The 144179-nt window shown below is 38.7% G+C and overlaps 1 protein-coding gene across 4 annotated transcripts; it reads right to left on the minus strand.

Moving 5' to 3' along the window:
- Positions 1-2417: 2417 nt before the first annotated feature.
- On the minus strand, positions 2418-110389 carry CNKSR3 (CNKSR family member 3). 4 transcript variants are annotated; one of them, XM_072643741.1, is made up of 13 exons: positions 110033-110389; positions 56928-57091; positions 37040-37242; positions 36443-36530; positions 27006-27047; positions 24837-24956; positions 21444-21503; positions 13757-13825; positions 12873-13019; positions 8382-8506; positions 5869-6077; positions 5297-5386; positions 2418-3907 (listed from the first exon to the last, which is right to left on the minus strand). In XM_072643741.1, the coding sequence occupies exons 1-13, from the start codon at positions 110082-110084 to the stop codon at positions 3609-3611; spliced, it is 1668 nt and encodes a 555-aa protein (XP_072499842.1). In that variant the 5' UTR covers positions 110085-110389; the 3' UTR covers positions 2418-3608. The 4 variants fall into 4 exon arrangements, with proteins under 4 accessions (XP_072499842.1, XP_072499845.1, XP_072499844.1 ...); XM_072643744.1 differs by lacking the exon at positions 110033-110389 and adding an exon at positions 61274-62095; XM_072643743.1 differs by lacking the exon at positions 110033-110389 and adding an exon at positions 61265-61283.
- Between the last annotated feature and the right edge of the window lie 33790 nt (positions 110390-144179).

Genomic DNA, 144179 nt, shown 5'->3' on the forward strand with positions numbered 1-144179 from the left:
TAGCAAATAAGCCTGCTTAACTAAGTTCCATAAACCCAAAAAATTCAACCACAGGGATAAGAACCATTTGACAAAAATGCTGGGAAAGCTGGAGAGCAGTCTGGCAGAAGAAGTCATATTTGGACCACCTTCTCTCTTGGACCCCGATCTAAGATCTAGATATAATAGGTCATATCATAAGCAGAGTAGCAAGGAAGAAGAGTCCTCCTTTCACAACTATGGAAAGGGAGAGCAATTTTATGAAACAATAGAGAGGATGACAGAAAATAAAGTGGTGAATTATGATTATATAAAAGTGAAAAGATCCTATGCAAATAAAATTAAAGGAGCTAAAATTAGAAGGGAACATATTCACTGAAAAAAATTGCAACAAATTCCTTTATAGAGGCCTGGAATCCCCACTAAGTCTATATCCCAAAGACATCAAGAAAAAAGGAAAAGAATCTATTTGCACCAAAATACTTATAGCGGCTCTTTTTGTGGTGGCTAAGAACTGGAAATCCAGAGAATGGCCATCAATTGGGGAATGGCTAAACAGAATATTACTATTCTGAAAGGACAAGCAGAATGAATTCAGGAAAACCAGAAAAGACTTGCAAGAACTGATGCAAAGTGAAGTGAGTAAAAGTAGAAGACTGTACACAGTAACAGCTATACTGTACGAGAAAGAATTGTGAATGAGTTAGCTATTTTCAGCAAGGCAATGATGCAAGACAATCCCAAAGGACTAATGATAAAGCATACTCTCTGCCTCCAGAGAAAGAACTGATCGTGTCTGAAAACAGTATTGTTGCCATTAAAACCATTAGAATGTTTTTTAATCATTAGCAAGGAGTTTTGATGATTAAGATTGCTGTATTTCACATTATTTCTTAACATCTTTCACTCATTCTTTTTCCTTCATTCAAGTCTTCTTGTACAAAATAACTAATATGGAAATGTTTTACACGATTGCACATGTATAAATTATTCTGGTTTGCTTGATGTCTCAGAGTGCAGGGAGGGATAGAATTTGAAACTCAAAACTTTTTTTAAAAAAATTTAAATATTGTTTTAAAATATAAGTAGGAAAAATAAAATATTATAGATATAAAAAGGCCTGGTATCTAAGAATCTTTATAAATTTCTGAGAATAGAGCATTACTCAACAGATAAACGATCAAAAGATATGAACAGATAGGTCTTAAAAGAAAAAAAAGTCAGTTATCACACAACTATGTGAAAAAATGTTCCAGGTCATTACAAAATAAGTTCTGGCCATTAGATTGCAAATAATGCCCCAGAAAAGGAAAATAACATTTGCTGGAGACAAGCACACAAATGTACTAACTGCTGTAAATCAATCCAGCTATTCTGGACAGAAATTTGGAATTATTTTGTTGAAGGAGCAATATCCTAAACCTTCCCCCACAATGCAAGTTAGGCTCATTTTGCTATTACTGTTGGGGGTCTTCCCCCTGTTTTCTTAAAGGGCAATAAAGCTGTCCCCAGGACTTGACTAACCCAGGGGGCTAAGATTCAGTTGCACACCTCCTTTTAATGAATTTTCTGGCCATATTGGCAAAACATAACTTTCTGGACATCTAAGTACATAAAAAATGCTATCCCGCATAGAGTTAGAACCTGTTGGACTTGCTGAATATTCTAACACAAGTTACCACTCTCTACCCTGTTGTTCAAATATATTTATAAGGAAGTGATAAAGCATCCTTTCTACGCTATGGATAAGTCATTTTTTGTTTTGTTAATTGTTTAAATGACATACTAGTGTTTCATTTTGTTCTAATTCTGAATCTGAACTGGCTTGAGTCAGGTCTACCCCAACATATTCCTAAAAAGTTGCAGAACTGTGCATACCCTTGGCCTCAGTAATACTACTACTGGACAGTGTGCATGCATGCATGTAAGTGCAGATGCAGAGACACACACACACACACACACACACACACACACACACACACAATCCCCAAAGAGGTTAAATAAAAATGGAAAAAAGACTCTAAGTACAAACACTGTAGCATCACTTTTGGTTGTGAAAAAGGCCTGGAAACAGGTAGGTGCCTATAAATTGGGAAATGGCTCTTCCAAAGATTTTTGCAATTTTTTTTTAAAAAAGAGTTGCTTTTTATTAGAGATTCAAATGACTAACTGATAGAACTTCAGGCAGGATAATAATAAAATAAGAAACTTCTAAGAACTGAGGTGGGGAAACATGAAGAGAGAACCTTTGACAGAAATAGTTTCCATAAATAGGCTAGCTCTGACTGGAGTCAGCTCTCCTAAATTGTGCCTCTTCCTCTAAAGGGTCTTTTTCCCTTCTAAATCCATGTTGCTTTTTCCATATTCCACATTGATTACCCCTCCCCATCCCATGCTCCACCAAGAATTCTCACATAAAGAGAAAGCTGTGAGAAATCTTAGGAATCAGAAAATCTGCCTTTATTAATAAAGTTTTACCCCCTTGCTTTGGCTAATTTATACATGGCGCAGTAACAGAAACATTCCAACTACACATTTGATAAGAGTAAGAAAAATATACAACTATATTTAAACACTTAAATTAACACAATAAGACTTTTTTCCTTCTAATAAAATATCATACATTCATTTAAACACAATTTATATCCTAACACTTTTTTTCCCCAAATACCAGATGCTACTTGAAAATTATTGACCATTAGAATTTCCAAGGTATATTTGAATAGCAAAATTTTGATAAAGGGTTCTTTCCTAGGATAAAGACACTTAACAAAATGCAAACTGCTGAGTCACTCATAAGCCTAAAGGCCAGCTGCTTTATTTTCCTGAAAGATGCTTTGGTTACCAGCAAATCAGTCTTATAGCTTTTTTCTCCCTTTAAAGACAGTATCTACTAACATGACCAAAAACTGCACAAATAACCACTGAAGGATTGATATATTTCTTGCATGTTTAGTAAACCATAACTAATGGGTGCTTGTATGCTCCAGAACTGAATGACCTACAATGAAATTTTCACCAAAAGGGGAATGATCAAGTGTAACAAATTCCCCAACATTATTTTCTGCTTTCAAAGAAAACAAAAAACAGTTCCCAGGCTTGGAGTTTCCAAGTCAAAGCTGCTATATTATTCAACTGTAGAATACAGCTTTTTGCCACAAGAACATGGTATCTTCCCCACTGACTCTTTGAAGCCAAGGAGCTAAGTCCCACACCCAAAATAATATCTCCATGACCACAGGGTCTCCCATCATTATAATCACAAAAACATAAGTACAAGTGGTGCCACACACCAACACAGTCCCCTTTTCTGTTCCTGTATCAAAATATCATGCTGACTCTCAGTTCAGAGTTGTCTCCAGCTGCTAACCAAAATCTTGCTGCTTGATGATGATGTACTTCTGAATTGTTTTCTCCTCCTCTTCTGCCCACCACCATCACACCTACCAAATCCATTCCTGTCCAATTACCCCAAAACTTGCTTTCAAAATAAAATAAAATTAAAACAAAATAAAATAAACAAGAAGGTCACTACATAATACTGTAGGTCAAAGTACAAAGAGGTCAGCTGAGGAACAAAGGCACTTGGTAACAGAAGATGGTGACAGAGTCCAGGACAAAGGCAAATCTCAGTGAGTCAACAACTTAAGCCTAGTGATCCAGCTGACCAGGAGTGATGGTTCTGTGGAAGAAGATTTTTTGGATGATGAAACGGAGTTCTTTTTGCTCCCTTCCTCCTGAAAGGGAATGGTGGCACTGTTGTGAAGGTCTGAATTAATGTAGCACCTGCTGCCTCTTATGTAGTCTGCACCCCGGACTAGATGTCTGTCAGGCATAGGTCGGGAAAAACGATGCCGTGAGGAGGAGCTTTCTTCAATGATTGGGGGTATCCTCTCATTACTGAAATACCTGCATAGGGCATCTTCACCTGTTTTAATATAGTTAGAATAATTCGGATGACTATTCAAACAGACGACTCAAAACCCACCTCAAAACTCTTATAAGCACTCACTTGTCAATATGGCCTCCTGATATCTTACCATCTTCAATTATTTTACTGTTTTTACTTTTTCAATGTTCCAGCCTTTATGCTGTCCACAAGACTATAAGATCCTTACGGTGATATTTCTTTTACCAGCATCAAGCATATTGTAGGCAATCAATAACATTTATTGGTTTTATTTTGATTTTCCAATGACAACAATTTGCAAAATAGTGAGAGGGAACATTAATGAGATCTACTATTCCACTATTCTCTCTGTTATATGTTATACTTCTGATATCTATGTCAATCAGCAGCTACGTAAAGGAGACAACCTTTGCCAAATTGGCAAGAAACCCCAATTATTGATTAACTCTAGAAAATTTTAATAAGTCAGTTGTATCCTCAAAATGAAATTAAACTTCACAAGCTTATTAAAGGATTATTTTAAACATCTATACATGTACTTGTCTCAGATCTGATACGGATAAAATTTGAGGAGGGAGAGAAGGGTAGCGAGGCCTATATTCAGACAGATACAGTATATTGGAACTTTTCATACTTCATACTTTAGATTACCTTATTTTATCTGCATGACACTTTTGAACTTTAGACAGAAATGATAACTACAATCACTGAGTCAAAGAAAATTGGGGATTTATTCCAATATCATAAAGAAAGGCTGTGGATATGCACATAGAAAAGCAGTTGTGTAACACTATGTAACAAAAAGACCAATCAGGGGAAATGAGGACAAAATTGAAGTACACTGACACTACAAGGCATACTAACATATGTCTGCTATCTGCAAGAAATTCATTCGAATGACTATGGAATATCAATTAACTGCATTTTTATCCCCCACCTCCAATCCATTGGGTCACAGATCCAAAGTTGACAGGGACCTCCGAAGCATGAGGTTCAATTCTTGGATTTTATAGTTGATCTGCTTAACATCACACTGGATATAAAAAGTAGGACCTCACAGACAGACCCACATCTGGATAAAGAAGCCAGGATTAAAGTGCTTACATCACTTAGGGAAATTTTAGATCCAGCATGGGGTTAGAAAGGACAAATGGCGCAGAGCCAAATTCTACCCATTAGCCAACCATTTCTTGGTTCTACCTTAATTAGTGACACCAAAATATTTCAAGGCTTTCCAGAGAGGATGGAGAATGCCAAAATGTGAATAAAAAACCCAATATGGGTTTGTGGCAGAACTGGGGAGTAATCTCTGCTCTGTGTTTAAATGAATGCTCCCATTGGCCAGTCCTGTCAGACAGGGGCTTCTGAGAACTCCTTGGGTTTGTCTGAAAATGAAATACAACTTGCCTTTTCTCCCATGTCCTCGGGGTCTGGCATATGGGTCCACAATTCCCATCCAGCTCCCATCTGCAGGCATTGACAAGGGCCGGGGCTTCCCTATAAAGGCAAGAGAAGGAAAATGAGGAGGCATGCCCATTTACACTTAACAGAAATTTTCCGGAACACCAAGCAATCATTCCACTCATAATGCCACAAGTATTTAAGCAGTAGCAATAACACTTGAAGAATACGGAAAGTATTCCAAAGCATTCTGTTTATAAGGCAAGCAATTAGACAAGGGGCATAAAGAATGACAGGCTACATGTCCACAGAACAGAGTGACCCAAAATTTTAAAAGGCATGCACCAAAAGCTAAAAGCGTAATCTGATCTCATCCAGCTGGGCTTTGATACCCATCAAGAGGAATGGCAGAACAAGGTTTCACTTTAGAGAGATGAATACAGGGTTTCATACTCAGATTTTCACTGCAGTTTACGTTTTCCTCAGATTACCCCAAGAGTGTGCCAAATTCAACCAGCATTTCCAAATAAGGAAGGGGGAGGGGAAGACCAAACAAAAGAAAACATCCAGAAACTCACCATAAGACTGTGTTTTCTCCCTCATCTTTGTGGGCTGAACATTAGCTTCCACTGAATAGCCAGGCAACTGATCTGAATCGGCGATAGTAAATCTTCGCCTTCGACTTTCCTGGTCTAAGAAGGAATTGGGGGACTCGGAACCCTTCGAACCTGGCAACGGCTGTTTACATTTACTGAGGCCTCCATAAACAAAACTCCCCTTCTCGTCCCTGAAAATTCACATCGAACCATTATGTTAATTTGGAAAGGTCCCTTCACATGGCATTAAAATGAAATAATCATTGTATCTTGTGTTATTTTAAAGAAGAATCGCAGCATATAGTTACTATTCATTCATGGAGGAAAGTCCTCAATTTGGAATCCAGAGACCTGGATCTGAATTCTGGCTCTGGCATTTACTATCTGTGTGACTTTAGGCAGGTCACTCGGTCTCCTTGGGTTTCAGTTTCCTTATCTGTAAAATGACTGATAAGGTCGATCTGCCCTCCCATCTCTAAAATCTATGATCCAACTAGGAAGAGAGGAAAAGACTCATTTTGAGATATATTCACTGAAGTTTGTCCTCCTATAGTTAAGGGATTCCATCCTGCTTCCTAGGAGCACATAAGAAGCTCCTTAAAAGAAGGAAGTGCATTGTTTTGGTCTACATATTGCTGGTGCCTAGTACAGTGCCTGGAATAGAGCAGGCACTTAAAATAAATCCTTATTGAAATGAATTGAAGAAAACAATTTCATACCAACAGTGCTTTCTGAAAATCAACACAAACCCCCTAAGATCTCTATGTTATCATAAGTCCCTTTCAAAATATGTAAAATGAAATATTTTTTGTTATGTTTCAAAATTATACAAATACATAGCTCCGAAGAGGTCACAGTGGCAACTTAAACTTCGGAGTCTCTGCTGTGCTAGAAGCGCCTGCTCATAACAAGAATCACATCAGGCCAGAAGTTAAGAATGTAATCTTCTGAATCACTTCTCCCGTGCCAAGCGAAAGATTCCTGCTAAGATCCAAGAGGGAGAGAATACTCTGTGCACGATAGATTTGTGCATAGGTGTGTATATGCGTGCATGTATACATGTATGTGCATATGTATATACGTGTGTACATGTATGTGTGTATATGCATACACATAGATAGATACATAAATACATTAATTAAAATCTAACTATATGCACACCTACCAGGTAGCACAAAGAACTCTTTAATAAGAGAAAGTGTTGGACTATCTTCAGAAGTCAGTATGGACAGATTAAGGCTAAATCATCTAAAATGGCTTATAAAAAGGCTGGAGAGCTTCTGTAGCTAGACTTGTATGCAGTGGCTTCTATGAACAAACTCTATTAGATAAATGCAAAAAGTATCAGAACAAATAACTGATCTGTCTAAATCACTTAAGAAGTTTTGATATGCATAAACAACCCACTTGAGTGCTCCTCTATGTACCAGGAAGGCCCTTCATCTCCCAACCTCCTGTGAATCCACGTCCCTCACCTCTTTTAAAATATAAACTGGAAGTCACCTAAATGAAAAATCTTCTAAGAACAAGCCCAGCTAACTTTATTTTTCCCTGTTATTCTATGTCCCTTTCTGAAGTGGGCTGCCATGTAGCTCTGAAAAGGGCTGCTTTGGTTGACTGAGTTCATATGGTTTTTCCAACTAGTCTGAAAAACTCCATTTTCTCTGACTCGTTCCTCCCTATCAGCAGACTTCACTCCGTACACTTGCATCTTCCTACTTGGGGTGATGGTTCCTGAAAGCCACCTAAGTCCCAATAATGGAGCTGATTATGTGGACAAAACATGGCTAATACGAGATTTCAAACACATGGCAGACTGGAGATTGTTTTTCTATGTAATTCTATGTCATTGCTGTATTTCTGTGATATACAGAAAGGAATGGAGGTGCCTTTCAATCCTTACCATTTTTTTTCTCTAAATAGCTCATAAAAACCTAGAAGGAAAATTAGGAGAGGAGTTCTTTCTTTTCTAGGATTAGGCAGTTAACACTAGAGTGAGTTTATTTTTTTCCTTAAAATATCAGACTTTTAAAAAGTACAGAATATCATTGCTAACCCAAAGTTAACAATGTCTTCTTATTAGAGTATGCACTGTTCTCTACTACAACCTCATTTCTCTGTCCATTTAGGAATAATTATTTAAGATAAATTTTATCATCAATGATGAAGAACTGAATCCATTTAATTATGCTCAGATTTTATTCCTTACCTCACATCCTCAAACTTCAAAATATGTTTGGTCAAACCCATACTTATTACCAATTTGAGATTTTCTACACTAGCCATGAAAGAGGAGGGAACATTAATAAATTTCTGCAAAGGGCATTACCTTTCTTTCTCCAACCAAGAATTTTCATTATTTATGTTGAATGCTTTCAAAATTCAATCCTACCAAATACATTTAATATATGCTATTCAAAACTTTGTTGCCATTAAAAATTCACAGTGAAAATGAGCTTTGTGTATCCAAATCTTGACTGGGGAGAGTTGCATACCGGGGAGAGTAGGGGACAGCTGGTGGTGGAGGGATATAAAGATCCAGAATGGCTGATTTCTCTTTCTTCAGTGAGGTGTCCATGGTACTCTCTGGGGACTGGGTGGTAGTAGGTGGAGGAGAGGTCTGAAACAAAAACATTCCAATGATGCAGATAATGTAAGTAGAAGACTGGGTCCCTTAGCAACCATCTCTGCTTCCTCCTTCCCCCAAATCTGTTTGGTCCTGCCATTTCCCAACATTCTCAAAGGGGAGAGGATAGGGTCAGCTGGCATGTCTTCCTACAATAATCAACAACTCTCAACTGCATGAGGCACTGGGGCATTTTTTAAACGATATTACCATATTTAAATGTCATTCTTGATTCAAAACAGTCCCTCTACAATTCAACATATCTAAGACTTTTAGTCTTACAATTGAAGAGGCCTTCAAAAAAATCTAGACCAACTCAAAATGAACAAGAACTTCATCTAAACAGAACACATTCAACCAACAGTCATCATTGTCTTTACTTCTAGAAGGGAAAAACTCACTCCCTTCCAAAGTCAATCATTCCATTTATGGATGTCTTCAGTTGATTGGAAGGCTTTACTGACCTCATGACTAAATTTATTTCTTTTTCAATGTCTATTCCATTGTTCCTTATTCTACCCTCTGGTGCCAATCAGAGCAAGTCCAGCTCTGAGGAACAGTCCTTCAATTACTTGGATACAGCTTTCATGTCCTCTAAGTGTTCTCTTTTCCTTGCTAAAGATTCCCAGGTTCTTCCATCATCGTGAGACATGGTTTTCCTTTTCTGAATGATCTCTAGCTCATCAATGTTGAACCATGGTGTATTTTTAGTTTTATTATTTTGAAATTAGTATGAGTTCAAAGAACACTAAAAAATGTCACTGAGTTTAATGAAATCAGCAACTTTGTCTTTTTGGAATTTTACAGCACCTTTGTATGAATGAGGTAGTTGATGGCAATGGAAAATGCAATTAACAAACATTCAAGTGTTTGTAATGTGTAAGACACTGTGCTAGACATGGTCTAGCTTAGACTCTGAGCTTATGGTCTAATGGAGGAGACCAGACAAATATGTGAAAGACTGGTTAAAGATCAACTAATTTACACTAACAAGAGATTTGAATTTAAATAAAAATGTTCCCACTAAATGTCAAATTAATTATACAGACAATAATTGCTATAAGATTTCTCAAAAAAAATAAAGAAAGGGCTGGAGTAATAAGGAAAAACTTAATGATGGAGTAGAACTTAAGCTGGGTCCTAAAGGATACGTGAGTGTTGAACAGACAGAAACGAGAATACATAGAGTTATATAGTCCTATCTTCTAAGGGGCCAAAAGTACTTACTGACAGAATTAACTAATCACAGTTTCCCGCTTTTAAAGGATGAAAACAGAGACATAAAAAAAATGACATTTTCCTACTCACCCCACCCCACTCCAATATTAGACTACTGACGGCTATCTCTAAATGTTTGTTCACCTTGGACAAACTCAATGTCTACAACTGTTTTATAACTATCGAATATCTTGTGGATTTGCTGGAACATTGAGTTAACTGGGAGTTATCTTACTACCATACCTAAGAAAACTGCTCCAGAGCTGAGACCCTAAGTAGTATAAATTAGAGGGTTGTTACAAAACGACACCCCTTCAATAAAAATTCCCCTAACAGTCTGACTCACTGGAAAGACAAACACACTCAATAGTTACATACATCTCTGTGACTTTTCATTAACCAAGCACAAGTCCTAAGAAACAGTTACTCCGTATTTTGCTCCTGTATATAATTTCAGAAGAGAATTGTTGGATCCTAGAAAGTAAAAAATGGAATTTCATGGCTTAAGGTAAAGGGAACATATACATAATGGAAAGAATTTTTTTTTAAACCATGCCTGTGCTTTCATGAACTTAAGAAACTCTGGGGCAGAATTCATTCTATCAGTGCAAAATCCATGCCTGCACTAAGGTCAATATCCACTATGGCATGTTAGTCTCATGGGAAGCAAAAGACGATTAAATGTGACATAAGAGTTAAGTTTCAGAATCCTAAGGGCAGGTGAATCAGGACATTTATTGGGCAAAGATTTGAATGGCAATGACAAGTTTCTAAGCTCCACAGCTGAGAAAGAAAGACATATTCTTTAGAGCTAAAGGTCCTGAATGAAAAAACAAGTAGCCATTTGCATGCTCCCTTTGAGACGCCCTTTCCAGTCCTACACTGAGTAACAATGTGGTATAAACTTTGCACTTGAAGTCTGGGAGATCTAAGTTCAAATCCTGCCTTAGACCCTTATACCTGTGTGATCCCAGACAAGCTTCTTAACCTCTCTCAAATTTAGTTTTCCCACTTATAAAATGGGGACAATAATAAGGGTTTGCTGTGAGGATCAAACGAGATAGCATATAAATACACACACATATCCTTCTATCTATATCTATTATATATATATACACAGAGACCAAATGAGATAGCACATATATATGTATATATGCATATATACATATATACATACATATATATATACACTTTGAAGTACTTCTATATAACTGTTAATTATTAGCTATTATTACTGAACTGAATACTATATTAAAGAAGCTCTGAATGGTTCAGAAATTGGCATGTGGTCTGTGGGTCCAAACCTTGGCTCATACTCCCTGTGTAAGCTCAGGTAAGTCATGAAATCTCTAAGGGCCTGAATTTCCTCTTTTATGAAATGAGAAGGATGGATTACATGACTTCTAAAATGTTCAGTCCTATGAAGTTCTCTTCTTAATTTTTTTTCAATTAACAAATTTATTTACTATCATATGCCCTCCCCTCTTCCCACCTGGATGGTGAAGATCTGTACTTCAAGAGCACAGTATAAGAATTCAGAGAAGGGAAACAATGTCCTGTTCACAATCCTATTAACTATGAAGGTTCACTGTGTTACAGTTCACTCTGTTCTAAAAACATCCTGCTCTCAATTTCAAAAATTTACAGTCAAGCAAAAAATACTAATGAATCTTTTTCATGTAAAAAGTTAGCTAACATCACTGAAAATGAAAAATAAATTTTATATTAACTTTCATTTTACCTGTTTCCACATTTTCAAAGAAAAGTAGGCATAAAATAAATTCTGTTTTTCAATCATTTAAACACAAAATCTTAAAATTATATTGAGTCAAAATTCTGCTTCATTATTTAATAATCAATTTTTTAAAGTACACATGGGATGAGAAAAAGTCTATGGATCACCAAACACAAGGGGCAGTTACTTTGGGGGAAATAAATAATTATTAAGTGAAGATCTTCATATGACAGGCTCAAGGGCCTTCATCAACTTGGTTGCCTTCCTTTGAATGTCCTCTCAGCTTTACCTATGAAAAGATAGTTCTTAAACTATGAGAACTGAAAATCCAAAGGACATCAGGAAAGTATATAGAATGGCAATACCACCTCCCTATTCCTACAAGCTATTGCATTAGCTTTCTTTTGCTGACACATTATACTGCTGACTCAAATGCTCTCTGATCATGCCCCCCCCATTCTGTACTTGTGAAGTTGATTTTTAGCAACCAAGCATAAGACTTTACATTTACATTACCGAACTTCACCTTATTAAAGCAAGCCTGTCGCGCTCTCTTTGGATTCTGTCATCCAGTGTGACAGCTACCCCTCTGAGCTTTAGGTCATCTGCAAATCTGATGAGGATACTATCTATGCTTTTATCCAATTCACTGATTAAAATAGGAAAGCTACCCAGGGCTCACTCCATACTATTACTCCTCTGGAGACTCCCTACTACATTGAACCATTTACAACTACTGGATGACTCTGGTCATCCAACCGTTTCTATATCCCTTAAAATTTTACCTCCTATTATATTAATGTTATTCCTGCGCTCAGAAAGTAATCATTCTAATGTGAAAATATGTTTAATCTGAATATATATGTAGAGCCTATATTGCACTGCATGCCATCTTGGGGGTGGGGAGGGGGAAGAGATGGAGATGGAGAAAATTTGCAACTCAAAATCTTGTGGAACTGAATGTTGCAAACTAAGTAAATAAAATTAAAAAAAAATTTTTAAACTAATTATCAAGGTTTCAACTTCAAGAGTTCTGAAGCTAGTGTCCAGGGAAGTCTGTCCTTCATATATCTGCATAACTTCAGAGTTTGTCTCTTGTCTTGAGGGAGTCGGGGGGGGGGGGGGGGGGGGGTGCGATACTGCAATAGAAGACAAGGACCTGCTTTCTTAAAAAAAAAAAACAAAACGTTCAAAAGAATTTTAAACAGAATAAGCCAAAGATTTATAATTCATAAGTTTAATGTAGAAAAATAATTAAGAAAACTAATATCCAAAAATGAAAGAAAATGAATATTGGAGAACGCAGAAAGGGGGATGGGGTGGAGAGAAGGGATCTTGATATTTCCAAGAAAAAGAAACCCATTACCCACTCAACTTGTTCACATGCTTCAGACTAGCTCTTGGTACCTGAACAACAGGTGGCTTCCATCGTAGGTTTTTCAGTGGAGCTGGAGTAAAATTGAAAGAACCTGTGGGGCGTTTCTTGAGGAGGAGCACCACTCCCGTAGGATTCTCTCGCAACTTGCGCACCAGATTTTTTAATTGCCATCCCACCTTCAAAGGAGAAGTGGAGAGGAAGGAGAAAGTCTTTTGATAGGTAATCAAAATTCAGAACCATTATATAAAGGCGAAATCTGTGTGTGTGTATATGTGTATATGCATATGTATGTATATATGCGTGAATGTATAGATGTGTATATGCATGTATATATGTGTGTATGTATGTATACATGCATCCATACTCTAAAAAAAATGCCTAATTACAAGATGTTGAAGTGATGATACAAAATAAACCTGAAGATTCTCAATGACAGTCAATGTATACACACATGCATTTTCAAGGACATGTAACAATACTAGAGGGTTAGCAGGTCTAACCACCAAGATCAGTGGGAATCTTAAGAAAGGTGAAAATACCTTAGCTACAACTCTTTAACATCTCCAAATCTGATGCCTTGGTGTTTCAAAGCACAGAGGCAAGGAAAAACTATTGAAAGTTCTAATATTGTCCCAGAATAATTCTTTGAAACAATCAAATGATTTGCTTCTTCTCGAAGTTGACAAGTCACAATTATAAAAGGCTACGAGAAAAATATGCCCAAAAGTATCTTCAAAAACTAAAGAAGATCTAAAACATCTGCTTTGAATATAACCTATGTCTGACAAATCACTCCTTTAAGGAGAAGTCAACAACAGAGGCAAGGAAATTGCCTTAGATCCAATTAAGATTCTAGGGGGACATACCAAGATGCTCAAAACAAAACAACATTAAGAGGGTTGTTAAGACTTACCACAGTCTGCTTGTTAACTTGAATCACCTCGTCACCGGCATGAATCCTCTGAGATTTATCAGCAGGAGACTAGATGAGAACAAACAAGGCAATTTATCTAGCTATATTCAGAATATCTATGTGTTTCAGATTCTACTTATACATGCACATTGTTATCCATGTATTTTATGTCTGGTGAACAAACTCTAACTTTATCCCTTACTCACAGGCTACATTTGCAGTGAAATAGCTCCAGCTAATTAACTAGATAGCTAGCTATATCTATATATCTACATCTGCTTGTTGTTATCAATCTAAATGCAGATAATGTGTGCATGCATGTGGAGGTATCTACATATAGATATATCCACAGATAGAAATACATAGTCACACAGATTCACAAACATGTTAATATCAACCTAACCCAAGTACCATATTGTTTTCAGAGGGTCTGGGACCTATGATTCCATTAGTATAGAGTATTCCCAGTAAGAACTCTTTCAGTGCAATTTAGAAACTTAACAAGTTGTCTGGGACAGTGAGAGGTTAAGTTACTTGCCCGATGTCATGCAGCAAGTATATATAGCAAAGATGGCACTTGGGTCTTCCTGACTGAAGACACCTCTCTCTCCACTACTCATACTGATGGATCATACAATGACTTAAAAAAAATATCATCTTGACTCCTGACTTCCTATAAATTCCTATTGGCCTTGCTTAAAGACATTACTCTATATAAGGCTGATTAATCAAAAACTGGCTGTTATGATGGGAAATCATATCCTATGAAGAAGAAAGCTGGAATGCTTAGCCTAAAGAAGAGGAGGAGATCAGGGAGAACGGAATATGACAAGGCTATTATATGGAAATGCCTTGTTCAGATGAATTTCAGAGGCTAAAACCATATCAAATAATAGACGTCACAGGTTGACACTTGGATATTGTTTAGTTGTTTCAGTTAAGTCTGACTTAGCACGGCCCCATTTGGGGTTTTCCTGGCAAAGATACTGAGTGGTTTGCCATTTTTTTCTCCAATACAGTTTACAGATGAGGAAACTGAAACAAACACAGTTAACTAACTTGCCCAGGGTCGTACAGCTAGTAACTTTTTGAACTCAGGAAGATGAGTCTTCCTGATTCCAGGTCCAACACTTTACCCACTGTGCAACCTTAGCTGCCCTAATACCTGGATACCATTTTTCCCTGTTAAACTAAGAATTTGATAAGAGCATGGGCAATTTCTTATGAGCAATAAGGAGGCAAAGAGAGTTAAGTAATTTGCCCAGGGTCCCACAGCTAGCGTCTAAGGCCTGATTTGAACTGAGGTCTTCCTGACTCTAGGACCAAAACTCTATCCACTGCACCACCTAGCTGCACATAAAATTCAGTTTATCAATTGCTTTCTTTTGTTGTTCAGTCGTTTTTTAAGTTGTGTCTAACTCTGGAAACCCATTTGGCAAAGATACCTAAGTGGTTTGCCATTTCCTTGTCCAGCTCATTTTACAGATGAGAAAACTGAATTAAACATGGTTAAGTGACATACCTGGGATTTATTTTGTATATATTATATATTCTTAGATGAGTTCATGTTTCTCCCTTGCTAGAAAGCAAGCTTCTTGAGAGCAGGGACTGTTGGGTGGTTGTCTTTTATATCTCCACTGACTAACTCATAAGTGCTTAATAAATGTTTATTTATGGATTAATATTCCAGACATAAGCTTCTCTCTCACCCACAGGTGTGGCACTCAACAAGAAGGAAGCAAATGACACTAAAGAGTAGAAATCTTCACTGATGCATGTAGGTCCAATATTAAGGTATGTATGGCTGTGACAGCTATTTTTGAAAACATTCACCTCGATACCATAACAACCAGCCATGGCTCACCCGAAAGACTAGTAATACATGCAGGGCCTGGTGATGCCGTTCAACAATGAACTTCCTACAAAGTGTATTACTCAACAGGACATAAGCCCTTGGAAAGCCTCTTTTCTCTAGAGGCATTTTTGGAAATCTGTCTACTTATCTAGCAGCCAGCCTTTACTCTCCTGTATTTCACCATCTTGGATCTGTATTTCCAGTCCTGGTTAAGCCAAATCTGGAACACTTCAAGCAAATCCACAATCTCCCTCTTTGTGGTTTGTTTTTTTAAATGTGAAGGGAAATCCACAGGAACATAGCTTTGGATTCGGAAGAGATCTGAGAGGGTGGAGTCTACCCTCTCAATTTATAGATGAGGAGACTGAGGGTCGGATAAGTAAGGGACCTGCTCAAGAAAATGTAGCAGAATTTAAACTTGGGCCTTCCTGAGTCCAACACTTTATCCATTCTGCCATGTTCATTCTCTGATTCTGAAAGCAGTTTCAGGGGAATAGGATTTTTCCACTTGAAAATTCATTCAGACTCAAAGGGAGCTTTGTTAGAGTCTCACATTTCATCCTTTAAACCACACACATCTACACAGAATAAAAAGATGACTCTGGGCCTCTCAGTAGTAAGGTTATAACGTTCCACATGTTTCTCAGAGATTGAAATAGCTGCCAACTAGACCTGATAGAGATCTGGGACTAAACAGTTCTGTTCAAGTAATCCAATACAATCAGTTACTGAAGTGCTATGGACAGAGAGATGGGCCTTGAGTCAGAAGAAAAATTTCAACTCTGTGAAAAACAGAATATAAGAATCTTCTTTCTTCTAACCGACCAAAACTGAGTGAGAGTCTATGTGATTCTCATTCTGTTTACTAGGTGCTATGGAGGTCCAAGTCAAGAGGAGCAAAAGACTGAGGTCATCTGGAACATGCACCAATTTCTAGGGGATGGGTTCAAGGATCATTTCAACACCTTTGTACAAAGTACATCTTTTAAGGTGTCACTCCAATGGTGACAGGAGATGGGATTTGCATAGGGAAGGCCAAGACTAACCCAAATAAAATCAATATAGCAAGGTTTGATATAAAGACCAGTGAATCTTAGGTTGGTATTTAGCTGAGGAGGAGGGAGGATTGATGAAAGACATCGTCTTATATACCTTCTTCTAAAGGTTGTGTTCGCTAGGTTCTAGATAAGAACCTAATCACTATCTTACATCATATTGCTATTTTCTTGTTAAAAAAAAAAAGATTTGTTCAAATTAAATCCTAATTAAAGATAACATGGTGAAATATGCCTTACAATATAACCTCAAAGCCCAAAGATTTATATGAGCTAAAACAAAATGAAATAAGCAGAACCAAGGGGAAAAAATAAACACGAGAATAACATCATGAAATGGAAAGAACAAAAAAATGAAACTCAATGGTGTGTAATTATAATCAAACATAGCTCCAAAGGAAAGACAAGAAAACTGTACTCCCTTCTCTTCTTTGCAGAGGTAGGGGACTAGAGGTATGGAACATGGTATGTATTGTTAGATGAAGCTGATGTGTTTTCAGAAGGCGAGCTCCTTGAAAGCAAGCACTATTTTGCTTTTCCATTTGTAACCAGAACTTCTTAGCCCAGTGCTTTGGATAGTAAGTACTTAATGAACGCTTTTCAATTCAGTCATTCATTTAGTTTTGTTGAATTGTTTTTCCCGTCTTTTTTATTATTTTAAATTTTTATATGTATTTTATATATTTATATTTTATAACTAATATTTATTATTTTTATTACAATTGAGTCCTATATTTGTAAATTATAATGACAATAGCATTTATATAGTTCCTTAAGATTTGAAAAATACTTCATAAATATTATTTCATTTTATCCTTACAACAAGGATAAAACCTTGGAAGGCAGATATTATTATTATCCCTACTTTATAGGTTGAGGAAACAGAGGCAGGCAGAGGTTAAATGACTTGCCACCCAGCTAGTGTCTAAGGCCAGCTTTGAACCCATGACTTCCTGAATCGAGGTCCAGTGCTCCATCCACTATGCCATCTAGCTACAACATGAAATGAATGATATAAATAAGCATTTTAAAAACAATTCAAGAAATTCACTTTCCTCACAACAATCCTTACTACAGCTAGAAAGTACAAGAATCATAAAATTTGGAGTTGAAGGGGCCCTTAGAGAAGATCTGGTCCAACCCTCTCATTTTTACAGATGAGGACACTGAGGCCCAGAGACATCAAGTAATTTGCCTTGTATGATTATACAAACAGGTAATAAGAGAGGCAGGATTTAAAAGCACTTAGATGGTAAATGCCAGGCTCTTTCCAGGGTTCAGGTCAGGTTTCCTCTTACTATTCCACTTTCACAAAAGAGGAAACTGAGACCCACAGGCTATGATTTGCCTCCAGTTATACAAACTAATAGGTAATAAAACAACCCAGGCCCAATGATTTAAATTTCATTTTTAATTTAATTAAAATAAAAATTTAGCCCAAATCTAGATGGCAATGGCTTTAAGAAGAAATTTTTCAAACTCAGTTACTAATTTCATATAGAATTTTCATGATTTATACAAACTATCTGTCTTTAGGCAATGAGAAGGGTTAAATTACAGAAATACTCTTGCTTGCTGAATTTTGCAGTATCTGTTCTTTTCAAGAAAGTTCTGGACCATCAAGAAATGTTCTAGAAGAATATGTGTATGAGACAAAATAAAACAACCTTTACAACTCCAGTGTGTTTGATGCACTGCAGTAGGCAAGCGAGAAACATTGATTCTAGTTCCAGCTTAGCCACAAGTTAGCTGTGCGACCCTGACCGACTCAAATAAAGGCCCTTGAGTCTGTTTCTTTAGTTATAAAAGGAGAGCATTAGATTAAATAACCTCTGAGATCTCTTACACCTCTTAAAATTCTACTTTTGAAATTCAAAACATTTGAAGTACTTTAAAAAAAACCCACATCTAATACAACTTCCAAAAATGAAAGAATTAACCAAATTTTCACAGGCTTCTGCTATGCTTTCAGCCATTATCCAGTTGTGTCCAACTCTTCATGACTCCTTTCGGGGTTTTCTTGGCAAAGATAACGGCCAACCACTCCATGTCCCTTTCTTCAGCTCATTTTACAGATGAGGATCTGGGGCAAACAGGGTTAAGTGAATTGCCCAGCTACTAAGTGTGTAAACCCAGGAAGATGAGTTGTCCTGACTCCAGGCTGTCTACCGTACCACCAAGCTTGTCTTCAGTATGCTTCTACTTAATCTAAAAGAAGCTTCTTTCCCCAAGAGGTCCTTAAAGCTTCTCTATTCCATCCCACATGCAGCTACTAAAATAGCTTTCCTAAATCACAAGTCTGACCATGCCACTATTCTCCTGCATGATAAGTTTTTATGTGTCCCTATTACCTCTAGGACCAAAAGGAAATTCCTCTGTTTTCATTTAACATTCTTCGCAAATTAGTCTCAACCTACCTTTCTGCCCTTGTTATGCAGTGCCCCAAAATTCTAAATGAAATTTTAAGTTATTAAAGTTTAGAAGTGTAGTAAGACTTTGGACTAACCTGTACATTCTTGCCTCCCGCCCCATTTATACAATCATACTAGTCATCTTCCTGTTCTCTACACAAAACACTCCATCTCTCATCTCTATACTTTTCACACACTGTCCTCATACCTGGAATGCAGGCAGCTGCAGTGCCGTGGACAGAGAGATAGGCCTTGAGTCAGAAAAATCTGAATTCAAATCTGTGACCCTGGGTATCTTCTAGGTATGGAATGGGAGGTGTTTCACAATTCCTTAGATATGCGAAAATTTGCTTATAGATACCAAGGAATAGCTAGTAATCCTGTTTGGCATGAATGTAGTATGTGAATGGTATTCATGGGAATATACATTCTCTTGTTAAACATCCCCCCCATTCACACCTCTGCATAATTTTCTCTTCCTCTGATTTCTGAGACACTACTTTCCCTCCTATCCAACTGACCTCTCCTGTTCACTCTCCTTTGCTCTTATCATCTCCCATATCCTGACCCCTGTGGGTTACACCTTATCACTATCACAAGGCTCTAATCCAGAACTTCTCCATCTAGTCATCTCATTAATTGCAATGAGTCTGATTATCATCTCCATGCAAATGACCCAAATCTGGATATCCAGCTCTAATATCTCTCCCACAGTCTGGTACTGAATCACTAAGTGATAGTTGTGCATCTCTAGATACCTGAGTGTCCTATAAACATCTCAAATGACATGACCAAAATAGAACTCGTCATCCTCCTGTCCCACCCCAAGTCTCCCTAGTCATTCATTCATTTATTCATTCATTCATTTAAAGTTGAAGGCATCAACATCCTTCCAGTCACTCAGGTTTCTAACTTTGGAACCATCCCAGACTCCTCCCTTGCCTCTCCCAAATATAATCAGTGGTGATGTTCCATGAAGTCTACTTCCAAAATATGTCTCACATCTTTATTTTCTCTCTCCCCTTTCACAGTATAATTTAGAACTTCAGCACTGATTGATAAATAAACCCAATGCTAATAGCCTTCTACACCATCTCCCCATTTTCCATTTCTCCCTCTCTTATCCATTGATATCAGCTACCAAAATTACCTTCTTCAAAGCACAGGTATGAACATGCCAATCACCCGCTACTGAGTGAGTGAGTTTTCTAGTACCTTTGAGTAGAAATCTAGCCTGGCATTTAGGTTCCCTACAATTTGACTCAAAAGTATTTTTCCAACTTTATTTCCCATGAATACCATTCACACACTACATTCATGCCAAATAAGGCTACAAGCTATTCCTTGGCATCTATAAGCAAACTCTCTCATATCTAAGGAATTGTGAAACACCTCCCATCCCATACCTAGAAGATGTTCCTTCCTCCTTTTAGATTCCTTGTCTTCTTTCAAGGCTCCAAGTTCAGTTGCCATTTTGGGGGAAGGGGGGGAATAGGAAAGAGGATGAAGTCTTTCCAGATCCTCTACACTACTCCTTAAATATTCCCAGGATGCTCTTTTGTTTGATACTCCAATCTCTCTTTTGCCTCATTCACTCAAATCTTTGTGTAATGTCATTTCACAAAGTAAAATGAAAGATTCATGAAGGCAAGAGTTATTTTGTTTTTGTGTCTCCAGCACCTGGCATAGCGCTTGGCATATAGCAGTTACTTAATGAATATATGCTGAATTTAACTTAAGAATATCATTACAAAATCCAGCTCTGTAAGTGGAAGGTATTTTCAAGTCCAGACAGTAGATCCCAATATAGCAATCTACTAATATGGGAACAAGCTTTTAAGTAAAAATTTCTGCAAAAGAATTGTGCTCACCGATTCCCTGTTCATGTAGAAATCACTACTCCCAGAGGTAAAAATGATACTATTTGGCATGGGAATGAAAAACGGGCAGAGTACAAAATAGTGAAAAGTAAATATAGATCACAAAGAAGAAGAAAAAAGAAACATGCCTTGAAGTTGAGTTTTATTAGCAGAAACCAACAATAAAAATGTCTGTTCTTGCAAACAGTATTCAGCCCTCAATAGCAATGGGTACCTACTGAAATTAACAGGATAACCTTCTGACAGAGAGGTGATGGACTCAAGATCCAGGATAAGATTTAAAGTTTTGAACATGGCCAATAAAGGAATTTGTTTAGCTTGATTATGCATATCTGTTAGAAGAGTTTTGTTTTGAGTGGGGGAAAGAAGGTAGGAGAAAGAATAAATGCTCAATTTTAAAATACAATAACAGTCAAAATAAACATGACAGATTTTTTTCACATTTCTTTCAAAAATAGTTCTGAAATTTAAGTAACATGCACTTACATTTTCTGTTGTCCCAGTAATCACATGCAGTCCATCATACGTCGATTTGATGTACATGCCCTAGGGTAATCCATAAACAAATGTATTAACCAACTTCATGCTCCAATACTATGTTGGACTTAATCTTAGAAAACATTTTAACAGAGTTCCTTTAGAACAACAGCTATATTTAGGACCAGTAAAACAAATGTGAAAGCCTCTGGCTCCAGCCAAAGAAACCTGAGGAAGAACAGAGACCTCAAACATATGGAAAGACTAAGGAAACAACCAGAAAGCAATCTTCTCTTTGATTTACCACTTACGTACTAAGAATGCAGGATTGTCACATCCCTGGAGACTTATCACATGAATACCCAGAGCCAGCTCTTCTAAGAAAGCCAGGCCATAGATAATTCAAGTATCCAACGAACAATCTCAGTTCTTCCCTGACTATTTCTTTGCCTAGAAACAAAGCAACTGTGTTCTTTCTTTCATACCCTTGATATTTAGGCTCTCAGGGCTATTTTTAAAGCAAATAAATTTTGAGCTCTGCTAAGCTTATTTTTTAAAGGATATTAAATTTGGCCTCAGCACTGAATTTAGCATAGGCTACTTTTTTCAAAGGGATATTATGAATGCACACCAGGATGTAACAGCAAGGCCAGAGGTATAGCTCAGAAGCCTTGCAGTGGGGAAGCTGCAGTATGGATCCAACACCCTGGCACCTCACAGACTCTGGGGGCAGGGTCTCATTATATTGGGGCAAACATTGGCCTTTTCCAAGTTTCCCATGGACCAAGTGAGCCAAAGTATTCAGAGTAAGAAGGTCAGAAGACAAGCTAAGTGAAGAATTTAATAATATCTAAGAAACATCCTACAACCTGATACACAGCATACTTTAACTGAATTCCTATGATTTATGAAGAAAGAAGCAGACATTTATCCAGAAGGCAAGTTTTATATTTGGAAAATAGGGGAATGTTCATGTAGTTTCTTTTTGTTATGATGGTTTTGTTTCCTAAACAAATATGAAAAGATTTGGGAGCCTAAAATGTGTACTCTCCTAAAACTCAGGGTGGTAAGACATGTAATAAATTTAAGAAACCACATTTCTGGACCTCTAGAAGGCAACAAGAAGATTTTATCCCATCTGTAATTACTATTAAATGCTATTTTTGAGGTAGTGTTGCTCAATAGATAGAGATCTAGCCTATAGAGACCAGAGCAGCTAGGTAGCACAGTGGATGGAGTGCTGGTCCTAGAGTCAGGAGGACTCATCTTCCTGAGTTCAAATTTAGCCTTAGAAACTTGCAAGCAGTGTGCCTCTGGGCAAGTCACTTAATCCTCTTTGCCTCAGTTTCCTTATCTGTAAAATGAGCTGGAGAAGGAATGGTAAAACCATTCCACTATCTTTGCCAAGAAAACTCCAAATGAAGTCACAAACAGTCAAACACAAAAACAGGACTGAACAATAAATGTGCACCAGCAGGGAAGCATCTCACTAGAAGACAACTTCAATGACGAAATCCCTTGTCTAGAGCAAAAACAAGTCCCACGTATAGCTGCGACAGCCAAACTTTACAAGGAAATATGGAACAAGTGAATCAAACCAGTTCTAAGGAATGCATGAATTAAGATTAGATTAGATTAGATCTAATCATTGCAGAATTAGAGGTGCCTGATATCAAGCTCATTCATTTGTCTTGCCTGAGGTTAATTAAAAACAAATGATTCTTTTCACTACTAAGACACATAATCTAGATTCAAAGCTACCTCCTTTCTCTTCACTCCTTGTGTCCGTAAATTCAAGTTGTACTATTTCTTTTGTATCTAATAAGTAGGTAATAACTTAAATCATCTCATGCATGCCAATCTCATTTTTCTAACTGTATGGAAAGCTTAAGGAAGGTTTTTAACAGGTTTTCTTTTCTGTTCCTTAGAGTAGAAGGCTGGTTAGTAAATAGCAGTAATTGAGTGCTATGGAGACCACTACCATCACGCAAAACATAAGAGATATCCCTCTATGAAAAGCTTTGTTCAGATCATTCTTTAAGCTCTACCAGGTTCTTTGGAGAGTTCAGACACCAACTTGACTGGAAAAAAAAAGTTTTAGAAGCATGTAGCATAGATTCTTGTCTTTCTTTCGAAACCATGTTTAATTCCACAGAAAGCCTTCAATTCCTTCCCCCCCCCCCCCAAGTCCCTACCTCACCCTTTCCCCATCTACCCTATATGAATGAATCACCCTCAGAAAACAATTTCAATCATCTTGCCACTCACTTGCTAAGAAATCTACAAGGACTCTCTGGATTACCTATCATATCAAATACTAAATGCCTCAGCATATCCTTACAGGCCTCCTTTCCCACTATTTTCCACAAAGCTCATTTATGATATATTTTTTCTATGTAGATCACTTCCCCTGCACACACAGAAGCACATATTGAGACCTGGATTTCTTTGTGCCTTTTCCATATATAATTCTCAGTGCTCTGACAATGCAGGTCTCACTGACTTCCAAACCTGATTTTCAAAAACATCTCCCTCCAAGGAAGCCTCCCCCATTAAATTCCCCTGACTGCTTGTTAACTGACTGACCAACCGATCAACTGAGCACCTTTTGCTCTGAATCACTATAGCTCTAATATTCTTAATGAATGAGGTATTCATTTCTACTTTCTCTGAAAGTAATTAGCTGTTGTCTTGTCTCCCTTAAAATCTAAGATTTGATCTCCACTATCTCTCCTTATCAATTGCCAACTGGGTCCTCAAACATTTAATTAATTAGAGACCCTGTCCTCTAGCAGGGATCTGGCAGATTCTATGGATGTACCTTCACAGTCTGTACTCCTTTTACACAGCTCCTGAAATTATACATGGAACCTTTTCCTCACAGCTGAACCTTCTCTTTAGCATCTTTCTCTCATGCTAATTCCATCAAGACCTTCCCTGGGCTTCCTAGGCCCCGATCAATCGAGATCCTATTTTTTTTCCTGCCCTAAGAGTTTATGTTTTCTTTATGTGAAGTATTCTCATCACTATCAATACATCGGAGTGAAGGGTATTATTATAAATTCCCACCCTCACCCAACTGATAAAGAAAGCACTTCTGTCCTTGATGTGATAATTCCACTCCAAGTCCATTTTTCATTTTATACTTAAGCTGATGCAAAATAAACCTCAGTATAGTTCAAGTTCATATATATATATATATATATATATATATATATATATATATATATATATATATATATACACACACACACACACATATATATGCAAAAAATGAATGGGAATGAACATAATGTAAGTTCATTTTGAAAACTGTGGTTAGGCTGAACAATCATTAACATAACAACTTTTATCTGACAAACAAGATGACATTTTACCTAGAAACAATACCGGAATACTTACCAGGCCTTCTCCGGGTTTAACGTTGGGTAAATTAACTTCCTCCAGGCATGCACACTGGCTCATAACTGGATCGGTAGTTGATCTGATGGTCTTATCACAAATGCTATTTAAGACCTTGGACTAAAATTAGAGGGGAAAGAAATAGGCCAAGAATGGCTAAATTAACAAATTAATTTCTAAAATCTACTTACAAATAAACATACGATCCAATTATAATCTTCAGTTTTTGCTGAATTTCTTTTACGTAGTAACGCCCAGCAAGGGTCTTACTGTGAAAAGAAGTAGCTCTGTATCTCAGTAACGACACAATGTGCCTGGGGGAGGAGCTGGGGTGAGATGATTTATCTACGAATTTACAGATGAAGTCTCTTCATTAACCCATTCTGCTGCCATTAAAGGGCATAGATGTGTGTTAAGTCCCTTGTCTTCCACTGAGGAGAGGCTGAAGCAATAGGAATTCTTCTGGGTAGAGGTTTTCTATTCTCTAAGCACTAGCCATTGGAAATGACCATACACATAAACCAAAGTTTTGGGGACTTTGTTGATGTACCCCTCCTCACTTCATCCTCTCCAGATGTTTATAATTTCTACTTTGATAGCACAATTAACCCCCTTAAAAGTTACCAAACCAAATGGGCTCCTCCTCAAAGTAATAGGTTAAGGTTGTTGGTTTTTATTTTAATTAAGTAAGCTTCAGCTCTATTAATATTATTTTTAGGTTTGGACTTATTCATTCATGTGGAAAACTCCCAGTTTGAAAATTCTCTCCAGTGATGCAGATTGGCACTCATAATCTCCATAATTTGTCTAGGAGCACAGAGAGGGTTAAGTGACTTGATGTGGTCAAACAATAATTAGAAACGGGACTTAATTGCAGATGCTCCTCCCTCCAAGGTCAGCCCTCTAGACTCTCATCACATAGTTAATATAACACTCACCTTTCTAAACACATATTTTGCAGATTTTAAAGGACTAATGAATGAATGAATTCCAAAGATTAAATTTTTCTTTTAAGAAGGGGAAGAAGGAGAACTTTAAAAATTCTTCCTAGATGTTTAGCCTCCCTATTTATGGAAAATATATTTATAGCAACGGCCCTGCTAAATTCTTCATCAGCAGAAGGAAGGTCTTATCAAAGATCCTCGCCTGGTTTATGTCAAAAGGAGGAAGTGATGATGAATAGTTATTAAATGCTCAAAAAAAAAGTTTTTATGGTACTTTCCCTTGGTCACAAGATTTCTGCCAACATATTCCCAAAAACTTTAAACTAAAAGAGTACAAGAGATCAAGTTTGTTAATGTTTCATTGCCATTAACAAAACAGCTACTCAGAATAACTGTATCTGGGTGAGATAGTCATAAAATAGAGAAAATGCTACGCACATCACTTTTCAGCATTATATGAGCTGAAGGTTTGGGGTTTGCTTTATTTGGGTTATTGTTATTTTGTTTCTGTGTGTGTATGTGTTTATGTGTGTGAATCAATTGGGGTTAAGTGACTTGCCCACGGATCACACTGTTACTAAGTATATCAAGTATCTGAGGCTGGATTTGAACTCAGATCCTCTTGACTTCAGGGCCATGTGCTCTAGCCACGTGCCACTTAGCTGCCCCTATTTTGCTTTTCTTAAACCCCATCTATATTTCCCTTCAATCTTACTGGGATTCCTAATTCCCTTACTTCAATTAATGAATTAATGTGATCCTTACCTATCAAATGAAGGGAAGGAAACAAGAAGGAAATAGCCATACACAGTGTCTACTATTTTCCAGGCACTGAGCAAAGTGCTTGTTTACAAGGATTGTTTCACTTGATCTTCACAACAATTCTGCAAAGTAGATGCTATTATTATCCCTATTTTACAGCTGAGGAAACCAAGCCAAAAAGGTTAAGTGACTTGCCCAGGATCACACAGCTGATAAGTATGTGAAGTCCAATCTGAACTCAGCTTTTCCTGATACCAAGCCCAGTGGTCTATCCATTGTACCCCCAGCTACTTCTGTTAGCCTTTGCTGAGGCAGTATTTGAGCTGCTGAGATATTTGTAAGGAGCTTAGCACAGCTCCCAGCATACAGTAGGCTCTTAATAAATGCTCACTCCTTATCTCTGTCTTCTTATTCCTATTTATTTTTAAAATTCAGAATAAGAGTAATAAGGATGTGTACTTACAACATTTACAACTTTATCCTCCATTTCAGCCACAGGACAGTCCTAAAGAAAGAAGAGAAGGCTTAAAATAGTTAAAACTAAGAAATAAAAACTTTTTAAAAAACGTCAACTGCAAGCGAACTCTACCTTGAACTTTGAGATGATGGGAATTTTTTCCTCCTCCCCCAAAAAAGTTTTTATCTTAATTTACTCTAGTATCAAATACTACCAGGATCCCCAACATGTTGTTTTTTCCATTTCTTTAATAAAATAATCAGGGAATTGGAAGAGGTGGGGATGAGGAAGGACACTGAGTAGGAGAAATGTTATGTTTGGTCATTTCCAATGGCTAGTGCTTAGAGAATGGAAAACCTCTACCCAGAAGAATTCCTATTGATTCAGCCTCTCCTCAGTGGAAGACAAGGGACTTAATACACATCCATGCCCTTTAGTGGCAGTAAAATAAAGAGACTTCATCTTTAAATTCTTAGATAAGCCATTTCCTTTAGATAGGTCATCTCCCTGAGTAGGAGAAAAGTGAAAGGGACATGGAAAAAACACCTGACTTCAAGATCTTAAAGAAGTAGCATCTTTCTTCCAACAGGTTCCAATCTATTGATTTGGGACACCAACAATGGGTCACATACCAAATGTTTTAGCAAATAAGAACCAAAAATATATATTCATAAAAATATGCTGTACATCCACTTTTTAGCATTCAAATTTAGACAGACATGAAAAAGCATCCACTGATTCTCAAGAGTCAAAGAAAGTTTAATCTTGAAGGGCTAAATTCATGATCCTGTGGTGTTTATTACTAATGTGGGAGCCCAAGGATAGAAAAGGGGGCAAGGGCAGAAAAGCTAGCAACTGGAATGAGAGAGGAGTAGGACCTGGCTTATCACATGATTCCTGGTCATCATTCATTAGGAATGTACCGAATAAAGTTACCTTAATTCTCAAGTGAATTAGACTTAACTAATCGTTTTTTCTATTCCCTGCACATAGTGGGTCAGAGGCAAAGGACAATCTGCATGGCAGCCAGTGGTCAAAAATTCATGGGCCCCAAGTCTCTTTTGGCAGCCAAGGTATTAACAAAGCCACCAGAAGTTTCTTCAGCTTTGTGCTTGTCTCTAAGAATATCTTCCAAGTAAAGGGCGTTGGTAAACTAAATCATACCAGGCTATTTTAAGCAATGTCCAGATTAAATCAGATATTACAGTGCTTCGTGGATGGAAAAAGTCCCAACAAAACATTCATTAATACGCTGCCAAAAAAAAAAAATCTCATTAAGAGCGTGTTATTGATGACAATAAATAAAGGAAGGACTGGAATGTGAAGAATTATTTACCCAGCTTAGGTACAGAAAACTTTGAACACTGAATGAACCCAGTTGTCAAATTACAGAAATCACCATTGCTGTCTTTAAAAGCAGTCAAGACAGAAAATGCTTAAACTCGTGTTCTACACAAGCACAACTTTTAACTGTCAGCCAGCTCAACTTTGCATGCCACAGGATTTCAATTCAAATTTACGTTTTTTCACAGAAATGAAGTAAACCCTACCAAAAGCCTAATGCCAAACTTTTTCAGCCCCATAGAACTCAATGGGTGCAGTCTCCAAAGATGAATATTATTTCACAGTATATAAAGAAAACTAACAAATAGCTTTTGGATGACTAAAGGATGGATTTCACTTAAGTCCAGAGAAAGACTTACGGGAGACAGAACCAGAGTGCTCTCATGATGGGTGAAAAGGAAACAGGCAATGCATACCATGGGAACAGAAGAGATTTGTGGAAGTCTTTCTTCCAAGAAACTCTCTCCTACCAGATAATCTGAAAAGCCCAGTCAACTGTTACAAATGGAGCTGCTGCAGCAGAGGTTAAAAAACTTGGGTAGTTAACACAACCTCTCCAAAATAACTAATTTTTCAAAGGTTTTCCTACCATTCTTTTTCTTTTTTTCTTGGTCCCTTGTAAAAGGAAAATTGCTTCATGCCAAGAGAAGGAAGGAGAAGTAGAAAAAAATACATAAGGACCACAATAAAGTAAATGAGGATAATAATAACTACTATTTATATATCGCTTAAAGTAAATTTACAAAGAAAGCATGTTATATGTTATCTGGTAACACAAGAAGGCAGCTGACCTCACTAAATGCAATGACCCATTTTGTTCCCAAGGGGCAGACAAATGAACTACTTCTTTCCTCTCAGCAGGAAAACAAGGGACTTTGGGGCAGAAGGTTGCATGTGAAATCAGATGCAACTGTTTTTACTTTAGTTTTTATTTGTTATAAAGGCAAAGCCTACTGGGGAGGGTGGTAAAAGATTAGCAAGAAGTTAAAAAAAAGCAGCAGCAGTGGTTTGTTTTTTAAAACTCCACAGCAGTGGTTTGTTTTTTAAAACTCCACACATTTATTGGGGATGGGAGGGTAGGGAGGGAGAAGGTATTTTTTAAAAAGCAATAGATTTCTATTATAAGTTCTCAAAATGTATGCTTCTGAGAAAAAACTTAATTCTTTCTGGGAGAATATTATTAAATTCAAGCCATTCAATTCAAGAAATACTTATTAAACACAATTTCAGCCTAAAGCACGGAGAATAAAAAGATGAAAAGTGATAAATAAACCTTAAGAGAGGGCACAATGTATCAGAGACATGTTATGGCATTATGACATGTTAATGAGTACAGTGGGAAGTAGACTGTGCTGATCACAAAGAAGAGATCCAGAAATCAATCAATCAATAAACACTATTAAGTGCCTACTATGTGCCTAGCACTGTGCTAAGCACTGGAGAATATTACCAAAAAAAAAAAAAAGACAAAAGACAGACACTGCCCTGAAAGAGCTTATTAGTACTTCAAGAAAAACTGAATTGCTTTATCATTCAGCAATGCATTTTTACATGCATACAATCTGTTGTACTACATGGTACGCATTCTGAACTATAAATGTAATTTGTTAAAAACAAAGTCCCAGGGCTATGTTGAGTAAATCTAATCTAGTTCAACTAAGCAATTATCCTGTGCTAGGTATTAGGAAAATAAAAATGAAGACCTGCAAAGTTCCTGATCTCAAGGAGCTTATGATCTACTAAGAGGGATGCACACAAATAACTAGAAGAGCTTAGTGAGGCAGTTTCATGTAATGAATGGAGAACTACCCTGGAGGCCAGGAACTTGGGGACACAACCCACCTCTGATACACACTGGCTGTGTAATAACCCTAGGCAAATCACTTAACCTCTCAGGGTTCAAAGGTACCAGAAGCTTGAGAGAAGAGGCTGATCCAAACTGGTAGAGGAACTTTCTTCACTTGGAAGCCCAGGCCATATCCCAATAGCTTGGATAATGATTAAATACAAAGCAAGTGGGCCATAATGGTGCTGAGAAATTCTAGGAAGAAAAGATCAAGCTGGGAGAAGAAATGATGGGCAAATCTTGCACAATTTTAGGGGACATCTAAGGAGGACCTTGAAGAAAAGGAGGAATGTCAAAAGGCATATAGGAGATAATATGAACAAAGGCATCTAGGCACTGGGGGGCGGGAAGAGATGGGGAAATAAATTATAGGTCTCATTTGGCTAGGGGCACAGAGGGGAAAGCATGAAGAAATTTTTAAAAGGCTAAAAAGTAGGTTTGAGCCAGATGAAGGGAGTTGAACATCAGGTTAAGTAGTTTATTTTTTACTCCGTAGGCAATAGGGAGATACCAGAGGCTTTTAAACAGGGGAGTAACATGATCAAGCCGATGCATTAGAAAGATGACTTTGACAGCAGTATGAAGGATGGGGAGAGAATAGAGGGAGCAAATGCCAACTAAAAATAGTCTAGACAAGAGTTGGGAAGGGTCTCAAAGGAGATGTTGGCAGTGGAAGTGCTAAGGGAGGGGAGTGAATGGGGCAGAGACAGATTTGAGATTGTCTAAGTAGAACCTACAGACCCTTTTGGAATTAGAATAATATAGAGTTGAGGTGAACTCTAATGCCTTCTCCATCTAATAAATGTGACCCAAAGAGCCAATCTGTTAAGATGGCTCATCACTTAATGACATGCTCTGAATGTCATGGTAGGAATTATTAACAATCAGTTTTTAAAATCTATATGCTTAAAGGACCACATGCTATCATAAAAGTAATAGTTTGTATTTCTAGCCTTTCATTAGGAAATCTCCCAATGCTTTACAAGCATTAGTTTATAGACACATCATCCTTGTTGAGTCAGATCACTCTCTGACATACAGATTAATTCAGAAGGCTCATAATAAAAATTCAAGTCAGTGACAGAACAGATATTTGACCTCAGAGCTAGCAATTCCTAGTTTCATGGCAAACCCATAGACTGCTACCTACAAGAGTTTATTCATGTATAGACAAAACCAAGTGACTACCAACAACCTTTCTGCCACCCGAAACTGCTCCAGCCAGCTTTAGAGAAGGGACCCTCCCCACCCTTATGCCACTAGTGAGCACGGGTTCCCACGATCTGCTCTTGTAAGGACTAGAGGAAGTGGTTGCAGGTGTGGCTTCAGAGTTTCTGGCAAGAAACCAGAAGGACTGTTCTCCCCCCTCAAAAAAAAAAAAAAACTTGGGAAAAAGTCACTGTCACTGTAAGGCAAATGGTGAGACTGACATTACAAGCAGGAAAAGTGCATGCAAAAACCTCATTGCCTCATTTCAGTCTCCTAGGTTTGGCAGAGCCAGTTTAGTCTAACCTGTAAAGCTGGGTTGGGAAGGGAAGGTGTAACATTTTATCTCCCTTTCCCTATCCCCTCCCCTCTTATTTTCAGTGTCCCCCCAGGACCTCTTCTCATCATAGGATCACAGCACGGAGAAACAGAAATAACCTCAGAGGTATAATCTGCTCATTTTACAAATGAGGATGTGTGGATGTGTTCGTCCTTTGTTGCCAAAGAAGACCATGCCATCAGAGAAGTAATGACATGACTTGCACTTGACTTTGTTTTTGAGTGAGGGAGGGCTGTGCAGATCACCAGCCTCACTTCTCCTCCACAGCCATCTGAATCCAGTGACCAGATATTCATCAGGATGACTGAAGATGGGCTTCTCCAAGGAAGACTTTTGAGTCATCTTTCTATTTATCCACAAATGAGGAAACAGAGTCCCTGAGAGAGGACATGGCTAGCTTCCAAGTTGTCTGGATCCTGCTACGTTTTGCTCCCTTCCCCCTCATTTCCTTCTCTCCAGTTCTGGATTTTCTATTCCTCTCCCTCCTTCTTTCCCAAAATAGATTCTATCAAAACTTTACTTTTCTTTTTCACTCTCCTATTGCCATTCCCTTTTGTACAACTCTACATACTGCTGAATGCTGTATAAAAGAACACTGTTGCACATATCCCATACCATCCTATTTTGAATTCTTTCATCCCAATCTATGAAGGTATGGAATCTTAAAGTTACCACAGGGATCTTCTAGTCCAGGGGTGGGGAACCTGTGGCCTTTCCCACCCCTGATCTAGTCTAACTTCACACTTACTATGGGAATCTAATCATTTCAGCACATTCCCTTCATGAAAAAAAAAATGGCAAGCGAAACATATTTGCTAATACCCAGCCAAGAAAATACAAACCACTCTCATTAAATAGAAGAAAAGAAAAGCAGGGGAAAAAAAGTGACTAAGGAGAAAGAAATATTCCAAGAGTTTCTAAGTTCAGAAAAGGAAGATTTACTCTGAAGGCTACTTGGATAATTCAATTCAACAAGAATTTTTAATATGCTTCAAAAAAATGCATTTCTCCAGTATCATTCATGAACAGAGTAGTCTTTGAGTAGAACATTGATGAATGGATAGAATTTCAACACTTGGAGATCAATAATGAAGAGTATTTCTATGATAACGGCAGAGAACTATGAAAACAAGGGATGTATAAAGGAACAACAAGGAGTGGGATAGGGCTTAAGATAAAAATGGAACACTCGACTGGGGCCAAAATGGAGAAGGTCTTGAATGCAGAGTTAAGGGGCTTGGACTACATATTCAGCAAGTGTTTAAGTAGAGAAGTAACTGGATAAGAACTATGAATTAGAAAGATTAATCTGGCCATGGTAACATGGAGTAGAAGATAAAGAAACTGGAGATGGGGAGAATGTTTACAAAGCTAATATAGTAGGTCCAGGTGAAGAAGTCATGAACTAGAATGACGGCGGCAAGAACAGAAAGGACAGGATGAATGTGAGTTTGAAAGTAGAAGCCATCGACACGGAGACATACTAGCTGTGATGACACATATGAGATGATGAAGGTTTTGATGACTGAACAGCAAGGTGGTGCCATTAGCAGAAATGTGAACATCAGAGTAGGTTTGAGGGAGATGATAACTTTGATCATGGACCAACTGAGCTTGAGACACCAACAGAGACTTCTAAATGGTAATGTCTAATAGGCAATTGGAAACAGACCTAGAACTCAAGGAAGAAGTAAGAACGAATATGGATTTGCTGAATTTCAGATAAATATTTGAAAAGTCATGTAGACAGAAGTGATAAGGTGAAGCTGTAGTGGTAGATTATGTCACCAAGGAGACTAAAGACAGAGGAAAATGTCAAAGACAGAGCCTTGGAAGACACCTACTCTAAGGGATGTAATGTGACAAAAAAAGCTGCTGGAGGAGAAAGAAGGAGCCTTCAGAGGAAACCCCCTACTACTACTACTACTACTACTACTACTACTACTACTACTACTACTACTACTACTACTACTACTACTACTACTACTACTACTACTACTACTACTGCATTATATGAAGGTTTTTTTTGTTGTTTTGAGGCAATCAGTGTTAAGTAACTTGCCGAGGGTCACAAAGCTAGTAAGTGTCTAAGGCCATACTTAAACTCAGGGCCTTCTGACTCCATGCCACCATCTGCCACTATGGATTGAATTCCTACCATCCAGTGTAAAATGCACAGCCATCATTCAACTTCTTATGACAGGTCAAAATCCTGACAGTAAAATTTCATTTTTGAGTCTGGCTCAAAACATATGAATTATTTTTTAAGTTACTGATAACGAATCCCATTACACCCAGAAGAAACAAATATCTTTATTTTGTGCAAGTCTTTTCAGGTTTTTCTGAGATCACAGAGCTCATTAATCTTTATAGCACGTAGTATTCCATCACAATCATATACCATAACTTGTTCAGCCATTTCGATGAAAGGGGAGAAGAAGGAAAAAAAGAAATTCACAGGATAACTTTATTATATATTTAAAATAGCAAGTTGTACATAATAGATTTGCAGCTTCTTTTTTGTTATTTAGTCTATGCAATCATCTTTTTATTATGCTGTGTTATGGAAATGCTTGTTTTATTCCATAAATTAAAAATAAAACTGATGAATTAAAATAAAACAAATAAATTTTTCAAAAAGGAGTATCTTTACTGCAGGCTTGAAATCATGCAGTAAGAATCCTCAGATTCATGGTTGTCCACTGAGAACAAGAGCCCGCTCTGCAGGAGCCATGCCAATAGCTTCGGCACTTCACCTAAATACAGTCTAGGTGGGCAAGAAGCATCCCATCAGCCTTGAAGTCAATTATCTAGTCAAGAGTAATAACTCAATAACTTAAGTGTAACAGCATAATCACTGCCATTACTCATATTTCAAACTATACCAAATGCAAATAGTGCTACACACCAAAAAAGCCAGGCCAACCCTGAAAAAAACATCCTCCACAACAAAAACAGGTTTGTCCTATGAGCAGACTTCCTTGTTCTATTTAGAGCATTTTACTGAAGTGAAACAGCTTGGCATAATACATAGGGAGGTGGTCTTGAGTCAGGAAGACTTGGGGTCCAGTCTTGCCTCTAACACATGCCAGGCTAGTCATTTAACTTCTCTATGCCTCCAGGCAATTCTGTAAGACCACACTCTGCAAAGAAAATGCCCATCTGCATTGGTAGAGGGAGCACCTCACCAGGAATTCCCTATACCAATGAAATCACAGAGCTGGTTTAAAAAAAAGATCCTTTAACCATACTTGAGTTAATTTTTAACCAGAATGCTTTACAAATCAACTGTGACAAGCAGCAGCAGCTGCAGCAAAATGGGGCTATGGAAAGGGGAAAACCAGGTTATGTTATTCTTTGGTGGGGGTAGGAGTGGAGGAAGGAAGCTGGAGAGAGGACACCAGGGCCTTCTGGCTGTATTTTTAATACACAGCATCAGGCATCCTTTATCAAAAGTAAGCTGTCAATCTGAGGAAATTCGGTCCTTTGAGCACCTTTCCAAAAACAGGGCCTCAGAAGCACTCTCCAAAGTACATGAGGAAACTGTGAGATGGTTAGAAGTTCAATGACACAAGAACCAGGATTGACACATTAAAAACTCAACATGTTGGGGTCTAGGAAAAAAAATTAATGAAATCAACAGTCATTCAGGATCATACCTACTTGAGCCCCACAGTGGTATGGTCAACAGAAGGTAATTATATTCCATAATCTACTCCAGTTTGATCATAGGACCTATTAACAAATTCTGTTTCACAAATGAGCATGGACTAACTGTAGAATAGACAGAATTGTAGAATACTAGGACTGATAGATTCCCTAAGAGATCATTAAAGTGCTGGCTCTGCTATTTACCACCTGGTGTGATCTTGTGCCAGTCACGATTGGACCTCACCAAGGCTGGAAGTGCAAAGACTACTCCCAGGCCCATTCCCACTACTGCTTGGCACTATTTTCAGTCAGAGCCAAATCACTCCTCCTTAGACAACCTGGTTCCATTTCCTACCACACTGACTCCCTAGGGGATGCCCAATTGGGCCAGATCTAAGGAAATTTGCCACCTCAGCCTCCCTAGTAGTTGGAACTGGCTCTTATCAGTCAACTTCTCCACTCAAAAACCATGTCTGATGACTTCATTTTCCCTATCTGTACATGGCCTCCAAGGTCCTTTCCAGCTCTAAATACAGAGATTATCATAGATACACTATATATGATCTAGTACAACTCCCTTATTTAACATATGAGGAAATTAAGGCCCAAAGAGTCTGAAGACAGTCAGGGTATGAGAGGGATTAATTTTAATATTTATATAGCCTTTCTGAAGTCCAGTGCCTTTGAACAGAAGAAAATTTAAGCACTGGACAGGACATAAAGGGGCCAAACCAGGAAATGCCATACATCAAGGTGAGCAAAAAGAGGACCAAATTACACTTATCCTATTTCCACAGAAAAATGCTGAATTTTCTGTCTTGAGTGGAAGCTATTCTATCACTTTTTTTTTTTAAGAAAGAAAATCAGGCAAAATATCTGATTAGGAGACCACTGATTTTCTTTTTACATTTTAGCTGTGCATCGCAAGTCATGTTAAAGATGTTTCTCTCTTGTTTAAAAAAAAGGAAAGACTTGTATGATAGGAGAAGGGGAAGAGAAAAGGTGAGGAAGGGATGGGAAAAGAAGAAAGAATGTCAGAGGAAAGAATTAACTGACCTTCTGAACTGAGGTGGTCAGATCCAAGCAGAGCTGAATGATTTTAGTTTTAGTCACTGAGAAGTCAGTGATCCCTGTAAATGGAGTCCTGGAAAAAGAAAAAAAAAATCTTTCCTTGAGACAAGAAACGTACTAGACTCCCAACCCTGTCAGCTGGTAGGCACGACACACATTTATGAGTGCACAGGATATATAGTTAAATCTATGTTATAGTTAACCCCTTCCTATCATTAAGACAGTAAAACTTTATCCAGACTAGCACTAGCACTGGGAATAATACACTGCTGAATAAAAAGAAAGCAAAAATGGACCAGGGAGTTAGCATGCTGCTGGAAGCCAACAGTCTTCACACCAACCAAATTTTCAACACAATCTTTAAAATAATATCAGTCTTGGAAAAGAGCTGAGATATATCTCTTCCTGCTAGGACACTTTTAAAGTCTTTCCCAGGGGACTCTGAAGTCTGTCACTGACCCATGACTCCCTGGGGAGTGTCCGTGTGAAGAAATCCTTCATGTTCCTGGAACAAAAGGAAGTCAACTAGGCATCCCATATCCTGACCTGACAGGAAAAGAAAAGGGAGATTAGTAAAGTTACCTATCCAGCCAAGCTAGCAAAGCTTTGGCAGCACCAATGAGCTCCACCACTGAGGTCAGGAATTCATTAGGAGGTTTACGGGAGGAATTTCCATCATAAGATGCACTTTTCCGTCGGCTACTAATATAATTCTGTAAGTTATTGGAAGAAGCCCGTAGTTTCAGAACCAAGTTCTTCATATTATCTGTTTCAAGGCCATAATTCTGTGGAAAATAAAACAAAACAAAAAAAAAAAGGAAATTAAACTCTATATTACCAATTGGCCAAAAGGTCAATGACAATTTTAGCAAGTCATTAAATGCTTGCAAACCCTGAATGACTGATCCCCAAAGGGATCAATGGGCAGCTAGGTGGTACAGTGGATAGACTGCTGGGTCTGCAGTCAGGAAGATTTGTCTTCATGAGTTCAAATCTGGCCTCAGACGCTCTGTGACCCTTGACAAGTCACTTAACCCTATTTGCCTCAGTTTCCTTATCTGTAAAATGAGCTGGAAAAGAAAATGGCAAACTACTCCACTATGTTTACCAAGAAAACTCCAAATGGGTTCACGAAGAGTCAGATACAACTAAAAAAGACTGAGCTACAACAAAAAAAGGGACCACTGGTGGGAGGCAGGAAGAACCTTCAAACATGGGCACAGGAAGTCAGGACATGGCTAAGTGAACCTCACATCACCTGGAAACAGAGCAACCTCCCTTAAGCTGCCAAACCCCCGCCCCCCATCCCTCTGAGATCCAAAGACCTTACTTCAATCCAATCAAAGGACATGTTAATGCCCTCTTGATAATTTCCATCGAAGTTTTTTGTTCCAATTTTCTTTGTTCCTGCTCTGTATCTTTTCTACTTTATATACGACATGATACTTTACATGTAAAGTATATACAAGATAATTTACATAATACTCTACATGTGTAAATAATTTACATATGTGGTTACTGTCCATTCATGACACAGTGCTCAGGATCCCAACAAATACTCAACTGCAAGCCAGAACAAAACCAAATCAAATTTGTTGAGAAGATATTGTGTTGCAAGGTTAAACGAAAGTATAAGGAACAGACCTTGCTTTCAGAGAGCTTTTCACATAACTGGGAGGTCACAACTTATGAACAAAATAAGAGAAGTATAAGGGCAATACAGATAGTAAGTGCTTCATCATTTTGGAGGAGGGAGATAACACCTAGAGACAGTACTGGCCCCGGGTTCAAAGCACTGAACTTTGAATCACAGGATCTGAGTTCTGATTTTAACTATTACCTGTGTGACTGTGGCTAAGTCACTTAACCTCACTGAGACCTGGATTCCCCCATCTTTAAAATGGGGGATGGGTGGGGGTAGATGAAATGATCTCTAAGGTCCACCACCTCTATATAAGTGTATAATCCTTCTAGCACAGGTAGGATTGGAGCTAAGCAGTGATGGAGGAGTGTGACAGTCTGAGGGGTAAATGAAGGACACTCTGGAGAGAGCAGCATAACCTAATACAAAGCCAAATGCGTTATCTTCATTTTGCACTTTAAAAGTTATAAAAAGACAACTTAGTCTACTGAAGACGGCAGTATAGAAGGCACATTCAATATCCTCTGGATAGAAACACAGACTGCTCCTCACCCAGATGTTCACCCACCTCAGGTACGCTCTTTTTTCTATATCTATTTTGTCCATGTATCGTTTTATGGATATATGTTGTCTCTCCCTATAGAATATGTTCATTGAGGGACAGAAGCTGTATCATTTTTGTCACTTTATCTCCACTAACAGAAATAGACTAGAAAACTTAACACATGCTTATTGACTGATTCAGGCCTAGAAATTATAAAAAAGCTAAATAATTCAAAATATTCCCCTCCTCAACCCCACTATCACATTTTTTTTCTTTCCCTTGATAGAGGGTTTGGGTATTATCCAAAATTATTTATTGGGCATACAATGTGACTTCGTATCACTAAAGATTTTATTAGGTAATAACCTAAATGTACATCTACATATGGAAAAATCATAACAATATTGATCTTTGGGTACCACTACCTTAAATTAGATGACGCGTACAAAGACAATAAAATGAAACATTTCTTGCCCTCAACAAGCTTACATTTACATGTAAATACAAACGCATGTAGGCAAGTGCTGGGGATACAAGTACAAATAAAAAATATAGAAAAACAAAATAAACCCTCACTCAAAGAGTTTACATCCTAACTGGGAAAACAGTAAGAATGTGCAGAATAAATATACATAGAATAAAAATACCAGGCAGGTGGGAAGGAAGATGGCCGGCCATAAGGGAGAGTGAATAAGCTGCATCCTGAAAGAAGAGTAGGATTCTCTGAGACAGAGGTGAGAAGGGAATACATCCCAGGAAAGGGCAACCTCCAGTGTAAACAAAGGCATGGAGATGGGGGATGGAGTGAAATATCTGAAAAATAGAAAGTCAGTTGGGTGGATTATGGAGCATATGAGGAAAAGTGAGTGTACACTGAAGTCGGAAAGGCAGGTTGAGGCCTGATTGTAGTGGGCTGGAGAAGCGAAAGAAAGGAGTTCCAAAACATAAAAAAGATGAGCTAGCTGTTGAGCCCACATCAATGGAGGAAGGGTGTTACTCGGCTGCAGTACTCTAAGGCTACTTTGATTTGATTTGAGTGAAAAAGTATAAAAGAACTTGTTTCAAAGAACAAATGGTGGGTGAGTGATTGTGGCAAAGGAAGAGTCTAGAAGCAACAATAAAGAGAAAATAATATTCCAAAATCCTCCTCCAGAACCTGAGGGGGAGAAAAGGAAGGAGAAGGGGTCTGGGTGAAAGTACAGCCAATGCTGGTAAGGATGGCCAGGGACACACTGGGGGAAACCAGGCCTCAGTGAATGCAATTAGGCAAAAGGAGATTTAGAGGAAGAGGGCCAGAATGAAGGGAAGTTTATTCACTTGAGAACGGGAACTCCAGAGGGCACAATGGATAGAATGGAGTGAGACGTAGGGTAGAGGAGGCTGGAAGTGAGAGATCAAGAAATGGGATTTGAATAGAGCTGGCTGACCCATTCCAAACCCCATAAAGGCTATGGAGATCTGGATTTAAATGGAGGCAACCTCAGTTTCTAGCTGGTTTTACTAACTCCCTGTGTGATTCTGGGTCTATTTTCTCTGTTCTAACATGAGGAAGTCATAATAGATCTCTTAAGCTTTGTGACGTTTTATCGGCCTGGTCCATTCCCTCCTGAACAAAGCCTGAATTTCTTTCAGCTCTTTCTCATCAGCCTTGACCTTTCTCACCTGACTGACACCATGGACCAACTTGTGACTTCCTATACTACTGTTCTCCAAAATCCAATAACAAATGTTCCTTTTCTTCTGAGAGCACTTAACTCACATCTGACTGTAGTTTTATAAAATATCCTGTAAGTTTTCCCCCACCGCAAGTCACAGAAAGTGAGAAGTTTATTTTTTTTAACTACTGCTGCTAGCCAGGTTTCTAACTCTCCCTCTAATTTCAATGCCGCATATTTTGGAGCTAAGTTTTAAATTTAGTGGTTTTCCATAACTATTAAAAAAAAATTATTATTTTATGGAGCTTTTTTGTTTTTTCTTAAGTTACTCAGATACTCAGTTACATACTTAGTTACATACAATTAAAACTAAATGTTTTGCTGGATTTAATCAAAATACTGCAAATGTTATAATAAATCATGAATGTTCTATGTCAACAATGCCTGAATGTACATTCTAAACCATTGCTTTCCAGACATCAGGAAATGACATTGTTGACAAGGTTCTTTCCTAGAGAATGACAAATAAAACTGGATGTTCAGAGATATTTTTTACACTGACTTATGACAAAACCAAATGTATTTAAAAAAAAAAAATCCTACCCCCAGTTTGGCATAAAAAGATCTGTGATTACTCCTGGGCCTCTATTCCCTTTTGGTGGAAGATCATTTGCCCTTTCAAATTACTATAAGTGCTTTAAGCTACAGGAATACAAAGGAATTTCTTTTCCCATGTAGCCATCTCACAGCATCTCCAGGATAAGTTAGTTACTCGTTCTCTTTATCTGGTCTACACTCTCCCTTCATGTATGTCACCCCTCACTCTCCCTCCGGGCAACTCACTGACCAATAGAAATCTCCTTGAAGGCAGAGAGACAATTTCATCTTTATCTTTGTATCATGAGAGTAGCCCAATGCCTGGTACATAGTAAGTGACTAATAAATGCTTGTTAATTTTTTTTAATTTCTTGGAAAGGCTTTAGTTAATCTTATCTTTCAAATACCTTTTTATTTGAATATATATTTTTTTATTTCAATAAACTCCAGTGGCTCTCTCTTACCTCCAGGATCAAATAAGGAAATCTTCTGTTTGGGTTTTTTAAGGCCTTTCATAATCTGTCACCTTCCTACTTTCCTAATCTTCTTACACTTTACTCCCCCTTTCCCCATGCTCTGTGATCCCCACCATGCTGCTCCTTGGGGTTACTCATATAGAACAATCCATCTCCCCATCTACACGTTTTCACTGGCCTGGAACACTCTCCCTCTTCATCTTTGTGCCTCTTGACCTTCTTGGCTTTTTTCAAGTCTCAGCTAATGTCCTATCTTTCCAGGGAAGACTTTCCCAATCCTCCCTTCAATCTCACTAAAATTATCTCTAATTTATCCCAAATATAAACTATTTGCACATAGCTGTTGTCTCTCCCAACAGACCATGAGCTCCTTGAGAACAAGGACTGTTTTTTGCCCTTTTTTGTATCTCTGCTGCTCTCCACCTTGTCTAACACATAGGAGGCGATTAATGTTAGCTGACTTGACTTTTGGAGAGAGGGCAGTGAAAATGCAAAGAAGGGGATGGAAAAACTTTCAACATCTGGCTAAAACAATACAACAAGCTCCCTGCTGAGGGTCCTCTTGCTTTCCTTCTCTCACCTTTTCCTGATTCACATTTTTCCTCAAGCACTGTATTAGTGCCAGGTATGGCCCTGAAAGAATGGGGCAGAAGAGAAGGAAAAGGAGGAAAGAAGCTTTAAATTATCTTCATCCTGCTCCAGACTCTCCTTGATATTCAGAGGCCCCTCTGCCCCTCTCTCTTGTCTCCACACCCTACCTCACCCCCCATAACCCAGAGATAATAACAAATGGATTATACTGGCTTGGTAAGTACCACCTACTGTATAAATATAATCAGGAAAGGATTATTGATTTAAGAGCCTGCTGCAAAGAAATACAGAAAAAGAATAGGTTCTCAAATTGGATTTGTCTGTTTAAACAGTAAATAGGGAAGGGAGGAGGAGGCCTTCAAGATGACATTTGTACTTTATTACTATAAAAACTAACCTGGAAAATACGGTAGCTTCAAATGACTTAACTTCAAAAAAGCAAAAAGACCACAGGATTTAAGAAGCAGAGGAGCCAGGGATGAGTCCCACACTTAAAAGCTATATAATCCTGTCACTTAACTATTCAAGTACCTCAATTTTTTCATCTGCAAAATGAGAAAGCCCTCCTCCTTCTGGAGTCACATTCTGCTATAAGTAGTCTGGGTACATTACAGTAATGTCACTATATGATGCCACAACCCCTCCTACCATATATAAAAGATCCATTTATCAACTAGCACTCATTAAACACCTGTCACGGGCCAGGCACTGAGGAAAGAAAGGCAAAACATGGACCCTGCTCTCTAGAAACCAACTGTCCTAAGAAGGACAACATGCAAACAACTATATAAAAACAGGCCTATATTTAGGGTAACCTAGGAGACAATCTCAGAAGGAATGGTTAGGTACTAGGGTGAAGGAGTACTGCGGAAGGTGTCTCACAGAAAATGGGACTTGAGCTGAAACTTGAAGGTGCCAGATGGCAGCGATGAGGGAGAACATTCCAGGGATAAGGAATGGCCAGTGAAAGGTCCTATTATATGCAGAGCACTGAGCCTAACTGGCATTTAGTTCCTGCCCCTAAGTTTGCAATCTAGAGAGGGAATGTTATTGGTAGAAATATAATAAGATGAAAAGCTAGGAACACATTTCAAACAGACTATTTAGACTTGATAAGAATGAATTGACTTGGGAGGTAATGGGTTTCTCCTCAAAGGTCTTCAAGCTAAGGTCAAATGATAGAAAAGAATGGGAATGGTGATCCGAGTAGGGCCTAGATACACAGTGGTGGGGAACCTGTGGCCTTGAGGCCACATGTGGCCTTCGAGGTCCTCAAGTGCAGCCCTTTGACTTAATCCAAAATTCCCAGAACAAATCCCCCTAATAAAAAGATTTGTTCTATCAAACTTGGACTCAGTCAAAAGGCCACACCCCACTACCTAGAAGGCCACATGTGGCCTCAAGGCTGCAGGTTCCCAACCCCTGGGAAGATCACATTTGGGGCAAAGACAGTTTGGGCTCTGGCATCTTTGTAGTTTGGTTTTGAACATGCTGAATTTGTAGGACCAGTACAAAGGATGTCTAGTTGGCAGTTAGAGACACAGATTTGAAGAGCTGGAAAGAGTCTGGTAAGATCTCAAGGTACAGATTTGGGAGTACTGTATAGGTGTTAGTTAAAGTGATGGGAGTGGAAGGTTGGGGATGCAGTGGTTGAGGAGAAAAGCCAACCAAAGTGTGGTTAGAGAAACATAAGGAAAAAGAGAAAAAATGTATCATGGAAATCAACTGGAGAAAGAGTATCCAGAAAGGCAAAGTGTGCAGATTTGATTTTAAAAAGGTCCTTGGTAACCTTGAGAAAGACAGTGAAAGTGAATATTCCATGGGGCTTCTTAAACTATGAGTCTCAACCCCATATGGGGTCAAGAAAAAATTCTGAATGCACAATAATCAAAAATTAATTCAAAAATCAAACTTGTAATGAATCCAAGGTGTTTCTGGCAGCACTTAACCATATCGCATCATGCAATTTCACTGCAGCCTTGGTTCTGAACACACAGCACGAGCACTTTACATTCTGCACGCTCTCATGCCATGCAACACTAAGGAATGTTGCCAAAAAGGAAAAACGGATTGCAAATGGAAAAAGTTTAAGTCCTGATGGGACTTTAAAAGATTATATCCTAAATACTTTTAGAATTATAGAATGCTAAGAGATGAAAATGACCTTAAAGATATTCTATTCTCCCCCTCATCTCCATTTTACAAATAAAGTAATTGAGACAAGAACCTTCTTAATGTAACTTACCCAAGGTCACTCAACTAGTTAGTGGCCTAGAGAGATCTAGACTCCAAGTTTGTCTCCTACAATCTGGTAACTATTACACTATCTTGAAAAATTTTGGCTGAAAAGGGCTAAATTGATTCCCTCTATTCCTTCCCACACTTCCATTCCCCTCCCCACATTTTCACTAAATACTTGCTACTGATCTAAATTGAAGGTACAGTAAACCCCCAGAAACAGACATTGTTGAGTTTCACTAACTTGGAATGTTAGTAATGGAGCTCTTTATCTTTTCCACAAAATATACAATGTTTATGATATTCAAAGCACAATCCAACCAAATACAAGTTGTTAGCAAAGATTCTTACTGTCCAGAACATGAGGGGAAAAGCAATGAACCTGAACCAGCAAACATATTAATAAAGCTACGCTGACTAGTCAATTACTTTAGAAAGTCAATGACAGAGCATTACAACAAAGCCAAGGACTGGTTAGTCTCAAGATGACTTATGGAATCATGTAAAGGTCTTCCATGACTGTTAGCAGAAACCATCCTGCTAAATCTTAAATTTGTACTTGATAATAAATTATCATTATCTCAAACATCTCTATGTTCCTGAAAATGAATAGGTCTTTCTCAGTATTTTTTCCACAAGGGAATAAATTAGCACCTCTAGATTTCTCATCATTTTTGATAGCCAGTACCCCATTTTGGACATCCCATAGGTTACTTAGGGGGAGAAGAGAGGAAGGTATGATTTTACCAATATAGGAAACTCCATTTGAAGAAACCACCCTCAGATGAGCAATCTTCGTGCAATTTAGTCTTATGGTATTGCACGCTGCCTCTTCTGTTGTGCAAATCTCATGAACTATTTGTGAATGTTGCATCCCCAACTACAGAGAGGAAGCTGAAGTCAGAAGACTTAAGTTCAAATCCTGTCTCATACATTTAATAATTTTGTGACCTTGGGCAAGTAACTTCTTTCTCAGTTGCAGTTTCCTTAATTTCTAAAAGTGAGGGAGTTGGGCTTTATGGCCTCTAAAGTCCTATCCATCTCTGAATCTATGTCCCAAGATCTTTTTATATTCCATGAGGGTAAGGATCTGTTTCATCTCAGCACTGTTCTCTGAAGATAGCAGTTGTTTGAGGAACAGGTTCAATGGATAGACTGTTGGGTCTGGAGACAGGAAAACATGAGTTCAAATCCAGACTCAGATACTGTCTAGCTCTATAACCCTGGACAACTCATTTAGCCTCCATCTGCCTCAGTTTCCTCAACTGTAAAATGAAGATAATGATAGCACCTACCTCTCAGGATTATTGTGAGGATCAAATGAGATATTTGTAAAGTATTTAGCATCATTCTTGGAACATGGGAGGTGCTTACCAAATGCTTTTCACTTCCCCTTAAACCGAAGGGCAGAATCTTTTTCTTGAGTGGGTGAATGACTTCTATGTTTGTTTCGCTTCCATAAAGAATAAATGAACCTTAAATGACATGGGAACTATGGCCCAGAATGAGTTGTAAAGTGACCCCAAAGTAAAAAATACAGAAGTCTGGAGTCATATGTTGTACTTGCGTGAAAAAAGATCAATGAGAAAAAGATCAATGGAGAAAAAAAGGCACTGATTCTGGACTCAGAAGACCTAGATTTAAATCATACTTCGAACATCTATCTACTAGTGTGACCTTAGGCAAATCATTTAATCTTCTTGGACCCTGATCTCCATATGTGCAACACAAAGAGGTTGGACTAGATGGATCCTAAAATCCTTTCCAGCTTAAAATCCATGATCCTATGGCTCCAATAAGGCCCTTATTTAATGGGATCAAGAACCTTTGAAAGGAAGGCTAATGATTTGTCTATTTAGGCAAATTTAAAAACATTTAATCATCTTGTTGGGAGAACACTATAATCTCTATCCCCAATTTTACCTTGCCCTAATTAGATTCTACTGTAAAGATGAGGCAGACAAAAATCTGGAGCATGAAACTTAAAGGGACTGAAACAGGTTTGCTTGAAGGAGCCTTATTTTTTTAAAAAAAATTTGCATTTCTATAGTTTTTCACTTTTTGAAGCAAGTTTACATTATCTTCTCTTATTCTAATATCCTTCAGCTTGAAAGTTAATTCCTTAAAACAAAAGACACTTTTCTTTGTGAGCATAAAGCAAACGTAATGACAGGATAACTGTAAGACCACCTATTATTCCCTCTGACTGTTAGCAGAAACCATCCTGCATCTTAAATTTGTACTTGATAATAAATGATCATTATCTCAAACATCTAATGGCCTGCTCATTTGAGACCTCCCACTTCTGTTATCACCATGCAAACAGACTTGGGGAATTATCATTCTTTGAATTTTGACCGTGGAACTTCAGCTACGCCATAGTCACACACGTTTCACAGTAGGCAGATATACAGAAGGCCTGGTCGTCTCACTATAAATCCATATTACCTAGCTGTGATAGGACCAATATCTACCCCCCACTCCCAACATGGGTTAAGAAAAGATGACAAAGCTAGGATTTGACTGGTCCAGGGTGAGTCAAGCCCCAATCTGTGCCTCCCTTGAGGCTGCTTCCTGGTAGTGTCCTCTGGTTGTACTAACATGGCTTGCTTCCTGGTCACTCATAGTTATTAAAGGTCCCATCCACACAGGTTGGGACCATTTAGACTAGGTGGAGAGATGAAGGCCACTGCAGTCATCTCACCTTACTGACCAGACAGATTTCCATGTAGAGAAGAAAGAGGTCCTCAGGCTTTAGAACCTCTACTGTATCCTTGCTGCATATCTTTGTTAAATAATTCTCCTTTTGTTAATTGTGTAACGACCTATGAGTGCCTCATTTGGTCCCCATGCTGAATTTGTCAAAACAGTGTGCCAGTCTACCCCTAACACAAACCTTAACTGGCAAACTTCTACTTGTTCTCCAACAGACTATCATGCCATTCCTCTCTTTTAAAGCAATGTCACCGTCACACCTCTCTTTCAGGAGATGAGTTTGCCTCCTTCTTTACTTAGCTCTGTCCTCTTCCCATTCCACACCCCAATAATTACTCATCCTGGCCTTGGCTCCAATCTCCAAGGAAGGGTTGGTCCTCCACTTTGCCAAACAACTTCTGTCTTCCACTTTTAGCTCCAGGAGCTTGTCCCATCAATCACTACTTGTCTAATCACTCTCAGTCTCACTTTATCTACAAACTCCTAACTCACTGCCCAGATCTCCCTATTCTTTAAAATTTTAAGATTAGAAAAACCCAAAACATTAGTCTGGCCCTGTAATCTCCTTAAGCTATAAACTTGTATCCTCCCTCTGAGTTCTAAGTTTCTTTTAAAAAAGAAAAACAAGTCTATCTACACTCTTCTCCTACTACCCACACTTCTGAACTCCCTAGAATCTGACTTCAGAACGCACCACTCTGCTGAACACAACTCTCTGCAAAATAATCGATTTCTAAACTTCTAAGTCAAATGAACTTTGTCCTCAACCCATCTGACTTCTCTGCTGTTTAAGATACTACCATCTCTTCTTGTCCTCCCTACTCTCTCTTTTCACTGTCTGTGAAACTGTTCTCTCCTGATTCTTATCCTATCCAAATGTTCCTTTTCAGTATCCCCTGTGGGATTACTTATCCTTTTTACTTTAAGGGCAGATGTCCAGAGGCCCATCTCCTCTTATCTATACTTGCTCCCTTCTTGAGTTCATAAGCTTCCCCTGAATCCAATATTCGTTTCTCTCTCCCTCTTCCATTTTCTCCCATAACTCCTCCTCCCCTCCACACACACACATCCCAACCTATTCCCTACACAAAAGCCCATCTAGCTTTATTTGTATAATGTGTCATCTTCCCTTTCACCCAGCTTTGCAGCCTCAGAGTCATCCTTGACTCTTTCCCTAATATCTTATAGGGATTGTCAAGTTTTGTCAATTCTCCCTTCCATTCTATATCTCATTTTTGTCTCCTCTCTACTCACAAAGCCAGCACTTTAGTGTGGGTCTTCAGCATCTCCTCTGTCTATATTAGTATTATATTAATTCCTATTATCAGTATTATGTTGTTGTTCAGGCACGTCTGACTTAATGTGGGGTCTTCTTGGCAAAGATAATGGAGTGGTTTGCCATTCCTCCCCCAGCTCACTTTACAGATGAGAAACTAAGGCAAACAGGGTTAAATAACTCACCCAGGATCACACAGCTAGTAAATATCTGAGACCAGATTAGAACTCACAAAGATAAGTCTTCCTGATTCCAAGCCAAGTGTTCTGAGCACTGTGTCACCTAAGTGCCCCATTAGTATTAGAGTTGTACCTAAACTAACATCCTTGCTTCTAATTTCTACTCTTTCCCATATACCTTCTATATATCTGACAAAATAAGGCACAAAGCTATCCATGTCCTTTGTCTGCTAAAAACCCTACAATGCCTATTGACTCTATAATAAAATATAAACTTGTCAGATTGGCTTAAAGCTCTCTAAAATCCAACTCCAATATACCTTTCTAGACTTATTACACTCTACCTGCTATACTCCTACTCCATATACTACATTCCAGCTACTAGATACCCCCCAAACTCCAATTTCCTCTTCTGCCTCTGTGTATTTGCACAGGATAAATCCCCATGTGTGGGATATTCTATCTCTTCCTCTGTGCTGCTAAAAAAAAACCCTTATGTTAAAAGCTTAGCTCACCTCCTATATTATCTACAAAGCTGTCTCTGATCTTCTCAATTATTTCAGCTCACTCTCCCTGCTCATACTGTCCTTTATTTATGATTATGGGTGCATATTTTATCTCCCTACTTGCCAGTAAGTTCCTTGGGTGTAAGGGCCTTTTTGTTTTGGTCTTTGTATCCCAGCACCTATCAAAGTCCCTTGCTCAGAACAAGCTTTCCTTAGTAATTAAGCTGATGTACAAGAATCTACCTTAGTATGTAGTATGAGGAATGTCAAAGTACAAGCTGATAAATTACATGGATTCCACAGTTCAACAAACAGGGTTAAGTCTGTCTATCAGTTCTAATATGTTTCATTCCCAGACGGACCAGCTACCTCTTAGCCCAACTTCTAAGGAAACTTTTCTAGGCAGAGTTCAAGCATAACATCTGGCACTAAATCAAAAATAAATTTTTATGTCAAATGTGAGCTTCTGAATCTGGTTCCCCCTGGATTATGCCCTAACAACCCTTAATTAAGGTCCTTTGTGTAGCTCTTCCCTGGCTAGATCACAAGAGATTTCACCTTTTCTTTTCCTCTAGCTTTGAGCTTCATCAGACTTTTAAGGGATTCTTCTTAATCTCCCTTTCTAAAGTCTCGATAAACTATTTTACTCATGACAACCCACTACAAAACTTCTGTTCATCATTGGTCCTCCAGTTAGTTACTTGTTTTCATCCTAAACATTTCCAAGGCATTATAAAATTCACATCCATAAAACTTCTAATTGCCTATTACAGCCATAAAATGACCTGTCTATATTACTTCAGTGTACTACCGAGGCAAACATGGCCAAATGGAGAGCTGGCCTCAGCATTAGGTAAGACCTGGGTCAAGTGGCACTCCTGATATGTACTGTTTGTGTGACAAGGGGCAAGTTCCTAAATCTCAGAAATGCTCTGAAGGACTCTCCTAAAACTTTAAGTTGCAGATAAAAGGCTCATCTCTATTAAAGGCAAGTTTCCTCATCAAGGAAATTTCTACTAGAATGGAATCACAGATGCACATCAATCGATCAACAAGTCTTTATTATGCCTACTATGCGGGAGCAAGTTTTTTGAGGGGGAAAAAAAACATTCCCTACTCAAAAAGTTTGCTTTCGAACAAAGACAGCAACTGCATATAAAAATATTGAAAGCATAAAGTGAATACAAATGAAAAACAAACTAGTTTGGGAGGGAGGGCATTAACAATTGGCTGGCTCAGGAAAGCTTTCACCTTCAAGGTCAAGAAGATTCAATCAAGTATTTACTATTTATTACGTGCCAGGCAGTGAGTTAGGTGCTATAGATACTGATACTAGCACCACCCCCACTACCACTACTACTACTACTAGCTAACGTTTATACAGCACTTACTCTGTGCCTGGATAGCACAATACTAAGCACTTTACAATTATTTTATTTGATCCTCACACCACTCCTGGGAGGTAGGTGCTGCTATTATCTTCATTTTACAGATGGGGAAACTGAGGCATACAGGGGGTCTTCCTGATGCCAGGCCTAGCACTCTACCCATTTTGCCACCTAACTGCCCAAAAGTACAAAGAATAAAACAATCTCTATTCACAACGTGCTTAGGTTCTAATGAGGAAGGTAACAGTTACAGATAAAATACATACATAGATATAAGTTAAATAAATGCAAATATATACAAAGTAGTTAAACATAAGGTAGTTGGGGGATGGAAGTCACTAGCATTTAGATAGATCAAGAAAGGCATTCATGCAGAAAATGGTGTTTGGGCTATATATTTAAGGAAGAAAGTGATTTTGAGAAGGAGGTAAGGAGGGAGTGGGTTCCAGGCATGGTGGACAGCCACTACAAAGGCACAGGGATGGCAGATGGAGTTTTGTGTGTGAGGAACAAAGAAGGCCACCCAGGCTGGCCATCACAGAATGCTGGAAAGAGAGTTATGTACACTGAGATTATAAAGAAAGGCTGGATTCCAAGTGTGTTGGTGTAGCAGCAAGCACCCTGACACATCCAGGATAGCCAGCTAGCACAGGTTCTTAGATCTGCTCTTCTAAAAGGAAAGCAATTTTTGAGGGGTCAGCAACCTTCTTTAATCACATATACCAACAGAGAAAATACTAACGGAGGAAATAAAGACCAACAGATAGGGCTTTTAACTGTCTGACCATAAGAAATACATACATCACAGATCAACAAACAGATCCAATTGTATGATCATTACATACACACATTACCTGAGAGAGAAGAACTGACACCTGGGTTTTCAAAGCTGGGGATGAGGGAAGAGGGAGTGGCTCCTTAACAGCTAAGGAGTCTCATCTGGTCATATCACATGAACCTTCTTCCAAAGAGTAAGCCCTCAAAGCAAAGCATGTATACACCTTTCAGCATCAGAGGGCATCAGACCCTCCTGACCTAGTGCCTCATTAATTAACAAAAGGTGTGGGCCTTCCTACAAAATAAGCCTCCCCTAATCAAGCTTCCCTTAATGGGCTTCACCTAAGGGCCTATTAATGAGGGGGGAAGATCTTTCACTCACATAGTTGAGCTCTAAAAGCTGAACAGATATTTGTATTTGATCCTAAAGGCAGTAGGGAGACAATGAAGTTGGCTGAAGAGGAGAGTTCCACAGTTTCATATGCATTGCTTTGGCAGCAGTGTGTAGAATGGATTCTTGGGAAGACTTGAGGCAGGGTGATGAACTAGGAAACTTGTAACAGTCTAGTCAGGAAGTGAGTGGGGCCTGAACCAAGGTGGTAGCTATAGAAACAAAGAGAAGGGGTCAGATACAGGAGAAGTCATACAAGGGAAAACAGAAAGGCATGGTAACTGATTGGCTATGAGAGTAAGGAGTCACGAATAATGACATGGTTTGCAGTCTGGGAAAGGATAGTAAGTAGTGCCTTCAATACAACTGGGAAGGTGGAAGGTTGGGGAGAGGGGGGGAGGAGGGAGATAATTACTTCAGTTTTGGACTTGTGGAGTTTGAAATGTTTCCAAGACATCTAGCTTGAAATGTCCAATAGGCAATCAGTGATATGGGACAAAGCTCAAGGGAGTGGTTGGGGCTGGAGATAGACATATCTGTGAGTTATCTACATAAACATGATAGCTTAACCGATGAGAGTCGAGTGGTTGCCAACAAGAGTCAATCACAGTTGCTAGAGGGAGGGTTAGGAGGTGGGAGAGTGGAGAGGGAGAGAGAGGAAGAGGGAAAAAAAGGGGAGGGAGAGGTGAGGGGAAGAAGAGGGGGAGAGAGGGAAAGATAGAGGAAAGAGGTAAGGAAGGGAGAAAGAGGGGGAGGAAGGAAGGAAGAAAGAAAGGAAGAGAAAAAGAGTGAGAAAGAGAGGGAGAAAGGGAGAGAAATCTAGGACAGAATCTTGGGTTCCAACCATAGTTAGGGTAGGGCTATATGGATATAGTTAGGCTATATGGATAAGGAGATGGTGAAGGAGCAGTCAGGTAAGTAAGATATTTGCTGGAAAGAAGGGTTATTCATCATCCTGATTTCCATGTGGTTACTCCCTCAACCTCATCAACAAAAACAACAAATGTCCCACACACTAAAAGACTATTCATGAATTCCTGGTGGACGAAAAACATCCATCACTTGGAAAACAACTTTTGAATAATGAAGTGATTCTCCAAATTTAGCTAAGCTTGTCCTCAGCAGGCCCATATCCTCAAAAGTCTTTCTGGTTAGCTGGCATAACCCTCAAGAATTCAGAGTTTCAAGTAGTATTAAATAAGATAACATGAGTTGCAATTCACTGAATCATGGCATGATAGATTTTAGATTTTAGAGAAGGAAGGGACTGAAGAGGTCTGTGAGTCCAGCTTCTGTATTTTATAGATGAGAAAACTGAGGCCCAGAGCAGGTTAAGTGACTTGCCTAGAGTTGCAAATGTCATAAGTATCTGGGACAGAATTCAAACCTAAATCTTCCTGAGTCCCACCCACATTCCACCCACCCTTCACTACTCCATGTTGCCATTGATGTACCAACAGAGCTAAAGGCTTCCTAACACAAAAGAGAGGAAATGCTATTTAAGTTAGGACTGAATTAAGAATATTAAAAAGAAAATAGATGAATGCCATGGCAAAAAAAAAAAAAAGGCATTCCATCACTGATTAAAAATGGAACAATTATTCTTATAAAAGTCCAGTTTAATCTGAAACCAAAGACTCCAAACAGTCTCGCCACCCCCCCACCCCAAGCACTTGATTTCAGCTACACCACATGAAGTTTCTGTCTAATGCATTAACTGGAACTCTGCTGCAGAAAGCATTTCCAGAAATGGGTCTGAGGTCAAAACTTTGTCTACTAAGGAAATTAGGAGGAAATTGTAGGAGATAAAGCATAGCTTTGGGATCTGGCATGTCTCCAGTTTTGTTCATTCTATTCTAATATTTTAAGAGGTAAGGGAGAGGAGAAGAAAAAAGAATGCCCTGAGGTAGCTGTCACATCCATTATTTCACTTAATGTACAGACTGTGTGCTCACAGGACTGCCCATCCTTCCTTTCATTTCTTGGTGCATCAGACAAATAGTATTCCAGGCTAATTTATCTGTCCTTCCTTTGACACCATAAATGAAAAAGACAACCCAAATTTGAGAAATTTAAATGAAGATTTTACTAGATCACATTATAAGGTAATTTCTTCAGTCTGTATTTTTTTTTAAATCCTTCCCATACCCCAGCTAAAAGTAATATCCCTTCTTTGAAAATAATAGCATCTGATTTGAATGTGTGGTAAGTGGCAGGACTCTTATAGAACACACACACACATAGGAAAGCAAAGTTTTTAAACATTCAGACACACAACCATGTCTAAGGTGAGTGTTAACAATACTGATGGAGAAAACAGACCCCATAATGTCCCCTGAAGGTCACAAAGTGAATCACTGTCAGTGAGAATTAAAATTCAAAGATTTTGACTCCCAAACCAACACTCAAATCACTTGGCTACAGTGTCTCCCTCGTGGCAGCTCATTTATCAACTACAAATAAATTCACCATTTTTTTTTCCTAAACAAGGGCAGTGCATTTCAGAGGGGAAGACGGGATTCTGTCCATTTTAAGAATGCAGACAATGCAGCAAGTGTTACATAATCAATGGAACTTAGACCAGCCATGGCAAAATAATCGAGAGAGCATTCTTTCCCACCATTCTCCGTGATGTAATCGTATACACTTCTGGCACCACTTCCCGGCATTACAAACACAGTTTGAATGCTCTCAAATTTGTCCGAACCAGGACTTTTAAAGAAATCACATCCATAACATGACATTGTCAAAGGCAACTTTGATTCCACACTCAACGGAACCATTTATATGTGAAATACTCCTACATATATTAATGTGATGGAATATTTGCTGCCACAGCTATGAAGTCTACAAGGAAGTACAGGAAACTGCTCAAGGTGATGCTGGGGAAAAAATTCAAAGAACCAGAGCTATAGTTTGTTATCAAATAAACACCAATTATTCTTTGAAATATCTGATTGTGAACTAGAAGGCAAAGACATCTTTTGCTTTTCTTTGCATCCTTCGCTATCTAGGAGGGAAGCTAGGTGGCACAGCAGATAGAGTGCTAGACGTGGAGTCAAAAAGATCTGAATTAATAAATCTGGTCTCTGACACTAACTAGCTGTGTAACCTTGGGTTAGTAAGTCACTTAAACTTCATCTGACTCAGTTTCTTCAACTGTAAAATGGAAATAATAATAGCACCTACCTCCCAAGGTTGTTGTAAGGATCAAATGAGTTAATTAAGATTTATAAAGCACTTAGCAGAGTACCTGGCACATATTAGGAGCTTATGAAATGCTCACTTCCTTTCCCAATGTTTAGCACAGTACCTGGCCGCATCGTAGGTGTCTAAAAATGTTTGTTGACTTGTCTTTAAAGGCAGGAAAAACAGAGGCAAAGGTGGAACTTCAATAAGGCCAGGAACAGTCAAAAAACACTTTTTTTGCTTGTTAATTATTTGACTCTCTCTCTTAAAGGCTAAGGAGGTTTCTTTTGGCATATTTATTTGATTGTGTTCTTAGAAGGTGGTGGTAAAAAAAAATTTAAATGCTTCCTCACAAATGTAATTACAAATTTAGTGGAAAAACAAAAATGTGATTAGTTTTAATTCACTAGTTTTAGGACTGGACAAAATCAGGTAATACGCAGGTAAGGCTGAGATTTCTTCATTTTCTACCACTTCAGCGATCAAGAGATGCAAAAACCAACCAAGTAACAAGAAATCATTATTAAGTGACTATATTATTCTTTTTTGTCGTTTTTCAATTGTGTCTTACTCTTCATGACCTCATCTGGGGTTTTCTTGGCAATGATACTGAAGGAGTTCATCATTTCATTCTCCAGCTCATTTTACCAATGAGGAAACTGAATAGGGTTAAGAAATTCGTCCAATGTCACGGAACTATAACAAGTGTCTGAGGTAAGAACTGAACTCAGGTCCTTCTTGACTCCAGGTCTAGCACCCTATCCACTGAGCCACCTAGCTGCCCAATATTATTGTTAAAGTTCAGTTAATATCAAAAAACCTTTTTAAAAAGTAAATTACTTTGATGTTTGTAGTGCTAGGTATTTTTAAATTCACTACTTTGACCATTTTTGTGGATTATATAAAGTTTTTGATGTTATTGTCTTCATTATCAAAAAGCAATGTGACATATTAAGATGGTTATTCCACCAACAAGATACTCCATGTTCTAGCTCCCAGCATTTTCTCTGGCTGTTCCCAATGCTCACTTTCCTCCCCTCCAACAACTGACTTCCCTAGCTTCCTTTAAGACCCAACAAAACTCCCACCTTCTACAGAAAGTCTTCCATAACCCCTGTTAATTCCAGTGCCTTCCCTCTCTTAATTATTTCCTATTTATCCTGAATATACCTTGCTTGGTATATATTTGTTTGCAAGCTGTCTCCCCCAATAGAGCGTAAGGTCTTTGAGAGCAGGGGTTGTCTTTTATCCCTTTTTGTATCCCCAGCTCTTAGCATGGTACCTGACATACAGCAGATGCTTAACAAATGCTGGCTGATTGAAGGCCAGTTATAGAGTCAGTTAGACCTGAGAGTATGTACCTCTGGTACATACTAGCTGTAAAACCATGAGCAAAACATTTAACTTTGCCCCAGGTAACTAAGATTATAAATTGCTGATTAGGTAATAATGGTGGTAGTCTCCCCAGACTAATGAAGTCAACACCTCAAGGACTCCCTCCAGAATTCCCCATACTACATATTAAAAATGTGGCCACTTCAAAGAGCTTAGGTTTTGGGCTCTCCATAGATCACTGGAGTTGAAGTCAGAAAAGCAGGGCTCAAATCTCAGTTCTGACCACTAACCTTGGTGACTGGCATGAGATGACTTACATATTTTTGGCCCCAGTTTCTACATCTGTACAACAGAGAGGAGTGATTTCCAAGGTCCCTTTCCAGTAGGAAATTATAAAATATCAAATAGCAACTATTGTCTGCTAGTCCATTAAACATCCATGCCAGAAAGACACCTACACAAAAATAAAGACTCATTGCTACTTTTCTACTCTATGTTAGTCAAGAAAATATGAATTTACCGCCAAGAAACAATTCATTTGCAGTGCATAGAGAACTGGGCCTGCAGTTTCAAAAACCTGAGTTCAAATGTGACCTCAGACATTTACCAGCTACTTGACCCTAGGCAAGTCAATTAATCTCAGTTTCCTCAACTGTAAAACAGATATAATAACAGTACCTATCTCCTCAAGCTGTTGTGAGGATCAAATGGAATATTGGTAAAAAGCACTTATCACAGTGCCTGCCACAAAGTAGGTACCATGTAAATTCCTATTCCCTTCTCTCTCTTTCCCTTCCCCCTTTATAAACTATTTCCTTGGCATAAGCCAAGCTTCAGATAGGGAAAAGATGGTAGATCTGGTTTTGGAAGAACAAAAATTATAGTCCTATGGGTTTTTTTTTTCCCCAAAATATTTCTATTTGTAGATATGTGTGTGTGCGCGCATGTATGTTTTAAACAAGGTAACTAACCAATGCACAGAGAAGATCCACAGCCTCCAATACAAGTTCCTGGTGTCCAATTCGGGTGACACCCAGTTCCTCGAGATCCTGGTGGGAAATCTGCAAGAGCTGTTCACCATTAATTTTCTCCCGTTCAAATTTATGGACATACTGCTGGAGACAATCATCCAACCCTATCAAAAGAAACAGAGAATCATTAGAAATCTCTTCATTCACATTTCCATACTAATAAATCAAGCTAATGATCACTAATTACACTGCTGCCATTCTAAATTTTCATCTGTTTGCCATATTCATTCTACGGAATTTTCTGGAAAACAATTTGTTCAAGAGCAGGGATTTGGAAGGTAGCTTTTTAAAATTGAATTTAAGAATTCTAAGCCCTGAAGGGCTGGAACAGGATCACTGGAATCCTGTTCTATATAAATTTCCAACTCATCCTGCCAATTCCTGTTTTAAATAGATAATAAAGCTGAGGGGTCAGGAAGATTAGGAGACCTGTCCAAGGGTCATCTCTAGGTAGTAAATGGCAGAGGCAATTGGGTAGTACAATGGAAAAAGCACTGACTGGAGAAAGGAAGACCTGAGTTCAAATCCAGCTTCAAACACTAACTTTTTGTGTTACCCTGGGCTGGTCACTGTAATGATATGGGAATTTGAAGATCTTCTCTGATCTTTAATAGGCAGATGTGACCTGCTCTGAGCTTTGGCCCAGGCCACAGCCTGAGTCACATGGAGATGATGGTGGGGGGAGCTTGCCAAATGGGTGGAACAGGAAGACAGAGTGAGGTAGAACAGAGAGAGAGAGAGAGAGAGAGAGAGAGAGAGAGAGAGAGAGAGAGAGAAGCAAAGCAGAGCAGCTAGCATGAGTGAGAGAGGGAATGACTGTGCCTAAGGGAGCTTGTTTGTGGGAAGGTCTGACAGAGAGAAGGCTTGGGGATGGCCCTGCTCCCTTTATTGGCAATGTGTACAAGTTCTGTTGTATTACCATGGTGGAATTGGCTTTTATCATGAATAAATATCTTGGTTTCGTCTTTGAGGAAGAGAGTGTATATTTTGCAAATTTACCCTGAAAATACGCCTGCCTATCCATAGCGGCTACTGTGGGTATCACATTGGTAGTCAACTTGCTGCTTCAGCTTCCTCAGATATAAAATAGGAATAATAATAGTACCTACCTCCCAGGCTCATTGTGGAGGCCAAATACTATCTGTAAAGTATTTTGCAAATCTACCTCATGTAATTGCTAACTATTATTGTTATGATTATTAAGGAGACAATTTGAATCCTGGTTCACTGGCCCTCCTCAGTCCTCTCCCTCTCCCACAATCACATGCTAAATAAGATATTAATAGTAAGGAACAAGTCACCAAGCATTTATTAAGCATCTGCAATGTGATATAAAGAAAGGCAAAAGACTCTCTATCCTCAAGAACTCACAATCTAATAGGGGAGACAATAGGCAGTCATATACAAACAAGATATATACTTCATAAATTGGAGATGATCACAAAGAGAAGACACTAGCTTTCAGAGAGATCAAGGAAGGTTTCTGTAGAAGGTGGAATTTTAGCCAACATTTGAAGGAAGCCAAGAGGTAGAGATGAGAAGAGGAGACATTCCAAGCAGGGGCTGGGGGCAGCCAGTGAAAAGGTATGGAGATGGGAGATGCATTGATTTCTAAAAAGTTTCAAGTAGGCAAATGCAAAGAATTAGTCTCCCCAAGGCAATAACAACACACATATTCCCAGCACGAGCTACTTATAAAGCAGCATTTTTAAAGTTAATATTATTAGTTTAAGGGAAATTTTAACTCTAGCATAAGACAGTAACACAGTGAATAAAGATCTGTCCTTGGGATCAAAAGACTTGATTTCAAATCCTACTTGTGTCACCCATTAGTGCTATGAGCAGAAAAAAGTCATTTAGCTTCCCAAACCCCTTCTCTCATGTTTGTGAAGAAAGTAACTTTACAAAAGTCAGAGCAAGCATAATATTATCAAGAGAGCAAGCAAGCTGTGCCCTGAACTTGGCATAACAACAATCCTTTGTGCTTATCCTCTGGATGATCTCAGCCCCAGCAAAATCACATAATTATTGTCATGCTTTAACCAGCACCAGGTGTTCTCTGAGCTTGGACAAGCACCAGGCAAGTACCCCTGTTCTCATCATGAAGCCCTGCTACGAATCAAACTTGTCCCATTGTTGCAGGGCTACAGCTCACTGTATAGCCACATCTTAACAAATATTAAGATCTCCCTACAGTGTCTCAGCTTCTCCCACAAGGGGTGGGGTCCTGGCAAGAATCCCTTGACTTAAACAAGGTAAATATGTCCTCAACAGAACTGGGTCTTAAAAGTTTATCGCCAACATGGAAATAACCTATAAAAATTCTTCTTGAATTATCTTCCTAAGTAGCCCTTTAATTATATAATTCTTGCAAAGAAAAATAGATGTTAAAGGAGAATTATGAAGTGTAACTTTAGCAGAGGACCTTAGAGAGAAGGCTAGCTTACAGGAAAATAAAGGAGAAGTTACAGTAAATGTACTAATGTGAATTGAGTCTGGAGTTAAAGAAACTTTCCCATGACAAGAAAGGTCACATGATAAATTTTTGTTTAATTCAGAATAAGCATATGGATTAACTAATTGGTTATTAGACATAGTAATAGAAACAATACCGGTTTCTCTCATATCTACATTAGATGTGATCAGAATCACGGTTTGAAGGAACCTTGCAGAAGATCAATTCCAACTACCTAATTTTGTAGAATGGAAAAGGAAATGGCAAACCATTCCAGTATCGATGCCAAGAAAACCCCAAATGGGGTCATATAGGGCCAGAAATAACTTAACAAAACAATTTTGTAGAAGAAGAAACGAAGGTATGAGGAAGGGAACTGTTTTGCCCAAAATCACATAGGTTAGCTGATGACAGACTTAAAAGAATCAGTTTCCAAATTACTATCTTGTTCAATGCCTTTTTACTGACACCGTACAGCTTCTTTAAAAAAATACCCAAACCAACCAACAAAAAAATCAACTTGAACTTAATGCATCATAGAGGTACTTTTATGGCAACAACAAACTGGAAGCAAAGAACAGGAGACAAAAGCAAAATCGATAAGCATTTCCTAACTGCTTACTTTTAAATGGTCATGTTAATTTTAATAGCATATAGTGTTACTTTATAGTATAAAATTATATTCTGCAGTACCAAACTAAAATTTTACTGAATGAGAGGAAATGGCTTAATCCTTATAATTCTTCAGCTAAAGATACAGGGTCAGTTTTATACCAAAATGGAAATACCTTTAAAATTCTTTGGAGAAGAAAAAAAAGCAATTTGGCTACAATTTATACGAGTCAGCGAAGCCTGAAAACTAGTGAATTAAAACCAACCACATTCCCATTCTTGCATTCCCCATCAAATGAGTAATGGCAAAAGAAACTGTGGTGCACGAACATAATGGAATTATTTCTGCCCCAAAACAACAATGTAAAGGAAAAATTCAGAGAAACGTGGGAAGACTTATACCAGTTAACAAAAGCAGTTAAAAAAGCAGAATCAGGAAAACAGTATGCACAATGACTACAAGGTAAACAAAAACTGAACACTGTCTTAAGTATAATGACCAAACTTGGCCTCAGAAAAGAGTTGCACACACACACACACACACACACACACACACACACACACCTCTTTGCTGAGGAACACTGTATATGTTGTCAGGCATGGTAGATGTGTTGGTACAATGCATGGGACAAAACAGGCACTCAAGAGAGTTTAATGGCTATGAGGTCACAATGTACTTGCAAGCTCTTAGCGCTCACCATTGGGAAGCATACCTGACCGAGGACACAGCAAATTATCATATCCCTGTAATCATATATCATTTCCAAAGCAGAGAAATGGGGGCCTGCAATATCATCCACACAAATGTCTCCAGTAAGACTTCTGTGACTCAGGAAAAGGGCTCTGTGTAGTTTATAAATTATACACCTCCCAACAAATCACCTGATATGGTTTCCCACTTGAGTAGCTAGCGATAAGTCGGGTTAACAAAAGATGGTGATATCAACACTTTGATGTTCAGTTATCTCCAGTCTCAAGATTAAAGCGGGTCATTTCCACGCAAAGTGAAACTCAAGTTAAACGATAAGCAAAACTGTGAGTTGGTTATGTTTGTTTTTTTTTTTTTTAACGGATCTCCAGCCCTTGATAGATGGCATTCTTACCCTTTATTAAAATCCATTTTCAACTTGGTTATTAATAAGCAAACAACAACAACAAAAAAGGCTAGCTTACAGGAAAATAAAGAAGAAGTTACAGTAAATGTACTAACGTGAAATACCTGGAGTTTTTCCTCTTCTCTCAAGTATAAAGCTGACATCAGATAACTAACTAGGCCACAACCAGACAACAGGTCTGCCCCTTAACTAACTGGAAACTAGTATCTAGACTCCACGTCTTCAACCTTCAGTTGTCTGGTATGTGCAGTACATAGAACTATGACATAGCTAAGGCTCAGCCTATCAGATGCTCTTTAAAGTCCCTTCTTCTATTACCCATAGAGCAGGCACACAGCCTTGGGATCCTGTTTCACATCTCGTACCTGAATGTCAAAGCCTTATCTATTTTCCCACCACTCTACAGAAAACTTTTGACTGAATTTTTTTAACTGAGGGTACTCCTCCTACCCAATTTAGATATTTTATGACCCAATGTGGTAACAACAAATAGAAGCAAATAGACACCTGTCTCATTGAATCCCTTTGAATTTTTAAGACTTAAGAGCATTGTTTTCTATTTTTAGAAGCCTCTGACAGTCACACGAGTAAAGTCAACTCTTGATTCTCTATGCTTAAGCATGGCATGCAAAGACAGTGATGAAACCCCAAACTCAGTGATATTTGCCTTTTGGGTGTGTTTTATTTCATTATTACTCTAACATGTTAGTTGTTATGGAAAATCATAATATTTAGGACCATATAATCAAGTCACATTGTAAAGAGACAACTGAAGAAGAAAGCTTTGCCAACTCTCCCTGTCACCTCCCATAGCTCCTGGTGACCCCTTCCATGCTTGGAATGAAAAGGATTGTCTCTGATATTGAGACCCAAATCTCTTCCTTTAGCATTTCACAGCAATCTATATGCCTAAATAAGAGTAAAATAGAAGTAACAGAATATTTACATTAAGGAGCTTAATTATTCAGAGTGGAAACTAATTTAAGAAAAGGAAAACAAGGTTTATTCCAATCAGGGAATTTCCCCTGATTAATGAATTTTAATCTGGATATCTCAAAATAAGATTATTTGGGGAGATGGTATGACATAATAGAAAACTGAACATAGGCTGGACTTGAAATGAGCAAATCTGCCTTCTAGCTGGGATATTCTAGCTACATGAATGATTGTGGAAAAGTCATTTCAGTTCTTTAGGGCCATTTTCTTCTCCATCAGGAAAAGGGGCAAAATGTTGCTTCCCTTTCCTACTCTGGAGGGTGACTGTGGACTCTAAACCATACAATAAGTTTTTATTTTATATACAACTTATATTTTTATTTACATACAACTTATGTATTTTATTTACAACTTATAGCTATGAAGAAAATAGCTTAGGCTCTAATTGACCGTGCTATGTGTTGGGTATACTATGCTAACATGGCTTGGGCTCTACCTTACTGACTTGGGCTCTAACTACTCTAACTATTGGATCAGTCAAGCAACATTTATTAAGCTCTTACTAAGTGTCAGGCATTGTGTTGAGTAATTGTATGCCGTGCTAAAAATTTGTTTTGGTTGCAAAATGCCTAGTTCTGTTGAGAACCCAGGTTATTAAAGAGTATTGTCTCATTTACCCAGAAAGAACATTAGAAATGCCTGTAAGCAAATACAGTGACACTGCATGCCTACAGTGTAAAAAGGAGCTGAGAAGCTTGTTTTGAAAATAAAGAAGAACTAAGTGAAACCTGAAAATTTCACAGAACCTGATTATTATTCTGGAAGACAAGGGACAAAAGATGAATTGAGCTGGGTGTGATTCCAGTAAGTAGCAAGGAAAGGTCAAAGTGGTATTCAATATCTGCTAACTTGTAATACTTCATTGCTAACAGTGAATTGGCTGGGCAACAGTGTAATCTTTATTTTCTACACACACTTTGCTTTTATTATGGAAATGTCTAGTTTACCTTTTAAAAATAAATTTAATTCCTTTTTTGATCGTCTAAAGGAAGCCCTGCTGAGTTGATTATAGAACCCTATTTTCTCTAGTTTTTTTGAGGCCAAAGACAGTTTAACCTCCACATGAATGTAGCACAACTAAACCTTTGATGTCAATTACTGGATATAAAAACAAAGCACCAACCTACCCCTCCTTATAGCCTACCTAAAAAGCTCACACTTGGACAGATCCACAGGTAAAAACAATTAGGAAATTAATTAGCTGTGACTTCACTGACATTTATAGTTTCGAGGCTCATTATATATATCAAAGTAAGACCTTTCTTGATTACAACTGTGAACAGGTGAGGATGATGGCTGAACCTGATTTTCCCTTACAGGAAGTAGAGTCTAATTCCTTGCAATTTTACTATGTTTGAATTTTTATAACCCATTAACTTCGTCTTGGTTTACTGAGATTTTTCCTCTAACAGGCAACAGTCAAGAAACCAAATCTATATCTGCATTAAGAACAATGTCCTTTTCAGTCATGTCCTAGGAGAGGTACAATTCACTTCAACCGCCTACACCTTCCTCTACAGTGCCATACAATGATTACAGCCATTAAGAATGTTTTTGATAAGGTACAGAAAAATTCCAAATCAACGAAGATATGGAACATAAATGAATGTGTTCTTTCTTACTATTGCAATAAAGTGGACTCTTACTGTTTCCTGGGGCCAGGTTTCTGGTCTTCCAGTTGGTTCTATGTTACCCCATTTCTTTCCAGTTATTTTCTTAGGTAAACAGTAAGCAGAGCCATGGCCACAAAACCAGATGTCTGAGTACTTTCTGCCATAATATCTCCCCAGAAATACAAATAATCCCCATACCAGAAATTCAGGAATTGTTTAAATACACTTAGCTCGCTGCTCTCTTTACCATTCCCTCCACTCACACCCACACCACCAAAATGACATAACCATTAGCTATTTTCATATTTCTAGTATGAAAAGCAAAGAAATCTAGGCCCAAAGAACTGACACTTCTCCAATCAAGAATGCAGAAAGTGAGGTGTCAATACTCCCAGCACACCTAAAACAACTGTGTCTGTGGGACAAGAAGGCACCTAATCACATGGGGGCTAAAGTAAGATCATTGAGGCTTACCAAAATGATTCATTCTTCCTTGGATTCCTGGCCTCCCAACATTCAGGGGATAGGATTTCCATATCAAGACCAAAAAAACAAACCAACAAAAAAGAAACCATTCTAGAATAACTAATCTTGCTTCTTTATAAGAAGTTATCTCAACTACACAGTGAAGGGAAATGTTCTTTTAAATATCTTTTGTGGACTGTGTGGTAAACAGAAGCAAAAGAATGTTACAACTAACTACAGTAAATGGAAACTGAATTGTAATTCACATGCTAAAGAAAACTCATCTAGACAGTCTTGAATGGCAAACAAAATTATAAACAACAGATTTAAGGTTAAAATTTCTTAGTAGTGGCAACACACTGAGCAAAACCCAGAAAGTTTTCCTCTTTCCTCAAAACAATCATTGTTTTTCATTTGTTTGGTTGCGTTCAACTCTATGTGACCCCATGGACTCCACGGGGTTTTCTTGGCAAAGATACTGGAGTGGTCTGCCATTTCCTTCTCCAGTATATCTCCATTTTACAGCAAACGGGAGTTAAGTGATTTGCCCATAAGTGACAGCTATTATTCCTCTTATCATCAATGATTTCTGTGACCTGAGCTGTACTGGACTTCAGAAATTAGCCAATATTCGACTTCTGGGGAGGTATCCTCAAAAAGCAACAGCTCTTTGTTGGATGCCACCTTCCAAGCTGGTTTTCTGTTTGTATTGTTTTTTTACACTGCATGAATGAACAACACATAGCTTGAAATATAACTTCAAAACAGCAGATCTACAAGATGTTCTCTGGCTGGGATAATTTAACTTAAGGAAGTAAAAATAGTAGAGATGCTACAAACAACTCAAGGACTCAACCAAAAGAACAGAAATCAGATGAATTCTGGCCCTCCCAAGAAATTTCTGAATTTCTGAGTAATGCATCCCAGCTGAAACTTCAACCAGGAAGCTTTGGACTGCCAAAGTGGTGGTGCTTTTTAACGTTTCGCATCTTCTGTATGGCTTGGAACCTCTTTAAGAAGAGACTTGTTTCTCCTCTACCTGAAAAGACGTCACAAATGCCACAGTGATACGAAGGGATGAGAAAAAGAACAAAATGCCTGGGTATTTGTATCTGAACGGTGCCCAGACACAGCATCCATGGGCAACTGAGACTTCACTAGGTCTTTCACCAACAGCCAGAAAGGGAGGCCTTCTTTATCAATTCTGGCTGACCATGGCATCAGCTCTAGTATCAGCAAAGTATTTGAAATTCTGGTTTCTCACATTTTCTTGACTGATGAAGTACATGGAAAACTTTTTTCTTTAATGGTTCAGTAGATGCCAGTATAAACTCTGACCTCCCAGCATTACACTGAGAATCTCCGCATGATCTTCCTGAGTTGGTCATACTGATTATTTTGGTCCTCTACCTCCTTTCCCCAGCCAACTTCAAACTTGGAGGATCCATATGCTTCATTGCATCACCCTCACCACTCCTCTTCCAATTATAATTAAAACCTCAGAGAAAAATCATTTTTAAGCCTGTGCCAGTACAGAATCTTAAAGTTCTAGTATCTATCTAGTATCTATAGTTACAGTATCAATCAACTGACATAAATGGTAATGATTAGCAAAGTGTGACAAGGATTAATTTGGAAAATATGCAAAGGGTCCGCTGTAAAGAAGTGAACATGGAGTCTTCAGTACTGCTAGAGTGGAAATTCAAGAAATCTGAATCTTATGCTTGGCTCAGCTACCAGCTGCCTATTGTGACTCAGACCAAATCATTTTCCTTACAGTCCATTTCCTCCATCTACGAAGGAGGCAAGCATACCTACCTACCTAATCCTTAAGGAATTAAACAAGAATTTCATTCCAGTAGAAAGAAAGCTCTTTGAAGGCAAGGGCTATGTTTTATCCTTGTGTCCCCAGTTCCTAGTACATTGCCTTGCACAAAGGAGTTCAATAAATGATTGCTGAATGAAGAATAACATGTTTACAGATCTTATTGAGCTACTTGCAAGATAAGAAAAACACAAGCAATAATATTTACGATGCCTTCTGCTATTTCATATTTTAAAATATGCATCCAAAAACAAAACAAACTTCTTAGAGATGGAAGGACTTGTAAGTAAATGACTGGATCTGTAAGTCACTAATAGTTCGATGCTGATTTAGAAGGAGTTCTCTAACGGAGTGTTCCAGGGATCTGTTGTTGGCACTGTGTGGATCAATATTTTAATTATTGGGATTAAGGCATAGAAGACTGGGAGGGGCATTTAGCACACTGAACTGCTGAGTGAAAACAAAAACATCTAGAAACAGCTGTTCTTAACCTGGAGACTGTGAAATGTGTTTTTTTTTATTTTGTGTGCATGTGTGTGTGTGTGTGTGCATATTTTATACACACACTTGTAAATACAGTTGTAATATTATGTATTTTATTTCATGCATTTAAGCTTCATCAAACTGCCAATAGAGTGGTATCCATGGCACACAAAAAAGTTAAGACACCTTAAACTAGAATGACAACCTGAATTAAATGTCTTGACTTGTGAGTGAACTAGATTTAAGTGAGGCAGAGTTGCTTGAGGTCTTTCGACTTCACTCTCTCTTCCAGTCACTAAAGTCCAGTGGCCAGACAAAAGTCTGGGCAAAAGCCCAGCATGCAGTGAATGACTTTGGTGTTTTTGATGTCTGACCAAACTTTAAAAACTCCACAGTGCCTATTTCAGCGGCCTTCCTGGCCACTGAAACAAATTGTTCTCATCCACCCATCCTGCCTGGGGATATCTTCACTTTTGGTGTAGATATCCCCCTAAGTCACTAACAGATTTACAGTGTGTAGGTTACCCTCAACCTGGTCTATCCCATCTACAGAGACAGTTTTCCTGGAGTGTGGCTGCTGCACAAGCTACAGCTTCTATTATGCTACATATCTATTAAACTCAAGTTTATATTTGCATTCCAAAATAAAAACCAATTTCACAAGTACAAGATGGAAGAGGTGTGACTAGACAACAGTTCATCTGAAAAAGACAGGGTTTTAGTGAACTCCAAGCTCGGCAAGTGTGATATGACAACCCCCCCCAAAATGCTAATATGTTCTTGGTCTGAAATAAGAGGTACTGTATACTGAACATGAGGTAATCACTGTTCTCCTGGACTCTTCTCTGGTCAGTCCACACCTACAGTAACCAGTTCAGTTTTGAATCATTTGAATGTCCTATTTTCAAAAAGACAGATGACATGCAATGTGTTCTGAGGAGGATAAAGAAGGGGGTAAAAAGGCTAAAAGCTGGGCCCTTTAAGAAATGATCAAGGGAACTGAGAATGTTTAACTTGCAGAAGAGGATGATTAAAGAGGGTATGACAGAAGAGAGGATCTTGTTAGGATCGGTAACAAAGGGAAGAGCTAAGAATAACGAGTAAAAGTCAGAGAGGCATATTCCTACCTGGCATATGGGAAAACTTCCTGCAAAACCTGTCTGAAAGTAAAATTAGCTGCCTGAGGAGGTAGTGGTCCAGCCTCCTTAGAAGATTACAAGCAAAATCTGGACAAGCACTTCTCAGGTTATTTTAAAGGAGGTTATTGTTTAGGTCTGAGTTGAATTAAAGCATCTCTGATGTCCCTTCCTACCTTGGGATCCCATGCCTCTACCTTTGTTTTCATGTTAAAAATTATAAATATCAGCAAAAAAGACAAAAACAATCCTCCACCTGAATAAAATTAGCAACACCAAGAACTGATGGAGTCGCTGGGCAAGTCAACGTGCATGATCTGGGGTTCAATTTCTTTGTTTATAAAATGAGGCTAGACTATACAATAATGTGAGGTGCCTTCCATGTTTATAAGAGATCAAAATCCAAAACAATATGTTATATGGCCGAATTGCAATCTTGGTTTCACCCAAGTTAGAGACTGGATCTAAAAACATTCTCTAATAGGCCCAGTGATGGGGAATCTGTGGTCTTCTAAGACTTTGAGTGTAGTCTTTTGACTGAGTTCAAGTTTTATAGAATAAATCCTTTTATTAAGGGGATCTGATCAGTGAAGTTTGAATGTAGTCAAGGAGTCACTCTTGAGGACCTAGAAGGTGGCCTGGAGGCTGCAGGTTCCTCACCCCTGGGTTAATCTTTAACCTTTCATCTTGCCCTTATGAACAAAACTGACCTATCTCTATCAGGCTCTAATGTTAAGGAAGAAGTAAGGTACAACAGAAAGATCACCTGTTATGGATCTGAATTCTTCCTGACTCTCTGTAACCTTGGGTAAATCACTTAACCTCTTTGAGCCTCAGTTTCGTCGACTATAAAATGAGGAGGGTTAAAGTGGATGGCCTTTAAGGTCACTCCCAGCTCTAGATCTCTGACGAGCAGGGCAGTAGATGGTGGGTCAGGGAGCAAAGAGACCGAAACCTTTTAAGTTAGGTTATAAAGATTTATGTCATTCACAGATATCTCCACTAATTTCAACTTATTTCCTTTTTAAATCGAAATATTTAAGAAGAAAATAATACTTTCAGGGAAATCTAAGCTTTTCCTTTCTTACATTAAGTAAACTTAAGAGTATCTACAAACCACACCTAAAGTTAATTAAGGCATTCCAAGTTTCCTGTGTGTCAATAAGAACCTGAAAAATGAGGCAGACAAAGAAACGATACAACTAGAGAAGGAAAATGATAGGTAGGTCTTCAATGCAGGTCAGTACAGACCCATATGCCCCTGGGGCTTCAGAAACAAAAATATCTGTCTGTGGTATATTTATTGCACAGAGAACATCCCTGTTCCTTCTGTCATGTACTGGCCTGCTTCTTAGCATAAAAAACAAAAACAAAGGAAACACCTGTACTGCAGCAGAGACACACACATGCAAAAACAATAAAGTGGACCGAAATGTAAACGCTGTAAGTATAATGACGAGTGGCTAGTCTTAAGGGGCAGAACAAGGAACTTTCAGTTATTTTTCCCCAACCTGACTGGTGCTAGTGTGTGATGGAGGAGCGTCGAGTGGAAGGTTCCTCACCCTTTTCTTGTGCGTTGGAGTCCTCTAGGCAGACTGACAAAGCCTGTGGACCCCTTCTCAACATAATGCTTATTATCTTCTTCCCCACTTCTGTCCATGGCTGCTCTAGAATCTGGTAATATTTAATAATTTGCTACCAAAAGCAAAACATATCTCACTACATCTCAGTCATTGAATAGACCTCTTAAGAGTTTGCCATGGGCCAGGCATGGTGGCACATACCTATCATCACTGCTATAAGAGAGGTTGAGAGTGTGGGTCACTTGAGCTTGGGAGTTCTGAGCTAATTAAGTGTCCACACTAAGTTCAATATCATTATGGTGGATCCCTTGGAGCAGAAGGCAACTAGGCCCAAGTCAATGTAACAGGTCAAAGGTTATGTCCAAATCTAGAGTGGGATCACACCTATGTGTGGCACAATGGGGAGTACTAGTCTCCCCCCCCCCCCCAGAAAAAAAAAAGAGTACCTTATGGGATTCAAAAATAAAATGTTTAACAGGTGTTTCTAGAAGAGAGTACACAACTGGAGAACTACCCTATTTTTCCCACCACAAGACAACTTGCTTTTTAAACCCCAGAGGTCAGATTCCTAAGCCTTGACCCCTGAAATGCATTTAGCTAGCCATACTAATAGTTAAGGGACCGTGGGAAAGGGTCTTTTTTCTTGTTAAAATAAACAATTCACACATATGGAATACAAGTTTCCTATAGAAAAACATAACTTACTGAATTACAACTCAAGACACTGCCAAGAATGGTGGGTTTGGGCTAAGCACAGAGTTAATGATAACAAGGCTCTAGTCCAGAGCTTTAATCCTTAAATGAGTCAGTTGGTTTTGGAAAAAATAAAATTCATTTTACCAACAGCTAACAGACTCATAATTATGTGCCAATGGTTATAAGGAGATATTGGCCACAATGGTGCAGATGACTCAGTGCAAACCATGGACATATTACTGGAAAGAAACTCAAAACATATGTCCTCTTGATGGTGGGTCAGTAGCAAATAGCTAACATTTTTGTAGTACTTCAAATTTTCACTAAAAAGTAGTTGGTGGAGGGGAAGCACTTAAAAGTCACTGAGTCAGTGACCAAGTCTATATAGTATATCCTAGCATCATCTCCTGAGACAGTCATTATGAGATCGTCCATGACTAGTTTCAAGGGGGAAAATGATACCATTCCCAAAAAAGCATTTATTAAGTGTTTACTATGCATCCTATATATAGCTTTTCTGTACCTATCTCCTTGTTGTTTCCCTCATTAAATTATGAGCTTTTTCAGGAGAAAGACTATCTTCTGCTTCTTTTTGTATTCTCACTGCTTAGTACAGTGCCTAGCACTTAGTAGGTGTTTAACAATTGTATAATGATTGCTTGTCAAGTACGTGGATACAGACCCCAAAGTGAAGCAGTTCTTTCCCTTAAAGAGCTTACATTTTAATAGAGATTCTTCTTTTCTAATGGCTTCTTAAGTCATGCCCAGTTGAAGAAACAATTTGAGTCAGGGGAAGCACATGCCAAATACTAAGCCAAAAGTCATGCTAATGTGCAAAAGAATCAAGACATCTGAAAGGGAGATGCTCCAAGTCAGGTGTATGGCAATAATACTAGGACTGTAATGATACTCAGGCTTACTCTGTACTGAAACATTCAAAAGGCAACTTGTGGAACAGCTTTAATAATCTAATACTCTATTCCATTTGGCTGAGACACAGCCCATCTTCATGTTAACAAATTGTGTTCAGCAAATTTCCAGTAAAGCCTACTAAAACCAGAGCCTGTCCTCACTCTTGCTGGAGGCACCTGGCTCTTCAAGTTTCAACAGAAAACACTTTCAAAGGCCAATTTCCCTGAGCAAATAGATGTGATGCACATTAAAGTAAAGAGCACCTGCAAAGCCCAGGCAAGTACAGACAGCTTGATTCCTAATGGGACAAAGTGCCTAGATGGGCATTGGTGAAAGCATTGGCCTCAACTGTAGTAAAAACACAATCACTTGTTTGTGCTTAAATGCAACTCAGCATCCCCTACTCCATCCAAAACATCTATTATTAACAAGACAGATTAAAAAGTCACTGACAGCATAGTTAGGCATTTCTAGATTTTAAGGATAGTTATTATCTGGTTTACATCTTCTAAGCTTAATAAAACATTAAGCCTCATACTACATTTTAATATATAGGTGAGTCTTACCTTCATAGATAAGGGGCCATTCAAAGTGTATTTTACAGCAAAGCATAGCATGAATAATGCCAACACTAAGAATACATTAACAAAATCAAAAAGTGCGACATCACTTTGACTACATAACTTGTACAGGTAAGTTGCTATCTTCTCCTTGAATTCAATTAAACCCATCTTTTTCTTTTAGAAGCCAAAGCCCACATGTAACTGCGTGCAAATATATTCTAAATTTGAATCTCCCTGCCTCAAGTCTCTCTAAACAACTGTCAAAATGCACAGGTCTGACCACATCACTATTCAATGGACTCCAGTGGCTTACTATTGGCTAGATCTGGAAGGGGTGTCAGATCTAGTCCAACTCCCTCATTTAACAAATGAGAAAACTGAGGCAGAGAGAGGTTAAGTGACCCAAGGTCACAACCAATAAATGAGCAGAAACAAGATATGAACCCAGGTCTTCTGACTTCAGAAACAGTGATCTTTCCACTTTTTACTATTGTATCTTTAGGATATAATACCAGCTCCTATGATTAGCTTACCTTCTACCTATCTTATCCAGATTTATTATACATTAATCTTTTCCCACCCATCTCCAACCCCTATAGTCTAGCCAAACTGGTCTTCTTACTTCTTCTCATACCTGGACCTCCATCTCCCATCTCTGTATCTCTGTCCTGGAATAAACCTTTCCATCCCAATCTCCACAAATGGAATCTTTTACTTTCTTCAAGATTCATCTCAAGAACCACCTTTCAAATGAAGCCCTTCCTGACCCAACTCCTTCAACTGCTAGTGCTCTTTCTCCATAAGTCACTTTGTATTCATCCTGTGTGTGTACACAAACTACTTGTGCACATAGCAATCTATCTAGATATATATATGCAGATAAAAATATATACACCATTTTTCCATGTACAAAATTGATCGATCAATAGTTGTCTCCTCCATAGAATGAAAACTTCTTACGAACAGGGATTGTTCGATTTTGGTCTATCCTTCGTCTCAGTGCCTGTCACATATTAAACATTTAATAACTGCTCACTGATGGATAAATATTTTCCAAAGATTTCTCATTTGAGACTCACAACAACCCTGGGAGGTAAGTACTATTATTATCTCCATTTTACAGATGAGGAAACTGAAGCGGACAAATGTTAAGTGACTTGCTCAGGGTCACAGAGACAGAAAGAGTGAAGCTAAATCTCAACTCAGGACTTCTTGACAAGAGGCTCAGCACTCTATCCACTGTACCACCTAGCTGTCTCTAAGCTCAAGAAGGGAGTGGAAGACCACTATAAACAGAGATAGTCGAAGCAGGTTTCATAGAGGATATGAGACTTGACTTAGAGTGTGATACAACCTGGATATATAGAGAAAACATTCTCCTAAGAATCGAAATCTCAAGCAAAGGTCATACAGGTAAATATGAAGGAAGGATTGAGTATGGCAAACAGAGAGGTCACTAAGCAGACATCTTGACTGAAATGGGCATTTCACCTTGCAGAGCAGAGGAAAATAACATCAGATCCATTGACTGGCGTAGATTATAGGGGGTTTTAAAAGCTAAACTGGAGTCTGAGCAAGAATGATATGATGAAAGATATGTTTAAAGAAGCTTAAGTACACATGCATGGACTGAAAGGGGGAATCAGAAAGAACTGCTAACAAGAAACTGTCATAGTTGTTGAGGAGCAAGGAATAGAAAATCGAGACTTGGGTGGTCTGTGTGGAGGTAGAAATAAAAGAATACTTAGGCAGGAGACAGACATGCAGACAGATGTGCAGACAGACAGAACAAATTAAAAGAATTTGTTCACTGAATAGAAAAGGGAGTCAAGGTATCAAAAAAACTACTCCAAGGATTAGTGTGAATAATTGAGAAAATGGGCACAGAAAGAGATAAGAAAACTGAGGAGTAGATTAGCTTATGTGGGAACGTAGGAGCCAGAGGAAGTGATGGAATAGCCAAGTGAACATGTCTGAAAGGCAAAGAGGAATACAGATTTAGATAGTCTGAATATAAAGGCTACAGTTGAAGCCAAGGAAATGGTTGAGCTCTCCAGGGGACCACAACATGTTATAATTCAACATTTTATCTCAGACATCTTAACTTTGTCCCACCTCCATCCAATCTAATCCAACAAGAATTTATTAAGGTCTATTATGTCCAAAACACTGTGCTGGCCATCCAACTCTTCTTGTCAGAAAGCCTTCACTTACTTTCTCTACCTATTAAAATCCTCCATCCTTTAGTCCAGATAACACCCCACCTACTTAACAACCACTAGTACTCGACGTGCTTCTTCCTTTGAATTTCCCCAGCACTAGATTCCCATACCACTCATTTGGCACTTATGAAAAATTCATTATCACAGGTATTTTTTCCTGTGTACTCCCTTTTAACTTATTTCCTTTTAGACTTTATACCTTATACTCTACTCCTCTCTTACCGGGTACCCTATGATTCAGTGACACTAGTCTCCTTGTTATTCCTCCCACATGAGTCAAATCAAGTCAACTAAGTCCTGGAAATAAAAACAGAAGTAGATAGACATACAGTTCTTGCCCTCTTTTAATTATTTCCTATTTATCCTGAATAGAGCTTGCTTTGTACACATCTGTTTGCACGTAGTTTCTCCCATTAGATTGTAAGCTCTTGGGGGCAGGGACTGTCTTTTTTCCTCTTTTTATATACCCAGGGCTTAGCACATAGTAGGCAGTTAATCAACATTTATTGAACTGAATTACCCTTAGGAGCTTACCTTCTAAAAAAGGGGTGGGAGAGAGGGGAGAGAAGAGAGGAAGGTATGCAATGAAAAGGAACTGTAGAAAAAGGCTGCCAGTGTGAGGAGGGCAGCCTGGGGAGGAATGAAGACCTGGCTGGTCTGAGGGCTCTATGCACAATGGAGGCTCTTGGAATAACCAGCCAATTAGAGGGAAAGGCTGCATAGGCAGAGGGGACTTTCAGTATAGGAGGAGGTTTCTAGAGAGGAAATGACAAGGCACTCCAACTCCAGACTTCAGGTATTTCCACGGGCTATCCCCCCATTGCCTATAACTCCTCTTTTCCCTTAATCTGAGGGCCTTCCCTTTGAGATGATTTTATCATATATAAAACATATATATACACATATATATGTGTGTGTGTCTATATATGTGTGTCTATATATGTGTGTGTATGTATATATACATATATGGATTGAATGGATGGATATATACACATGTGTATATATACACATATGTGTATATATCTCCTGTTTGTATGCAGTTATTTTCATGTTATTTCCCCATTAGATCATGAATTCATTGAGAATAGATTGGAGGGGTTTTCTCTTCCTTTGTATCCCTAGCACTTAGAATAGTACCTTGCACACGGTAGGCATTTAATAAATACTTGGTGATTGACTACTTGTGATTAAATTCATTGTAACCCTCCCATTTATGTACCCTCCCTCTCACCCACCCTACACCACCACTCCCATCTACCACCACCACTCCCAAAGAAAGGCACTTGTGTCTTTGGTTCTTTGTGTCCTTAATAATCACTGGGAGTCTCTACAATATGAACCCAGTCAACCCTATTAGAGAAGGAGTTTTGAGAAATTGGTTTACAATTACCAACTGTGTTGGCTTACAATAAGAAGATGTAAAAGGTTTTACCTTGGAGTAAAAGGTTCAGGCCTTTACTTAGAATCTTTTTATTCTTAAAAATCTACAAATATTGGTTTAATTGCCCAATCTACAAGGGATTAGATGTCACAGATCGGGTATCTGCTGGGGCAGGGCAAGAAGCAAGAAGAGGCACCTGATTGCAAGAGAAGAGAGGAGAAAACTAGGTAACAAGCAGATATAGATGTCTGGTGACATTTTCTCTGTGGACAAACAGTTCTGTACACCACAATAGTCACCAAAGCTTTCCTGTTTTCCACCGTTGTTAAATAATTTATGATCATGACAGCAAGAATGGCTTCAGAGATGAGATATGGAAGGGACCTCAAACGCCATCTAGTCCAAATATCTCATTTAGCAAATGAGGAAACTGAGGCCCACAGCCTGGGGGTTGGGGGAGACTGAAAAGCAAGAGAGAAAGTTTGGATGTTACAAACAAGTTGTTGAAGCTGGCTAGGCAATATACCCTTGATGTTTTACTTTCCTCCCTAGAGATGAGACTTTGGGGGATTTCCCCTTGGGTGAGATCCTGGTCTCTCTCTTAGATAAGTGACATCTCCCATGCTCTTATCTAAAAAATTCAATGATTCTTACGTATTTTCCAGTGTGTTCCAAACTGTAGAACTCACAATTTCTGTTTATTATTTGTTTGCATAAACGGTTGTATTCACTATTTATGATGCGAGGAGGGAGTGATCATTTATTTATACATCAGTTTTGTTTTTTAAACATCTGTCATTTTCCAATAATCACCTCCACCCCACCCTCTAGTAACAAAAAGAAATAGATTTTTCATCAATAGAATGTAATTTCCCTGAGGACAGGAACTTTATTTTGTATTCCATTTGCCTAGTAGTATCTGGCATACCACAAGAGTTTGATAAATGTTTACCAATTAAGCAAAACCAAATACCCAGCTTCCCCTCTACAACTGTCTTACTGCCAATATGCATGTTTTCTTCATCAATGCATAAGCCAGACCTAGAAATTTTTCCAAAGAACTGCAGATCTTTTTAAATCTTCCTCCTTGATAGACCAAGTAAGCAACTCTAGTCATAACTTAAATGGATTTCTCTGTGTGTATATTATAGCAAATCATCCAAAGCACTGTCTGAAAATTCCAAACTTTCAAGATCAACTAGGGATGTTATAATCCAGAAGCATCCACAACTCCTGACCTTTTTTGATGCTATGGTTGAAAAGGTCCAGGAATGAAAAATTCATCTTAACCCTCTAGTTCTATGTTTCTTCTTCTACAAAATAAAAAGGTTGACCAAGGTCCAGGGGTCTTAACCTGGAGGCCCATGAACTTGTTTTGTTTTGTTTTAAATATACTGGTTAACTGTATTGTAATAACTATTACCCTTTGTAACCCAATATATTTTTATTTTATGCACTTAAAAACACTATTCTGAGAAGGGATTCATGACACAAAAATGGTAAAAGACCCCTGGACTATATGATTTTTCAAGTCATTTCCAGCACTAAGCCTCAACTTCCTTCTCCACAGCAGCCTCAGTCAAACTGAGATCTGGGAAAGACCTTAGCTTAAATAGGCCAAGGTCTCCCACTGCATTCAGGGCCAAATCCAGTCATCCTGATCTGTATCTTGCCACTCAACCCAGAGGGCTCCAGAAGAGAAAGTGAGGCTGGTGACTTGGTACAGCCCTACCTCACTTAGATCCAATTCACTCACAGGTCAGGGCATTGACTCCGTGACGTCATGGTCTCCCTTAAGAATCAAGTCTGACAAACAAGAGCAAATTACTCTGGGAACCTCTAAGGAGGGTGGGAGGGAATCTTTTTTCCCTTTGGTGCCTCCAGCATCACCATTTATAGAAAGGACCACAGACATGTTTCACCTCACTTTTGGGTACTTGCCTAGAATATCATCCCTCTATTTCTTTGACTACTGAATCCTTAATCCTCCTTTCAAACCTAACTAAAATGTCACCTCTTGTGAAGTCTTCTCTGATTCCCCCAAAACCAGTAAAGAGCATTTATCATCATCATCCTCACTGCAGTCAATTCAAATAGCAGTTGATCCATATTCTCTCTTATGCCCCCAACGTATCCTTCTAACTAAACAGGTACATATTATCTCCTGTGGCTAGATTATAACCTCCTTAAAGGCAGGGGCATTGCCTTCAGTTTTGAAGGATCTAAGTCTTAATAAATATTTCTTGAACTGAAATCAGTGTGCTGTAAGAAAAAGCTCTCTGCTAAGCTACTAAAAAACAGATGAACTAAAGTTATCACACAATGAGGCTCTAATAATGGATTTAAGAAAAGAAAAAGCTTGCAATCCTCTTTAATGTACATTTCCTGCAGCCTGCCAGACTTAAACTTGATTTACTGAGACAGTAAGGTGTCCAAATGTGTTTAAAATGCATCTCATATTTTTGGTCAGCTTTAGAGAAAGAAGCTTTCTGTCCTCCCATCTGCCACTTGTATTCAGCGCAACATTTTGGACAGATCAGTCAGTACCTAACATCTCCCGTTCTCATGATAACCCAGGAAACAGTGCACTGGAAAGGGTTGAAGGGTACGGATTGGGAGGATAAAGGGAAAAAAGAAGGGAAAGACTGTGACTTTTTTTAAGACAAGAGATACAGGCAGTGATAATGGAGGCTCATTCAAAGGACAACTTTTGCCTTCAAATGAAACAACTCACATTTGGTGTTCCATATTGAATGTTCTGGTATTGTCCTAGATATCAAGACCAGACTGACCATGGAAAAGAGAAAGTGAAGAAAGCTGCGACTCCTGGAGCCAAAGCTTTGAAAGGGAAATTCCCCTGATGGGGGCTCTACAGGTAGGGCAACTATTTAAAAACAATTAAAACCCAGAAAAACCTCAGCTTTTCATTCACTGGAGAAGACAGTTGCATTCCAAGCCAGGGTGTGATTGCTCAAATGTGAGTAAGTAAACACACATTACTAACAAAGCTTTAGATCCTGCTTCTTCGCTTAGGGCCAGAACTGCTTTTTTGAATCGGAAGTCCCCTTAAAAACATGAGAATGAAAAATGGCTCAGCTGTTCATCTTCAGTTAACAACGAAGAAGGGGGGGAGGGGGGAGAGGACGTCTTCCCCATATTTCATGTAAACATAGATCTTCCTACTACAAGTTTAGGAATGTATGAGTCAGAGGAATGGTTGACTGATAACTCCGTACAAATACAGCCCTCTGCTAAAAATTCCCCAATGAAAATAAGCAACATGCAACTAAAAGTACATATTTTCCAAATGTATATACATACATGTGTGTATATTTATACATGTATAGATATATGCACACACACACATATATATGTATATACACAGATAGTTTTGAATAATGAATTCATCAGTGGAATTTCCAAATTTTAGATTTAATGATGGATACCATTAGCAGGGAGTCTCTCAAAGACACAACTTGGTGCTAACTGGTACCCACCTAGTACATGGCATGGTATATACCTTTCCCATCTGGTAGATGTACATAGTTTCTGTCAATAATAACTATTATGGCAACAATAATAAATATAACACTTTAAGGCTTGCAAAGTTCTTTATAAATATTATCTCATTTTATCCTTACAACAACCCTTTGAGGTAGGTGCTATTATTATCCCCATTTTACAGCTGAGGCAAACAGAAGTTAAATGACTTGCCCACAGTCACACAGTACCTGAGCCTGGATTTGAATTCAGGTCTTCCTAACTCCACATCCAGTGCTCTATCTGCTGGGTCAACTGCCTGAAGATCCCTCCTATTATTAGTTGTGCATCTGAAGAGTCGTGAGCCTCTTGTATTGCACTGGGGCAGAAATAATAGAATAGAGGAAAAGCTCTAAAAAAAAAACTCCAGGGGCCTAATCTTGGGAGGGGAATTTTCTTTGAACCAGCTTTGGTTTCAAGGCTGCTTTTTCTCCTTACAAGGAGATACAAGAAGATCAGAGCATCACAGGCTCAGAGATTTTAGAAGTCAGCAATTCCAACCTAATCATTTTACAGATGAGGAACTGAGACCCAGAGACATTAAATGCCATGTCCCAGGTCAGAAGTATGAAGGAGCAGAGCTAAGATTCATACCAAGGTACTGACTCCAAATCCAGCACCCTTTCAATCCACAATGACCTAGCTCCTCTCTAAGACACAGTCCCCTGACCTCAAAGAAAACAGGTAACCAAGAGTGTGCTGGAGCTGGCCCACACCAGCTCCCTATTACTAAACTGTCAATGCGAAATTTACAACCGGGAAATTGACAAATGCTACAAATCACACTTTGATTTAATGTGCTGTTGAATGCCACCCTTAAGAAAATAAAGGAGAAAATGTGAATAATGAAGATTATTATTATTATTAAAAGTGTGCCATGCATACATTGGGTTTTTTGTTGTTTTTTTCCCCCAGAAAGCTAGTTGTTAAACATTTACCAGCTCACCACTAAATACAACCATTCTCCTATGGCTGACTGTGCCCTAACTTCCTATTCAGAGATTCCCTTAAAGGTTTGGCACTAAGCTTCATCACTTCATTTTAGAGAAAGGCACTAGAGCTCAAGAAGGTTAAACAATGTGCCCACAGTCACAGCTGGTAAGGGGTGAAGCCAAGAATCAAGCCTCAGCCTCCTGACAAGTCCAGGCCTATCTCCTTAGAGACCTAGTTTACTGCTTTTTTTTTGGGGGGGGGGGGGGGTGTAAACCCTAAGACTTAATGAAAGCACAGTTACAGAAGAAATTGTTGATTTTTGTTAGATCAACTCCAGGTCTGCATATGTATACTACATTATGACATCAAGGGTTGAAATTTGGTGACTCATTCATTTACAATGAATCTTACTACTTCCCTAAAAAGGGTTTAAAATTCAAAATGCTATTAAAGAGACCATCATAATAACATATCATAATGGTCAGCCCCACTTTATGATATGTAGCATCTACTTAGAATTCTCACATTTCAAAAGAAAGCACACTGAAATTAGAATCAAAAGACCTAAATTTTAAGTCCAAGTTCTGCCAATAGGTGACATCACAACATCAGCGGTTATTTAAATTGAGGAGATCCATTAGTAAAATGGCTATAATTCTTGCCTTCATTTTCCCTGCAAGTATGGATCCAATGAGATAATAACAATGTATGTAAAGCTTTAAGTATAAAACACTATAAAATGTTTAACAGTAATATAAATAACTGTAGTACGTAGTAGTAATAGAAAGGAGTTGGGAAACTCTTCCCCATTATATATCAGATTGTTTTCTTGTAAAATAAGACTTGAAGACCAAACCCTGGTCACCTTCAATGCAGCAGAGAGAGAAAGACAACAAGTGGCTGGCAACTTTTCAAATGACTAAAGCACTTTACCATTTGCCCAAATAATGTACTCTGAGGTCATAGTGAGAGCATCCCATCTGCAACCTCCCTGCACAGACCATTGCTAATGCACCACAGGGAGTAAGCCTGAACGCAGATTGCAGCATGTTGATGTATTTTTGTTTTGAATGTGGCTTGCCAAAACTTCAGCTCGGAAGGCTGTCAATGCTCTTTCCTCCTGTCATCCAACCAGAGTTTACAAAAACAATAAATTGGACCATAGTTCTCCCACCCATTGGGTGACTACCTATGACAGCTGGTGATAAGGATCACAGTTCCCCTTAGGAGTTCTGTGTACCACTGCCAAGCATCAAAATCCAAAGCTACCCTGTGGCTCCCTCACAACTCTTCAGGCCCTTAATTGTTCAAATCCTTTTATGCAGGTTCTGGCAAAAATGATGAAGCAAACTGTGGCTGATTTTGAAAGATTCCCCCTACTTCTTAGATATTGATTAAAAGGGGCATAGAAGGACAACTTTTGGTAACAACATCTAAAATAGGACAGAGGCAAATGCCAACAGATAGGACTATGGGTGGGATTGTCTCTCTGTCTTCATGAAATGCTTAAAATTTGGGGGGATTTTTTATAATGAAATTTTGCTAATATTTAAGACACTACAAGGCAAAGATAAGCAATATTCTTCCCATGTTGTTGTTCTTACGTCTTTTATTAAGTATGATGCTGGAAATTCTGAATCTTTATTTTTAAAGGAGGTTAGTTCTCATAAAATAAACTGTATTCATGAAATAAATACCAACAAGAGAATAACATTTCTTTCTCTTCTTAATCCAAAAAGAGTTTGAGAAGGAGAATAGGCAGGAAACGGTCGGATCATTTTGGGAACAGACTATAACCAGAATAAAGCAGATCAACTCCAGCAGGATATATGTTAATATAAGAGGGAGGAAAAGTGACTCTCCCTTTCTATCTGGGCATATATACTTCTCCCCATTCCCCAATACATTTAAACATATCTGACCTTCCACTTGACTATCATTTGCCATTTGGTGTTTTGGTGTTTAAGTCACTTCATCTCTCTGAGTTGGGGATCCTTATCCACAAAATAAAGGGGTTTAACGGAAGGACCAAAATCTCTCCCTCACAGATCTATTATTTATGAGTGCTTTCATACCAGCCTTTCACTCAGTCCATAGATTCCTCAGACAATAGCTATATCTATGCTTCTTTTTGTACATACCTTGTACAATTGAACACATTTTCTTTCCAATAAAATGGCATACAGCATCAATAATAGTAATGGCTAGAATTTATATATAATGTCTTAAACGCTACATAAGCACTTTATAAATATTGCTTCATTGAACACTTTATAAATATCACCTCACAAACTGAATCTCAGTGAATTTATCTGACATGTCCTAGGGTCACAGAGCTGGTAGGTATTTGAAGTAGACAGGATTTGAACTCCTATCTCCCTGGCTCTAAGACCAACAACATTACCTAGCTGCCTCACAAGTGTTTCTTGAGGTCTATACAAAAAGCCCACTATGAAAACCTCGGTTACTTAAAATGGGCTTGTGAAAAAGAACACAGCTATGTAAGAGAAGGGAAAGGAAGGGGAGTCACAGGCACTACATTCCACATCTCTGACGTGTTGCATCTGAAAGGATTTCCCCACTAACGGTGCTTTTGAATGTTAAATTTCTCCATGAGGTTGGATTCCTTTCTAAGTTATAAACAGCTGTTTCCTATCATTCATTACAAGTTTCCTCCATGGCAACAAAATCTGAAAGGCAAGCATTCCTAAAGATCACACACAACACAGTGGGTGTCCAGGCACACCTTTAGTGTGTCATACGAAACTTTAGTGTGACACACAAATCAAAGGTAGCTAATGTTATCCAAACCTTCTAAATGGATATTTTTGAAAGTGGCAGTGCTCCCTGCAGAACCTCAGGACTGTAAAGTGGAAGGCACCTGATCAACCATCTGGCCCAAAAAGAATCCTCACTATAAAATACCTGAGGGGGGAGCGGGTCATCCAGCCTTTGGCTTTAAGACTTCCAAGATAGAGGAATCCATCGTTTTTTAATTTTTTTTTAAATATGAAACTGATAAACATCAAAGTGACCATTGCCACATACAAAGAACAGAAAAAGAAACATATATGAAACCATGAATTTCTGGGTTTTTTTTCAAGTAATATATTAAAAGAAGTACCAAAAAACTGCCCTGCTTCTATGGGTCCTCTGGTCAACATTCTTTTTTTCTCTTCTGTGCATTTTTTTTAATGTTTCATTAACGCTTTTCCTTTTTGTTGTATCACCAGTGCTACCTCCCCAGCATCCCCCATCACTCTGTTCTCTGCCCCTCAAATAAAAGCCTTCCCTTGTAATCAAAATAATCAAGCAAAATAATTCCACACACGTCATGCCTGAAAATGTAGGTGTCATTCTGAACCTACCATCTGTCACCTCTCTGCCCAGAGTTTTTTGGAGTCATGACCAGCCAGTGCATTGGTAAGAGTTCTTAGGTCTTTCACAGGTGCTTGCCTTTGCAATGTTGTCATCATTCTTTCTATAAATTGTTTTCCTGGTACCATTCCCTTCACTATGCATTATGTTATATGTCTTCCAAGGTTTCTCTGAATGTCTTTTATCATTTTTTATGGCACAATCCAATCCATTGCATACATAAACAATGATTTGTTCAGGCATTCGCCAGTTGATGGACACCTTTTTAGTAGTTTCCAATTCTTTGCTACCAAAAAATGCTGTTATAAACATATATACATACGCATGCACATATACACACACATATGAATCATTTTTGTCTTGGATTTCTTTTTACCTATTAGAACCCCTCACTGTTGGGCACCTACTTCCACTTTTAGTCAGTGCTTCGTTTTTCTTCACATCACACCTAAATTTGCCTCTTTGCAACTTAACCCCCTGCGCTGCTCATTCTTCTCTTATAATGGCACTTCAGATACCTGAACAGAGTTGTCATAGCCTGACCTCTGAGCACTGCCTTCCATACATACATATACATATACACACACACACGGAGTCTTCTGTTCTTCTGGATAAACAACCCCAGTTTCTTCAACTATTCCTCATGATATGTCCTTTTTCACATTTCTTTAGCACTCAACTCACCACTGCTAAATTCAAGCCAAATACACTTCCTTCCAATCCTTTTCCAGCTCCTTACTCCACCTACCTCCCACCTTCTTCTAGTCTACTATGACCCTAAATCAAGCTGGAAGGGAAACAGTTACCACTGAGAGTCACTCTAAGAAAGAGGCCTATTCACTGAATGGGTGTTATCTCCCTCTAAGTGAGTACCTGAAAAGACCTTAGCCTAAAAAGGCCAAGATCTCCCATTGCATCCTGGGCCATCTCTAGTCATCCTGATGAATATCTGGTCACTGGACCCAGATGGCTCAGGAAGAGAAAATGAGGTTGGTGACCTTGCACAGTCCTCCCTCACTCAAAACAAAGTCAAGGGCAATCACGTCAACATTTCTCTGATATCATGGTCTTCTTCGAAAACGAAGGATGAACACAACCACAAGAACCATAACCCTTCATCCCCTTCATTTCCACTACTGTGTAACCTGCCTCACCATGCTACTAAAACAGTCTTGCATATTAACTGCAATCAAACAAAGCATGCAGGCAGTGAAAGAGACCAGCAAGTCTTTTACACGCCCCACTGTTTCCAGCTACCATCGCCAAACACGTTTTAGGAAGTTTACAGACGACAACATTCCTGATGTAGTGTCTGAGAACCCTCCCACGATGTTTGAGTAGAGAAAATCCAAGAAATGTTAAGGTCTTTTAACATGGTATGCCTCCTTCCAAGCTACAAAAGAAAAGCAAGGAACCCAAAATTTTACAGGATCATAGTTTTGGAACTGCAAGGGAGAGTGGAGATCATTTAGTCCAACCTCATCATAACACAGATGAGGAAAGTGAGGCCTAGAGAGGTGGAATTACTTTCTCCAAGGTCATACAGGACCTAGAAAGGGCAGAACTGAGATTCAAACAAAGGCCTGATTCCAAATCTCAATTAACCCTAGTCTGGTAAAGGCATTGTACTGCTAGATTTAAGGTCAGTTTAGAGAGACTTTACAAGGAAAAATGTACCCATATAAAGTTGGGATAACCAAATAACAATAAGAACTATTCAGCGTTGGCTGGCTGTAGGAAACTTAAGAGGAAAAAAAAATCTACCTAAAATTACAGCTACAGTTGTTGCTTTCATTTTTATATCTTCTACTTTCCCTCCATCTGAGGTTTTATTACCTGCTAAATTGCCAAAAGGGAAATCGGAGGTGGGTGGGGCTAGCTCCAAAATAATTTAGTGGTCAAAGCACCTTCTTGTTTTGTTGGCTGGTCAGGAAATTTTGTTGTTGTTTGGTTGATTTTGTTTTGGTATATTTGCTGTGTTTTGGTTTTTTGTCGAAAAACAATCAGATTAGTACGGTAGAAAATACTCAATTCAAAGTCAGGAAACCTTATTTCTGGTCCAAGCTCTTCTACTAAGGGTAAATCACTTCACCCCCTCTTTGCCTAAATTTCCACATCTGTAAAATAAGAACAATTGCAATGTGAACTTGCTAATTAAACCTCAGATGATGGAAGTGGGGAAGTGAGACCACTTGATAAGGATCAAATGCAGTCACCCCTGACTTAGAATCAGGAAAACCTGGACTCAAATACTTACTAGCTATATGACCCCAGGCAAGACACTTCAATTCTCTGAGTTCAATTTCTTCATCAGTAAAATGTGGTAATAATAACCTCAAAGGGCTGTTTTAAGGCTCCATTAAGATAATGTATGAATGCACTTTGCAAAACTTAAAAATTACACAAGCATCAGATAGAAGCAAGGAAGAGTGGAAAGAACCTTCACTGGCTAAGGAGTCAGAGGACCTGGGATCAAATCTGACCATTACTGTGTGATTCTGGGAAAGTCACCACCTCCCTGGGTGTCACTTATTTCCTCATCTGTAAAATAAAGAGGCTACACAGGATGATGTCTAATGGCCCTTTCACATCTAGATGGATAATCCTGTGAACAACACCAACACCATGTGGGAACGTGATGTTAAAAAACAAACACACACTTCAGAACCTTAAAATGAATCTCTCCTTATCGCTCTCTCACCAATAACCAGCGGGAATTACCAAACTCTCAGGTCTCCCAAAATATAACCTTGCTCCCAGTTCATCTCCAGAGAAAGAAAGACCTAAGGCTGAGATTTCAGTCTCCCAAACACTTGTTTTGTTTTTTTCCGTATTAAGAAATTACTTCTTCGCTCCCAGATATCCAAGTGCAAGCCCAGAAAACAGTCTTCATACACAGGTCTAGCTGCTTCTTCTGACTCTACATATCCAATGAGATAATTTCTATATAGCACAGCAAGTATCAGATATTATTAGCATTTATGTAATTATAATATAATAATGTAATTATATTAACCATTATTTTTGAGAGGCACAAGAGTAGAATGAATAGGGCAACCCAGCTTCAGGAAGAGCCATGTTTAAGTCTTGACTCTAACACAAAGGGCTGTCCAGTCAGTATACCGAACGCTGGACTTGAATTCAGGTCCTTCCTGATTCTGGCCCTCTATCCACTATACCGTAGTGAATAACATGTTGATGTATAATTATTATTTCATCAAGTTAGAGGCATTCCTTTAGCCTAGTGCCTCAAATTTCTCATTTCCTCAAGACTGAGACTAATAAATTACTAGAGAACGAAAATTTCTGATAGGAAGCTAGGTGGTTCAGTGGATAGAGTGCTGGGCCTGGAGTCAGGAAAACCCAAGCTCAAATCTAGCTTCAAGATACTTGCTAGCTGTGTGACCACAATAACTCCCAACTTATGTTGGCCTCAATCTACTGGAGAAGGAAATGGCAAACCAGCCCAGTATCTTTGCCGAGAAAATCCCATGGACAGTATTGTTGTACTATGATTCTCAGAGCCATGAAGAGTCAGACATGATTGAGCAATAAAAATTTCGGATACTCAATAGGTATCAGGATTCAATGATCGCAACCCATTCATGAGCTTAGATTTCAACCGACCATCTCAAGAAAGTTGAGAGAAAAATAATTCTGTAGTTTCCTTTGATTTGTCTCAACTTTAAGTCTAAAAATGAAGATCTAAGATGACCTTCAAGTCCAAAGATGAATATCTGATTACTCCCCAAGACCATCTGGCTACACAAAGCTCTATTGAGTACAGATACTTTATAGAAATTAAGAAAAAAGAGATTGTTTAACAGACAAACTTAATTGCTCTCTCCTGGGCTATTTGTTCAACTCAATAAAGATTTACATGTCAGTAAATAAACATTTATTAAGCATCTACCATGTGCCAGGCACACTGCTAAGAGGTAAGGATAAAAAAAAAGCCAAAAGACAGTCTGTACCCTCAAGGAGCTCACAATCTAACGGGGAAGACAACATGCAAATAGCTATGTGCCAACAAGCTATAAAATACAAGATCGGTTTGCTAGGAAAGGGGTGCCTTAGTTGAGGGAGGACTGTGATCAAAGCAATATAAAATGTTCATCTTGGCAGAAAGCATATCCTGTAAGCAGAAACACATTAAACAGAAAAGCAAAACACCCTTTCCTTTTGTAGTAAGGCATCTTACAAGAAGCTCACTTTATCTACAGACAGGCTTATCAGGTAATACTTTAAGCTTTTTATTTAACATATAAACCCACCAACTCTCCCTCGCACACAAAAATGAGAAGTAGAAGGATTACCCATCTCAAACCTCAGTTTATTTTTAAAACAGTAATAGCATGCTGCCTGTTACTTGTTTATGTTTCTCCCGTGGGAGGTTTTATGGAGCTCATAACTGTGGTTAAGTGTGAGCCGCCATCCTTTCTTCTTGATAAGTATCTAAGAGTACCCCCTCCATTCAGTAGTCTGGATTTCTGTGGCTTGGAAATAAGAAAGAAGTGGTTCTGGTGACTAATGAAGGTCGATAAGTAACATTGATACCCATTTCCCACAGGGCTTCTAGCAGCAGCAGCAGGTCTTGTGAAACGCTTCTTGGCAAAAAACTGGTTGACTTCCTTAATTGGGCTTGGCTAGACTCTGAATCCTACCATGTGCAACTGTTGGGGCCAGATGACGACAAGAACTATTACTCACCTGTGCATACGTGTAGGTACTCGTGGACTGTCACACCTGTTGGGCTAGTCAAAAGAAACAATTCATAGTAAAGGAGTAAATGGAATAAACCTTTGAGTTGTAATAAAGCAAGCAAAAAATAGACCCGGAGCACATGACCCTAGTTCAATTTAGTTGTTGCACTAGACATCACCACCAGCAGCTGTCTAGCCCCGTGACACAATGCTAATGTAATGATGGTGGTAAAAAGAAGGAAACTTCAAGGAATTCACTGAATATCCAGTTTCATCATCCGTAAAAGAGGAATAATAGTAGCCTTACTTCACAGGGCTATTGTGAATATTACATAACATAAAATATGAAATGTGCTTTACAAACCTTAAAGTGCTAGCTACTGTTATAGTTATTAATACTACCACCCCATCCTCTAGTTTCAAGCATGTCAGGTCAGCGTGTTCAGTAAACACAATCTGTTCTTTTTAAGTTGTTTTCTAAGACTAAGACCACCATTTCCTTAAAAATGGACACCTTGAAGAAGCTATCCCCCCCCAACATTCTTGTTGGACTTCAAATTCAATTTTAAGAAACAATTTTTAAGCATTTGTTACACAGAAGGAAATGCAAGGTGTTGGGTGAAGACAGCCCTGTCTTCCTAAGGCTCACAGGTTACTGGAAAGGTAAGGGGAAGAGCAGGGAAGATGGCATGTGTAAAAGAAAGCATAATGTAAGACCAACTGAGGAAGAAGAAAGTATTAGCAGCTGGGGGCGTACGAGGTGGGAGACATCTGAAACTTATCAAATAACACAAGGCTAAATATATTTGGATTCCATTTGACATGAAAAGTTCTATCACTGGAAATGTGAATCTGTGCCCAAAACTCTTAGAATCTCTGCTAACAATTATAAGTTTGTTTCACCAAACAATGAATATTGTTCCCTCTCTCCCCACCCAAAATTTTATATTCTTCCTTCATACAAAAAGAAAAAAAAATCCACATATTCCATTATACAGCAAACATGTATCTTCATCTACATTCCAATAACTGAAGTGACTTAAAAGGCTCATTTCATTCAATGGTAAAAATGATTGTCAGTTTTAACCTTCATCATTATCAATCCTTTGTTAAAAGCCCTAATACAATCAAATATAAAATCTTGTTAAGGCATTTGAAGCCCCAGGTAACCTAGCCTCTCCCTATCTTTCCAGCTCTCTTCCTAGATTTTCCAGAAACAAGACATTCAATCTTTTGGGTCCAGGCACTCTTTCTGGCTGTCCTCCATGACTGGAACACTCTTGCTTCCTCCTGCACTCTACCTACTACTGTAACCTTTCCTGGCTTCTTTTAAGTCCCAGCTAAAATGCTACCTTAAACAGGAGGCCTTCCATCCCCCTCTTAATTTTAGTAGCTTCCCTCTTTTGATGATATCTCCTATTTATCCCAGACTCCGAAGGAGAAAGTGTGGCTAGTGACTTCACACAGCCTTCGTCACTTAAATCCAAGTCATGCCATTACCTCCCTGACATCATGGTCCTCTTTGAGAGCAAAGGACAAACTGCAGAAAGCAGCAGCAGCAATCTCCTGTTTATCCTAGATGTAACTTCTTGGTACCTTTTTGTTTCCTTGTGGTCTTTCCCATTAGGTTGTGGGATCCTTGAGGGCAAGATTTGTCTTTGTCCCCTTTTGGCATCCCTAGTATTTAGCACACTGCCTTGTATATGGTAGGCAATTAATAAATGTTAACATGATACTGTACAGATAAAAAAAAAACCTCCAGATATTTTATAGCATTTTTTAAGGTTTAGAGAAGGACTTTTAGCTACATTCTCATTTGACCCTCATTTCCTGTTTAACTCATAAAAATGCTGAGATCCTTTGATGAAATGGACCCTAGGAGTGCCCCAACTCTAAGAGATCATAAATTAAATTTACTTAATGTATCACTCATCTCAAACTTACCCCTTCCGAGAAGTCTGCCTAAATTAAAATGTAAGGAGGCAACTGTTTCTTCTCAAGTGTTCTAACTGATTTTTAACAGTATTTACTCTTTCGGTGTTTGGGTTTTTTATTTTTTAATGGTTTAAGAAATACTTACATCTTCTTGATAGACTGATTTTAAAGACCAGGTTTCCTTATCTAGCATTCTCTAAGTGTTCTATCTTATCAAGGATAGGAAGATGGATTATACTTGTGATTTCTCTGGTATCGTAACTCCTACCAAGGCAGGTTAGCACCTTCGCTGCAAGTTATCATCTTAGAGAGTTGACCAGAGCAAAGGTTGTCAAACACCAGATGTGGCTCACAATACTCTAGAGGGCAGCCTGAACCAGACTAAAATAAAATTGGAAAATATTTAACAAAATGAATAAAAATACAATAAACATAATATTAATTTGTGATTCTCGAAGTTAATATGAAGCCAACAGGGAAATTTACATGTGGTCTAGTGACTCCATTTCTACTTGAGTTTGATACCTGTCGTCTAGTGATTTGCTCAGGATTACATAGCCAGTATGTGTCAGAGGCCAAATTCCAGACTCCAAGAACAACTCTCTATCCATGTTGCCACACTGCCTCTCGCACCAAGTTCAACTCAACCTAAAATCTGGAAAATGTAATCATTACAAACAGGGCAACTTTGAAAGCAACAGTGAATTTATTATGATTTATAAAGAAAAGCAAGCTCCACCTAATAGAGATTACAGTTTCGTGTATAACTAGACTCTCTGTTCTACTATGTACGTGGAAGTGCTCATTTTATTCAACTTGTTAAGTTCAGAACTTTTAAACTAAGGGAAAAAATTCAAAAAGTGTGAGAAAACTACCAACCTGCACGTGTCAGCAGATTACAAAATCACCTGACATCAACATTGTTGGAATAAAATGCTTCACAAAAACCATTTCTCGTCTAGCAGAACACAGCCTGAAGGTTTGGAAGACAAGCAAATTTTACATACACACATACACACACACACACAGAGCTAGATTTTAAAAATAAAAAATAGATCTCAAATTGCTAAAGTACACAGACACTCAAAGATGTTAGTTGGCTTGAAGTAACCTCCAAAAGTATGAGAATCTTTATCAAAATCCGTGTTTTCCAAGAGACCAAATTCTTCAAAAAGTGGCAGTTAGGAAGTGAAGTGAATAGAGCATTTGACCTAGAACCAAGAAGACCTGAGTTCAAAACCAGCCTAAGACATTTACTCTAGCTATGTGACCTTGAGCAAGTCACTTAACTGCCGACTCTGTTTCCTCCACTGTAAAATGTAATAACACCTACCTCCCAGGTGTTGTGAGGATCAAATAAGATGATATTTGTAAAGTGCTTAGCACAGTATCTGGCAAATTTAATAAATGCTAGTTCCCTCCCCCTTCCTTCTTCTAAATATCACTGAGAAAACATGCATGAGAAAATGCTAGTTTTCAAAGATGAATGTTAGATGTTAACATATTATAGGAGAGGGTTGGGATTTTTTTTTAACCACAACCCACTATCCTACAGCTTTGTCTTTATCAGATAAAACTATTGAGTCTTCATAACCTGCCTATCTGTTTAATCCTGGCAATGAGTTGTCCATTACAGCATCCCTTTATAATATGGGAAAACCTTGCAAAACAAAGAGATGGTTTAAGAGATAGACATGACCATTAAAATTGTTGGTGTCTTTTTTTTTCCAGGTCATAACCAAGCCCTATTAGTTTTGAAATGCGTGTAACCCATATGCTCTTAACAGATATTCAGCACCAGACAACAGAATAGGAATGGGAAAGGTTTCTGTATCCGGTATATCAGGTACGTGACTCATACATCTCTCTGTAAAGGTGATGAGATTCTCACACAAGATGATTTAGAGGTTTGGTTGACAAGTAACCCATCAATCCAAAGCTTTAGTAGACAGAAGAAAAGCCACTAAAGTTCTGCTATCTTTTTAAAAACGAAAGTTTTTATTTAAAAAAATAAAAACAAGGCTCTACTGTGCAGTATCACCTTCTTCTCTCTCTCCCCCCACTCCCCTTAGCTTCTTTAATTATTACATTCAAAGATCTAAGGACTAAAGAAACCCAACACTATGAGAACCTGTGGTTACAAAGCCCAAAAGAAAATTTCAATTTATGAAGCATCTTCTCCGTGCTAAGTACCAACCTAGACCTTGGCAGTAAGACAAACGAGTGCCAACTCTTGAAGAGCTAACACTCCACTAGAATAACACAATGAAAGATCTCAACACCTATTGATCTCCTCTCTCCCTCTCACTGGGTTGCGAATTTAGAGGCTGAAAAATCCTTAAAGGTCATCTCATCAAACCCTCTCATTTTATGGGTAAAGAAAGTGAAAGTTGCAGACTCTGAATGACTTGTTTCGACAAGGTGGCCCTGGTACCAATTAAGTGAAGAGTCAGGAATTAAACCTAAGGCCACAGACTCCAAGTTCAATACTCTTTCCACTTTTCCTTATTTCACAAGCTCAGCATGTTAAAACTTGAAAATATCATCTAGTCCAGGGAAGAGGAACCTGCAGCCTCAAGGTCACATGTGGCCCTCTAGGTCCTCAGTGTGGTCCTTTGACTGAATCCAAAGTTGGACCTTTAGGGCCTAGAGGGCCACACGTGGCCTTGAGGCTGCAGGTTCCCCAAGCCTGAGTTCACCCTCTTCTTTTTTCAAGAGGAGGAAACTAATGACCAGAGAAGCAATTTAGCCAAGTCCATATGCTAAGAAGCAGAGCAGAGCCTAGATTCCACTTTCAGGCCAAAGTTCATTCTCCTATGCTATTTTTTTCCCTCTCTCCCTTTCCTTCTGTCTTCCTTCACTACCCTAACCTCGTATCTCCTGAGAGCTGGCTATAATATTGAACTAGAATATATTTTTAAGTATTTGCAGTTAAATGACTATAATTAGTGTTTATTGTTCTTAACAACAATGGATATGAGGTTACTGTCATCTATTTCCCAAAAAGGAAAAAAGGATACTCCCAAACAAGTGTTTTATATGTATAAGAACATGTAAAGTAAGTACATTTTACAAGTCTTATACTTATTTCCTAATTCTTTTATTTCCTCATACTTATTTTCTGTGGTCTTTTGAGAGAAAAAAAAAAGATCAGTTCCCATACTTGTCATCAATGTACCTAGTCCTTAAAACAAGTTCAGAATTGTTCATTTGCTATGAGTCCAATGACCATTTTTTTAAATTTATTTTATTTCCCATATTTTCTACCACCCACCACCAACAAACAAATTAAAGCATTCCTTTTTCAAAACCCCCATTAAAATTATAGTTTGCTTTCTTAAAGTGTTTCCAGAAAATATGGAAGCAAGGGCAAGTACAATGGTGACTCTCCATATACCATTTCTCTAAACACATCCAGGACTGTGATGTTCAAATTCAAATGTGCCTTTATTTTCATTGCTGATGAATAGTTTGCTATAAAAATTTTTGCCCCATCTCATCCTTACTTGCCCCAAAGTTGACTATTTAGTTCTATTATTCCCTAAACTTTCTTTAAACTGGTTTTATATATCATTATTGCCATTTAATTAGGTGATAGTGCTTGAAACCTTGTACTCTTTTCTACCATATATGGGTCACGGAGCACACTTGGGTCTTGATTCTAAGCCTATCATGTGCACAAAAGCCCTCAGCCACTGACAAAGGAATATAGAGACAAAGCATCTGCTGGGGGAGAGTTTCCTAGCACTGAGAGAGGGTCACAGGCAACAGACTGATAAATGCTCTCTCACCACAAGACTATGGAACCTCTCCCACAGTTCAGGGTATCATAAGCATTCTAAAACTGCAATGCAGTTTGGAAGCCGTCCGAAATCCTTACGTCATCAGAAGGGCAAGAAGCTGATGAGCATGAACATCATGAATCACGCCATTGCAATCATCTACTTGGTCACTAGAGAGAACCCCCTTCAGGTCATGGCAAACCCTACTGCCAACAGTGCTAGTCCCGTCCCCACTACTCCCTACTTCCCCTTTCCCCCCAATAGAGCAACACAGCAATCTGGCTACTCAAGACCAACCATCTTCCAGGGTCTGGAGAATGAGCTCATCAGGGCAACCAAGGGTTCTAACTCCTTCGCCCTCATGAAGAAGGATGAACTGAACACAGTGATCAAATCTAACCAAAGATCTCCTTCAGTCCAGATGAAGTTCCTTCATACAATAAATATCACCTTTTTCCAAAGGTGGTCTTAGAGGTAGAGGAGAGGAGGAAGAAGAAACAGGAAGTACTCAGATCTGTGTCTGATTCTGGGCTACAGAATTTGTGTAAAATCACAAATTATAGGAGTGACCCTCCAGCACTTTATTCAAGCTCCTTTTATACATATATAGTGTCTGCCCAGGGCAGTGAGGTGGTACAGGGGATAGAGCACTAGACTGAGAATCAAGAAGATATCTTCCTGAGGTCAAATCTGGCCTCAAATACTTACTAGCTGCGTTACCCTGGGCAAGTCATTTAACCCTGTCTACCTAAGTTCCTCCATCTGTCAAACGGGCTGGAGGAGGCGCTAAGCACTCCAGTATCCAAGAAAACCCCAAAAGGGATCATGAAGAGTCTGACACAATTAAAACAACCGAACAACAAAAAAACAATGTAACTAGCTAACCGGTTTTCAGGAGAAATAACTGAAATACAACAATACACAATAAATAACAAAATTGTAATAAATATGCCACAATCTTCTTTTGAGAATTTAGAGGGTACATGATGACAATGCCATCATAAACATCAACCACTGCTCTACAGGTGCAAAGAGCTGCAGGTAAATAATTTATTCTATTTAAAATACTTTAATATCCTCTTTAAAATATTCAAAAATAAAATAGTCATAACTAATCATCATTATTGCAAGACTTGTATTAATGAAGAGAATATTCCAATAACATGCTTCTTTGTCCTCACCTCCATGACCTGAAGCCAAAATGATAAGACACAGAGGTACATTCTAGGACCCCAGAGAAGATTATCAGAAACAACTGTGATGTTTAAATATCATTGCTGACTTGGAATTCTTAACAGAAACCATAAGAAACCAGAGTTTTCGGGGATTGTACAAATCACAAGTAAGCTGTCATTTTCTGGCTGGTCCCTTTTGGTATACTGACAGAATGTCAGATGGGGGGGTCAGAAAAAGCCTAGGTGTGAATCCTGCCCTCAAAATTTACTGGCTGTATGACTCCTGACCTCAATTTCCTCATCTGCAAAAATGGGGATATTGCTACTTGTACCGCCTACCTCCACAACTGTTGCAGAGGAGCAAAGGAGAACATCAAGCATTTTTAAACACTAAAGAACAGATATTACTATTGATGGCTAATTAGTTAAAGTTGCTTGTCAGATCTCAAAATTTAACTATGACCTCTTCTAAGAGTTTGTTAACTTGACTTTAGGACAGACTTTATCATTAAGGAAACCTCTTGTATTGACAATTCTTTAAGGGAAGGGGCTTTTAACTCCTGGCCACCAAAAAAAGAAAAAGGAGGGTGGGGGAAAGGCCATGGCATTTGAGAGCTTGTTGTAACAATACAGCATGGATGTACCTTTCTCTGTTACTTGACTCTGATATCCTAAACTCTGGATACTGCCCCAAAATCTGGCTTTACATCCTTCTATAATAACCTCAACTCTGCATCTCCTTTAGTACAGTGCTCTGCACAAAGTAAGTACTAATAAAATGTCTACCGCTTTTCAATTTACTGAACTAGAGGAAAGGCAAGAAAATGTCTGACTTCCAGGACAACAGACTTGGTTTCAAAACCTTTAAAATTCACTATCTGTGCAACCCTGGGCAAGTCATTTAACCTCTCGAGGTCTCACTTTCCTGATCTGTAAAGACAAGATGACTGAGGTACCTTCCAGTTCAAAATTCTAAGACCCTGGGGCTTGGCAACTGCTCAAATAGTGTTAACTTTACTTAGTCCCTCTAAATTAAGTCCCTCAACTTCTAGGAACCACAACCCAATCTGAACCACAGCAGTGGCCAGGTGAACCATTCTGGATGGCCTCCCTTCTGCTCTTCTGTACCTGGCCTTAGTTCTTGGATGCCCTCCAGTGACCTCTTGCTACACTATCCTACGTGTAAACACAAGCTCACTCTTCCTGCTGGAAGCAGTGACCTAGTTACCTCTACATGCCGCCTCCTAGTTGAGATAACTTTGAGGGAACTAGGTGCAGAAACTTTTCACGAAATTTGCAAATCTCAACAGTCTCTCAACAGCAGTTTGCACTGATATCAAATCACCTTTCCAATATGGGAATAACATATTGCTAATTTCAGAATAAACACTCTAAAAAATAAACCAGAAAGCAAACTATGCATCTGAGAGTCTTGGAACAGAGGAAGGAGTTGGATTAAAGTTGGTGATAATCAATACAAAGTGATAGGCTGAAAAAAAAAAAAAAGGAAAGACATTCAGGAGGACTGGAAGAAATTAGGGCTCCCAGAAAGCCCTGGGCTAGGGCAGTGTGGTTCCAAGAGCTCAAGGAAACCAGAGGATTAACCAAGAGCACCCAGAAATTGGCCTATTCCAGTTAGGCTAAGGCCCTGCTCATCTTCCCCAGGGAAACAGGAAAACTGAGAATATCAAAGAACAAATCAGAGATCAATTGATCTAATATTTTCCCATCCTGATTGTACAAAAGGAAGGAAATGTTGTTCATCCTTCATGGTCCAGTTCAAATGCTATCTCTTCTCCCAGTCATCTGCTGAAAATGATCCTGCCTTCCTCTGAATTCTCACGATTTTCATTCATCACGTTGTACCCTTCCTTATGGTTATTTATGTTTTTCTCCTTTAGCCTCTATTACAAGTTCCTTAAAATCTGGTATTGAGTGCTTCACCTCTCTTTATTTCTCCCCATCTCCCTGCACAAGAGTATGGTGGGATTTTTTGTTCTGTTTCTAATGAATAAGTGTCTTCTGTGAAATGTGTCCTGAGTTCCAAGCCCAGGGTCTCCTGAAATTCTGGAACTAAATGTCAGCCTAATGTACTAAAGGAAACTATGGTTATATGTTTTGGATGTCTTTCCCTCCACTTCATGAATTGTGATTACAAATGTAACTTCCCATTGGTCACATTGGAATAGGAGTCAGAAGCCATGAAATTACCCTTGAATCTTATGCTAGCTAATTGACTGGGCAAATGACTTAACCTTTCTGAGTCTCAGTTCCATCATCTGTAACCTAGGGGAAAAAACAGTATTTCTACCAACATCACAAAACAGCTGTCAACAAAGTGTTCTGTTAACCTTTCAAGGATTATATTACCTAGACCTGAGATAAATATTTTTAAAGTGTGTTTCAGGAAAAGTTGATTTAGGGTCATCCGTTAAGAAAAATAACATAAATAGATATTAAAATAGATAAGATCTATAAATATAAAAATAAACAATGAGAAAATATATAATCTCATGAGCCGAACCCAGCGATAAAACATACCAGAAATCCTGCTTACAACGGTGTTGAGACAAACTGGAAAAAGAATTTGGCAATACGATGAAAGCGGAGAGTTTTAAGACGATAGAACAGAATATTTCAGTTGCTCTAGAAATCCCTTCCGCAGTTTCTCTGGTCATTGTTGAAGGGTTGTATGGTTCACAGAACAGAACTCAAGATATAGATACATAGATATACACACATACATATACATACACATATAAAGGCATATGTACATATACATGTGTGTATACATAGAGACCTATATAATACACACATGTGTGCGTATATACACATGCTTGCATGTAAATGCTGATGTATATGCATGTGTGTACATATATACATATACTTATATGTATATATAATATACACATGCACGTGTGTATACATATATACATATACCTGTATGCATACATACACACACACATACACACATATACACACACATATATAAATAATACAAGGTGGTAAGTGCTTCACATTCCTTCTGAAAATTTTTCATGGAGATATTAACCCAGGGTATGACAGCTCCAAAAAATCTAAATAAACACTGAGTTTCTTTCTTCTTTTTCTGTAATCTTCTAGTATGCCAAACCTTCAAGAAACAGACCAATATTATTCCTGAGTGACTTGTGTGGTAAACCCAAATCTGAAAAGGAGTATAAATAAAATAGCTGAGCTGCACATATGCCCCTCCACTACAAAGATCAACTTGCAAAGGATTAATATTAAGAAAACAATAGCATTTCTGTTCTAAGTGCTCTGGAAGCTTAAAAAGGAAAGTTCAGGATTCCTTTTACCAGCCTGATTCCCTACAACAAAAAACAAAAAAAAAAAAACATTTTTAATTGGGGGAGAAATGCAGTATAATCAAAGGTTTGCACTGTTGAATGATCACATAAATCTGACTTTACTTTCAAATTTTTTCCATTTACCTGTGGTTTCTCTTTCTTGCTAAACTTACTGAAAGGAATTAATAGACAGGCGAGGGAAAAGATTGAAAAAAATTAAACTTAAGTATAGAAGGTCTTTAATGAATACTTTTAGCATATGGCTCATTTATGAAAAAGCAACTAATTTACTTCAAGAAAATTAAATCACATTTTTTGCTTGCTGGGTTGGAGAGGTTTTCTTGGTTTGGTTTGGGGTTTTTTCGTTGGGTAGGTTTATTTGATTGGATAGATTGATTGCATAGGTCTTTCGAATTTTGGGTTTTGGGGACAGGTAGAAAGGTTTGATAGAGTGGCTTTTCTTTTTAAAAAACCATACACTTAGAATAGGCCTTCAGTATTGAGCAGATGATCAAGGCATTTCTCCAGGCAAGACCCCACAAATGAACCCAGAAAAAGAACAAAATTTATATTCTTATAGAAGCAGTCATCAAAATCAACTGTGAAAACTTCCACCAAGAAAACATCTCCCTTGCTATCCTATGTGCCCACTTATCAAAAAGTGATTTTAATCCTAAAATTTTTAAAAAAGTGTTTAAAGCTAAGTAAATGATCATGAGAAGCATCATGCTGGCCTTAGGAGTCAGAAAAACATGAGTTCAAATCTAGCTTATTGGCTGTGTGACCCTGGGTAAGTCACTTAAACTCTCAATGACACCAGGAGATACATTAAGTTGTAGCAAAGATGTATTCTCTCAGTAGAGGGAGTGTCCTAAAACCATACACAGGCAGGTCCAGCTTAAAAAAAAGTCTAATATTTAAGTTGAGGTCCCTCTCTTATATGCTGCCAGTGTCTTGATCCATGTCTCCTCAGTAGAGATAATGATCTCCTTACCTCCACCTCCAAACAAACCATTCTTTAATAACTTTCCCCTTCAATAAATGAGTTTTTACTAGAGAAAATAGACTTCAACCAGGCCTAAGAAAGTTACTTTATAAGTACATACCTGCAAGTGTTAATAGTAACAAATATTTAGCTTTGATACTTGTCCCCAGCAATTTTAAGCATTTCTTTTTAAAAAGTTACCATTACACGTGTATCTGCTAACAGTTAGTCTAAGGCTCCAGTTGGAATCTATGTTAAGATGGTGCTGACAACTTTAACAGGTGTTCCATGAAGTTTGGGCCACTGTACATTAAAAGTCTGTTTCACTGTTCTAGAGAGCAAATCCCTGGAAGTAACATAGGCTTGGTTGTCTCAGGTCACAGTAATGCAAAAGGACCAAGGCCAGGAACAAATGAAATGAATGAAAAAGCATTTTATTAAGTACTTTATGCTAAGCCAAGAAAAACAGAATTCAATTAATGCATATTTGAAGAAACCTAAGCCCCTTTTCCCCTAAAAGGATACAAGCATAGATATCTCCCCCCTCCAAACCACTGAAAATAAGGAAATGGAATGTTTCCTTTCAAAAAAGGTTTTTCCTCAGGAAAGTATGATTCAGATCCACAATTTGCACGTTTTTCCATTGCGTAACATAGAGGGGTTTCCCTCAAACAGTAATGAAAACAATGTGATTCCATTAGACAAAGGTTCAAATCCTATAAAACATTCCTGTATTAGTATTTGGAAGAATTTGGAGTTTGGTCCCATTTCCTAATTTTGAAAATTGTATGATTATCATTTAAAAAAAAACACTTTAGTTTCAAGAACTCATTTGACCTTCTGATGGTAGAGCAAAAATTATTTGATCAGCTACTTGATGTCTAAAGCAAACAAACTGGGTTGTGTCCCACTTTCACAAAAGCCCCATTCACAGGCAGATGAGCAAGCTTCAGAAAGCACAGCTCACAGCAGAAAGCTCCAGAAAAGAATGACATGAATGAAGCATGTGAATACAAAAACCTCTTTAAAGAAAAAAAAAAACCCGCAGGTCTAACAAAACTTTGAAGCCTATACCAATATATCAGTCCACTTTTAACTTCAACTTTAAAATAAAAGAACCATCTGAAGAAAATCTCTTCAAAGTTCAAGATCAAAACCCCAGATGAGTTTTTAAAGACATTCCAGAACCAGGGCTATATCTACTACTTCAAAATGTATCAGAACCTCATTACAAGGCTAGCAGAAAGCAGTACGCTATAATTAAGAGAGTGCTGGTTTTGGGGTCAGAAAGGCCTGGATTCCCATCCTAACTCAAACAGTTAAAAGCAAGTCACTCAAGCTGAGCCTCAGTTTCCACATCTATAAAACGAGAATAATAATAGCACCTACTTCAGAGAATTATTGCAAAGGCCAAAGAATACTGTATCTAAAAACATTTACAAACTTCCAAGTGCTACATATGTCAGCTAATACTGTTACTCCCTCCTCCACCTTTTCCCTTTAAACAGCAATTCCCTTGAGAGCAGAAACTATTCTCCTATCTTTGACTCCCCTAATATCCTAACACCTCGACAGCTAGGGGATGCAGTGGAGAGAGTTCTGGGCCTGGAGTCCGCAAGACCAGAGTTCAAATGTGAATTCAGATATTTACTACCTGTGTAACAGTGAGCAAGTCACTTAACCTCTGTTTAACCTCAGTCTCCTCAACTGTAAAATGGGTATAGAGTACCCTACATATAGTACCTACCTAACAGGGTTGTTGTGAAGATTCAAAGAGATATCTGTTTTAAAAAATGGCTTAGTACAGTGCCTGACACATAGTAGGTACTATACAAATGCTTATTCTCTCCCTTTCCTGGTACATTGTCATGAATAAAATTAAGAAGATATGAAAGGATTTGGAATTATGTATGTTGTACATATACATATGTACATTGTACCTACGCACATGTACATACATGTACACCTCACACACACACACACACACATAAAAAGATGGCTTTATTTTTGTCTTGCATGCTCTGGCATATGGAAAGTAGTTAATAAATGTCTGTCAAATTAATTATGAAAAAAATTAGAAACTAAAATTGGGGAGGGGAATTTGGCAAGACTTATGGAGAAGTTGAAGGAGGAAAATCCAAGAGGAACTCCAAGAGCAGGTCTGGGAAAAGAGGATAAAAAGGGAAAAGAAAAAGATTAAGAGGAAGGAAAGGGAGGTTGTTGGTAAAATAAGGTGAAACTACAGACCAGGTAGGAGATTACAAAGAGATCTGGGATTGTCAAGGCCCTTAGAAGATAAGATATGAGACAAGAATGATAACTCCATCTAAGACTACTTAACCCCACTTCCCCACCAAACAAGAAATTGGCCATATTAATTCTCCAAGGATTCTACTGGCCAAAACCAACAACAATAACAAAGAATCTCCCTTTCAGCAAGTATGAAAAGCAGAGTGAATTTTTCAAAATTCAAGTCACTTCAGCGACTTGCTCAAAGAATACCATGGTTGTATTTCTACAATGGGCCAAGTTACTTCTATCTATGCTCCAAGCGCAGATTGGGCTTCCTGCTAGAAAATCTGGGGAAAGGACTCAAAGAAAGCTTCTCCAACTCATCAGAGAAAATGAAGTCATCTTGGGGGGGGGGGGGGAAGGGAGGAATGAAAGGATTTCCATGTGAAATTGCAATGTGAAAACCAAGGGGGAAAGGCACAAAAAAGTAGGAGGAGAATCCTGAACTGTGGAAGAAAGAATAATGTGAAAGAAGAGTAAGGAAAGCACCACCGCTGGAAAGTTGGAACTAACTGACAAACATGAGGCTCATTTCAAGAGAAAAAAGGATTTGTAGGGCTGTCTTATTAGGACTCTCAGGACAACAGAGAAATCTGCTGTTTTTCCAGGGCTTGGTAGACAATCTTGTCAAAGCAGATGAATGCTACCCACTTCTAGTGATTCACATTGGGCATCGAGGATACTGCCAGGGGGAATCTAGAAAGCTTTAAGAAACATTATGAAAGAAATAGAAGAACTTGGGGATACAGGTGGCATTTTCCTCTGTATTACTTGCCCTTTAAAAACAAGAACTTCAGGAAAAAACAGCAGATTTTTAAGAGAACAACTGGTTAAGATGAGGGCATCTGAGAATGGGACTTGGATTTCAGGACTACAACTTGGAAATATGAGAATAACTAGTTCCTCTCCATTGATGGAATGAAATCTAATAAAGATTGATGAGGATGTATTTGCCTGAAATCATACAAAATGAGCAAAATGGGCTTTAAATGAAAGAAAGGGAAGAAATGGCAACACATATACATAAATCTAGAAATGGGGATAAAAATAATAGCACCTGCTTCATGGAGCTGTGAGCTTTACAAAATTCACAAAGCTAGTTGAATGTCAGCTAGTATTGTTACCCCACCCCACCTTCTCCAGAGTAACCATAATGTAAGAAGAGTGTCACAGGAAACAAAAATTCAAGAGAGAAGCTAGTAATAAAAACCATAAACAAATGCAAGGAGGAAAATCTGACATCATAGGTAGCATTGATATTGGTGGAGTGAAACCCATTTTGTGCAATATGGTACTAGGAATGATAATCCTTATTCAAAGGGAACAAGAAGGGGGAAGGAAACATTTATATAGCTCTTACTATGTGGCAAGCACTGTGCTATGAAATTAAAAAAAAACAAAAAACTAATATCTCATTGATCACAAAAACCCTGGGAGGTTGTATTGTTAATGTATTTTTGCTTAATCTGAAGATCTTTCCCACCCGTTAATAGGCCCATGTGACCTGCTTAAATCACATGGAAGCCTAACTCACATGTGGTGGGAGGAGCTTGCCGAATCGATGGAACAGAGCTGAGAGGAAACCGGTGAGGGCAAGTAGGGCAGAGGAGAGAGGACAAAGGCAGGAATGGCTAATGTTGTGAGAGTTTGCTTGTGGGAAGGCCTTGGCAGGGGGAGGGGAAGGTTTGGGAATGGCATCATCCCCCACAGTGCTAATGTGTATTGACTTCTTTGTTACTATGATGGATTTGGCTTTCTGGTGTTGGGATCCGGCTTTCTGGTGTCTGAATAAACATTTTTCTTCTGCCTTCTATGTGGAGAGTCTGCTATATTTTGCAATTCAGAACTATGCCAGCATATTCATAGTCAACATCCATTCTGTGAATATTGCCTTGGCGATATAGAGGTAAGTGCTATTATTATCCCCACTTTACATTGAGGAAATTGAGGCAAATAGAGCTTAGGTGACTGGCCCAGGCTCACACAACTAATATGTGTCTGAGGCCAGATTTGATCTCAAGTCTTCTTCACCCTGGGTTTAGCAGTCTATCTACTGCACCTCTGTCTACCTCTATACAGGTAGAGAATGGTATACAGGTAGAGAAATGGTTGGGGATGGCATTGTATTTTAAGAAAAATCTTATGAATAATGCCAAGAACCACTAGTAAAGGGTATTTAGTTGAAGACTAAAGGTAAAACCAGAAGGAGTAGTCATAGAAATATATTACAGACAACCCAAATGCACAAAAGAGATAAACAAGGAGTTTAGGAAACCAGTTTCAAGCCTGGAATGGAATCACATCATAATATAGTAATGATTGGAGACTTCCATTATCTACTCATCATTTTTGGTTCTCACTCTGCTAAAAGAAGAGCAGCTAATATTCCTGACTTGCCTTAATGATCATCATCAGATCATCTTTCAAAACGTGAAGGAGCCCATAACAGGAATTGCTATTCTGGATCTGATTCTTATCAACAAGTAGGAGCTGGCTTCTGGGTTAGAAGTGATGGGACTGCCTAGTGGGAGGCTGAACACTCCACCTCAAAATCTGTTAGAAAGAGAGGAGAAAGTCAGGCTTGTCTGACATGCCCCTTAAATTTGGAGAAAGTCAGAGGAAGGAGACAATGGCCTAAAATTCAAGAGAGGAAATGAACCCACAATATAGGGAAAGTTCCCAAGAAAATTCTGAAGTTCAAAGAGAAAATTCCTATGTGGAAAAAAGGTGGGGAATTCCCTAAGGAGTGTATGCCCAATGGTACCTAGTTTTTGGAGATCAACGGATGGAAATGAAGTGCAGAACAAGGCATACATTTTCAGACATGCCAAGTGTGGATTTATTTTGCTTAACTATGTATATTTATCACAAGAATTGTGTTTTACTTCTTTTTCTATTGAGAGGGGATTTGGAGGGAGAAAGAGAACTAGTGATAGCACTGCCAAGAAGAAAGAAAATGGTCATTGAAGCATTTTTCTTTTAATTCACAGAAGGGAACACAAGCAGGTCAGCTTTGAAAACAGCATGTTGAATTATATCCTTTTTTTAAAAGAAAGCAAGCTATACATAGTAGTGTCATGATTTCACATATAACCCTTTGTGTTTTGTATGATATGGAAGTGTTCTTTTTCTGGTGTTTGTGAGCTCAGAATAAAAAATACATACATATACATATATATACATATATATACATATATATGTATATATATATATATATATATAGTGTGTGTGTGTGTGTGTGGAGAGAGAGAGAGAGAGAGAGAGAGAGAGAATGAGAATGTAATGGACTATAAATACAAGAACTTGGTCAAGTTCTGCAAGATTTACTAAGAATGCTAAAGTTTAGAATAGGTTGAGATTAATAATGACAGTAAAATAAAAATCTAGAGACAACAAAAGGAAGTTTAAGGTCATATTGGAGGAAAGGAGACTTAAAGAAAGGATAGGACACCTGCAGAGGAGAGATGAAAACGAGGAACTGCTCGATTCTTTTTTCTATCAAGAAGTTGAGACCAAATATTAGTCAGGAGAAAATAAGCACCTAGCTGGCTGCCGCTGATAAATTCAAGACACCCTGCAACCTAAGGTGTTGAACAAAGTGAAAGATTTAACAGAAACACTGATAGTGATCTTTGAAAGATTATGTAAAATAGGAAAGATATCACAGGATTGGAGAAAGACAAATATCCCAGTTCTTGAGGGAGAAGAGGAAAGAAATGAGTCTTCAAAATCATTGGACAATGAATTTGATTTTTATTACTATCATAGTTTAAGAATATTATTAATAAAGGAATGACTAGTGAATATCTAAAAAAGAGAAGGACAAATATAGCAAAAAGTTAGCTTAACTTTATTAAGAATAAGAAATGCCAGAAAAACCTTATTTCCTGCTTTGATAGAGCTATTACTTAGAATAGTAGATTGGGGAAATACTAAATAGTGTACTTGCATTTAGAATATTTGACAAACAATCTCATAGCACAAATGGGGAAAGGATGGAGAGAAGTAGGCTAAATAGTAGTTAGGTGGTTTCAGAACTGGTTGAATGGCCATTAAAGACCATCAAAGAGGAATTATTAGTGGTTTGATGCAAACTTAGAAGGAGGTCTCTAAGGGAGTGCCTCTTGAATCTCAACTTGGTCCTATGCTTTTTTATTTTTTATTAACTTCAAAGTTTAGCTAGTATGTTTATCAAGCTACAGAAGATACAAATCTGAGAAAAATATACCATGGTACCCAACTCTATCCTCCATTACTCTTTTACCTATCCTAATTCATTTGAATGAGATAGCCATTCAGAGGTATATTCCAGTCATGGGTATCCCTCCACCAAGTCTCAGCAGTACCTAATACAAAATCAAGGCTGGTACCTCTGAGGTGAGGGCCTCCGCTTCTTCTTGCTTTATTGCCTGAATTTTGGGCATATGTGTGTAGCTATCTGAGACCATGAGCTTTATGAATGGCTTTTGCATTTTGCCTCCTGTGAATTTCTAAGAATTTTACCTATTCTTCTTCCAGGCTACTCTATGGCAGAAGGAGGTAACCATCTCAAAAAGTCAAGAATGCAACTGGCTGCTGGAGACAGTGGAAGCTAGTATCAAGGGACTGGTATGTAATTAGAGCAGCCAAAAGCAGCAGACTCCTGCCTCCCCATTTACTATTATTTTTCCTTAGAACATTTACCTGTTAAGGAAGCCCAGCACCTGAAGCCAGCACCAAACTTTCTGGAAAAATGTTTAACTTTTCAAAGAATCACCTCCTACTGTTTCTAGGTAATGCTTATACATATAAGCAAATACCTTAAGACTCATTTTTATTCTCACTTGCTTGCTACCAAGCCCAGAAAGTTAATCTTTAGAGTTCACAAACTAGAGCCATTAGAAATCCACATCAAAATCTAACAGATCAGTCTCTACAAATAGCATCTGCTTTAGTGAACTATGAGTTACTATTAGTTAGAATTTTAAAGGCATTTCCCAGTTACAGTCAAGACCAAGGGTCAGAAAAGATGGGAATAGTCAATGTTGGAGGGGTTATGAGAAACATAGGGACATGAGTATATTGTTCGTAGGGCTGTAAAATTGTACAACCAGCCTGGAAAGCAATTTGGAATTATACCAAGTGGCTAAAAGGTCTATCTATTCCCTCTGACCTAGAGATTCCACTGCTAGACGTATACCCCAAGAAGTTCACTGATAAAAAGAAAGGCTCCATATACTCCAAAACAGCACTTTTTTGTTTTAGCAAAGAGCTGGAAACAAAGTAGATGCCCATCAATTGGAGAATGGCTAAATAAACTGTGGTACATGAATGTAATAGAGCATTTTTCCAATGTACTGATTGGTTCTGTTGTGAATCCTGAGCTGAGTTTTGAAAGAAACAAAGATTCAAAGAGATGGAGATGAGGAAGGAGTACATTCCAGGCACAAGGAAGAGAGAGCCAATTCAGAGCAAGAACAGAGGTGATATCATACAAGCACAGATCTAGAATTAGAGGGGCCCTCAGATTCCATCCACATTCATTTTATAGATGAGACAACTGAGGCTTAAGGAGGTGATTCTTAAGTCTCTCTTCCAGCTCTACTTGGTGAGAGTGAACACCTTTAACAGAGGCTAGATGAACTAATTCTCATTGATATCAACCCTGTCTTTTTCAACCATATATTTAATATCATCCACAGAAGTTTAAGTTGTGGGCTGTGTCCAGGCTTGCTTCAATCAATGCTATTTTTCTAATCTAAGGATTTCTGTGGAGTTCAAAATTCCAAGGATTTAGAATCCATGCATTTTTCTGCACCAGCAAAATCTTCATGAAACTTGCTTCTTAGGGGAAGTGTGTCATGCTATAAAATGGGGAGGGAGAAGTAATACAAAAGACAAATTAAAAAGTCAGCAGTAAATAAGTCTGCACAAATCAATATTTTCTATTATTAGAAATTCAAAAACATTTTAAATAGGGGTTCAGAAAAAAGGCAAGTCATTACAACCTAGGAAAGTGGAACCTTTTAATATATGAGTTAACTGTGACTCTCCTTTCTGTGGCCTTGTAGACTTAAACACTGAAATAATCCAGGTCACTCTGTGTCACTGTACTTGTAGTCCAAAGAGGCAGTAATATTTAGAAAAGTTGCCAAGTGCTGACCACAGGTATGCAACCTAATCAGTGCTCAGGCCTCAGGACACAGAAGTATTGTGCTACAAATAAATGCTCTTTCAGATCGGCAGGGAACTTTCTTCAGAGAGAAATCTTAGTTTGTCATAATGTCAAGGCAACCTGATGCAAAAATATTTTAATCTGCTCTTCCTTTTTAACTGATCACACCAAACAAACACAACAGGATGCAAATTTACACACACCCCACTTCATGACACCCACACCCACCAACACCACCCCAGTCCCAAAGGGAAAACAAACATACACATACACGTCCTACAGGATGTGATAAATTTCCCCAGTTACGTTTAAGACCAAGGGTCAAAAAAGATGGGTCAACGTTGGAGGGGTTATGGGAAAGGCAGGGGACATGGATATATTGTTGATAGAGCTGTGAAATAGTAGAATCAGCCTGGAAAGTAATTTGGAATTACACGAAGCAGTTAAAACTTCCATCCTCTTTGACCAAGGGATTGCACTGCTAGGCGTATCTCCTAAAAGAGGTCACTGATAAATAGAAAAGCTCCATGTACTCCAAACAGCACTTTTTGTTTTAGCAGAGCTGGAAACAAAGCAGATGCCCATCAACTGGAGAATGGCTAAACAAAGTGTGGTACTTTCATGTAACAGAAGATTACCTCACTGCATGCCTGTTACCTGGTAAAGGAACATACAACTTTTAGAAAGGGTAAATAAAGTCAGTGGCTGCTCACTAATTTGTTGTTCAGTTGTATCCAACTCTTTGTGACCCCACTGGGGTTTTTCTTGGCAAAGTGGTTTGTCATTCCTTCTCCAGTTCGTTTTACAGATGAGGAAACTGAGGCAAAAAGTGAAGTGACTTGCTCTAATACAGACCCTTTAACACAGTCTTAGAAAGTTACTTATGAACCCTCAGAGCCTAAGCACTAGTATGAATCACACACTTAGGATCTGAACCCATTTCTTAACACTAAAAAGCAATCCTACACTATGTATCTTAATAACAGCCATTTATTTATTAAGGAGCTACTGTGCATAGTCATAGGATTACAGATTTGGAGCTAATCCAACCACCTCCTTTTACGAATGAGTCAATCCTAATAGCTAACCTTTATAGAGGCTTTAAGATTTGTACGGCACTCTACATATATTATCTCATTTGACCATCATAACCACAAGTAAATACTATTCTTATCCCCATTTTACAGATTAATAAACTAAGACTACATAAAGCTAAGGGACATGCCCAGGGTTACAAAGCTGGTAAATATGTGAAATGAGATTTGAACCAAAGTCTTCCTGTCTTCAAGTCCAGTCCTTAAGTGAGCTATCCGATTTGAACAAAGGTCAACAACACTCATTCCATGCCCTGGGTTGCCTCCCCTAAAACAGTCTATCTTCAAGAAGCTTACTACATTCTGTGGAAACATAAACACATGTCCACATGAATTAACCTTAGAGAAATCAGGGGGCAGTCTCAGTTTCTTCATCTGTAAAATAAGAGGGAGGGATTTCCAATCCCAGCTCTAATAATCTGTGGTTCCAATTCTTATTTAGGTATACCATGGGATGCATGAAACACAGCAATTACAAGAAGAGGTTAATAGTTTTAATTGTGGTCACACCCACGGGAGAGACAGAGTCTTAAAAGCTTATCCAAAGTTTGATCCTGTCATGAGAAAGGACACCCAGGAGACTAAAGCAAAGCATCCTTGGGGTAAAAGGAGCTGCCCAGTTCTTTAGGATAGAGCCCGCCCACTCTCCAAAAGAGGCTTAAACGAGCCTTCCCTCTAAGTCTCCCTAGGAGCCCTAGCATAGGCTGCACGTCAACCCAGAGTGAAAGTGACTGACACCGGCTCTAGACGCACTGCCGAGGTCCTACGCAAACAGACACACTGCTACCGTCTAAGGCAGTTTAATAGGCGACAAATAGATCCCCCCCTCCCTCCGGCTTAAAACAGATGGAAAGTTCTTTCTCTTCATTTTCAATCCCCAACCACAGCCTAGGAATGCAACTTTCTCCCGGCAACTACACCCTCCCGGAGCAAAAGACAAAAGAGCTAGTGCTCGGAATTCCTGGGCTCAGGGGTACTAGTGAGGCAAAATGTTACAAAGTTAATGTAGCGCAGCTCGCAAGTTTTCTCCGAGAAAAGTGGATAAAGCAGCCAGGCAGAATCACGCTTTCTTTCTTTACCTGTTTAAACACAGCCATCTCGTTCCTCGGGGTTGCTCTGGACACGGTGTCTTTAGGAGGAGCGACCCGAGCCACCCCACACACACACCCCCAGCCCCCCCCAAAAAAAGGTGCGTTGTGCCTCTAAAGGCCAAAACTAAACCAACAGGGGCTGCCGAGACCGAGCGCAGCCAGTCCGGGCCGGGGTCGGCCCCAGGGAAGGCCGGCATAGAAGAAAAGTTTTGCCGAACTGCGGACCTGGGCGCGCGTTCTAACACCCGCGGCCCCCCCAAACCGCAAAGCAAGAGTTCCCAAGCACTCTTTTGGTACATGTACCCGAAGCTACAAGCTTTGCCACCATTCCTGTCCATCCCCCTACCTCCAAAAAAAAAAAGGGCAGAGGGGGAAGGGACTTGGGAGAGGTCTGGTGAACCCGGCAGCCTGAAGCCAACTTTTGCCTCTCAAGTCTCTGGGCAGCCATGTCCCTTCTGCCCCTCAGGCCAAGATGAGACCCTTCCCCAGGCCCCTCCAAAAGGGAAAGGGGAGCCGCTTCTTATCAAGCATTGCACTCCATTCCCTCCCCAACCCGCTTCCGACAGAACGCAAGCACCCCCCAAAAGCCGTTCTCACCTTTAGTCCAATCCACCACTTGCTTGGGGCTCCACTTGGTCACGGGTTCCATGGTGAGCCAGGCACTCTGTCCCCGACTAAGCGCCCGGTGCCCAAGTCCCGCCAATACCTCCCTCCTTCAGGCTGGGTGGAACTCTCTGATTGTCTTTTTTCCGGGCTAAAGACCTCGCTCCCGACCGTCCATCGCAGTGGCTAGAGGAGACAGTATCAGCAGGTACTGGTCCTGTCCCGCACAACCACCCTCTTAGCAAGGTCCCTTCAAACTCCCAGCGCTGGTAAACCCAGCTTCTCCCCCAACGCACACAGACACAGCTGTGGAGCTCCTCCTCCAGCTGCCAACACGCCAGCTGCGGCAACTCCTCCTCCTCTCCCTCCTCCTCCTCCTCCTCCTCCTCCCCCCCGGCTGCCCGATCCGATCCGCTGCTACAGCGCCGGCCACAGCCGGCCCGCTCTTCGCCTGCCGAGCCCTCCTGCACTATCTCCTTTCCAGCCCGAGCCCCACTCTCCAGCACTGAAGTTGTCACGACGCGCCCTTCCCTCCGCCTCCGACGCCTCCCCTTGCTAACGAGGAAGATAATTCCTGCTCCCTCTGCGCTCTAGTGTGCGTGTGTGTGTAGGACACTTATTCCTGCTCCCCCTGCCCGGGTGAGAGGAGGCGATCCTCTCCCTAGCCTTCCCGCCAGCAGGTCCCAACTCCTCACTCTCCCGGGTGCGCACATGGACGAGAGGAGGAGGGGAGAGCGGCTGTTCTCGGGTTACACAGTCTCTACTCTTTCAGTTGCCAACAGGATAAGGGAGCGAGAGCGGGGGCGGGGGCGAGGGTGGTTGGAGTGAAACCCGTGAGCAGGGGGAGGGCGGGGCCCAACCCCCCAGCGCTCCACTTACTTTCCCTCTTTTCTGTCTTTCTCACTCATACCCAAGTGGCTGTCCCTTTACTTTCAAACTTCCAAAAAGGAAAAAGAAACCCAGCCCCCATCCCGGGTTGGCTTTTTGTACAATGTGCCTGCCTCCAGCACGGTGTGCTCGGTTATGCTAGGGCCGTGTGGCCTTGTTTTAATGGCCTTGGAAAAGTAGAACAGCGCTTGTCCATCAGGGTTTGAGCAACAAACCACCTACACGTATACACACGCGCTGCATTTCTTTCTACTCAGTTGAAATACTTTTAGAAACCATTGCGTTTCGTAATTGAAAAGTATTCTAGTTCCAGCCAAAAATGGATTGCTTGGTTTTCAACCCATTCCGTGGAAGCTTTCCTCCCTGTACCTTGGCTCACGTGCTGCCCGTGCCTCCCATTCCTTAACCACCTCCACCACCTCCTCTTTCCTGGCTGAAGTCTTAGCCTTCTTTCCCCAACAAGGTTAAAGGCTACCTCTTCCACCAGGGCTTACTTGAATGCCTCAACTAGGGTCTGCCTGTCTCTGTGACCTCCTCCTTCTCTTCCTCTCTCCTCCTCCCTCTTCTTCTCCCTCTTCTCCTTTTTTCTCCTTCTCTCTCTCTGTCTCTGTCTTTCTCTCTGTCTCTGTCTTTCTCTCTTTCATTTTGTACCTCTTATGGACAGGAGAGCTAAAGTTACTGGAAAGATTGGATTGGAAGTCAAGTGACCAAGGGTCCAAACTGTCAAGCCAAAGCATTTATTAAGCACCTACTATATGCCAAGCCCTGTGCTAAGCACAGGAGATGTTGATGCAAGCAAACAATACAATGAGCTATTGTTAATTTTGATCGTAGTTATTTCTATGTGTTCTAGACCCACACTAAATTGTACACTTGGGAAAGAGAGAGTATGGATGGTCCAAGAGGCTAACCCTAGCTCTTCCTAGAGGTGATTGCATCCATTCCAGCTATCTTACTGCAGCTTTCTTGAATAGTTTGTAATAGGCTGCATTCTCCCACCCACTCAACTCTTCACGGATCTTTGAGTGACCTGTTATGGAGACCCTCTGGGACTCCAAGCAATACAGCAGTATATGGAAATATAAATTAGCAAAAGGTTTTAAAGAATCATTAGAATAAGAGCTTTGTGAAGGCAGTCTGCTCTGCACACCTTTCACCAACCAAGACTCAATAGAAGGAGGAATCTTCAGTCAAAGAACCTGATTCCCATCCTGCCTCTGATGCACATAGCCTGAACAGGTGACTTAACCTCTCTGGGCCTCAGTTTCCTCTTCTGTAAAATATAAGGGTTATACTCCTGGTAGGCCTCTGAGGTCCCTTCTGGTCCTGGAGCTACTATTGTAAGTAGTAGTTAGTTCTCAGTAAAATCTCCTTCTCCCCCTTGGTTTGGTCATAATATAAGGAGCTAAAAATCTAAACTCACCAAACAAGACTTTACAAAGTTTTAGCCTGTTGTTAGGGTTGCTAGGTAGTGAGTACTGGGCCTAGTGTCAGGAAGACTCATCTTCATGCGTTCCAGTCTGTCCTTAGATTGTGCGACCCTGGGCAAGTCACTTAGCCCTGTTTTCCTCATTTTCCTCATCTGTCAAATGAACTAGAGCAGGAAATGGCAAACCATTCCAGTATCTTTGCCAAGAAAACCTCAAATTGGGTCACAAAGAATCAGACATGACTGAACAAAAGTCCAGTATTCACATATGCTCATTGAGGACCCCTCTTAATTCCTTGAGTCTCTAAACATGGCCCTGGCCACTTAATATGAAGAAATAAGTCATTCCATGCTTACGAATATACAGTCCTGAGTAGAAATTTCAGAATTTAAGCAAGCCTGCATCAAGGCAGTTACACAGCTCTCCTCAACTGGGCGTAACGCAGGGACCCACACCAAAGTATTTGTATGATGATGTACAGATACAGTTTAGATGTGAATGTAATCTAGCTATGAAATTGAGCACTTCTGCCTCCTATGAAGGAATAAGATGGAGTGATTTAGAAGAATCAGATGGAGACTTTAAAAATAAAAATGCTGAGTAAACAATGAGATTTAGTGGCAAACTGAACATTTATCTTTCAGTTGCAGCATATGCAATCTTTGATAAAGGCTGCTGATTTTTGTTTTGTTTGTTGGAGTACCTAGTCAGACTACATGGCCTGGCAATGCATATTCTTTCTACAAAATGAAAACAACAACAAAACAATTTATTTTCTTTTAATTTTTTCATTTAATTGTTCATATTTTCATTTAATTTTCATTGACTAATTGCAAATTTTCATTTAATTTTTAGCCAAGACTGAAATCCAGCCTTTGAGCTATGTTACCCTGAGCAAGTCACTTAACCTATCAGCCTCATTTTTTATCTGTAAAATGAGATTAATAATAGTAACAATATCACAGAGTCAAATGAGGTAATATATGTAAAGTATTTTGCAAACCTTTAATCTCTGCATGAATGCTGGCTATCATTATTAATATCATATGCATCCTATGCCAAACTACAGTTTTATTTTGGATTAAAAAATTGAATTAAAAAAAGGAGGAAGCCAGGGCTAATGGTTAAAGCTGTAGGCTTGGGATCAAGAAGCCTTGGGTTCAAATCCAGCTTCAGGCACTTACTATGAGACCTTGCACAAGTCACAAGCATCAGTTTCCTCATGTGTTTTATTTGTGTAAAACACCTGTAGTACTTATCTCACAGAGTGATTGTAAGACTCAAATGAGATAGTGAATATAAAGTTCTTCCCAAACTTCAAAGACTACACAAATCTCAGTTATTATTATAAAAGTCAAGTTATTGTCTGCAACAGCTCAGAATAATTAGAATTAATGAATTATTTTTCTGTTTATACTTCCTGACCAGAAAGCTAATTGTTATTTAAATATAAACCTTTCTGCCTTTAATTGCAGGTGTTTGTTGGTAGAAACGATATCTAAACCTCACTTCCCGGTGGAAAATGCAGATTTGTGAAATCCAAACACAGTTTCATTTCTTAATGGATACTAATAGCTTTTAATCAAATTAGAACCTCTTAGGTAAACAGTTTGGTTGGTTTGGGTTTTTTTTTAATTGAAGTATAAACAAAAGGATAACTCATGAATTTGCTAATTCTCTTTTCCTAGGACACTACTCTGGGTTGTATCTTTAGGCATTAAGAAAAATATCCCTCCTCCTCCCCAAAAGCTTTTAACACTTTCTTAGCACCTCTTTTGTGTGCTTTCACCTTCTACTTTACATTATTATTATTTGTGAACAGAATCTTATCTTCCCTACAGTAATCTCCAAGTCCAAAGGTACTGAATCTTATTGTTTTCCCCCAAGCCCTAGCACAGTGAAGCAAAGACCTTGAATGCTCTGCCCTCCCAGTTCTCTCTGCAATCTTCAGGGGCTATAGTTCCACAGTTTTATCTTTTGGCTCCTCTGCATAATCAAACTGCCCTACAGTCAGCACATCTTTGTTTATTCTCCCAAAATACCCCCTGCTTAAGGGTTGGGGGGCAAGAGGGGGGAGGGGAGGGAGTGTCACATCTTTCTTTTTTAATATTCAATTTTTAACATTCATTTTTTAAAATTTTGAGTTCCAAATTCTCTCTCTTGCCTCTCCCCCTCACTAAGAAAGCAAGCAATTTGATACATATGCAGTCATGCAAAACATATTTTCATCTTAGTCATCTTTTGAAAAAAACAGACTAAAAGGAAAAAAAACAAGAAAAATAAGTAAAAAAAGTATGCTTCAATCTGCATTCAGACTCCATCAGTTCTTTCTCTGGTGATAGATAGCATTTTTCATTGTGAATCCTTTGGAATTGTCTTGGATCTTTGTATTGCTAAGAATAGCTAAGTCGTTCGCAGTTGTTGATCATACAATATTGCTGTTAAACTGTGTACGATGTTCTGATTCTGCTTACTTCACTTTGCATCAGTTCATTTACATCTTTACAGGTTTGGTTTTTTTTTTTTTTTTCTGAAAATGTCTTGCTCATCATTTCTTATGGCACATTAGTATTCCAACTCAATCATATACCACAACTTGTTCAACCATTCCCCAACTGATGGACATCCCCTCAATTTCCAATTCCTCACCACCACAAAAAAGATCAACCACAAATATTTTTTAATATATAGGTTCCTTTCCTTTAAAAAAAATCTTTTTGGGATACAGACCTAGTAGTGGTATTACTGGGGTAAAGAATATGCATGATTTTATAGCCCTATGGGCATAGTTCCAAATTACTCCCCAGAATGATTGGATCAAGTAACTAGTGGTTGGATGCACTAACTCTGTTTTCGTGTCCAAATTTTTCTACATCCCCTCCAAAATTTATCATTTTTATTTTCTCTCATATTAGTCAATCTGTTAGGTGGGGAGGGTGGTACCTCAGAGTTGTTTTAGTTTGTATTTCTCCATCAATAGTGATTTATAGTATTTTTGTATGACTACAGATAGCTTTTATTTCTTTGAAAACTGCCTGTTTGTATCCTTTGACTATCTATCAATTGGGGAATGACTTGTACTGTTACAAATTTGACTTAGTTCTCTGTATATCTGAAAAATTATGCCTTTATCAGAGAAACTTCCTATAAAAATTTTTTCACAGTTATGTTTACTGCATATTTCCCTCTATCCTATTTTCCTCCGGTCTCTCTCTCTCCCTCTCCCTCTCCCTCCTTTCGTCCTGTCCCTCCTCAAAAGTGTTTTGCTTCTGGTCACTGTCTCCCTCAATTCACCCTCCATTCTATCAGTCACTTCCCCACCTTCTCTTATCTCATTCCTATTCTACTTTTCTGTAGGGTAAGATAAATTTCTATACCCAACTGAATGTATATGCTATACTCTATTTGAACCACTTCCAACGAGAATAAAGTTGCAAGCGTTGTCTGCCAACCCCCCCCCCATCTTCCACTCCACTATATAAGCTCTTTTGTGTTTCTTTTATGTGAGACAATTTGCCCCATTCTACTTCTCCTTTACCCTTCTCCCAATGCATCTCTCTTTCTCACCCCTTAATTTTTTTTTAATATCCCATCATAGTTGACTCACTTTCACACTCTTGATCTAAGTATAGTCCTTCCAACTGCCCTAATAATGAGAAAGTTCTTAGGATACTCACAAGTATCATCTTCTTATGTAGGAATATAAACAGTTTAACCTTATTGAGTCTCTTATGATTTCTCTTTCCTATTGACTTTTTTATGCTTCTCTGAGTCTTGTGTTTGAAAGTCATATTTGATATTCAGCTCTGGTCTTTTCATCAGGAATGCTTGCAAGTCTTCTATTTCATTAATTATCCCTTCCCCTCCCACCTCAGACCAATTTACATTTTTCTTTGAGGCTTTGCATGTAGCTGTTTTGATTTTGTTGTCTTCTGAGTTTGTTTTGGCTTGCCTTGTAACCATAGTAACTTTCTATGTTCTGGTTCTTTTACTGTGGTTGTTGTTGTTTGCTCATTGTTTTAATCTATTTCTTGATTTTTAACTTTATGCTAAAGTTGGGCTCTGCTCCCTGGGTAGAAGGGCTACTGTCTCAAGTTTCAGGTTCTTCATGCTGCTATTTTCAGTGCTAGTTCTGGGGTCTGTAAGTTTTCGATTCATTCAAAATGGTGTAATGTAAGGACGGGTGCGGTCACTGCTCTCCTGGCCTGTGCTGTGGTCTGTGAGAGACTACAAGTACTCTTTCCTGCCTTGGAACTAGGACCAGGGTCCCTGCTCCCTTGGGGCCTATCCTCTCACTTGTATAGCTCTTCCTCACTCTGGGACTGACACCCAGAACCTTGTATGAGCAATGCAACAGAGTGCTGCACCCAGTGACAGCAAAGGGTCTCCTTAATCTTTTACTGACCAGTTATTTTGCCTCCTTGCTGTCTATGGGCTAAGAGCACCAGAAGCTGCCTCTGCCAGGCCAGTCACCCCCAAGACCTATTGTTGGCTTGCCAGGTCACAAGTTGTTTATAACCTGGTCACTTTCTATCTTTTTTAGGCTTCTTATATCTTACTCCTCTCCATATGCTCTATGATCCAGTGATACTGGCCTCCTTGCTATTCTTTGAACTTTGAAGGATACTTTTTGACTCTGGATGTTTTCACTGACCATCCCCATGCCTGGAACTCTCTCCCTCCTCATCTCTGTCTCATGGCTTCTCTGGTTTCCTTTAAGTTTCAAGAAAGTCTTAACCTCTACAAGAAGCCTTTCCCAGCCCTCCTTAATCTTAGTACCTTCCCTCTGAGATTACACCCTCACATTTACCCTGTTTTTGCCACGTTGCAGGGAAGGTGGTTCTTTCTTTTCCATTTAAAGAAAAAAAAATCAGTTCTCAAAACTGAATTCATTGTGTAGACTTGAACCTGGCCAAGATCTGGTTGAATAAAGCTATTTTTCATCTTCAAACCAAAGATCCCAACTTAAACTCCTTCCCAGTTCCCCAATTCAAAGCAGTACTATCAAGAATGGCAGGAAAAGCCATGCAAGGCTAATAAATATTTTATTTAATCTCCAGGTCCTTCTTTTGGTTCATCTACTTTCATTATGGAATATTTGGAAGCATAACTAGTTAACATTCTCTATACAAAAGAATTCAGAGTTGTCTAGTGTTTTCTTCAGTTTGCTCAGATCAATGAAGATCATTTCTATTTATAGGATTATTTCAATCAAAGGCAAGATGTAACAGTGGATGGAGAGCCAGAGCAGGAACCAGGATGACTTGTTCAAATTTCTACCCTACACAGATACTAGCTGTGTTATTTCAGGCAATTCAGTTAAACTCCTGGTGCTATAGGCTACTCTTAGTAGCAGAGAAGATGGTGCTCTACCTCTTTTCTGATACCTTTTGATTGTTCCGATATTCTCTCTAGCTTTTTCTGACACTACTCTCCCTTGGTTCTCCTGTCTGAGTCTTCCTCTTCTGTCTCCTTTACTGGATCTTCATCCACATCATGCCGCTCAATTATGGGAGGAATCCCCAAAGGCTTTGTCCTGAGCCCTCTTCCCTTCTCCCTCTATACTCTTTCTCTTGGCGATCCCATCAGTTCTCATCATTTCAATGATTATCTCTATGCATATTACTCTATCACCTACTTGTCAAACTCTAACCTCTATCTTGGCCTCCAGTCTCACAGCTCCAACTACCTACTAGTCATCTTGGATTGACTCGGATGTAGACATTAAACGTGTATAAAAACTGAATGTCCGTGTCCAGAACTGAACTCATCTTTTCCTCAAAACCTTCCTGTCTTCCTAATGGTCCTATTACTATGGATTACTATTACTATTGTCCTCTCAGTGACCCAGACTTTCAGCATAGGTGTCACCCTCATCTTCTCCTCTCTCAGTCCCCTTATACAATCAGTTAGCAAGTCCTATAATTTCTTCCTTCATAGCATCTCTTGTATATGTCCCTTTTTTTTCTCTGACATTGCAGTCACTGTGTTGCAGACCCTCATCACCTCAAGCTTAGACTGTAGCAAAAGTCTGCTGATTGGTCTCTCTGGCTCAAGTCTCCCTTCTTCACTCAGCTGTCACATGATCTTCTTAAAACACAACTCTGCCCATGTCACACACACACACACACACACACACACACACACACACACACACACACACACTCTTCCCCCTTCTGCAGTCAGCTCCAGTGACTCCCAATTACCTCCAGGATCAAATATAAAAGCTTTCAAAGCCCTTCATGCCTGGCCCCTTTCTGCCTTTCCAGTCTTCTTACATCTTGTACCTTCTAAATCAGTAGCACTGGCCTCTTTGCTGCTCCACTAAGTAGAGAATCCACCTCCCAGTTCTCAGCATTTTCACTGGCTGTTCCTACTCCTCTGCACAAAATCTCCCTCCTCTCAACATCTCCTTCCTAGCTTCCTAAACTCTATTTAAGTCTCAGGTAAAGTCTCACTTTCTGCAAGAGACCTTCCTCAGTACCCCTCAATCTTAGTGCTTCCCTCTGGGACCACACCAAATTTATACCTTCCTACATCTTGTTTGTACCTAATTATTTGTATTTTGTCCCCCTCCCACTCATTAGACTGTTAGCTCCTGGGGAGCAGGGACTTTTGTTGTTGTTTGTTTTTTACCTTTCTTTGTATCCCTGGGACTTAGCACAGTGACTGGCACCTAGAAGGCACTTAATAAATAGATCCTTGTTGACTGAGTCAGTGACAAGGGGTGTTTTTCTCATCATCAATCTATTAGCATTTATTAAAGCACTTTCTATGTACTTATTGCTGAGGCTACAACAGGAGGTTCCTATTAAACATTTATTAATCACCTACTATGTGCCAGGCAACTGTGTTAAGCACTGCACAGCTAGACCCAGTAAAGGTAAAATAACAGGTCCAGTTCCCTTCCCTGTTAGTGAAAGTTTAAGAATCCTTATTAATGTGTGGAGACTTTCTTGAAGTCAGGTATACCATGTTTATTTATAATACTACTTCATTATAAAGAAATTGATTGGCTCAAGACCTCAGGCTGCAGAAGTGCCAGTCCTTGGGTCAGCCTTTCCCCATCTGTTGGACCAAAAGTACTTAGCTCCCTTTCAGGACCACAAGGTCTCAAAGGGTTCTTATCACAGAAGTGCCGCCTAACAAATTCAAATTCCTTTGATCTCTGCAGGCAGGTGTGTTAATGAAGCATCCCTATGGGGAGAAGCCCATATCTACCTTGCCTTCACTGAGCCTTATCTGTGGTCTCAAAAGCTCTGTCCTATAGGTGGGCACCTGGAAATCTCTATTTTTATAATTCCTGAAATAACTTCATCAAATTGAACCTTTTAAAAAGACATACTACTTTAAAAATGATAAAGGTCATCGACACTCAAATCCTATTCTCAAGAAATTCAAGTTGCATTTTTTAAAAACATAGTGTGCAAAGAAATACCCACAAAAGACCTGAACAGTCTTGCCCTCAACAGCTGAATCAGCCAATAAAGGGACTTCCCATAGACAAAGGGCCATGGTTTCTCCTCTGATTTATGCTAGTTATTCTCTACTATCAGGTTCCTAAGTGTTCAAACAGAACCAGATATATTTCTTGCCAGTTGTTTTTGCAGTTTCAACTTAACTTTTTTGTGGAATATCTTCTTGATGCATAAGTGTATTTCCAAGTTCCTGAGACTTCTTCCCCTTTCGCTTCAAACAGAAATTCTGTATTGATAAATACCAGGTGCACATCTCACATTGTTGAGTGATTTAATTACTAGACACAAAGTTCCTTAAGATCATTGTCTGGAAGCCCCTCTGGAAGCATAGACACACATGTATGCATGTATGTACACACACAGATGATACATACATGCATGTGCATATATGTACACATATACATGTTTATATATACAGAGAGATATGTGCGTGCTTTAATTTGACCAACTGAACTCTTAAAATGAGAACCACACCTCATAATTGAAACGAAAAAATAATATAAACAAAACTCCAAAACTGGCTTTCCTTTAAATAGCTAAATATTGGGGACTTTAAAAGGCAGGAATTAAAATGAATTTTTATTGCTCTTTTAGATTTATCTATTTTGATCCAAAGGCAGCTAGGTGGTAAATGGGTAAAGCAGCAGGCCTAGAGTTAGGAAGACCTGAGTTCCTACATGACTTCAGACACTTACCAGCTGTGTTACCAGGAGAAAGTCACTTCACCCTGTTTGCCTCAGTTTCCTCATCTGTAAAATGAGCTGGAGAAAGAAATGGCAGACCACTCCAGTGTCTTTGCCAAGAAAACCTCCAGTGGGGTCACAAAGAATCAGACACAAGTGAGTAACAACAACATTTTGATCCTGGCTAGTCAGCTTTAATTCTTCAGTGTCCCTTCAAGTAAAATGAGGAAAAAATTCTAAATGGATATTCCACAGAACTCTGATTATATCATGGTCAGTAGAAAGAATTGGATTTTCAGGCAAAAGATCCAAATTCAAATCCTTATTCTTACTACCTGTGTGATCTAAGTCAAGTCACCTAACTTCTCTGAGCTTTCTTTCTTCATCTATAAAATTAGAGAGTTGAACTAGAGGACCTCAAAGTTTCCTGCATATTCTCAATCTGTAATCTTATGATTCAGAGGTCATTTTCAGAAGCGTCACATTTATAAAACCAAACGTGTAGCTATAAAGACAAGGGGGAGAAATTGATCCATGCAGTTATACACCATAAGAGATATTTAAATCTGCAAGTCATAACTGGTCAGAAACATAACCAGATCTACCCATGAAAAACATTCCCATCCCACAAAGGGGGGAGGGGTACCTCAGTATGTGAGCCTGTGACCAGATTAGAGTCCGAAGTCTTCCCTTTCTACAAAAAGAAATGTGCAAATACAGGAATTATTTAATTCGAGAACAGGTGGGGAGAAACAGAAGCATACTATAAGGGCAGGAAGTATTTATTCTATGTAAACCTTAAAAAAAAGAAAAAGAACAAAATATATGAATCAATGTTTTCCTGTAACCAGGCTCTGTGTGATTTTAAGAGTAACCTCAAGGGTAAAAAAGAATGAGAAAATTGACACTTTCTGCCCAGAAAAAGTCGGCAAGACAGAAGTTCAAAACCCCAACTAATTTACAAACATTTTACCTTTGTAGCAACAGTAATTGTTGTACAAGGTCTTTTTACTCTGGAAGAAGCTTCCAGTTTATGTTTCTGCTTCCATAATAGAAAACTCACATTATAGAGGCCTAGTGACAGAAGGCATCCTCTCTCCATATCCTTCCACAGTGTTTCCCTAGGAGTAAACCTGGCAAACAAGCAGTCTGCATTTCAGAGATCTCCGTGATGTTTGACCTGGAAACTGGTAGAAAACCCCTCTTCTAAATGTGCCTATTGTTTATCCCTACCTCAGGGGAGGCAGGGAGAGAATAAGCATTTCTATAGCATTTACTGTTTGCCAGGCACCGTGTTAAGTATCTTTTACAATTATCATATCATTTGATCCTCACAATAACCCTAGGAGATAGGTGCTATTATCATCTTCCATTTTACAGTTGAGGAAACTGAGTCAGACAGAAGTTAAATGACTCACCTAGGTCACTAAGTTTCCAAGGCCAGATTCGAACTCTGATTTCTTGACTCCAGGTCCCAACACTCTCTCCACTTCATCACTAGCTGCCTCCAAGGAGAGATGGAAGGCATTAAGAACTAAATTAAGGAAATAGGTCCTTAGGCCTATGTCTACAATATTCCAAGGGGGGCCACTAATTGGTTGAAGGAACTGGGAATATTTGGTTTTTAGAATAAAAAAGTTGAGGGAACAAATTCCCAGTCTTTCAATATTTTAAAGATGGAAGAAAGTGATATATAGATGGATAGGGAGATAAATAGACAAAGAAGAAGCACATTTATTAAGTACTTACTAAGTGGAGACTGGGTGACAGACCCCTGGGCAGGGATGTTCTAGAAAGGGCTAAATGACTTTTGAGCTCCCTTCCAACTCTTAGAGCCTAGAACAGGAGGGGTGCTACCTACTGAATACCAGGCACACTATAAGGAGAGTTCAGTTCAACAAACTGATTCAACAAATGTGTACTGAGCCCCTCCTCTTTGCAAGGCACTGGACTGGGGGCAATGGGAAAAAAAATGATGAATGAGACATGGCCCAACTCAATTTAACAGGAAGAGAAAGAGAGTCACAAGCGCAATATAGTACAAAACACAATGTGAAAGTGTTATAAAAGGAGTAAAGAAAAAATGTTTAACAAGCACTAATTAAGCACCTACTATGTATCAGACATTTTACAAATATTACCTCATTTGATCTTCACAACAACCCTGCGAGATAGGTGCTATGATTATCTCCATTTTATAGTTGAGGAAATTGAGGTTAAGTGACTTGTCCAAGGTCCCACAACAAAGTATCTAAAGCCAGATTTAAACCCAGGTCATTTAATTTATTTAGTTTACTGACTGACAGACTCTGACACTGATTCCATGAGCTCCATTTGTCTTCTTTTTTAAACCTATAGTATTTCTATAGGTTTGAGGATTTGAGGATTTCCTACTCATAGAAAGCTAATTCTCAGGTCCAGAGTAACAAGGAACTTATTTAACCTCATTTAAGTCAACCTTTGATGTTAAAATACTTATTTTATGGATTTCCACTTGACAAGGCAGGTGGACCTTGTGTAACTACTGCAATTTCCTTTTCAAGCCTTCCAGCTTTTCTCTTCCTCAGCCTGCCACAACCTACCCTCCTATCTCTCTCAAAAGCTCAATACATAACACCCTCAAACTGTTGGCAGAATGACCTCTTACCCTCTCACTTTCCTTTAGAAAATGCAGCAGCTTCACCATCTTGTTCCATCCAAGTGGAACAGAATTTTGGGGCTTATGTTGTTGGCAAATACTTATCGTACTTAAACTATATAGGAATTCAACAACAACCCCTGATATTTGGCTAATGATTAACCTTTGTTTACTATTATTTCCATTATTATTATTGGCTCTTAATTCCTTACTACTATTTTACAAATGTAAGGATGGTACCAGAGTGGAACATGGTTACATCTCCAGTTACTAATTAAACAGTTAAAAAACTTAAAAGAGTTCCCTTATAAAGAAAGGACCCTTCACAGAGAACACAAGAGATCTTTGTCTTCCAAGGGCCAGAGGCTAAACCTATGTCAGTCTCCAGTAGATTTTCTATACTTAAGAGACTCCTTGAAGTCTCTATGTGATAGAATGATCCAAGAAGAGAATCTCAACAGGAAAAGAAAAAGTAGACCATGTAGAATGCCAGATTTGCCATTTCAAGCAAGGAGACAAACCTTACAGTGTCTCAGCTGCCTGCCAATACACTGTAGGACCAGAGAGGGGAAAGAAGTATCTTCTTTCAAACATAGGTTGGTGGTACACACACATACACATATTCATATATACACATATATATGTATGTACAGGTATACATTATTATGTTGTTTGTCCTTGGTATTTGAAGAGGACCAATGAATCATGGGATTCCTGTGAAGTGGATTTAAGTGAGGCTGAATTGCACAGGGTCATCATTGTCTCTTCCAGAATCACTGAAATCCAGTGGCAGGACAAAAGTCAGGATGACTGGCGATGACTGAGGATGATATGGATGACCTTGGCTTCATAGCACCTACTTCAGCCACCTTCATGGCTATCAGAACAAATTGTTCTCATCTACCCATTTAACTGGGGAAAGTCTTCACATGTCTGGGGCAGGTACATAACTCATTGTGGGGTCTGAGGCCCATTGGTTCCCCTCAACTTGGTTTAGCACATCTGCTAAGACAGTTGGGCGTGCTACAGCTTCTTGGAGCCAGAGGTAAGAACAGAGTGCCAGGTGGACACCAAAGGCAGATGAGCAGCCATGAGAAGGACTAGGCAAGCCCTCACATCAGAGATGCTAGGACTCCCTGAACAACCCATACACCCCTATGATATATATATAATATTATTATGTATTTTATATATGCCTATAATATGTATTATAATGTATATAATGTAATATAATATATAAGATATTATAATATATAACATATATATAATACATACATATATGATGTAAGATGCCTTGTATCGTATCCCCCATCTAAACGATGCCTCCCTGTACTTGATAAACTGAGTTTACTTTGACTTTAAAGGAAGGTCTTCCTTAAACATGGAAGGCACGATTGATTTCCAAAGGGATGGAAATCAAATTAACTGTGAACAATTACTCTGATTACTAAGTAAAAATGCCACACATCCTGATCTTGAAGCCCTTAAGCACAAGGAATCCAAGTTGAGTTCAGCCTTAGGACAATGTTTCTTCAAAGAAAGACGACCAATCATATGTGTGATCTGAAGGTGGAGATTGGGAACAAAATATTTCCAGAAGAACAGCTTTATAAACAGGATAATCTAATTACTCAGTGACCAGAAGCCACTGTATTTTATTAGCCAGCATTTAAATCTGCCACCCTATCTTAGCCATCTTGGAAAATAAGTATCCTGCCCGTTCATGAAATCCTGAAGAGTTTCAAAAAACCATTCAAGTGAGCTTCTTGATGAAATACATTCCTTACAACTTTCTATTAAGGTAACTTTAAGCAATGGCAACCTAGTTGAAAAGCGACCATAGTAAGAAGAAAACAATGAAGGAGGAGGAGTAGAGGAAAAGAAAAGGGGGAGAAGGAAAGGGAGGGGAAGGGGGAAGGAAAATTTCCCAGAATCTATAGCCACCTTAAAAGTGACAGAAGCTGTTTAGATCCCAGTTTCCTAATCTGTAAAATGAAGGGAGTTAGACCAGAACTAGATAGTTTCAAAAATCCTGCTCTAAATCTGTGATACAGTCTGATTTTTGGAGAAATGAAAATGTAAGACATATATGAGCAATTAAGGGGAGAGCCAAAGATATTTGAAGCAATATCTGGCACATTTGGAGATGTACCACAGTACTTTTCAGAAATGGAAAAAAATTATGAAATTTTCTCTCCAGATTTCAGACAATTAGAAAAAAGAATTATCTTTTCTATTGTTGCATCAACTCCACTATCATTATCATTTGTGGCCAATATTCCAAGAAGCCATCTCATCAGCTGTAAGCCAAACTACCTGGCTTTAGAAAACAGGATTAAATGCTTAAGAGTACATGATGAAAGTCATATTAAAATAATTCATTTTTAGCCATTCTACCCATAAATGAAATAATTTGCTAAAATATGAGGAAAAATATACAGTTTGATCAAAAGCACCAGATCTGGTATGTGATGATTAATTGAAAAGGCATATGTGTGTGTATATGCGTTTACATGTATACACATATATACACACATATTCATATACACACACATACATAAACATATACGTGTGTGTGTGTATGTGTGTGTGTGTGTGTATAACCTGAAAGTTGAGAGACTACCTTGAGCAGATCACTTCCGTTTGGACTTTAATTTCCTCATTTGTAAAATGAAAGGGTTGGATCAGATGTCCTCTCAATCTATGATCTTATGACTGCAAATTGAGCATGGTGTGATGACTTCCAAGTACTAAAACAACTATAGTATTTCACTTTTAGAGCTTTATAAAATCCTGAATTTCTAAATATATATGATGGAACCAGCTACTCTTCTTGTTCTATTAGGCTAGTCATTTTTTAATCCAAAGCCAGCTGACCCACTTACTACTGAATTGCCCCTTATTCACGCTGTGCCTCTTCCTCTGAGCTCCTTTCTTGGATGATAGGAAGGAAATCTTTTCCTTTCTTTGTTTCCCCCCCTTGTGCCTGGTACTGGGATATGTACTTAGGAGGTGCTCAATGAGGGTTTGTTAAACTGCTCTGATGTAGCTTATCAATCAAGCCAAAGGCAGCTCTAATAAACATGTGATTACCCTCAGCATTAGCTCAACAAGTATTTCTGGGCCTCTTTCAAAAGTTTTTAACTCTTTCTGAGTCCAGTGGTGATAGAGACAATTTGGTCTAGATGTCTAACCTATATTTGTTATTTCCTGACTTTTGTTGTTTCCTTAGTTGGCTTCTCTGCCAAGTTGCTATTGCTTAAAGTTATCTCAGAAGAATCTTAATAAGCCAGTGCTTTTCATTACACAAATCAGTTAATGGCTGTTTGGCAGCTTACCCCCAGGATGAGATAATAAATCCTAAAGTGCCCTCTAAATCAAAGAATGATGAAAATGTGATCAGAATACTTTAAATACTAAGTATGTTGTAGTATATTCCAATTCTTTACAATTAGAATCATATAATCAGCAAAATAGAGTGTAGTGAATAGAGTGCTGGACCTTTAGAAAGGAAGATTCATTTTCCTGAGTTCAAATTTGGCCTCAGATGCCTACTAGCTATGTGACCCTGGGCAAATCATTTAACCTTCAGTTTGCTTCAGTTTCTTCATCTGTAAAATGAACTGGAGAAGGAAATGGAAAATCATACCAGTATCTTTGCCAAGAAACCTCAAATGGGATCACAAAGAACTGAACATGACTGAAAAGCTACTGGACAAAAAGTCAACAAGACCGCTGGAGAGTTGGTTTCTACAAATTTCTCCATCCTCAGAAAAAAGTCAAAGACAGGAATTGTGAGCCAAATAGGGAGTAATTACAAGCTCTATCCACAAAACAAGACAGAATCCTCACAGAAGGTAGAAACCTCATCAATTAATGCCACATAACTTTAATACTTAGAGGTGTCATTCAGGGTTCCAATCCTAACCAACGTTTCAGGCCCACTGCAGTGGGTACAAACAAGTACCTAGGCTACACCTCAAGAGTTTAGCTATGGCCCTCTACCTATCCCAAGGCTATGATTCTACATGAAATGGACCATCCCCACCCTACCTCCCTCAACTTTACAAGAAATGGAAGACACTACTGCCCAGCAACTGGAAGGAAAGAAAGAGGGAGGACAGAAGACTTGGACAGGACAGAAGATACCCTCAGCATGACCCTCAGAGCCACATACTAGAAGGGAATCAGGCCTAAGGGAAAGGGGATTGCAAACATACATGGGGCCAGTACTCTTTCTCCTGGAAGTTACTCAGAGAAGGGATCTTGGCCCAACCTGTCTTCATATTCCCCCAGTTCAAGGAGACTGCACCACTATGTAGCCCAGTCTGAGGAGTCTTTGCATTAGTGGATGAGGAAAGAATCTCCTCTAAAGAAGTAGAAAATTGGGAGAGAGAATAACAGGTTTGGAAAACAAAAATACTGAATGAGGGAAAATCTTGCAGAACAGAAGCAAAAGGTAACAACACTAAAAGAACACATGAATTCTAAACAGCCACAGACTCACCAAAAAAAAAACCAACCTAAAAACCTGGGATCATACATAGGTCTTCCAAAAGAACATGACAAATCAAAACATGTGAATATTATAATGTAAGAAATAATATATGCTTAAGAGTCCCAAACTTCTCAGACAAATCAATTAGTTTCTCTGGACCCCGATCTTTAGCTGCAGCAGATTTCCTTCCAGAAAAAAAAAAATCTACCCTCATAAAAATTTTACTTCTGGGTTCCACATTAACAATGACCTTTTCTTTAACTTCTTCTGAGTCAATATTTGATATTTATATAGTTAGACTTATCAGCCTCCAATCTAAAAGCATTTTCGACCTTGAGTAGTTACTGTCATTCTGAGTTTACTGGCCTTTCTCTTCCTCAATCTGCCAAGCCTACAGCCAGATGTCTCCCATACCACCCTATCAGAATGACCTGTCACCTCTCCCTTTCCCCTGGATAATCCAATGGCACCACCAGCTTCTTCCATGCAGGTCAGGTAGTGCTTCAGGTATGGGAATTCTTCACATTGCTGACAAAGAGGTGTCACCCTTGTTGGCAAATCCGATATACTCTTAATACATCAGGCTCCAGAGGCATTAGTATGAGATTTCAGCAACTTTATAACCCTAATGTGTAGTTAATGACTAGCTTTATATTTTATTATTCTTATCCATTTTTATACTCCTCACTATCATCTTATTTGAAGTAAGCATGGCACCAATTCAGGACACAGTTCTATCTCTAGTTACTAATTAAACAGTAGGAACTTAAAGGAGTTCCCTTATAGAAAAAGTAAGCTTCACACAATAGACAAAAAAGCTTTGTCTTTCAATTAAAAGGACCAAAGTGTCGGGTTCAGCACAGTTTTTCTCCCTGTTTCCCACCAGCTACACCGTTTTGGGACTTCTTTGGAACTCTCCAGAATGCCCTCATGCAGATATTTTCTCTCCCTTCCCCTCTCCCTGCCCCTTTAGGCTGTCAATTCCTTCAGAGTAGGGACTATCCTTGCTTTTTATTTATATCCGTATCATAGTACAGTTCCTGGTACTTAATAAATGTTTATTGGCCAACGGGCAAAAGTGATATCCGGGCATAATTTAGAACAGTTGTTAACCTTTTTCTGTGTCTTGTATCCTTTTGACAGTCTGTTAAAGTCTATGAATTCCTTAAGATAATGACTTGTTGCCTAAATTCATAATTGAATGAAAGGACAAATTTCAATTAGAGGTTAGTGAAAATAAAAATGTGCATACATACAAACATATGTAGACAGACAGACAGACAGATAGCTATATTCCCCATCTAAGTTTACAAACTCCCTGAAATCTACCTTGGGAGACAGGTAGACCCCAGGTTAAGAATCTCTAATACAGAAGAATGACTGGAAGAGGAGAGCTGGGCATTCATTACAAGAACAAAGGATAAGATGGATAGATCATGTGTTCCACTCAAGTTTTAGCAAAAAAAAGTCTAGAGAAAGGAAGGTTTCTTAACCTGGAGAGTTAAGATTTTAAGGAGACTTTGAGCTTGGATGGGAAAAAAATACATCTAAGTTTTCACTAATTTTCCTTAAAATTTAGCATTTCCTTCAATTGCTTAAAATATTATTCTGAAACAGGCACAGGGCTTCCACAGACTGCCAAAGGAGGTCCAGGACACAAAACAGTTTAAGAGCCCCTGAACTAGAGGAAGGTCTCTAGCACACTGGGTAAATCCAATCAATATACAGCTTTAAAGAATGACCCAATAAGAATCAGGTACTGCAATGTAACAAATCTTAGGTAATAATTAAGACTTAGTCAGTTGTAACAGGGTAATTGAACACTATAATTTGTGAATAGGATAAACACTGAAAGATACAAATTGAAGCTAGAAATAGGATAGGACAGGGTTATGAAAGTGATAGTCTGTCAAAAGAAAATGACATTGGGGAATGACTGAACAAGTTGTGGTATATGACTGTAATGGAATACTATTGATGAACGGGTGAATTTCAGAAAAATTTGGAAAGACTTACATGAACTGATACAAAGTGAAGTGAGCAGAACCAGGAAAACATTGTACATAGTAACAGCAACATTGTACCATGATCAACTATGAATGACTTAGCTATTTTCAGCAATACAGTGATCCAAGAAAATTCCAAAGGTCTCATGAGCAAAATTGCTATTCACATCCAGATAAAGAACTGATGAAAGTCTGAATATAGATTGAAGCACATTATTTTCACCCTATTTTTTTCATGATTTTTTCTTTTGTCTGTTTCTTCTTTTACAACATGACTAATATGGAAATATGTTTTATATGTTTGCACATAGATAACCATATCATATTGCTTTCTCTCTCAGGGAAAGGGGAGATAAGAGAGAAAGGGAGAAAATTTGAACTAGAAATTTTTAAATGTTAAAATTTATCTTTACATGTAATAAGAAAAAATAAATTACAATTTTTTTTTTTTAAAAAGCAAATTACATCAGCCTCAGAAGCCATGCTGCCCATGTCCTTTGGTTCCCTCAAAGATGCAATAGTTCATCCTCATGAACTGTGGTTGTTCAGTTGTTTCATCCTTTAGTAGTTGTCTTAACAAAGACACTGAAGTAGTTTGCCATTTCCTTCTCCAGGTCATTTTACAGATGAAGAAACTGAGGCAAACAGAGTTAATTGACTTGCCCAGAGTCACACAGTTAGTAAGTGTCTGAGGCCATGTTTGAAGTCAGGAAGATGAGTCTTCCTAACTCCAGGCCCAGCACTCTATCCACTGTACCACATAGATGCCCTTCATGAACTATATAGAAGGCAGAAAACTTTCTTTCAGCTCCTCTAGTCAAAGGAGAGGAAAACATTTCCTACCCTGCATTAACCTTTGGAGGACCTGTCTTTGTATAATTAAATAATAGCTGACTCTTCTCTAGACTAATCTCATTTTTTTCAACTTTCTGATCAGCTTCTCTTTTCTAACTATTTCCATCTAATGCTTTATTATTGCGATTGCACAGTTTTTTCCATGGCTTTTGTAAGATACTGAGAAGGAGCATGGTCAAATGAGAGAGTATTGGCCTGGGAGTTAGGAAGAACTGGGTTTGAATCCTGTTTCTGACCCAAGCTGGGTGATCATGAGCAAGTTACTTAATCTCCCTGAGCCTTAGTTTCAACATGTATAAAATCTTTAGCATCTACCTCACAGGATGGTTATGATAGTAAGATGAGATCATGCTACAGAAACCACTTGACAAAAATCTTTAACCCGCTTTTATTAGTTGCATGCAAATAGAAATATCTTTGTCACAGTACTCCTTTATAACTTTTCCCCTAAGGTTGTGTAGGACTGCTTTCTTTAATGTACCACATTGGTTTTTCCCTGGCTCCAGGCCACACAATACCAGGAAACTCAATCAAACCAAGCCCCCTAGGGGCCTCAGTCTGTGGTAATGCCCATACTTTCTTCCTGACTATGCTTTCACCAGTAGTAAATTCACTTAAAAAAGGTCTTTATTGGTCCAAACATAGACCACACCTAAAATATAGTCTGCACTCTTAAAATTAGATCCCTTTAAAAAGAAACATAAATGTGCAAAAATTTTATATTTAAAAATATTTATATAAAATCACCATATAAATTTTTTTCTGTGAAGGTTTTCTTTTGCATTTCTTTCTTATTGAATATAGATGTATTCTCTTTTTCATCATCACTCCTGTCTTTGTCTTTGCCAGTTTCTTTGTTGGTCTTCCCAAAATATGTCATCATCATTACTACTCACTGATACTAACTGCACAATTCTAAGACACGCTCAGGGTATAACTAGTTGAGAGATGGAGAAAATGTGTAGTTTATATTCAGGCTGTTGGAGTAACTGAATGAATAAAAGAGTATTTATTAAGTGCTCACATTATTTTATCATAATACAAGGGAAAATGCTATCATATGCTAGTGGTGATTAAAGTATTGAGATTAACCACATACTCCCCTTAATATCAGATTATCATATGGAATATATCATATGGGAATTTTCTTCTATGGAAACCAACGATTTCAGCAGTGTAGGGAGTTAGTTCCCCATGAGGACTTTCTTCTACCAATGTAGAATGGTGCCTTTTCTTTGACTTTTAGTCCCAGAAAGTTGCCTGAGGGTAGTGAAATGTTAAAGTAAGACTCAGTAAATGTCAGAAGAGGCAGGAATGGAACCATGATCTTTGGGATTACTAGACCTTCTGCTAGACATCCATTATGCCATGCTGCTTCTGATTATATGAATTCCTTTTTTTTTTTTTGAGAATTGGAATGTAACAAAATGAATTAACATTATTCCAAACCAATTAATTAATTAAATTAATAATTTAGTATTTAGAAGACACTTCAAGCTCTATAATGGTCATCATTTCATATTTTGATGAACCTATGTTATCATCAGTGTTTGTACTTGTGTAGATCTTCAGTGGTAGAGATCTGGAAACCCATAGGATTTGGGTTGACTCATGCTGCTAACTCTATAAAAAGGTTGTCCCTGTAGTCATTCCAGGTATCCCCCAGAGCTAGGATCATCAATCCTGAAATCATGCTTAACTATTTTCCATTTGGTGAATGTTTCACAGATATCTGTGCTATTCTCTTTTCCAGAGTTTGGAAAGTTTGAGTTCTAGCAGGGGAAAGGCAGGAGAATGGGGGTGATGGATGGGAGGGTTCACTCTATAGCAAATGTAGTACACATTCTTACATTGTATACTACCCATAGGGTAGCTAGTTGGTACAGTGGATAGAGCACCTGATCTGGGGGAGTCAGGAAAACTCATCTTCCTGAGTTCAAATCCAGCCTCTAATACTTACTTACTGTGTGACCCTGGGCAAGTCACTTCATCCTGTTTGCCTCAGTTTCCTCATCTGTAAAATGCGCTGGAGAAGGAAATGGCAAACCACTACAGTATCTCTGCCAAGAAAACCCCAAAAGGGGTCATGAAGAGTCAGACATGACTGAAACAATCAGACAACAACAGTGCTACCCTTAACAAACAGCCTAATATAACCTGTTAGCATGTTAGTGTCTTCCTTGGTTCAACTCCATCACCACATTTTCCAAATGGCTGATGAATTTTCCAATATTGTTTTATATAACCTTTTTATATGTATGTTATATGAATATGTATATTATACACACACATATCACCTCTGCATATAAAGGAGAGAAGTACAGTGTGTTATTTCTTCAAAGCCAAGCTTGGTCTTCATAATAATTCTGTGTTCAGTTTCATCTTGTTTCTTTCCATTCATGGTGCATTGTTGTAGTCACTGGGTATATAATTTTCCTGGTTCTGTGTACTTCACTTTACATACATTCTATGTAAAAGATTTTTACTAGGATAATTGTGATCAATTATTCTTTACTTCAGAGAACATGGAAAAGTGGAAATGAGTTTAAATTTCCTGAAGAGAATATTAGGTTAGTTTTATCTTACTGTGTCTGAATCTCTTCCCAGAATCCTACTGTACCTGGAGGTACAGTCTAATAACTGCCCTGTGTGGAGTAGGGTTATGCTATGGCTCCTCATCGTCTGGAGCCTAACTTCACTCTATAGCATATAGTGACTAGAAATCTGGTGAGAGAGGCAAGTATCAAAAGATATTGCCAAAAAAAAAAAAAAAAAGACATTAACAGCCTAGAATGTCAGACAATCTAATAGGAGGGAGTTGAATACCGATATATTTATCCTCTTTCCCCCAAACCTTTTCCTCTTCCTAACTTTCCTATTACTGTTAAGAGTACCGTTATCCTTCCAATTACCCAGGCTCATAGCCTGGGTGTTATTCCTGACTTTTCCCTTGCACCCCCATATAGCTAATTAGTTGACAAATCCTGTATTCATAACATTTTTTTTTCATGCCACATTCCCTCCTTAGACATGGTCACATTCCTGGGGCAGGTTCTCATTATGTTACATCTAAACTGTTGTCATGGAAGTACGCAGGTAGCTCAGTGGCTAGAACTCAGGAAGACCTGAGTTCAAATCTGGCCTCAGATATTGACTATCCGTGTGACTCTGCCCAAGTCTGTCTGTTTGCCTTAACGCACAAGAGAAGGAAATGGCAAATCACCACTTGCTAAGAAAACCCCATGGACAATATTGGCATGAGGGTCACAGAGAGTCAGAAATGGCTGAACAATAGACTATTGTAAGAGTCTTCTGGTTGGTCTCTCTGCCTCAGGTCTCTAGTCTATTCTCCAATCAGATGTTTAGTTGATCTTTCTAAAGCTTACATCTGATCATGTCAACCTTTTCCCAACCCCTACTCTCACTCCATAAATTCCAGTGGTTCCTATTACCTCCAAGATAAAACATAAAATCTTCTGCTTGCCCTTTAAAGCCTTTCCCAACCTGACCTCTTTCTGCCTCTCCAATCTTCTTATACTTTACTCCCTCCTCTACTTACTCTGTAGTCTAAAGACACTGGTCTCCCTGACCTTCCTGACACAAGACACTCCATCTCCCAAATCTGTACTTTTTCATTTACTGTCTTACCAAGCCTGGAAGGCTCTACCTCCTGGTTTCCCTGACTTCCTTCAGAACTGAGCTAAAATCCCCAAAATGTCTTTCCCAACCTCATTTAATGCTTTCCCTCATATAAAGAAGTGGGTAGGGCCCTGATGGGAAACTTATGATGATTCAGCAAAGGTGACTAAGGAGTAGCTAGACAAGTTGGAGAGGAATCAGGAGACAATAGTATATTAGAAGCCAAGAGAGGAGAGATTATCTAGGAGGAGGATTTGGTTAGCATTGTCAAAAGTAGAAGGGAGTTTTGGAAGATGATGAAGTCTGTGAAATGACCATCGGACTTAGTAGTAAAGACATGAGAGACAAAAGGGAACAGAAGCCATCTGGTACAATGGAAAAAGAGCTAGATTTGGAATTGGATGGCCTACATCCCAATCCTGGCCATGCTATTTACTTAATGTATAATCTTGAACACTTTACTTAAACCTCTCTAGTCCCAGTTTCCCCATTTGTAAAAGGAAGGCATTTGATTCTAGTTATCCTTTCCATATCTTGACTTTTCCCATCATGGTATTGATGTATTGTGGGGTTGGCATAAGAAATTAAATAGGGATTTTTTAGGAATTTTGTGGAAACCTCAGGCAACACACAAAGGCTAGCAGATGACAGAAAAAAACTTTAGAAACTCAGAAATACATAAAATATATGTATAGTATTATATAATATCAACATATTTTATCTTTTAATACCATAATAATTCAGACTTCTTCTTTGATATGAGGGCCAAAAATTTTACACGCATTTTCCAGATCTTAGTGTGTTGGGCCCCTAACCTCCTCAATGTGGAAGGGATAACTGTACATGCCTTAATGTCCCTTCCAGTCCTAAAACTACCTCTCAAGTTTTACAAGTCAGAATTATCCTCATAACTTTCCCATATCCTTCAGGTGTGTATCAGATTTTTCCATCCCTGGTTGTTGTTCAGCCCCACCCTTACTCATAATAGCCCATCAACACTAGTTTAACACTAGGTCCATTGTATCAGCTTCCCTTTTCTTCCAGTGAGAAATTACCTCTTCATCTTCAAATTGCCATAACAGTTTGAATTGTGCCCTTTATTATGTTACATTTTATTTGTACATATTTTATTATCCCTACTATCATAAACTTTTTAAAGACAGACAAGGTCTGTACCTTATTTATTTTTGTATAGAGCTTTAATCATAGTAGGCATTTAGTAAAGGATTTCTGAGTTTGAATGGCATTGAAGGTAAAGAATAGCTGTGATTTTGTCACTCTTTCACTTAGTGGTTTACTACTGCCTACCAGATAAAAGACAAACTCCTTGGCTTCGCATGTAAGACCCTCCATAATTTGACTCTAACCAACCTTCTCAGGTTTATGTTACTCCCCCTTCACATAGTCAAAGAGAAGAGCCAGTACTAGAATAAAAGGTAAAGTTGATCTGGGTGACAAATAATATTGAAGAAGATGATACGGGTTAAGACCAGAAGAGTAAGAGCTAACCAACCAACCAATGCATGAACAAGTGTTTATTAAGCCCTTACCATGTACTCAGAAAGATTAAGTAATTTGCCCAAGGTCACACAGATCATAACTGGTAGAGGCAGGTTTTGAACCCACATCCTCTGAATCCAAATCCAATGCTCTTTCCACCATATCACATTGCTTCCTGCAGAGTCTAAGAGATGAAGGTGAAGAGGGAGTGCATTCCAGGCATGGAGGCCAGCAGATACATAAGCACAGAGGCTCGAAAACAGACAATGTCAAGGGTGAGGAACAATCAATAGTCCACTTTGGCTGAACCATATACTCATTGTGTGAAGAAGAATAATGTACAATAAGCCTAGATAAATAGGTGGGAGCTCGATTACAAAGAGCCTTAAATACCAAAGAGAGGAATTTTCATTTTATCCCAGGGATAATAGGGAGTCATTAGATCTGATTGAGCAGAGGAGTGACCTGACCAGGCCAATGCTTTAGGAAAATCACTTTTCTGGCTGTTAAAAGCTAAGAAAGAAGAGGGAAGATACAAAAGACCGTAATAAGAGGCATGAGACAACACACAATGCCAACATATAAGCTGGTGTTGAGCCAGTGAGGCCCTTGGGTATTTGCTGTCTATCATAGGAGACCTTGACTCAGCATCTACCTGCCCTAGAGAGGCAGCCTGGAGAGCAGAGAACAAGGAGCTCAAACAAGGACCAAGACTAGGGGATGAGGAAGACCCTCCGTGGGGAGAACTGGTAGACTGTGCAAGGTTCTTTAGTGATTTTAAAGAATCAATGCCTTAAAATACTACAAGCAATTATGAAATGCCATGGGAATAGGAAAGACTTGAAGAACGGACAATAGGACCCTAAGGAAGTTTTCATCTAGTAGAGAGATAACAATATGATAAGCACAACTGAATATAATGCTCATATTACACAAGTACCTCAGTGTGTTACAAAACAAAGTGTCATAGGTGTGATGAGAAAGGAAAACAATTGTTAGCAGTGTGGTATGGTGGAAAGTGCACTAAATTGAGAGGGAAAAGACCTAGGTTCAAAACCTTGCTTTGCCACTTACTACCTGTATGACCTTGCCAAGTTATTTGAACTCTCTGGGCCTCAGTTTCCTCTTCTGTAAAAATGAATGAGTTGAGCTAACTGGCCTCCAAGTTTCCTTCTAGTTCAAGATCTGGGATTTTATATAGGGAATAAGGGATAGAAATCAGTTACAGACCCCTTAAATAAACCAAAATTTAAATAAACCATTTTAATTAAATAAAACCATTTAAACAAAACCAATATATGAAAAGCTAGATTAAATATCTATATGTAAAGAATTATTCAATGTCCCAAAGGGGTATTTTTCTTATAGAATGTTCCATTCAATTCAGTTCCATAAACATTATTAAAGACTAGTACCTTCAGTGAACTATTAGATACTAGCTGTTCAAAGATGATGAAGACCCAAGGAACTTACCCTTTAGTATGGGAGATAAAGAAAGAATGTAAATGGTTTTAAGAAAGATTAGAATATTATAAATGCATAAGAAATGTCACAAGGTATTATAAGATTTTTTAAAGATAGTGAACTCCCATGGGTGTCTGCCTGAAAGTTTAACAATTTGATTGAATGTATCTATTCAGCAACATAGTGCATATAGTCAATTAATACACTTGTCATACAGATGTGTGTTCTGGAACAGTTTACATTAAGTCCTACCTATGGCAGGTGACTTCCAGAGGGGCAAGTTCAGGCTTATCTGTTAAGTTCAATAGTCCACCTTGCTGCATAATAAATAGCAAAATCCAGGCTCTTAAAAGAAAAAGAGGCTGTGTAAAAAAACACAGACCAAGATTAACAGACTGGGGAAGACCCTCAAGAACCAATACATACTCTTAGTAGAGCTATCCCTGGTCAAGAAAGAACCAGAAGGATTTTATTTTCTGTAAGATTTCCCATTCTGCATTAAATTAAATTCTTTAAAAAAAACAAAAAACAAGTTGGTAGGTGGTGTAGTGGATCAACTGTTGGATTGGAATATCAGCAAGACCTGAGTCTGAATCCTGCCTTCTCTACTTATCAGCTGTGTGACCCTGGGCAAGTCACTTAATCTCTCAGCTCAATTTCCTCGACTGTAAAATGCGGGTAATAACAGCTCCTGCCTCAAAAGGTTGTTATGGGTTTCAATGAGATAAATTTTGCCGAGTGCTTTGTAAATCTTAAAGTGCTCTAAAAATGCTAGCTATTATTATCACTAAAATATTGCGTGGATTGTTAGAAGATAAAACAGAAGTAGCAAGAAATACAAATAATTTTTTCTATGGCAGGATATTAAGAGGTAAAGAGTAAACACAAGAAATATCAACAAAACTCCAATCGATATAACAAAAAGATTACAGATGATGGTCCGTTTACTAGGGAAGTATTTGATAGTCCGTGTAACCAAAACATGGAGATGGTCCTTTGAAATTGTTTTCTTAAATTTAGATACAAATCAAGATTTGGGGACATAGATTAAGGAAAATGGAATGTTCTTTGGGTTTTCCCAAATTCTGCATACTTTTTAAGATAAGTAACATATCCCCACAGCTCCTACTTATGTACACCCAAGTAAGAAATGAAATGAATACTCTTGTATTTGCCTATTTGCTGTATTATCCATATAAATATTTTTATTTATCCATCTCTCACTTGCATCTTCCCTCCTTCCTCTTAGAGCAGAGTAATCAATCTGCCATCCTTTGTAAAATTAATTCTCAACCTTAAATTCAAGAATTTTCTACTGCCTCAAGTTCTTCAGTATCCAATGTATCACAAATGGGGAACAGGGTCCTCTCAGCTTGGAATAAAACATAGAAAAGGAACACTTGGTTAGAGAACTGGGAACCTCAGCCCTAGGGCAGATTGGTGGCCCTAGAGGTCTTCTTACAAGTAGAGAATGTAGATCAAGAGACTTCCTGATAGACTTGATGACCTTACAGGATGGGGAGCCTTTGTTTGGGACTTTAATTGTATCTCTTCTTTTAGGAGATGAATTGACTATTGTGGAATAAGCTACCCTTTTGTGCAGGCCTATAAAAAAGGGGGTCAACTGCAGAGTTGCCCTTTTCACCCTTTTCAGAGAGAACCAAAGAGTTAGTAAAGCTAGGAGCAGACCTGGTATCTGTTTATGGCTGCTTTGGAGTAGCTATATGGGAATTCCATGTGACTTTTATCTATGAGGCCAGAAAGGAGAATTACCAGACTGTAAGTTCCATAATTCATCCTTTTGCTGAAAGAAGGGGGAGTCCCTGGGTAACACCTCATGGGGACAAGAAGATTGTACCGTACTTGTGTCCTAGTCTAGAGTTGGAAGAACAATCAGGGCCTAAAGCCATGACATAAGGGAGCAACAGACCTGGATGTCATCCTCCACTATTACCACTTCACATTCACTTTCCTTCCAGGCAGAGATCAGACTTTCACAATGACTCATTTTATCTCATATATATATGCATATATACATATATTTTATATATATATATATACATATATATATATATATTTAACATCATCTCCATTTATCTCCATTCATCATGGTCTCTGGGAAATATAGCTGTAGTGTGAATATAGCTCATATCCACCACTCTACAGATCAACTAATCCATCCACTAACATTTATTAAGTGTCTGCCTGTCTGCTATTTGCCAGACCCTGTGGTAGGTGCTGTGATACAAAGCAAAAAAAAAAAATTGAAATAGTTCCTGCCCTCAGGAAATTTATAATCTATCAGAGGAGATAGAAATCCATATCAAATAAATATAATGTAATTTCTTAGGGAAAGCATGAGCAGCTGGGAGGTCCTGAAAGACCTGGGTAAAAGGACTCCTAGCTCTAATATGACCCCTAGCTCTCAAGGTAACAGTACTAATACAGGATGAATTCAAATATAGTGACCTTTGTTTCACCTCAAAGAAAATGCAGAAAATATAAAAGGTTCATGGTTTCCCATAAGCAATCAATACAATTCTTCTCTGGCAAGTCCTACTTTTCCCCAGGGCCCATCCAGTCTCCCACATTTATAGTACTACCCTGTAGTTTATATTCTAAGGGAAAGGAAAATGGAGTTGGGGTTTCTAGAGAAGCAACTCTCTGACTTTTAGGATTCCACTCAGGGGTCTCAGTTTCACTTCAAAGATCAACTTAGTCCCAGAGACCACATTAAATGGAGATAAAATGAGCCAACAAAAGAATATTTTTAGGCATGAAGCCCTGTAATAGAAGCAGTAACTGTTTAATGTAAGCTGGTGTGAGTTCCTTTTAAGGAGGCAGGGAGGCCATTCTTTGGATTATCATTAATTTGGTTTTCTTGTCACTTGAGTCCTAAAAGACCCAGCATATGAGAAGTTCTATAGAACTTTAGTAGAATTCCCACTACCCTAAAGCAGCACCATTCTTTTACCTAGTATGGTCATGGCTGTGGGAATATGGAGGTGATAGGGAATGACATTTTATCCAAATTATATCTTTTTCAGTCTTATTGTTGTATTTATTTGGTTTTTTTTTAATCTAGAAAAGTCTCCTTTCCTTCTAATCCAAAATCTGAATCACCTGAATGAAATCTGAATGGCCTGAATTGGGCCTGGTCCAGAGAAGTCCCCATGACTGAGCCCAATACTTACAAGCCCAGAACTTGGCATGGTAAACCACAAGTTACAAATGTGAGTCTTGCTGTATGTTTGTGCCACAGGCATGAGTGTGTACCTATTTTGTCAGCTGAGTCAATAAACACTTATTAAGCTCCAACTGTGTTCCAGGCACTGTGCTAAACCCTGGGGATATGAAGAAAGGCAAAAGACACAGTTCTGCTCTTGAGGGGCTCACAATCTAATGGGAGTTGTTATTAAGTCATTTTTCAGTTGTATCAATGACCCATTTGGGGTTTTCCTGGCAAAGATGTTAGAGTGGGTTGCCATTTTACAGATGAGATACTGAGATAAAACAGGGGTAACTGACTTGCCCAGCGACACATGGCTAATAAATATCTCAGGTCAGATTTGAACTCAGGAAGATAAGTTTTCCTGCCTCCAGGTTCAGGGCTCTATCTAGCCACTGTGCCACCTAGCTGCTCCAATACGAGGGGCACCAAGCAAACAAATAAATACAAGCTATATCTAAGATAAATAGGAGATAATTAACAGAGGGAAGATACTAGGATTAAGAGGAATTGGGAAAGATTTCCTGTAGAATGTAGGATTTTACCTCTACTTGAAGAAAACCAGCAGCTAAAAGGCAGAGATGAGGAGGGAGAACATTCTAGCCATGGGGAAAGAACCAAAGAACATGCCCAAAGTCAGGAGATGGAGGGAGTATCTTGTTCTTGAAACAGCAAAGAGTTCAGTGTCACTGAATAGAAGAGTGTATGTGTTGTGGAGTAAGGTCTAAGAAGACTGGAAAATGTATGGAGAGGTTAGACTATAAAAGAGTTCTGAATACAAAACAGATAATTTTGAATTTGTTCCTAGAGAAGAGAGGCAACCACTGGAGTTTATTAAGTAGGAGGTGGGAATACCAGCACTTTAAGAAAATCACTTTGATATCCGAATAAAGGATGGATTAGAGTGGAGAGAGACTTGTGGCAGAGAGACCTGCCAGTAGAAAAGACTATTTTCCAATAATCCAGGCTGAGGTGATGAGGGCCTGAATCAGGTGGGTGGTAATATCAGAAGACAGAAGCAAGTATATTTGAGAGATGCTGCAAAGATGAAATCAACAAGCTTAGGCAACAGATTGGATATGGGGGTGAGAGACAGTGAAAAATTGAGGATGAAAGCTAAATTGTGAGCCTGGGGGACTGGGAAGATGATGGTGTCATAGAGAAGTTTGAAAGAGGGGTATGTTTTAGGAGGAAAATTATGAATTCAGTTTTTGACATGTTGCATTTAAGATATCTAGTTCAAGATGTCAAAAATATAGTTGGAAATATAAGACTGGAGGTCAGCAGTAAAGTTAGAGCTGGATAGGCAGATTTGAGAATCATCAGCTAAGAAATAATAATTACATTCATGGGATCTAATGAGATCCCAAAGTGCAGTAGTGAGTGAGAAGGGAAGAGGGTCCAGGACAGAGTCTTGTGGGATACCATGGTCATGATCTAAAAGAAGATCCAACAAGAGAATGAGAAGGAATAGTCAGATAGGTAGAAGGAGAACCAGGAGAGAGTGATGTCCCAAAAATCTAGAGAGAAGAGAGATCTAGATGTGCCACTGTCATAAGAGTGGCTATAGCTTTTGGTGTTAAATGTCAAGGAAAGGAAATCTGAAGGTAGGGTGACTCTTCTATCAGCACAGGCTAGGACAGCGGATACTGAACCAGTGGATTTCACCTGTTGCTGGTGATCATCTTTGCATATCTGACTGCCTCAACTTATTAATGTTGCCAAGTGTATAAGAACTAAGCTAGACTGCTCTTGCAGTCTAATTGTCTAGTAAGATTATAGCATCTGAAAGGAGACCATTTCTACAGCTCCAGTGACCAAATCCTCTTTGCCTCATTTTATGAATCTCATGTACTACATTCATGGTCAGGACTTTCAGTTGCTGGTTCAAAGTAAAGTTGTCTGTTGTTTCCTGAAGAATTGGTTCCTGTTGTGGAACCCTGCTGATCCATGCTGGTTGTCAGGCTTGGGCTGCCCTTGGGAAGTAATGTTGCCGGAAGAAAGGAACTTGAAGCAAAGTCAGTAATCCACTGAGTCTTCAGAGAAACCCACTTTGCCAAGATAAGTATAACAATGGGAACAGCTGATAGTGACATTAAAAATATGTAAGATGATGATGGTGATGATGATTTAGTTGTGGAGAATACTTTTGATATATTGATTCTAGATATTAGAGAACTAACAAGAAAAAAACTTAGTTTTTTGGTTGGTTCCATTGTTTCTGATTGTGATTATAATAGATTATTTAAACTGCATTCCTAATAATTACTTATCTCAATAATGATTACATGTACTCAAATTCAATAAGCGTTGATTAAGTGCTTACTCTGTGCCAGATACTGTGACAGGTACTGTGGGAACAAAACCCCAAATCAAATAGCACTTGTCCTCAAAAAGCTTTTACTTAACTGAGCCAGAGCAAATTTGTTCCAGGTTTTGATTCCGGTAGTAAGCACTATACTTGGGTTCAGGTTTTATACTTTGTTATTCCTATAGTATATTCACTGGTTCACAATTTTTAAAAATTAAACAAAAATCCATGAAGATAATAGTACTGATTCTCTACCTGCTTTGTAGCACAATCACAGAAATACATGGTTCTTCCCCAAAAGTCTAATCACTTTGGTAGATCAATGGAAGTCAAAAAAAAAAAAAAAAACCAAACCAATCCCAACTGAGCATAATGTCAAGTTACATGGTCATGACCTTATTAATGTTTTTAAAATGTGGTTTGTTTTTCTTATCCTTATTTCTTCCCTGTGTCCCCTCTATTAAAATATATAATCTTTAAAGAGTAACTAAAAGGAGACCAAGTTTAAATAATTTCTCACACAATAATTATATTTTGAAGAATAAATTAAGTGTTTTAATATCAGCCAAAGAGTAATAGCATTTTTTCTTCCTAGTTTCAATGTCACCAGGCATTTTTAAAGAGGATGGAATAAGCATTACTTATTTTTAGGAATGATGCCCTAGCTAAGTTCTGTTTATTATTTATGTGTTTCTTAGGGAATAAGATCTGATAATTATATTATTGCTCTGTTAACCTCCACCTAAGGAAACTGACAGCCAAGAATGGTTTCCATTCAAAGTTCAAAGATCTTCCTTCAGCTCCTAACATATTAGAAAATTGCTAAGATAGCTGTGTTATCATTCAAGTTTTAGTGCTGTGTAGAAACAATTTGTGTTTCAATTTAGATAAGTTAGTAATCAATGAACTTGCAAGTGTGTTTTGAGTGCCATATAAAATAACTGATTGATGAACAGGGGATAAGACATGGGGGCAGGTTTTCAAAAAGAGTTATGATCTATAACTAGCTGCTACCAATTACATAGAAAATCCAATTTATCTTAGTAGTTAACATCCCATCCAAATTTACTGTATGACTTTTATCTTTTTAAAATGCTTTCTTAACCTGTTTGGCTACATTACAAGAACCATTTCTTTTCCTGATTATTCTGTTTCCTTCTGCAAATGAGAGACCAAGAATCTAACAAAAGTAACACACAAAAAAAGTCTTGATTATTTTGTTGATTTCTTAATATTTTCCCTTCTAATTCAAACTTTAAACAGAAGTTTAAAAAATAAATCTCAATTAATAGGTCCATGATTAAGCAATAATACAGGACACATGACCAGACCACTGTGCTCCTTTCCCTGGGATTCCAGGGACAATGGTGTAGTATGGTATCTTGAACTGAACTGAATTGTGTCCAAGTATTTAAAGCCCCAGATATTCTTTAGCAATTTGGTTGGAGGCAAGTTTTCCAGATGGTCTTTAAATGATCAATTAGGCTATTTTCAATGCAAGCTCCTTCATCACATGTCTTCC

The sequence above is a fragment of the Notamacropus eugenii genome, chromosome 2, assembly GCF_028372415.1.
Source record: "Notamacropus eugenii isolate mMacEug1 chromosome 2, mMacEug1.pri_v2, whole genome shotgun sequence".
Taxonomy (NCBI): domain Eukaryota; kingdom Metazoa; phylum Chordata; class Mammalia; order Diprotodontia; family Macropodidae; genus Notamacropus; species Notamacropus eugenii.

What these genes read in the sequence shown, in the direction of transcription:
- CNKSR3 (XM_072643740.1), bottom strand. Translation starts at nt 60,679, where the DNA reads ATGCATTGTACCAACACATCTACCATGCCTGACAACATATACAGTGTT. An exon ending in CAGTGTTCCTCAGCAAAGAG is followed by an intron (nt 57,092 to 60,618) that starts GTGTGTGTGTGT and finishes TTCTTTTGATAG; the next exon opens with GGTTGGATGATTGTCTCCAG. An exon ending in TTGCTAGCTTGGCTGGATAG is followed by an intron (nt 36,531 to 37,039) that starts GTAACTTTACTA and finishes TTCTTTTTCCAG; the next exon opens with GACTCCATTTACAGGGATCA.